Source organism: Bufo gargarizans, chromosome 1, assembly GCF_014858855.1.
Source record: "Bufo gargarizans isolate SCDJY-AF-19 chromosome 1, ASM1485885v1, whole genome shotgun sequence".
Classification (NCBI taxonomy): domain Eukaryota; kingdom Metazoa; phylum Chordata; class Amphibia; order Anura; family Bufonidae; genus Bufo; species Bufo gargarizans.
Window position 1 is genome coordinate 278,552,601 of NC_058080.1, and position 144,179 is coordinate 278,696,779.

Here is a 144,179-nt window from a genome sequence, read left to right on the forward strand (position 1 = left end):
TAACGCTGTGTACACCTGGATATCTCTCTATAACACTGCGTACACCCGGATATCTCTCTATAACACGGTGTACACCCGGATATCTCTCTATAACGCTGTGTACACCTGGATTTCTCTCTATAACACTGTGTACACCCGGATATCTCTCTGTAACACTGCGTACACCTGGATATCTCTCTATAACACTGCGTACACCCGGATATCTCTCTATAACGCTGCGTACACCCGGATATCTCTCTATAACACTGCGTACACCCGGATATCTCTCTATAACACTGCGTACACCATGATATCTCTCTATAACGCTGTGTACAACTGGATATCTCTCTATAACACTGCGTACACCCGGATATCTCTCTATAACACTGTGTACACCCGGATATCTCTCTATAACGCTGTGTACACCCGGATATCTCTCTATAACGCTGTGTACACCTGGATATCTCTCTATAACACTGTGTACACCCGGAAATCTCTCTATAACACTGTGTACACCCGGATATCTCTCTATAACGCTGTGTACACCCGGGTGTTCTTGTCTGTCACCACTTTTCTATGTGCAACGGTCTGGGGTTCAAATACACCCTCTCACTCTCCTGACAGACTCCATTGTGTTCCGTGGTCTGCCCTTTGTTCTAATGCCAGGCCGGCATCCTGTGGATCACACACAGCTTACTATTCATGGACGGCCATGCTCCCTTATTGAACTAGAGGGCATTGCGGAGAGGGTGCGGGGGACTGACAGCTGCTGGAATGCTGGGCAGGAAGCAGGGCATGGCGCGAGGTGACGCTCATTGTAAGGAAGTCAGAGACCAAAGGGTTAAGCCTGCAGCCATCAGCCGGGTGTTTAGTATCTTTATCATCTATGGTGGATACAGATCATGTGACCAATGATGATGTCATTAACGGTCCAAAAACAAGGGACACTGGAGATTTCAGAAGAACAGAGCATTGGGGTCACAGTGAACCCAACAATAGTGAGACCCCCACCACTAGAAGGAGCATGCCGAACCACCTGGAGCCTCCAGACTGTAGGCCTGTGTAACCCGCTGTGGCCTCCTGCACCCCTCATGACCGTCTCCTGTGTCTATCGTTGGCCAGCCATTAGGGACCTCCAAAACCAGCACATGTTCCATGGCTTGTGAGCTGACGCCATAAGTTTACAGTATCAGGAGATGATTATGGATAGGGAGTGTAGCATACATCCTAGACGGAGCAGGCACGGCTGACAGATCCTGCAGGGGGCGCCCATCACACATGAAGCAGACACTGCTGATGGATCCTGCAAGGGGCGCCTATCACACATGGAGCAGACACGGCTGACGGATCCTGCAGGGGGCGCCTATCACACATGGGGCAGACATGGCTGACGGATCCTGCAGGGGGCGCCTATCACACATGGGGCAGACATGGCTGACGGATCCTGCAGGGGGCGCCTATCACACATGGGGCAGACATGGCTGACGGATCCTGCAGGGGGCGCCTATCACACATGGAGCAGACACTGCTGACGGATCCTGCAGGGGACGCCAAATACACATGGGGCGGACACGGCTGACGGATCCTGCAGGGGGCGCCTATCACACATGGGGCAGACATGGCTGACGGATCCTGCAGGGGGCGCCTATCACACATGGGGCAGACATGGCTGACGGATCCTGCAGGGGGCGCCCATCACACATGGGGCAGACACTGCTGACGGATCCTGCAGGGGGCGCCTATCACACATGGAGCAGACACGGCTGACGGATCCTGCAGGGGGCGCCTATCACACATGGAGCAGACACTGCTGACGGATCCTGCAGGGGACGCCTATCACACATGGGGTGGACACGGCTGACGGATCCTGCAGGGGGCGCCTATCACACATGGAGCAGACATGGCTGACGGATCCTGCAGGGGGCGCCTATCACACATGAAGCAGACACGGCTGACGTATCCTGCAGGGGGCGCCTATCACACATGGTGCAGACACTGCTGACGGATCCTGCAGGGGACGCCTATCACACATGGTGCAGACACGGCTGACGGATCCTGCAGGGGGCGCCTATCACACATGGTGCAGACACGGCTGACGGATCCTGCAGGGGGCGCCTATCACACATGGAGCAGACACGGCTGACGGATCCTGCAGGGGGCGCCAATCACACATGGAGCAGACACTGCTGACGGATCCTGCAGGGGGCGCCTATCACACATGGTGCAGACACGGCTGACGGATCCTGCAGGGGGCGCCTATCACACATGGAGCAGACACGGCTGACGGATCCTGCAGGGGGCGCCTATCACACATGGAGCAGACACGGCTGACGGATCCTGCAGGGGGCGCCTATCACACATGGAGCAGACACGGCTGACGGATCCTGCAGGGGGGCCTATCACACATGGAGCAGACAGTGCTGACGGATCCTGCAGGGGGCGCCTATCGAACATGGAGCAGACACAGCTGACGGATCCTGCAGGGGACGCCTATCACACATAATGCAGAAACTGCTGACGGATCCTGCAGGGGGCGCCTATCACACATGGAGCAGACACGGCTGACGGATCCTGCAGGGGGCGCCTATCACACATGAAGCAGACACTGCTGAAGGATCCTGCAGGGGGCGCCTGTCACACATGGGGCAGACATGGCTGACGGATCCTGCAGGGGGCGCCTATCACACATGGGGCAGACACGGCTGACGGATCCTGCAGGGGGCACCTATCACACATGGAGCAGACATGGCTGACGGATCCTGCAGGGGGCGACTATCAAACATGGAGCAGACACTGCTGACGGATCCTGCAGGGGGCGCCTATCACACATGAAGCAGACATGGCTGACGGATCCTGCAGGAGGCGCCTATCACACATGGGGCAGACACTGCTGACAGCTCCTGCAGGGGGCGCCTATCACACATGGAGCAGACACGGCTGACGGATCCTGCAGGGGGCGACTATCACACATGGGGCAGACACTGCTGACGGATCCTGCAGGGGGCGCCTATCACACATGGAGCAGACACGGCTGACGGATCCTGCAGGGGGCGCCTATCACACATGGAGCAGACACTGCTGACGGATCCTGCAGGGGGCGCCTATCACACATGGGGCAGACACGGCTGACGGATCCTGCAGGGGGCGCCTATCACACATTGAGCAGACACGGCTGACGGATCCTGCAGGGGGCGCCTATCACACATGGAGCAGACACTGCTGACGGATCCTGCAGGGGACGCCTATCACACATGGAGCAGACACTGCTGACGGATCCTGCAGGGGGCGCCTATCACACATGGAGCAGACACGGCTGACGGATCCTGCAGGGGGCGCCTATCACACATGGGGCAGACACTGCTGACGGATCCTGCAGGGGGCGCCTATCACACATGGAGCAGACACTGCTGACGGATCCTGCAGGGGGCGCCTATCACACATGGAGCAGACACTGCTGACGGATCCTGCAGGGGGCGCCTATCACACATGAAGCAGACACGGCTGACGGATCCTGCAGGGGACGCCTATCACACATGGAGCAGACACGGCTGACGGATCCTGCAGGGAGGGCCTATCACACATGGAGCAGACACGGCTGACGGATCCTGCAGGGGACGCCTATCACACATAATGCAGACACTGCTGACGGATCCTGCAGGGGACGCATATCACACATGGAGCATACACGGCTGACGGATCCTGCAGGGGGCGCCTATCACACATAATGCAGACACTGCTGACGGATCCTGCAGGTGACGCCTATCACACAAGGAGCAGACACGGCTGACGGATCCTGCAGGGGGTGCCTATCACACATGGAGCAGACACGGCTGACGGATCCTGCAGGGGGCGCCTATCACACATGAAGCAGACACTGCTGAAGGATCCTGCAGGGGGCGCCTATCACACATGGGGCAGACATGGCTGACGGATCCTGCAGGGGGCGCCTATCACACATGGAGCAGACACGGCTGACGGATCCTGCAGGGGGCGCCTATCACACATGAAGCAGACACTGCTGAAGGATCCTGCAGGGGGCGCCTATCACACATGAAGCAGACACTGCTGAAGGATCCTGCAGGGGGCGCCTATCACACATGGGGCAGACATGGCTGACGGATCCTGCAGGGGGCGCCTATCACACATGGAGCAGACATGGCTGACGGATCCTGCAGGGGGCGCCTATCACACATGAAGCAGACACTGCTGAAGGATCCTGCAGGGGGCGCCTATCACACATGGGGCAGACATGGCTGACGGATCCTGCAGGGGGCGCCTATCACACATGGGGCAGACACGGCTGACGGATCCTGCAGGGGGCGCCTATCACACCTGAAGCAGACACGACTGACGGATCCTGCAGGGGGCGCCTATCACACATGAAGCAGACACGGCTGACGGATCCTGCAGGGGGCGCCTATCACACCTGAAGCAGACACGGCTGACGGATCCTGCAGGGGGCGCCTATCACACATGGAGCAGACATGGCAGACGGATCCTGCAGGGGGCGACTATCAAACATGGAGCAGACACTGCTGACGGATCCTGCAGGGGGCGCCTATCACACATGAAGCAGACATGGCTGACGGATCCTGCAGGGGGCGCCTATCACACATGGTGCAGACACGGCTGACGGATCCTGCAGGGGGCGCCTATCACACATGAAGCAGACACGACTGACGGATCCTGCAGGGGGCGCCTATCACACATGAAGCAGACACTGCTGAAGGATCCTGCAGGGGGCGCCTATCACACATGGGGCAGACACGGCTGACGGATCCTGCAGGGGGCGCCTATCACACATGGGGCAGACACGGCTGACGGATCCTGCAGGGGGCGCCTATCACACATGGAGCAGACACGGCTGACGGATCCTGCAGGGGGCGCCTATCACACATGGAGCAGACACGGCTGACGGGTCCTGCAGGGGGCGCCTATCACACATGTAGCAGACACTGCTGACGGCTCCTGCAGGGGGCGCCTATCACACATGTAGCAGACACTGCTGACGGATCCTGCAGGGGGCGCCTATTACACATGGAGCAGACATGGCTGACGGATCCTGCAGGGGGCGCCTATCACACATGGAGCAGACACGGCTGACGGATCCTGCAGGGGGCGCCTATCACACATGTAGCAGACACTGCTGACGGCTCCTGCAGGGGGCGCCTATCACACATGTAGCAGACACTGCTGACGGCTCCTGCAGGGGGCGCCTATCACACATGGGGCAGACACGGCTGACGGATCCTGCAGGGGGGGCCTATCACACATGGGGCAGACACGGCTGACGGATCCTGCAGGGGGCGCCTATCACACATGGAGTAGACACGGCTGACGGATCCTGCAGGGGGCGCCTATCACACATGGAGCAGACACGGCTGACGGATCCTGCAGGGGGCGCCTATCACACATGGAGCAGACACTGCTGACGGATCCTGCAGGGGGCGCCTATCACACATGGGGCAGACACTGCTGACGGATCCTGCAGGGGGCGCCTATCACACATGGAGCAGACACTGCTGACGGATCCTGCAGGGGGCGCCTATCACACATGGGGCAGACATGGCTGATGGATCCTGCAGGGGGCGCCTATTACACATGGAGCAGACACTGCTGACAGATCCTGCAGGGGGCGCCTATCACACATGAAGCAGACACTGCTGACGGATCCTGCAGGGGGCGCCTATCACACATGAAGCAGACACTGCTGACGGATCCTGCAGGGGGCGCCTATCACACATGGGGCAGTAATGGCAGTGGTGTTGCTGTTCCCCCCCCCCCCCCTATGTTCTCCACATCACACATTTACAGCACAGGATATTGTGGGTGACGCCTCCTGGTGCAGGGCGACTAATTCTCACCCATCACCACAAGGATGGAAAGGCGAGAGCGATCACTCAACACGAGAAATACTCAATAGATTGTAAGCTCATGGGGAGAGCGAAGACTGGACACCGTCCTCTCTGCCATCCTGGGGTGACCAAGATTACATTGGGGGGGGGGGGGGCAACAACGGCTTCAAGGTTATATGAGAACATCAGTGCACCAGGATGATGTGCTCTGCACTATACTTTACACTGCAGCTCTACACTATTAGGACACAGCTATAATTGGCAAAGCTGCATTCTCTATTGCAGTCAAAGACACTCATAAGGTTCAGGCTGCTGCTTTGTCCCTCCCCCATACTTTACACTGCAACACTGCCTGCTCATAAACTACAATTAACACTTAACACAGCAGTAAGAGAAGGGAGATCAGGGAACCGTCTCAGGTAGTGTGAGGGGAGGGCCACAATAAAGGGAGGAGTCTAATAATCTGCGGGGCGCAGTGCGGCCTCGTTATTTTTGTACACATGAGCTACAAATCATGAAATAAAACAGTGCGAGGCTTCAGACGTCTCCGTGTCACTAATATGTTCACCATAGGACGTGTAAATATTACTTTATTATAAATATATACCCAAATACCTTACATCAGTGATAATGGCTCGTTTTGTCTGAGGAGCAAGAAACAAAATGGCCGCTTGTCCTGTGTGATTAGGACGGGTGTTGTGTGTACTAACAGGACGGAGGCCATTTTGTTTCTTGCTCCCCAGAAAAAACAAGCCATTATCACTGATGTAAGGTATTTGGGTATATATTTATAAATATTACTTCGTTAAGTACTCTCATTTTCTTAATTCCCGGAGAACCCCTATAATCTGTTTTCCCTTAGTCCTGCCACCAGCACAATAATGGAGTAAGTCTGCCGCTGTGTGTGGGCGCCCTAAGGGATGTCCTGCCACCAGTGCCACCACCATTTATTATTGGTGGGTTAGGACTAATGGAAAACAGATTAACATTAGAAATCTTCTCATAGCTGCAGCACAATAAGCCAATAGAGCAAGTAGCTGAGAGACCATTAGGGGGTCTATATGACCCCCAACACATGGAGTCCAGAATGACTAAACCACTCATTCCCTTACGTCCTAACCAGTGGCACAGATGGGGTATTCTGCCCATGTGGACTGGTTAGGACAGGTGGAAGTTTTAATGAAATAACAAAACTAAACCTATACACGCCCTCCCTGCCCCCAATAAAGAGGGGCGTAGCCCTCATGCTATTGTGTTTTTTTTATTTCCTGCGGACAGGACGGGGCGGGTGGTGCACTCCTCCATCCCTGCGGTGGAGAGAGTGTCTTTTCCTCTTTTTTGATATTTTCTTCCCCTTTGGGAACTGGGCCGCTCCTCCTATGCGGCCTGATGATGTACCTCTGGCTTTAGCTGGATTTGCGCCTGTGTATAGAGCCCTGTCACTGTGGGCTTACCTCATTCCGGAGGCTGGAGCGGCTGGAGCGGCGGTAGCGGCGTCCGCATGTTCGGCTGGGCGCCGCCATCTTGCGGAAGTGACGTCAGGTGACGTCACTTCCGGGTTTCTCCGGCCGAGCGCAGTAGCTCGGCCGGGGGACTGTATTTTGATTGTCCAAGGCCGTGGGGGGCCTTTAGATGTTTCTGGGTCCCTCTCTGGGGTCCATAGTAAACGTTTTTTATTATCCAGTACCAACTTATAAACTTTAGAGATTTGCCCCGCCCCTTTTGTGGGCGGGGCTTTCTTTTTGGCGCCTTCAACCCTATTTAAACTTGGTGAAGCTCCAGGTTCAGTCTCCTGGAGCGCAGCTTGCCTGTTAACCTTGAGTGTGTGGTTTGGTGCTATAGTGGTTTGCGAACCTCTGTGTGCTGAAAATTTCTTTTGCTAACGATAAGAGCTTGCTAGGATCTTCCGGGTAAAGATCCTGAAGCTTGCGGTTAAGCTCTGTTTTTTCTTGAATTTTGCTTAAATTCATGTCTCTTCTAATTTTCAGCTATGTCTTCTACCGGGGACGGTGAGCCAGAGCCCAGCAGGAAGTCCACGGGCAAGAGGTGTCACCTGCAGTGCCATGACTGCCGGATCATGCTGGAGGACTCCTATGATTTCTCCCGGTGCCCACCCTGTAGGGCCAAGTCCCTCCCCCAGCTGGAGCCATCGGTCCACGACGTAGTCGATTGGGTGAAGGGGAACATGGAGTCAAATATGAGCCAGGTGAACGCCTCCATACAGAAGCTGAAGATTACCATGGTTTCCAAACACCATCGTCCCTCCTCCCCCCATCGGGCGATGGAGGTCTCGGGGGGTCAGGAGACGAGAGAAGGTTCAGCCTCTTCATCCTCGCATGAGGAGGACGGATTTTCATATCTCTTTCCGCTGGAGAAGGCCCAGCGGCTACTAAAATCCGTCCGGTCGGGGGACCAGGACGTTGATCCGGGGGAAGCCTCATCCTCTGCCTCTAGGGGGCCTAGGGCCTTTAAAGCAGATGATTCTCTCCTGTCTCTGATGAAAACAGAGTGGAGAACGCCAGAGAAAGGTCCAGTGTTGACCAAGAGATTCAAGGCTGTGTTTCTGGTCAAAGAGGATCAGGTATCTTCCTGGGGGCCTGTCCCTAAGGTGGACATGGCGATCGCTAAGTTATCTAGAAGGACCCTGATCCCATCAGACGACGGGTCAAGCTTGCAGGACCCAATGGCCCGGAAGGCGGACTGCGCCCTTAGGTGCGTTTATTCCTCAGCCTCAGCCTCCGCCTCTGTCGCGATTTCGTCGTCCGAAGTGGCGAATTTTCTGAGAGCTAGATTTACCCAGATTCAGTCTGACCTGGACCATGGGGTCTCTAGGGACGACATTCTGGCCTCATGTAAGAAGGCCAGCCTTGCCATTGACTTCTTGTGTGACGCAGCTCCACAACAATTGAAGCTGGCATCCAAGTCAATGGCTCTTTCAACCGCGGGCAGGCGCCCACTTTGGTTGAAACCTTGGAAGGCCGATACGACCTCAAAACATAATCTTTGTGCCATGGCATATGAACCCGGCAAACTCTTTGGTGCAGAGCTTGACCAGATAATGGAGGGGCTTCGGACAAGAAGAGCAAGTCCCTTCCCCAGCAGTCCTTCCGAGGTCGGGGCAGGGGGTATGGTTCCAGAGCGGAACCTCAACCCAGAGCCCAGAGGAATTGGGGTTCCCGTAGAGGAGGGAAATACTCTTAGGGTTCTAGACCCCCCAAGAAGTCCTCGGCGCTCTGATTGCGGGCCTCCTCGAGGCTCTTGGTATTTAGCCGGTCTGACTGGATATCCCGGGCTCCCTTCTCCCCACATTCCCGTAGGCGGTCGCCTACAGCACTTTTTTACCTTGTTGGCAGGATCATATCCAGGACAGTTGGGTCCTGCGTGTAATTTCTCAAGGCTACCTTGTAGACTTGAGCAGTCTGCCTCTGGAAAAGTTCGTCCAAACAAGGCTTCTTCCCAGCAACAAGCAAAAAATTCTAGAAAGTTACGTACTAGAATACTTCCAGAAGGGGGCCTTAGAAGAAGTGCCTCTCCAAGAGAGGGGAACAGGTATCTACTCCCCAGTTTTCCTGGTACCCAAGAATACCGGAGGTTGGAGGATGATTAAAGATATGAGGTTCTTCAATCGTTTCATAAAACAAAAGAAGTTCCGTATGGAAACTATCCAGTCGGTGACCAATCTTCTTATGCCGGGAGATTTCTTGGCAACCTTAGACCTCAAGGATGCTTATCTCCATATTCCCATCCATCCTGGGTCCAGAAGATTCTTAAGGATCTCTGTAAACATCGGGGGGGGGGGGGGGGGTCCTAAAACATTTTCAGTTTGTGGCCCTCCCGTTTGGGATTTCTTCAGCCCCTCACACTTTCACCAAGGTGGTGGTCTCTGTGGTGGCCGCGCTAAGGCTTCAGGGCCTGAGTATAGTTCCATACCTGGACGACTGGCTCCTCAGAGCTCCCTCCCAAGCGATCCTGTCCCAACACATCCAACTGGCTGTTACATTCCTACATCAGTTAGGATGGATAATCAATTGGGACAAATCCCAACTTCAACCAGCTACCTCGGTAAGGTTCCTGGGGTTCATGGTGGATTCTGTCAGGATGACGATTCATCTCACTCCCGAAAGAAGGCAATCCGTTCAACAGACAGCCCGCTCTCTCTCTGTACCAAAACAGGTAACGATTCGAACGTGGATGAGGATGTTGGGACTAATGTCCTCAACCGCAGAGGCGGTACCTTGGGCTTTATGGCATCTACGTCCGCTCCAGTCGGAAGTATTAGCCAAGTGGAATCACAGTCCAGTGGGACTCAATTCCTTGCTCTCCCTGCCTTACAAAGTCCGATCCTCTCTAAGGTGGTGGTCCCACCTCACGGACGGCAAGTCCCTGATCAAGCCCACTTGGATCATACTTACTTCAGACACATACCTAGTAGGCTGGGGTGCGCATCTTCAGTACAAGACAGTCCAGGGAACTTGGACACCTCAGGAGAGGTTATTGTCATCGAATCTTCTGGAGATCAGAGCAATCAGGCTAGCTCTTCTTCATTTTACTCCCGTCATTCGAGGGAAGGCAGTAAAGGTACAGTCAGACAGCATGACCGCTGTGCTGTACATCAACAAGCAGGGAGGCACGAGGTCACAAAGTCTCCTGAGAGAGATAGGGTTAATTTTGGATTGGGCAGAACTGAACCTCACCCACTTATCAGCCGTTCACATTCACGGAGTTCACAATGTGATTGCAGATCGCCTGAGCCGAGATCTTCCAACCGGAGAATGGTCACTTCATCCAGAGGTCTTCAAGGAGATAATGCCAGGTGGGGCATGCCAGAGATCGATCTCATGGCAACGAGGTTCAACACCAAGGTGGAGAGGTATTGCTCCCTTTACAGGGAGGACAACCTGGTGGCAATAGATGCACTGTCAATCCCATGGAGGTTCAGGCTGGCCTACATCTTCCCTCCAATTTCCTTGATACCAAGGGTCTTGATGAAAATCAGGCAGGACCAAGCATCAATTATCACCATTATCCCATACTGGCCGAAAAGAGCTTGGTTTACCCAACTCTTACAGATGAGTCAGGGTCAATTTCTGAGGCTTCCCCCAGAGAGAGTACTGGTGTCGGGGGGCACCCAGGTCTCCTCAAATCTTCAAATGTTCAACCTGACGGCCTGGAGGTTGATCAGTCCCTTCCAAGGATAGAAGCGCTATCGGGGTCTGTCTTGAGAACCCTGGAGCACTCCAGATCAGAAGCTACCAATAAGGCCTACTCCAGAATCTGGAAGATTTTTTCATCCTGGTGTTCTAGCATCAGCAAACATCCGCTGAAGCTTCCATCCCAATGATCCTACAATTTCTACAGGACGGTCTGGACAAGGGACTATCACCCGCTACCCTTAAAGTGCAGATTTCAGCAATCTCTGCTTGTCTCAACAGAGCTGTTTCTCAAGACCCCCTTATCAAGAGATTCCTGAAGGGAGCCTCAAGATTAAAGCCTACAGTAATCAGACCTATCCCTGTTTGGGATTTATCATTCGTGCTCAGGGGGTTATCATCTCCCCCCCTTTGAGCCCCTAGAGGAGGCGGGATTCAGGTTCCTGACCTGGAAGATCACCTTCTTGTTGGCTGTTACCTCTGCAAAGCGAGTTGGGGAACTCCAGGCCTTTTCCTGCAGGATCGGGTACTTCTCAAATTTTTACCTACCTTCATCCCAAAGGTTCCTTCCTTTGACAATATTAACCAGGTGATCTCCCTACCAACATTGGCTCCATCCCCCTCCTCTGAGGAAAGAGCGCTCCATACCCTCGACATTGCAAGATGTCTAAGGATTTACCTGGAACGCTCCGAGGTATTTAGGAAGGATGAAAACCTCCTTATCCTTTTTTTAGGTACCCATAAGGGGAGGAAAGCCTCTAAGCCCTCCATTAGTCGCTGGATTAAAGAGGCAATTCGGGAGTCTTATGTGTCTTAGGGCTCGGAGCCCCCTGAATTTGTAAGGGCCCACTCTACTCGAGCAGTGGCCACTTCTTTTGCAGAGAGAAGCTCGATCCCATTGGACGTGATCTGTAAGTCAGCTTCTTGGAGTTCTCACTCCACTTTTATCTCACACTATAGAGTGGATACTAGAATACATAGTTATTCCTCATTTGGCCGGACAGTGTTATCTTCCGCCAGGCATGAGGACCCTCCCATGGGGGTTTCTACTTGCTAAATCCCTATCTGTGCCACTGGTTAGGACGTAAAAGAATCGTTAATTTTCTAACGATAATTTGTTTTCCCTTAGTCCTAACAGTGGCACACAAATTCCCCCCCCTTGTTTATAGTTTTTTTTTGTCTACTTGTTATTACACAATAGCATGAGGGCTACGCCCCTCTTTATTGGGGGCAGGGAGGGCGTGTATAGGTTTAGTTTTGTTATTTCATTAAAACTTCCACCTGTCCTAACCAGTCCACAGGGGCAGAATACCCCATCTGTGCCACTGTTAGGACTAAGGGGAAACAAATTATCGTTAGAAATTAACAATTATTGTGCTGCTGGTAGGGCGTAACAGACACCAATATACCCATCAGGAAGAAAGCAGACACTGTCCAGATGTGGCCCCTGGTTAGATCGAGATCTGGGACCCCAATCTGCAAGGAAACAGCACTAAGGTGGTGGGAATGTTATCTCCTCTACTTTCCTTTCCAGAAAGGCGGCTGACTGTGGGGGGAGCAGCGAGGATCCCCGGCTGACTGTGGGGGGAGCAGCGAGGATCCCTCCAGTCATCAGGGAGTATGGCTGCCCACCACTAGGGGGAGGTGTGTACGCAGGAGCTTTATACTGATCACCGCCTGGTGGTGGCATTGGGCAGAGGACATGTTCAAAATGTCTCTGCAGCTCCACATACCGGCGTGGTCATGCTGGGACTTGTAGTTTCCCCAACCTTGCAGACCTCACATGTAGTAACCATTTCCTGTCCTTGTTCTCTTTTATCAGAAGTCATGTCAGCAGCGGAGCAGTTCCTGTAAACGGAGGCAAAGCCAAACCAGAAGACACTGACTGCTGAGCTACTGTATCTAATCCCATCATGTGTGATACTGCCTGCTGACCCACTGTATCTAATCCCATCATGTGTGAAACTGCCTGCTGACCCACTGTATCTAATCCCATCATGTGTGAGACTGCCTGCTGACCCACTGTATCTAATCCCATCATGTGTGATACTGCCTGCTGACCCACTGTATCTAATCCCGTCATGCACGATACTGCCTGCTGACCCACTGTATCTAATCCCATCATGTGTGATACTGTCTGCTGAGCCACTGTATCTAATCCCGTCATGTGTGATACTGCCTGCTGACCCACTGTATCTAATCCCATCATGTGTGAGACTGCCTGCTGACCCACTGTATCTAATCCCATCATGTGTGATACTGCCTGCTGACCCACTGTATCTAATCCCATCATGTGTGATACTGCCTGCTGAGCCACTGTATCTAATCCCATGATGTGTGATACTGCCTGCTGACCCACTGTATCTAATCCTATCATGTGTGATATTGTCTGCTGAGCTGTGTATCTAATCCTATCCTGTGTGATACTGTCTGCTGAGCTGTGTATCTAATCCCATCATGTGTGATACTGACTGCTGACCCACTGTATCTAATCCCATCATGTGTGATACTGTCTGCTGAGCTGTGTATCTAATCCTATCCTGTGTGATACTGTCTGCTGAGCTGTGTATCTAATCCTATCCTGTGTGATACTGTCTGCTGAGCTGTGTATCTAATCCTGTCCTGTGTGATACTGTCTGCTGAGCTGTGTATCTAATACTATCCTGTGTGATACTGCCTGCTGACCCACTGTATCTAATCCCATCATGTGTGATACTGCCTGCTGACCCACTGTATCTAATCCCATCATGTGTGATACTGCCTGCTGACCCACTGTATCTAATCCCATCATGTGTGATACTGCCTGCTGAGCCACTGTATCTAATCCCATGATGTGTGATACTGCCTGCTGACCAACTGTATCTAATCCTATCATGTGTGATACTGTCTGCTGAGCTGTGTATCTAATCCTATCCTGTGTGATACTGTCTGCTGAGCTGTGTATCTAATCCTATCATGTGTGATACTGCCTGCTGAGCTACTGTATCTAATCCCATCATGTGTGATACTGCCTGCTGACCCACTGTATCTAATCCCATCACGTGTGATACTGCCTGCTGAGGCACTGTATCTAATCCCATCATGTGTGATACTGCCTGCTGAGCTACTGTATCTAATCCCATCATGTGTGATACTGCCTGCTGACCCACTGTATCTAATCCCGTCATGTGTGATACTGCCTGCTGACCCACTGTATCTAATCCCGTCATGTGTGATACTGCCTGCTGACCCACTGCATCTAATCCCATCATGTGTGATACTGCCTGCTGACCCACTGTATCTAATCCCATCATGTGTGATACTGCCTGCTAACCCACTGTATCTAATCCTGTCATGTAAAACTGTCTGCTAAACTGCTGTATCTAATCTCATCGAGTGTGATACTGCCTGCTAACCCACTGTATCTAATCCCATCATGTATGATACTGCCTGCTGAGCCACTGTATCTAATCCCATCATGTGTGATACTGCCTGCTGAGCCACTGTATCTAATCCTATCCTGTGTGATACTGTCTGCTGAGCCACTGTATCTAATCCTATCCTGTGTGATACTGCCTGCTAACCCACTGTATCTAATCCCATCATGTGTGATATTGCCTGCTGACCCACTGTATCTAATCCCATCATGTGTGATACTGCCTGCTGACCCACTGTATCTAATCCCATCATGTGTGATACTGTCTGCTGACCCACTGTATCTAATCCCATCATGTGTGATACTGCCTGCTGTGCTACTGTATATAATCCCATCATGTGTGATACTGCCTGCTGAGCCACTGTATCTAATCCCATCATGTGTGATACTGTCCACTGAGCTGTGTATCTAATCCTGTCCTGTGTGATACTGTCTGCTGAGCTGTGTATCTAATCCCATCATGTGTGATACTGTCTGCTGAGCTGTGTATCTAATCCTATCCTGTGTGATACTGTCTGCTGAGCTGTGTATCTAATCCTATCCTGTGTGATACTGCCTGCTGAGCCACTGTATCTAATCCCATCATGTGTGATACTGTCTGCTGAGCTGTGTATCTAATCCTATCCTGTGTGATACTGTCTGCTGAGCTGTGTATCTAATCCTATCCTGTGTGATACTGTCTGCTGAACTGTGTATCTAATCCCATCATGTGTGATACTGTCTGCTGAACTGTGTATCTAATCCTATCCTGTGTGATACTGTCTGCTGAGCCGTGTATCTAATCCTATCCTGTGTGATACTGTCTGCTGAGCTGTGTATCTAATCCTGTCCTGTGTGATACTGTCTGCTGAGCTACTGTATCTAATCCCATCATGTGTGATACTGCCTGCTGAGCCACTGTATCTAATCCCATCATGTGTGATACAGTCTGCTGAGCTGTGTATCTAATCCTATCCTGTGTGATACTGTCTGCTGAGCTGTGTATCTAATCCTATCCTGTGTGATACTGTCTGCTGAGCTGTGTATCTAATCCTATCCTGTGTGATACTGTCTGCTGAGCTGTGTATCTAATCCTATCCTGTGTGATACTGCCTGCTGAGCTGTGTATCTAATCCTATCCTGTGTGATACTGCCTGCTGACCCACTGTATCTAATCCCATCACGTGTGATACTGCCTGCTGAGGCACTGTATCTAATCCCATCATGTGTGATACTGCCTGCTGAGCTGTGTATCTAATCCCATCATGTGTGATACTGCCTGCTGACCCACTGTATCTAATCCCATCACGTGTGATACTGCCTGCTGAGGCACTGTATCTAATCCCATCATGTGTGATACTGCCTGCTGACCCACTGTATCTAATCCTGTCATGTGTGATACTGCCTGCTGACCCACTGTATCTAATCCCGTCATGTGTGATACTGCCTGCTGACCCACTGTATCTAATCCCGTCATGTGTGATACTGCCTGCTGACCCACTGTATCTAATCCCATCATGTGTGATACTGCCTGCTGACCCACTGTATCTAATCCCATCATGTGTGATACTGCCTGCTGACCTAGTGTATCTAATCCCATCATGTGTGATACTGCCTGCTGACCCACTGTATCTAATCCCATCATGTGTGATACTGCCTGCTGACCCACTGTATCTAATCCCATCATGTGTGATACTGCCTGCTAACCCACTGTATCTAATCCCGTCATGTAAAACTGTCTGCTAAACTGCTGTATCTAATCTCATCGAGTGTGATACTGCCTGCTAACCCACTGTATCTAATCCCATCATGTGTGATACTGCCTGCTGACCCACTGTATCTAATCCCATCATGTGTGATACTGCCTGCTGAGCCACTGTATCTAATCCCATCATGTGTGATACTGCCTGCTGAGCCACTGTATCTAATCCTATCCTGTGTGATACTGTCTGCTGAGCCACTGTATCTAATCCCATCATGTGTGATACTGCCTGCTAACCCACTGTATCTAATCCCATCATGTGTGATATTGCCTGCTGACCCACTGTATCTAATCCCATCATGTGTGATACTGCCTGCTGACCCACTGTATCTAATCCCATCATGTGTGATATTGCCTGCTGACCCACTGTATCTAATCCCATTATGTGTGATACTGCCTGCTGACCCACTGTATCTAATCCCATCATGTGTGATACTGCCTGCTGACCCACTGTATCTAATCCCTTCATGTGTGATACTGTCTGCTGACCCACTGTATCTAATCCCTTCATGTGTGATACTGTCTGCTGAGCTCTGTATCTAATCCTATCCTGTGTGATACTGTCTGCTGAGCTGTGTATCTAATCCTCTCCTGTGTGATACTGTCTGCTGAGCTGTGTATCTAATCCCATCATGTGTGATACTGCCTGCTGTGCTACTGTATCTAATCCCATCCTGTGTGATACAGTCTGCTGAGCTGTGTATCTAATCCCATCATGTGTGATACTGCCTGCTGACCCACTGTATCTAATCCCATCATGTGTGATACTGTCTGCTGAGCTGTGTATCTAATCCTCTCCTGTGTGATACTGTCTGCTGAGCTGTGTATCTAATCCTATCCTGTGTGATACTGTCTGCTGAGCTGTGTATCTAATCCTATCCTGTGTGATACTGACTGCTGAGCCGTGTATCTAATCCTATCCTGTGTGATACTGTCTGCTGAGCTGTGTATCTAATCCCATCCTGTGTGATACTGTATGCTGAGCTGTGTATCTAATCCTCTCCTGTGTGATACTGTCTGCTGAGCTGTGAATCTAATCCTATCCTGTGTGATACTGCCTGCTGAGCTGTGTATCTAATCCTATCCTGTGTGATACTGTCTGCTGAGCTGTGTATCTAATCCCATCATGTGTGATACTGTCTGCTGAGCTGTGTATCTAATCCCATCATGTGTGATACTGCCTGCTGACCCACTGTATCTAATCCCATCATGTGTGATACTGCCTGCTGAGCTGTGTATCTAATCCTATCCTGTGTGATATTGCCTGCTGACCCACTGTATCTAATCCCATCATGTGTGATACTGCCTGCTGACCCACTGTATCTAATCCCATCATGTGTGATACTGCCTGCTGAGCTGTGTATCTAATCCTATCCTGTATGATACTGTCTGCTGAGCTGTGTATCTAATCCTATCCTGTGTAATACTGTCTGCTGAGCTGTGTATCTAATCCCATCATGTGTGATACTGCCTGCTGAGCTGTGTATCTAATCCCATCATGTGTGATACTGCTTGCTAACCCACTGTATCTAATCCTGTCATGTGTGATACTGACTGAGGTGCAGGGTCCTCTCCAGCAGCACAGAGGATTTCAGGAGAGCAGCGTGACAACCATCAGTCTCACGAACTCAAAAAAACCGCAATTAGACTTACCGGTAATTCCGTTTCCTTGAATCCACCATGACGGCCCACAATGAGAATGACTCTTTACCTCTGTAGGGGCAGGAACACATAGAGAGTTTAAGAACCCCCCCCCCCCCCCCTCCACCTCCTCAGTGCTTTACAATTACCCGAAAGGTGGAACAAAAAGTAAAAGGATATTGATTCATGCCCTTAAACTCCTATTTATCTTATGTATATATATATTTCTTCTTCGTCCTACAGCAGCACAGAAGGGATATTTCCCGTCCCAGTCACTCTATCATAGGACCGCCCACCTAGAAAAAAATCTAACAATTAACACAATTGACAACACCCTAGGTACTCTATATAACACGCCAAGGCACTGCATCCATTGTGTTTTTTCTAGTCCTTACTCTGGCAGGTGATTCTCACCTTGCTGCCCACCTGGAAAGGACTTCAGCCTTGCGTTGTTCAGGCTCCGTCGGTCTGGCTAGTGGTTTCCTAGCCCAGACCTGCTATAGCGTATTGTGGCTGTTGCCTACCAGTGCGTTTGCCTGGTAATACCTGTAGCAGGTCGCCGGTCTGTGTCCAGTGCGTTTGCCTGGTAATGCCTGTAGCAGGTCGCCGGTCTGTGTCCAGTGCGTTTGCCTGGTAATGCCTGTAGCAGGTCGCCGGTCTGTGTCCAGTGCGTTTGCCTGGTAATACCTGTAGCAGGTCGCCGGTCTGTGTCCAGTGCGTTTGCCTGGTAATGCCTGTAGCAGGTCGCCGGTCTGTGTCCAGTGCGTTTGCCTGGTAATACCTGTAGCATGTCGCCGGTCTGTGTCCAGTGCGTTTGCCTGGTAATACCTGTAGCAGGTCGCCGGTCTGTGTCCAGTGCGTTTGCCTGGTAATACCTGTAGCAGGTCGCCGGTCTGTGTCCAGTGCGTTTGCCTGGTAATACCTGTAGCAGGTCGCCGGTCTGTGTCCAGTGCGTTTGCCTGGTAACACCTGTAGCAGGTCGCCGGTCTGTGTCCAGTGCGTTTGGCCTGGTAATACCTGTAGCAGGTCGCCGGTCTGTGTCCAATGCGTTTGCCTGGTAACACCTGTAGCAGGTCGCCGGTCTGTGTCCAGTGCGTTTGCCTGGCAATGCCTGTAGCGGGTCGCCGTCTGTGTCCAGTGCGTTTGCCTGGTATACCTGTAGCAGGTCGCCGGTCTGTGTCCAGTGCGTTTGCCTGGTAATACCTGTAGCAGGTCGCCGGTCTGTGTCCAGTGCGTTTGCCTGGTAATACCTGTAGCAGGTCGCCGGTCTGTGTCCAGTGCGTTTGCCTGGTAATACCTGTAACAGGTCGCCGGTCTGTGTCCAGTGCGTTTGCCTGGTAATACCTGTAGCAGGTCGCCGGTCTGTGTCCAGTGCGTTTGCCTGGTAACACCTGTAGCAGGTCGCAGGTCTGTGTCCAGTGCGTTTGCCTGGTAACACCTGTAGCAGGTCGCAAGTCTGTGTCCAGTGCGTTTGCCTGGTAATACCTGTAGCAGGTCGCCGGTCTGTGTCCAGTGCGTTTGCCTGGTAATACCTGTAGCAGGTCGCCGGTCTGTGTCCAGTGCGTTTGCCTGGTAATACCTGTAGCAGGTCGCCGGTCTGTGTCCAGTGCGTTTGCCTGGTAATACCTGTAGCAGGTCGCCGGTCTGTGTCCAGTGCGTTTGCCTGGTAACACCTGTAGCAGGTCGCCGGTCTGTGTCCAGTGCGTTTGCCTGGTAATACCTGTAGCAGGTCGCCGGTCTGTGTCCAGTGCGTTTGCCTGGTAATACCTGTAGCAGGTCGCCGGTCTGTGTCCAGTGCGTTTGCCTGGTAATACCTGTAGCAGGTCGCCGGTCTGTGTCCAGTGCGTTTGCCTGGTAATACCTGTAGCAGGTCGCCGGTCTGTGTCCAGTGCGTTTGCCTGGTAATACCTGTAGCAGGTCGCCGGTCTGTGTCCAGTGCGTTTGCCTGGTAATACCTGTAGCAGGTCGCCGGTCTGTGTCCAGTGCGTTTGCCTGGTAAGCCTGTAGCAGGTCGCCGGTCTGTGTCCAGTGCGTTTGCCTGGTAATACCTGTAGCAGGTCGCCGGTCTGTGTCCAGTGCGTTTGCCTGGTAATACCTGTAGCAGGTCGCCGGTCTGTGTCCAGTGCGTTTGCCTGGTAATACCTGTAGCAGGTCGCCGGTCTGTGTCCAGTGCGTTTGCCTGGTAATACCTGTAGCAGGTCGCCGGTCTGTGTCCAGTGCGTTTGCCTGGTAATACCTGTAGCAGGTCGCCGGTCTGTGTCCAGTGCGTTTGCCTGGTAATACCTGTAGCAGGTCGCCGGTCTGTGTCCAGTGCGTTTGCCTGGTAATACCTGTAGCAGGTCGCCGGTCTGTGTCCAGTGCGTTTGCCTGGTAATACCTGTAGCAGGTCGCCGGTCTGTGTCCAGTGCGTTTGCCTGGTAATACCTGTAGCAGGTCGCCGGTCTGTGTCCAGTGCGTTTGCCTGGTAATACCTGTAGCAGGTCGCCGGTCTGTGTCCAGTGCGTTTGCCTGGTAATACCTGTAGCAGGTCGCCGGTCTGTGTCCAGTGCGTTTGCCTGGTAATACCTGTAGCAGGTCGCCGGTCTGTGTCCAGTGCGTTTGCCTGGTAATACCTGTAGCAGGTCGCCGGTCTGTGTCCAGTGCGTTTGCCTGGTAATACCTGTAGCAGGTCGCCGGTCTGTGTCCAGTGCGTTTGCCTGGTAATACCTGTAGCAGGTCGCCGGTCTGTGTCCAGTGCGTTTGCCTGGTAATACCTGTAGCAGGTCGCCGGTCTGTGTCCAGTGCGTTTGCCTGGTAATACCTGTAGCAGGTCGCCGGTCTGTGTCCAGTGCGTTTGCCTGGTAATACCTGTAGCAGGTCGCCGGTCTGTGTCCAGTGCGTTTGCCTGGTAATACCTGTAGCAGGTCGCCGGTCTGTGTCCAGTGCGTTTGCCTGGTAATACCTGTAGCAGGTCGCCGGTCTGTGTCCAGTGCGTTTGCCTGGTAATACCTGTAGCAGGTCGCCGGTCTGTGTCCAGTGCGTTTGCCTGGTAATACCTGTAGCAGGTCGCCGGTCTGTGTCCAGTGCGTTTGCCTGGTAATACCTGTAGCAGGTCGCCGGTCTGTGTCCAGTGCGTTTGCCTGGTAATACCTGTAGCAGGTCGCCGGTCTGTGTCCAGTGCGTTTGCCTGGTAATACCTGTAGCAGGTCGCCGGTCTGTGTCCAGTGCGTTTGCCTGGTAATACCTGTAGCAGGTCGCCGGTCTGTGTCCAGTGCGTTTGCCTGGTAATACCTGTAGCAGGTCGCCGGTCTGTGTCCAGTGCGTTTGCCTGGTAATACCTGTAGCAGGTCGCCGGTCTGTGTCCAGTGCGTTTGCCTGGTAATACCTGTAGCAGGTCGCCGGTCTGTGTCCAGTGCGTTTGCCTGGTAATACCTGTAGCAGGTCGCCGGTCTGTGTCCAGTGCGTTTGCCTGGTAATACCTGTAGCAGGTCGCCGGTCTGTGTCCAGTGCGTTTGCCTGGTAATACCTGTAGCAGGTCGCCGGTCTGTGTCCAGTGCGTTTGCCTGGTAATACCTGTAGCAGGTCGCCGGTCTGTGTCCAGTGCGTTTGCCTGGTAATACCTGTAGCAGGTCGCCGGTCTGTGTCCAGTGCGTTTGCCTGGTAATACCTGTAGCAGGTCGCCGGTCTGTGTCCAGTGCGTTTGCCTGGTAATGCCTGTAGCAGGTCGCCGGTCTGTGTCCAGTGCGTTTGCCTGGTAATGCCTGTAGCAGGTCGCCGGTCTGTGTCCAGTGCGTTTGCCTGGTAATGCCTGTAGCAGGTCGCCGGTCTGTGTCCAGTGCGTTTGCCTGGTAATACCTGTAGCAGGTCGCCGGTCTGTGTCCAGTGCGTTTGCCTGGTAATACCTGTAGCAGGTCGCCGGTCTGTGTCCAGTGCGTTTGCCTGGTAATGCCTGTAGCAGGTCGCCGGTCTGTGTCCAGTGCGTTTGCCTGGTAATACCTGTAGCAGGTCGCCGGTCTGTGTCCAGTGCGTTTGCCTGGTAATACCTGTAGCAGGTCGCCGGTCTGTGTCCAGTGCGTTTGCCTGGTAATACCTGTAGCAGGTCGCCGGTCTGTGTCCAGTGCGTTTGCCTGGTAATGCCTGTAGCAGGTCGCCGGTCTGTGTCCAGTGCGTTTGCCTGGCAATGCCTGTAGCAGGTCGCCGGTCTGTGTCCAGTGCGTTTGCCTGGTAATACCTGTAGCAGGTCGCCGGTCTGTGTCCAGTGCGTTTGCCTGGTAATACCTGTAGCAGGTCGCCGGTCTGTGTCCAGTGCGTTTGCCTGGTAATACCTGTAGCAGGTCGCCGGTCTGTGTCCAGTGCGTTTGCCTGGTAATGCCTGTAGCAGGTCGCCGGTCTGTGTCCAGTGCGTTTGCCTGGTAATACCTGTAGCAGGTCGCCGGTCTGTGTCCAGTGCGTTTGCCTGGTAATGCCTGTAGCAGGTCGCCGGTCTGTGTCCAGTGCGTTTGCCTGGTAATACCTGTAGCAGGTCGCCGGTCTGTGTCCAGTGCGTTTGCCTGGTTATACCTGTAGCAGGTCGCCGGTCTGTGTCCAGTGCGTTTGCCTGGTAATACCTGTAGCAGGTCGCCGGTCTGTGTCCAGTGCGTTTGCCTGGTAACACCTGTAGCAGGTCGCCGGTCTGTGTCCAGTGCGTTTGCCTGGTAATACCTGTAGCAGGTCGCCGGTCTGTGTCCAGTGCGTTTGCCTGGTAATACCTGTAGCAGGTCGCCGGTCTGTGTCCAGTGCGTTTGCCTGGTAATGCCTGTAGCAGGTCGCCGGTCTGTGTCCAGTGCGTTTGCCTGGTAAAGCCTGTAGCAGGTCGCCGGTCTGTGTCCAGTGCGTTTGCCTGGTAATACCTGTAGCAGGTCGCCGGTCTGTGTCCAGTGCGTTTGCCTGGTAACACCTGTAGCAGGTCGCCGGTCTGTGTCCAGTGCGTTTGCCTGGTAATACCTGTAGCAGGTCGCCGGTCTGTGTCCAGTGCGTTTGCCTGGTAATGCCTGTAGCAGTTCGCCGGTCTGTGTCCAGTGCGTTTGCCTGGTAATACCTGTAGCAGGTCGCCGGTCTGTGTCCAGTGCGTTTGCCTGGTAATGCCTGTAGCAGGTCGCCGGTCTGTGTCCAGTGCGTTTGCCTGGTAATACCTGTAGCAGGTCGCCGGTCTGTGTCCAGTGCGTTTGCCTGGTAATACCTGTAGCAGGTCGCCGGTCTGTGTCCAGTGCGTTTGCCTGGTAATGCCTGTAGCAGGTCGCCGGTCTGTGTCCAGTGCGTTTGCCTGGTAATGCCTGTAGCAGGTCGCCGGTCTGTGTCCAGTGCGTTTGCCTGGTTATACCTGTAGCAGGTCGCCGGTCTGTGTCCAGTGCGTTTGCCTGGTAATACCTGTAGCAGGTCGCCGGTCTGTGTCCAGTGCGTTTGCCTGGTAATGCCTGTAGCAGGTCGCCGGTCTGTGTCCAGTGCGTTTGCCTGGTAATGCCTGTAGCAGGTCGCCGGTCTGTGTCCAGTGCGTTTGCCTGGTAATACCTGTAGCAGGTCGCCGGTCTGTGTCCAGTGCGTTTGCCTGGTAATACCTGTAGCAGGTCGCCGGTCTGTGTCCAGTGCGTTTGCCTGGTAATACCTGTAGCAGGTCGCCGGTCTGTGTCCAGTGCGTTTGCCTGGTAATGCCTGTAGCAGGTCGCCGGTCTGTGTCCAGTGCGTTTGCCTGGTAATACCTGTAGCAGGTCGCCGGTCTGTGTCCAGTGCGTTTGCCTGGTAATACCTGTAGCAGGTCGCCGGTCTGTGTCCAGTGCGTTTGCCTGGTAATGCCTGTAGCAGGTCGCCGGTCTGTGTCCAGTGCGTTTGCCTGGTAATGCCTGTAGCAGGTCGCCGGTCTGTGTCCAGTGCGTTTGCCTGGTAATGCCTGTAGCAGGTCGCCGGTCTGTGTCCAGTGCGTTTGCCTGGTAATACCTGTAGCAGGTCGCCGGTCTGTGTCCAGTGCGTTTGCCTGGTAATACCTGTAGCAGGTCGCCGGTCTGTGTCCAGTGCGTTTGCCTGGTAATGCCTGTAGCAGGTCGCCGGTCTGTGTCCAGTGCGTTTGCCTGGTAATGCCTGTAGCAGGTCGCCGGTCTGTGTCCAGTGCGTTTGCCTGGTAATACCTGTAGCAGGTCGCCGGTCTGTGTCCAGTGCGTTTGCCTGGTAATGCCTGTAGCAGGTCGCCGGTCTGTGTCCAGTGCGTTTGCCTGGCAATGCCTGTAGCGGGTCGCCGGTCTGTGTCCAGTGCGTTTGCCTGGTAATACCTGTAGCAGGTCGCCGGTCTGTGTCCAGTGCGTTTGCCTGGTAATGCCTGTAGCAGGTCGCCGGTCTGTGTCCAGTGCGTTTGCCTGGTAACGCCTGTAGCAGGTCGCCGGTCTGTGTCCAGTGCGTTTGCCTGGTAATACCTGTAGCAGGTCGCCGGTCTGTGTCCAGTGCGTTTGCCTGGTAATGCCTGTAGCAGGTCGCCGGTCTGTGTCCAGTGCGTTTGCCTGGTAATGCCTGTAGCAGGTCGCCGGTCTGTGTCCAGTGCGTTTGCCTGGTAATGCCTGTAGCAGGTCGCCGGTCTGTGTCCAGTGCGTTTGCCTGGTAAAGCCTGTAGCAGGTCGCCGGTCTGTGTCCAGTGCGTTTGCCTGGTAATGCCTGTAGCAGGTCGCCGGTCTGTGTCCAGTGCGTTTGCCTGGTAAAGCCTGTAGCAGGTCGCCGGTCTGTGTCCAGTGCGTTTGCCTGGTAATGCCTGTAGCAGGTCGCCGGTCTGTGTCCAGTGCGTTTGCCTGGTAATGCCTGTAGCAGGTCGCCGGTCTGTGTCCAGTGCGTTTGCCTGGTAATACCTGTAGCAGGTCGCCGGTCTGTGTCCAGTGCGTTTGCCTGGTAATACCTGTAGCAGGTCGCCGGTCTGTGTCCAGTGCGTTTGCCTGGTAATACCTGTAGCAGGTCGCCGGTCTGTGTCCAGTGCGTTTGCCTGGTAATACCTGTAGCAGGTCGCCGGTCTGTGTCCAGTGCGTTTGCCTGGCAATACCTGTAGCAGGTCGCCGGTCTGTGTCCAGTGCGTTTGCCTGGTAATACCTGTAGCAGGTCGCCGGTCTGTGTCCAGTGCGTTTGCCTGGTAATACCTGTAGCAGGTCGCCGGTCTGTGTCCAGTGCGTTTGCCTGGTAATACCTGTAGCAGGTCGCCGGTCTGTGTCCAGTGCGTTTGCCTGGTAATGCCTGTAGCAGGTCGCCGGTCTGTGTCCAGTGCGTTTGCCTGGTAATGCCTGTAGCAGGTCGCCGGTCTGTGTCCAGTGCGTTTGCCTGGTAATACCTGTAGCAGGTCGCCGGTCTGTGTCCAGTGCGTTTGTACCTGTAGCAGGTCGCCGGTCTGTGTCCAGTGCGTTTGCCTGGTAATACCTGTAGCAGGTCGCCGGTCTGTGTCCAGTGCGTTTGCCTGGTAATACCTGTAGCAGGTCGCCGGTCTGTGTCCAGTGCGTTTGCCTGGTAATACCTGTAGCAGGTCGCCGGTCTGTGTCCAGTGCGTTTGCCTGGTAATACCTGTAGCAGGTCGCCGGTCTGTGTCCAGTGCGTTTGCCTGGTAATGCCTGTAGCAGGTCGCCGGTCTGTGTCCAGTGCGTTTGCCTGGTAATACCTGTAGCAGGTCGCCGGTCTGTGTCCAGTGCGTTTGCCTGGTAATGCCTGTAGCAGGTCGCCGGTCTGTGTCCAGTGCGTTTGCCTGGTAATGCCTGTAGCAGGTCGCCGGTCTGTGTCCAGTGCGTTTGCCTGGTAATGCCTGTAGCAGGTCGCCGGTCTGTGTCCAGTGCGTTTGCCTGGTAATACCTGTAGCAGGTCGCCGGTCTGTGTCCAGTGCGTTTGCCTGGTAATACCTGTAGCAGGTCGCCGGTCTGTGTCCAGTGCGTTTGCCTGGTAACGCCTGTAGCAGGTCGCCGGTCTGTGTCCAGTGCGTTTGCCTGGTAATACCTGTAGCAGGTCGCCGGTCTGTGTCCAGTACGTTTGCCTGGTAATACCTGTAGCAGGTCGCCGGTCTGTGTCCAGTGCGTTTGCCTGGCTGACCTGGTTCCCGGTGTACAGACGTTTGCAGCCGGGTAAGTATTAGGCTGTCTGCCGGCGATGCCTGGCTCTGGTCTGATGGTGTTACCCCGGGTAAGTTCAGGAAGGGTTAATTACCTTTCTCTAGGTCCTGTGACGTCATCACGTTGGGGGCGTGTTTTGGGCGGCAATTTCAAACTCTGGTTCCTATTTAGAGACTCAGAAGCTGTGTGCACATTCCTGCTGTGCGGGGCAGCCGAGTTCCGAGTCTCTGAAGGTATTACCAAAGGGTACTGCTGCCCTGTCTGTCTCCCTTATGCTCTATATTTGTACATCTAATAAATCTATTCTTTTCTTAGATGTCGAGCCGGAAGAGCCATAAAAAGACAAAGCACCGTGTTTGTGCAGGTTGTAGATTGCCGCTTCCAGATGAATTACATGATGACATCTGTGATATCTGTGCAGAGAAGTTACGCACGCCTGATCCGCAGCCCGCAAGATCTAAGCTATGCATCACTTGTCTACAGCCTTTATCACCAGAAGCGACATCCAATATCTGTTTGGATTGTACCCCACAGGACCCGTTAGCAGAAGAAGCAAAAAAAAATGTTTTCCTGGTTCCGAGAAAATATGCAGAATTTGGCGTCTACTTCTGGCAGTAAAAAGGAAAGAAGCCATCATCATCATCATCATCATCAGTCAGATGACATGTCTCAATCATCAGCTATTGTATCTCAATCTGACCTATCCTCGGATTCAGATTCAGGTAGTGAAGAATTTTTTCTATTGAAAAAGGATTCAGCAGAAAAACTCATCAGACGCGTAAAGCGTTGTCTGGAAACTAAGGATGAAGAAGATTTAGTACAGGATAAGGGGAACCTGTATTACTTCCCTAAGAAGAAATCCAGAGTCCTCCCTGCTCATCCGGTTCTAAAGACCATCATGGAAAGGGAATGGAAAAGACCTGATAAACGCCTGGACTCAGGACCTCGCTTCAAGTCTCTATACAAGTTAGACCCGGCCGCATCAGAGGAATGGGAATTACCGTCAAAAGTTGATCCAGCCATTGCACGTCTGTCCAAAAGATCTTTTTTCCATCAGACGATTCTTCTCTATTAAAGGATCCTATGGATCGGAAAGCTGACACTTTCCTAAAGAGATCTCATTGCAACCTGGCTTCTCTACAGAAGGCAGCTATGTCCTCAGTGCCTGTGGCAAGAGCGTTAAGAGTCTGGCTCAGCGAACTAACCAGAGACATCCAAGCGGGGGTACCAAGGCATGACAGCAGTATCGACCCTTAAGACGGCTGCGGAATTCCTTTGTGATTTTCCGCTTGATGTCATAAAGATCTCAGCCAAGAACATGGCTTTAGCGAATTCCACAAGAAGATCGATTTGGTTAAAACCTTGGACGGGTGATGCTTCCTCTAAATCCAACTTTTGCGCTCTCCCATTTGAACCTGGAAAGTTAATAGGATCCCAGTTGGATAAGATCCTGGAAGAAAATAAAAAAGAGAAGGCTTTAGCCTTTCCGCAAACTTTCAGGCCCAAATCTACCAGATTTCGTACGCAGAGAGGAAGATTTTCTTTTCAGGGTCGTAATAGACAGGAGCAAGGGAAGAAGTTTCGCCCCCGCTACCAGGACAAGAGAAAGAAGAAACCCTCTGAAGCCCCTGCCTCCAATTCAAAATTCTGACGTCAAGCCTGCCCTCACTGTAGGCGCAAGGTTAAGAAGCTTTTATATGAAATGGGAGAGTGTCACTTCAGACAGCTGGGTTCGGAATATCATCAAGAACGGTTATTCACTCGAATTCGTTCATCTTCCAAGGGAAAGGTTCCTGTTAAACAACACGGAGGATCCAAGAATCATGCCCCTTCTTCGGGAGTTCCTACAGATGAATGTTCTGGAGAGAGTTCCAGAAGAGAAGGTGTATTCAGGGGTCTATTCAAGAGTGTTCCCAGTTCCAAAACCAGACGGCAGGTGGCGCCTCATCATAGATTTAAGGTTTCTAAACAACCATTTAAGGAAGATAAAATTCAAGATGGACAACATAAGATCTGTGCTGAGCATCCTGCAACCTGGGGAGGTGATGGCATCTATAGATCTAAAAGATGCATACCTTCATATACCTATCCACAAAGAATCGAGATTTCTCAGGGTTGCGGTCAAGACTCTAGGTCGGATTTGGCACTATCAGTTCAGGGCCCTTCCCTTCCGGCTATCTCCGGCACCTCGTATCTTTACGAAGGTGGTGGTCGTCCTTATTGCAGCTCTGAGGGTTCAAGGTCTAAGGATAGTGCCATATCTGGACGACTGGTTGCTTATTGCAGCTTCCGAGGAGGTTCTGAGATCGGATCTTCACACTGCTCTGAATCTACTTCAGCAAGTCGGGTTCATTGTCAACCAAAAGAAGTCGCAGCTGGTCCCCACTACGAGAATCCAGTTCCTGGGTCTTTTATTAGACTCAGAAGTAATGAAGGTATTTCTTCCTCCTCTCAAAGTGGCTCAGATCATTCGCAGAATTCAGTTGTTGATCTCTACAACGAAGATATCCATCCGTTCGGCGATGAGTACCCTCGGGTTATTGACAGCTGCTATAGAGGCGGTGCCATGGGCGAAGGCTCATATGAGAGACCTGCAAAGAGAGATTCTTCACTGTTGGGACAAGAATCCCAAATCACTGACCACTATGACGAAGATATCATGTGCAACACGCAGGGGGCTGCTTTGGTGGACAAGAGAAGAAAATCTGGAAAAAGGAAAAGATTTCTGAGTCATTCAAAGAGTAGTGATAACCACAGATGCTTCCCGCAAAGGTTGGGGTGCGCACATGGGAGATCGGTAGATTCAAGGGGAATGGCCTTCAACCACAATGAGGCGATCCTCAAACTTCAGGGAATTGAAAGCCATTCAACTAGCCCTGCAGCATTTCGAACCTCATCTCTACCACAGATCAGTTCTCCTGCAGACGGACAACGCAACGGCGGCATATTATGTAAACAAACAAGGGGGAACGTGTTGTCTCTCTCTACAGTCCATTTGCGACAAAATAATGTCTTGGGCAGAGCCAGTCCTACACAGCCTAGTGGCAGTTCACATCAAGGGCTCCGAGAATATCAGAGCAGATCGACTCAGTCGACAGAAGGTGTGCCCAGGAGAATGGGAATTGAACCCGAAATATTTCGCCCAGATAGTGGAGAAATGGGGTCGTCCAGAATGGGATCTGTTTGCAACGAGGAAGAACAAGAAAGCCCTGAAGTTTTGTTCTCTCAGGAGAGCAGACAGACCCGACTGTCTGGATGCCTTCTCTCTGAATTGGAGCCACAAGTTTGTCTACCTGTTTCCTCCCATACCAATGTTACCTCAGATCATACCGAAACTCCTCTCAGAAGCACCGGAAGCAATTCTAATAGCTCCATATTGGCCCCGCAGGGCTTGGTTTTCTGCCGTATCTCAACTTTCGAAAAACGATCACTGGACTTTGCCTCTTTACCCGGATCTTCTTCTACAGGAAGACCTTTACCATCCTCAACTGAACAAGTTGCATTTAACCGTGTGGCACCTGAAAGGGAAAGATTAAAAGAGAAGGGCCTTTCAGATGGGGTCATTTCTACTTTACTGTCCTCCAGAAAGCAGTCTACTATTGCAGTTTACAACAGATTATGGAGAAAGTTTTCTTCCTGGTTGCAGGAAAAAGAGTTACTAGTCTCTACCAACTCCATTTTGCAATTCCTGCAAGAAGGGCACGAAAAAGGCCTAAAGCCTAATACATTAAGAGTCCACATGACAGCCATTAATGCTTGTACAGATGGACAATATGCAGGTGACGCTTTAATAGCAAGATATTTCAGAGCATTGAAGAAGTTGAGGCCTTCTGTGAGACCGCCTATGCCCATCTGGGAATTATCACTGGTTCTAAATAGACTTACAGGTCCTCCCTTTGAACCTATTGCCGAAGTGGATCTTAGCTGGTTATCCTACAAGATCCTTTTTCTCATTGCCATCACTTGCGCAAAGAGGCTAGGGGAATTGCAGGCTTTGTCCTCCAGAGAGCCATATTTGAAAATTTTGCCGAATGGTGTCAGACTAAGAACCATGCCTTCATTTGCGTCTTCAACTAACATCAATAGAGAATCTGTTCTTCCAGTATTCTACCCTGACCCTAAGTCAGATGAGGAAAGAAGACTCCATACTCTGGACATTCGTAGAGCATTAATTTGCTATCTTGAAAGGCTGAGAGATTTCCGAAAGGAAGAAAATTTGTTCATTTTATTCTCTGGTCCGAGGAAGGGTATGAAAGCCTCAAAAGACACTCTGGGTCGTTGGATTAAAACAACCATCTCGGAGTCCTATATCTTAGATGGTAAAGAACCGCCTCGGCCGTTAAGGGCCCACTCCACGAGGGCAACCTCTACATCTTGGGCTGAAAGACAGCAAGTTGATCTCCTAGACATCTGCAATGCAGCTTCCTGGACTTCATCCTCTACGTTTGTTCATCACTACAGACTCAGCAATGGACCCGAGAACTCAGCCTTCAGCACAGCAGTTTTGTCAGCAGTAAAACAAAGCTTCTTTCCCTTATTTCTTCCTGAAAACTGAATAAGGAGATTGTTATCAACCCTAAAATCTTCGGTAGAATCCAGGTAATGGATAACTGTATCCCTAACATCTAAGAGATGCAACTTATCGCTAGACCCTGTATACTCGGATTTAGGGATAGAGGGTAGGAAGATCTCCTGTTCTCGAAGAAAAGAAGAGACTACTTTAGGGAGGAAACCTGGATCGAGAGTTAGACGGATGTGATCTTTGCTGATCTGGAGGTAGGGCTCTCTACAAGAAAGGGCCTGGATCTCTCCAATATGTCTGGCTGAGGTGATTGCAATCAGAAAGGCAGTCTTCAGGGAAAGGTGTTTTAAAGAGATTTCCGACAATGGTACAAAGGGAGGTTTTGTTAGGCCTTCTAGGACGATGTTAAGATCCCAAGTAGGAGCTCTGGATCTCAGAGAGGGTCTCAATCTTGAAACCGCTCTAAAGAACCTCCCGATCCATCTGTGATTGGCTAGGCTGCAGTCGTAGAAGGAGCTGAGAGCAGAAATTTGGAGTACTAGGTCGCACTGTAGAAAGTCTAAAATCCTATTGATGGGAGGAGAGGAGGTGTCTGGGCGCTCAACTCCTAACCAAGAACAGAATTTCTTCCAGATCTTTAGGTAGATGGAGGAAGTCACCTTTTTCCTACTAGCCCTTAGAGTAAGTATCAGCTTTTCCGAAAGACCCCTGCTTCTTAACGTCTCGCTCTCAGGATCCAGGCTGACAGCTTGAATATACCTGGGTCTGGATGAAGAAGAGGGCCCTGGACTAGAATGTCCCTCTGGAAAGGAATCTCCCACGGATCTTCCAGCGATAGCTGTTTTAGAGTGAAGAACCAACTCCTCTTTGGCCATAGAGGAACTATTAGGATGAGAGTAGTTGGTTCCCCTAGGAGCTTCTGGATAACCCGAGGTAATAGAGGTATTGGGGGAAAGGCGTAGGCTAGTTTCCAATTCCAATGTATTGATAGGGCATCAATTGCCCATGGTCTGTCTTCTAGGTTTAGGGAGCAAAAACATTCTACCTGCGTATTTCTCCTGGAGGCGAATAAGTCTACCTCCGGACGGCCCCATCTTTCTGAGATCTTGTTCCTGTTGAGACCATTCTCCTGGATCTATTGTCTCTCTGCTCAGGAAGTCTGCTACTGTATTTTCGCAGCCCCTTAGGTGGATGGCGGAGAGAGATAAAGCGTTCTCTTCTGCCCAGGAGAAGATTCTTCTTGCTATCGCACCCAGAGGCCGTGACCTTGTCCCTCCTTGGTGTCGCAGATAAGCCACCGTTGTGGTATTGTCGGACATTATTCTTAGGTGTTGCCCTTTTAAAAGACTCTCTCCTTTTATAACGCTTCCAGGACTGCGTACAGCTCTCTGTAGTTGGAGGATCTGTCTCTTATCTCGGCTGGTCAGGTACCCTGCAGAAGATGATCTCCTATCTTTGCTCCCCAGCCTCCGAGGCTTGCGTCCGTGATTACCTGAACGGCCGGATGGTTCTGCCACTGTAGGCCTCCGAGCAGTCTTCTTTTTACTTTCCACCAATCTAAATCTGTTTTTACGGCCTGTGGGATCCGGGAATTCCTGTCTAAACATACTTGCTTTCCGTCCCAAATACTTACGATCCAACTCTGGATCACCCTTGTGTGGCTTTGGCACCATGCAACCGAGGGAATGCAGGCGGTTAGGCTTCCAAGGAGACTCATGGCCTTTCGGATGGAGCAATTGCGAGGCCTCTGGAACGTTCAGATTTTTTCTGTCAGCGCAGTAGCCTTGTCCTAAGGGAGGAAGGTTTTCAACAGGGATGAGTTTAGTTCCACACCCAGGAACCTTATTCTTCTGGATGGGATTAGGGTGGATTTTTTTATATTTATGATCCAGCCGAGATTTTTTTAAGAATTCCGAGAATCTTTGGGTTGCCAGAAGGTTTTCGGATTCTGTCTTGCCCAGAATTAAGAAGTCGTCGAGATATGGGATAATTGTGATTCCTTCCTGACGAAGGTAGGCCACCATCTCTACCACGACTTTTGTGAAGACCCTGGGATACCGAAAGGGAGGGCAACATATTGAAAGTGATGGATCGACCTGTCCGGTCCCATTAGAGCGAATCTTAGATATTTCTGGGAGAGATGATGACTAGGGACATGGTAGTAAGCGTCCTTTAGATCGATTGACGACATGAACGCCCCTTTCTGGATCAGAGGGATTGTGGATGGGATGGTTTCCACCCTGAACCTCCTGTATAGAATAGACCTGTTTAGGGGTTTTAGGTTTATTATAGTGCAAAAAGATTGGTCTGGTTTTTTTTACTAAAAAGAGGCTGGAATAAAACTCTCTCCTTTCCTCTGGGATAGGGACCCTTTGAATTACCCCTAGATCTAAGAGGTCCTGGACGCCCTGCCAAATTTTCGGAAGTTCTGATTTGCGCTGGGGTGAGATGCAGAATCTTCTTGGGGGGACTGATGTGAATTCTATCTTGTAGCCCTGAGAGATTACGTTTAGAACCCAGGGATTTGAGGTTACCTGTTTCCAGGAAGATAGAAAACCCATCAGTCGCCCCCCTACTCTGGCGTCATTGCTGTTTATTTTGTCTATTCTGGGGATTGAGGATGAAGCCTCTTCCTCTCCCCCCTTTTGGATAGCTCCATCGGCCAGTTTTCCCTTTCCCCCTGTAGGATCTCTGCTGAGGCTGGAATTGACGAAAGGGCTTCTTTTTTGATTCTTTGTCCTCTGGGAAACCCTTCTTCCCTTTCGTCCTAACCAGCAGCACAAGTGTGGGGGGGGGGGGGGGGGGTTATTTGCCCCTGTGAAGCTGGTCAGGCAGGACAGGCGGAATTTTTAATGAACAAAAATTTCTGCCTAAGTATCCTAATTAGTAATTAACAAATTAAGCCCCTACCACATATAACCCGGCCCCAACTGGACGGGGTTGCTTTTTTATTGTCCTGTGGACTCCAGGACAGGCTAGACTCCTTACTGGAGTCTCCCATAATTAGCCATAGAGTTTAAGATGGTTATTATAATCTTTAATTCTGCCCTTTGTTTTTTCTAGGTATCCTGAGCCTGCCCTCTCCTACCTCGGTGGGAGCGTGCCTCCGGTGGATCACTTTGGAGCCCATCTGTGTTCAGTCATATCAGATGCAGGGGGGAGATGGCTGCTGTTTGCACTACCCCTGCCTCTCACCTCGTGTGCCGCTGAAGCAGTCGCTTCGCTCCTCCGGCGTCTCGCGAGTACCGGAAGTGCGTCATTGACGTCACTTCCGGTCCGCAGCTCCGACCTCCAGCGCTGTGTTCAGCGCTTCCCTGTTTAAAAAATACCCTTAAGTTCGTGCCCTCAGTTTTGCTGGGGCACCTAATGGGGGGAATTAGGGAGGTTATGTTATTTTTATTAAAATTGTACCCTTTAACCTGGAAATCCACCCCCTGGGTGGGGGAGTGATTATAAACTCCTCCCCCTTGTGCTATTTAAGGCAGGTCAATGTTGCTCTCAGTTTTCTGAGCTCAACTGACTTCTGCTGTTGATTACTCCTGCGCTCAGGAAGTTTTCCTTGAAGTCACCTTGCTTTCTTCTAAGATGGCATCGCCACCTCACGGTAAGGTACTGCTCTCCTTTTTTTGTACCATTTTGGGTCCAAATTCTTATTCTGTTGTCTGTGTCTTAGGCAAATCTACCCAGAAGCAGAAACATCTCGCCTGCTCCAGCTGCAGCACCCCATTACCGGATTCATACGAATTCCACCGATGCCCAGGCTGCCGTCCCAGACCAGCGGACCCAGAACCAACGGTGGTGGATATGTTTTCATGGATGAAACAGTTCATTGATACGTCTTTCCGGCCGAAAAAACTCAAAGACTGTTACACTCCATCAGGTCGAGGGACCATGATGTTGAGCAAGGGGAAGCTCCACAGTCCACCTCTAGGGGGCCAAGGGCCTTTAAAGTGGACGAGTCTTTAGAGAAATTAATGGCAACCGAGTGGAAACACCCGGAGAAGGGGCCAGTGTTAACAAAGAGATTTAAACTAATGTTCCCTCTTCAGGATGCGGATTCCTTAGTTTGGGTTCCACCTCCAAAGGTGGATATGGCCATATCGAAGCTCTCCAAAAGAACCCTAGTCTCCTCAGACGATGGCAGCAACCTAAAGGACCCCCTAGACAGACGAGCAGAGTGCACGCTTAGACGCAACTACTCGGCTGCCTCTGCCTCAGTTGCTATAGCGTGCTCTGAAGTATCAGAGTTCATCCGTGCACGCACACTCAGAATCCAATCAGACTTGGATTCTGGGGTTGCCCGGAACGACATCCTGGACCAATTCAAAACTCTCCTAATGGGGATTGATTTCCTAACAGATTCCTCCCAACAACAATTAAAATTAGCGGCCAAGTCTATGGCGCTTTCCTCAGCCAGTAGGCGCCCACTCTGGTTGAAACTATTGGCGGCAGACAACACGTCCAAGTTTAACCTTTGCTCCCTTCCCTATGAACCAGGTAGATTGTTTGGTTCTGAATTAGATTCTCTCATGGAGAACTTAGCGGACAAGAAGGGTAAATCCCTCCCCCAGCATTCCTTTCGGGGTCGAGGAAGGGGTAGAGGAGGAGGAGGAAGATTTTAGGGTGGGAGACAGAACCCAGAGGCGTTCTGAAAGTAGTAAGAGAGGTAGGGGTCGCGGTCGTGGAAACCGCAGGGATGATCTACGACTCTCCACAGCCCGTCAATCCCCCTCCCCCTCCCCCCAGTGTCCCAGAGGAAGGACCAGTTTTCAGTTCCCCAGTCGGTGGACGTTTGAGTCTATTCAAAAGTTTTTGGATGCAAAAAATTCCAGACCCTTGGGTGCTACAGGTGATAGCGTCAGGGTACACAATAGATTTAATTTCCCTTCCTCGGGACAAGTTTGTCCTAACAAGGACTTTAGCACCCGACAAACAATTAATCCTGGAAGACTCGGTTCTCCAGTATATACAGAAAGGAGCATTAGAGGAGGTTCCTCCTCGCGAATGGCGGCGGGGGGTTTATTCCCCCATCTTTCTGGTACCAAAACCATCAGGAGACTGGCGGATGAAGAGGTTCCTCTCCAAGAGAGGGGAACAGGTATCTACTCCCCAGTTTTCCTGGTACCCAAGAGTACCGGAGGTTGGAGGATGATTATAGATCTGAGGTTCTTCAACCGTTTCATAAGACAAAAGAAGTTCCGTATGGAAACTATCCAGTCAGTGACCAATCTTCTTATGCCGGGAGATTTCTTGGCAACCTTAGACCTCAAGGATGCTTATCTCCATATTCCCATCCATCCTGGGTCCAGAAGATTCTTAAGGATCGCGGTAAACATCGGGGGGGTCCTAAAGCATTTTCAGTTTGTGGCCCTCCCGTTTGGGATTTCTTCAGCCCCACACACCTTCACCAACGTGGTGGTCTCTGTGGTGGCCGCACTAAGGCTTCAAGGCTTGAGTATAGTTCCATACCTGGACGACTGGCTCCTCAGAGCCCCTTCCCAAGCGATCCTGTCCCAACACATCCAACAGGCTGTTACATTCCTATATCAGTTAGGATGGGTAATCAATTGGGACAAATCCCAACTTTAACCAGCCACCTCGGTAAGGTTCCTGGGGTTCATGGTGGATTCTGTCAGGATGACAATTCATCTCACTCCCGAAAGAAGGCAATCCGTTCAACAGTCAGCCCGTTCTCTCTCTGTACCAAAACAGGTGACAATTCGAACGTGGATGGGGATGTTGGGACTAATGTCCTCTACCGCAGAGGCGGTACCTTGGGCTTTATGGCATCTACGTCTGCTCCAGTCGGCAGTATTAGCCAAGTGGAATCACAGTCCAGTGGGACTCAATTCGGTGCTCTCCCTGCCTTACAAAGTCCGATCCTCTCTAAGGTGGTGGTCCCACCTCACGGACGGCAAGTCCCTGATCGAGCCCTCTTGGATCATACTTACTTCAGACGCATCCCTAGTAGTCTGGGGTGCGCATCTTCAGGACAAGACAGTCCAGGGAACTTGGACACCTCAGGAGAGGTTATTGTCATCGAATCTTCTGGAGATCAGAGCAATCAGGCTAGCTCTTCTTCATTTTGCTCCCGTCATTCGAGGGAAGGCAGTAAAGGTACAGTCAGACAGCATGACCGCTGTGCTGTACATCAACAAGCAGGGAGGCACAAGGTCACAAAGTCTCCTGAGAGAGATAGGGGTGATTTGGGATTGGGCAGAATTGAACCTCACCCACTTATCAGCCGTTCACATTCGCAGAGTTCACAATGTGATTGCGGATCGCTTGAGCCGAGGTCTTCCAACCGGAGAATGGTCACTTCATCCAGAGGTCTTCAAGGAGATAACGCTCAGGTGGGGCATGCCAGAGATCGATCTCATGGCAACGAGGTTCAACACCAAGGTGGAGAGGTATTGCTCCCTTTACAGGGAGGACAACCCGGTGGCAATAGATGCACTGTCAATCCCATGGAGGTTCAGGCTGGTCTACATCTTCCCTCCAAATTCCTTGATACCAAGGGTCTTGATGAAAATCAGGCAGGACCAAGTATCAGTTATCGCCATTATCCCATACTGGCCGAAAAGAGCTTGGTTTACCCAACTCTTACAGATGAGTCAGGGTCAATTTCTGAGGCTTCCCCCAGAGAGAGGACTGGTGTCGGGGGGGCACCCAGGTCTCCTCAAATCTTCAAATGTTCAACCTGACGGCCTGGGGGTTGATCAGCCCCTTCCAAGGATAGAAGGGCTATCGGGGTCTGTCTTGAGAACTATGGAGCACTCCAGATCAGAAGCTACCAATAAGGCCTACTCCAGAATCTGGAAGATTTTTTCATCCTGGTGTTCTAGGCATCAGCAAACATCCGCTGAAGCTTCCATCCCGATAATTCTCCAATTTCTACAGGACAGTCTGGACAAGGGGCCATCACCCGCTACCCTTAAAGTGCAGATTTCAGCAATCTCTGTTCGTCTCAACAGAGCTGTTTCTCAAGACCCCCTTATCAAGAGATTCCTGAAGGGAGCCTCAAGATTAAAGCCTACAGTAATCAGACCTATCCCTGTTTGGGATTTATCGGTCGTGCTCAGGGGGTTATCATCTCCCCCCTTTGAGCCCCTAGAGGAGGCGGGATTCAGGTTCCTGACCTGGAGGATCGCCTTCTTGTTGGCTGTTACCTCTGCAAAGCGAGTTGGGGAACTCCAGACCTTTTCTGCCTTTGAGCCTTATACGAAGTTCCTGCAGGATCGGGTACTCCTCAAATTTTTACCTACCTTCATCCCAAAGGTTCCTTCCTTTGACAATATTAACCAGGTGATCTCCCTACCAACATTGGCTCCATCCCCCTCCTCTGAGGAAAGAGCGCTCCATACCCTCGACATTGCGAGATGTCTAAGGATTTACCTGGAACGCTCCAAGGTATTTAGGAAGGATGAAAACCTCATTATCCTTTTTTCCGGTACCCATAAGGGGAGGAAAGCCTCTAAGCCCTCCATCAGTCGCTGGATTAAAGAGGCAATTCAGGAATCTTATATGTCTCAGGGCTCGAAGCCCCCTGAATTTGTAAGGGCCCACTCTACTCGAGCAGTGGCCACTTCTTTTGCAGAGAGAAGCTCGATCCCATTGGACGTGATCTGTAAGTCAGCTTCTTTGAGTTCTCACTCCACTTTTATCTCACACTATAGAGTGGATATTAGAATACATAGTTATTCCTCATTTGGCCGGACAGTGTTATCTTCCGCCAGGCATGAGGACCCTCCCATGGGGGTTTCTACTTGCTAAATCCGCATCTGTGCCACTGGTTAGGACGTAAGGGAATCGTTAATTTCTAACGATAATTTGTTTTCCCTAAGTCCTAACAGTGGCACACAAATTCCCCCCCCCTTTTGTTTATTGATTGTGGTTATGTTGTCTACTTGTAAATACACAGGGTTCTGAGGGTCACACCCCTCTTTATTGGGGGCAGGGAGGGTGTGTGCATGCCAGTTTTTTTTTTTTATGTTTCATTAAAACTTCCACCTGTCCTAACCAGTCCACAGGGGCAGAATACCCCATCTGTGCCACTGTTTGGACTAAGGGAAAACAAATTGTTAGAAATTAACGATTCTTCGCTCAAGTGGTGGAAGAACCTAAAAGGATGGGAAGTCTCTGATCCAACCTTGTTGGGTCACATTGACCACGGACGCTTCTCTGCTGGGCTGGGGGGCCCATCTGGAGGACAACCTAGTACGAGGTACTTGGAATCCCCAGGAGAAAATCCTCTCATCCAACTGGAGAGAGCTGAGAGCGGTCAAACTAGCCCCCCTTCATTTTGCTCCTCTCATCTGCGGTCAGAGTCCAGACAGACAACACTACTGTGGTCACTTACCTAAACAGACAGGGAGGGACGAAATCCCTAACCCTCCTGAGGGAGGTGGGTTCTATTCTCTCTTGGGCAGAGATCAACCTATCCCACCTAATGGCAGTCCATATCAAAGGGGATCTCAATGTAGTGGAAGATCGCCTGAGTCGGGGTCTACCGGTTCCAGGGGAATGGTCACTGAACAAGAGTATCTTCTCTATGATTGTCCAGCGGTGGGGCACCCCGGAAATCGACCTGATGGCTACCCAATTGAACGCCAAGGTGAGCAGATTCTGTTCCCTGTACAGGGAGGACAACCCGGTAGGGATAGACACTCTGTCCATAACGTGGAGGTTCAGGCTGGCATACATTTTCCCTCCAATTTCCATGATACCGAGGGTATTGATGAAGATCAAGCAAGACCAGACCTCAGTGATTGCCATCATGCCATTCTGGCCAAAGAGGTCTTGGTTCACCCAGCTCATGAAGAGGAGTCAGGGCAATTATTGGAGACTTCCCCTAATACAGGACCTTGTGTATCAGGACACAGGTCTCTGTCTAGATCTGAGGAGGCTAAATCTGACAGCCTGGAGATTGACAGGTCCCTTCTAGAAGCTAGAGTGTTATCTGTGGAGGTCCTGAGAACAATCTCACTCCAGAGCGGAATCTACAAGCAAGAAGTATTCTAGAATCTACAGAATATTCCTGCAATGGTGTAATAACAGAGAGGTAGTTGCCTCAGACCCTCCTCTCTCCGCTATTCTACAATTCCTCCAGGATGGTCTAGACAAGGGTCTAAGCTAATCTACTCTGAGCTCACGTCTCTGCCTTATCGGCATGCCTTAGCAGACAGATTTCTCAGGACCCCCTAATCAAGAGGTTCCTGAAGGGAGCCGAGAGGCTTAAACCCAGAATCCTGAGACCAATCCCACAGTGGGACTTAACGGTGGTTCTAAAAGGGTTATGTGTCCCCCCCCCCTTTGAGCCTTTGAATGAGGTGGACTTGAGGTTCCTATCCCTAAAGATCACATTCTTACTAGCTGTCACATCAGCTAAGAGAGTTGGGGAACTTCAGGCTCTGGGGCTTCTGAGCCCTATTTAAAAGATCCTTCAGGACAAGGTCCTGTTAAGGTTTTTGCCAACCTTTTTACCAAAGGTTCCTACTTTTTCTAATATCAATCAGACGATATGTCTGCCCACTTTTTCACCGGCTGCGGCTTCTCCCGAGGAGGAAAGGCTCAGTACATTGGACATCTCAAGAGGTCTTAGAATATATTTGGACAGAACAAGCGAATTTAGAAGATCGGAAAACCTCCTTCTGAACTATGCAGGGAAGAACTGAAGGCCTCCAAACCCACTCTGAGCAGTGGATTAAAGAAGCAATCCGTCTGGCCTTTCTGTCCCAAGATTTGACGCCTCCTTCCTTTGTCTCCGCCCATTCTACCAGGGCTGTATCCACCTCTTATGCAGAGAAGAAACTGATCCCCTTAGATCAGATTTGTGCAGCCGCTTCGTGGAGTTCTCTGAACACCTTCATCTCACATTATCGTCTAGAGGCTAGACAGGCGGAGGGAATGGCCTTTGGACAATCCGTTTTAAGTGCCGACCTCTCCTGAGAGGGGAGTGGGGAGCCCTCCCAATTTGGGTGAGGTTTCTTGCTACTTTCCCACTTGTGCTGCTGGTTAGGACAAAAGGGAAGCGTCAATGTTGACGTAAATTTGTTTTCCCTTAGTCCTAACAGCAGCACACAAATTTCCCTCCCCTTGTATGATTTATTGTCATTTACTTGTTATAAAGCAACCCCGTCCAGTTGGGGCCGGGTTATATGGGGTAGGGGCTTAATTAGTTAATTACTAATTAGGATACTTAGGCAGACATTTTTGTTCATTAAAAATTCCGCCTGTCCTGACCAGCTTCACAGGGGCAAAACACTCGGCCCGCCTCCAGGAGGAAGGGACGCCGAGCGCAGCGCGCGAGATGTCCAGTGAAGCCGGCACCCCCGACTGCTTCCCAAAGGAGGGAAGGAAGTTCAAAAGGTATGGGAGGACCGCAGGCCTCGGCATAAGCCAAGACGAGGGTCCTTGATGCTCCAAGCTGGCCAGCCTTAGCCCATGCCGCGGGAGGCCAGCTGGAGAAACCTGTAAAGAAATAAAGCTGTTATCCTCCTTAAAGGAGGATCCTCTCCACGTGTTGGCCCCTGTAGGGGCAGGAAAGCACTGAGGAGGTGGAGGGGTGGGGGGTTCTTAAACACTGTGTTCCTGCCCCTACAGAGGTCAAGGGTCAATCTCATTGTGGGCCGTCATGGTGGATGAAATGGAAAAATACAAAACGGACTCAAATCGTAAAGGTTTTATTAAAAATCTCAGAAAAACAAAAATCTAGAATATTTATTAATTTTCGGCCTCATAATAAGCTCTGAATAAAAACCACGTGACCAGATTCATGCGGAAACACTCGGACACAAGCGCGCGGCCAGTCACTCACACCACCAGCAGGGGGCACCACTGGCTAGAGGCGAGTCCGACGCCTCTGCCCGGGCACGGACGAGGCTGCTGATGTTTGGGCAGAGGGAAAAATAATATATAGAAACTTCCAACAATCAGTTCAGAATGAAAACATCAGCAAGGAGAGCAGAGGAACCAGCAGGAGGGCGGCAGCTCCCCTAACACATAATTGATAAAATAAGGAGCCGACACGTCCCACGTGTACATCCAGGGGCCACAGCCGAGCGGCGCTCCACTACTGCGGGAGACAACGACCACTCGGACTATTTTGGCAAATTCGAAACACGGAGAGAAATATCAAGAACAAATCCCCCCCTCCCCCGCCTGGGGCGTAACACTGTACATAAGAAGACTATACAAAGAGTGGACGTGGACACAGGTGTATATTTCTGACACGGGGTGACCAGCCCGATTCAGCGGCTCCTGCGCAGGACTCACAACATCCTCCATGTTGTCTGCGCACTGGACCCTACTGGCCGCCCACGGTGAGTTCTCGTAGATAGGATTGGGTGAGGCTGTGCAGCTCCTCCAGGGCGTAGTCCTCCGGCATCGGTAATCGGCCAATGTGGGGGGCGAGCAGTCTGAGGGGGACGCGCGGGAGCTCAGAGTCGTCCGATTCAGGGGAGTGCTGTAGACGCAGGACGACGCGCAGGATGTTCGCCACGCGTTTCGCCATTTCTGGAGGTGAATAAAGTCAGTTAGTGTCAGGCTGTAAAGAACCACCCAGGACCCCTGGCCGCTCCTGCCCCGCCACCGGACCCCTCCCATCCCCCGCCGCGAGAGCTGCTCTAAGGGTGTTGTATGCACTGCTGCACTAATAAGTGGTTCCAGCACGGCAGGGTGTTTACCTTGGTTTCATCTTGCAGTGTAAAGAATGGAGGCTTCCACATAGAACTAGATGTAGTCAAGAGAACCAGAGTGTAAACCCCCATACTTTACCCTGCAGGATGTATCGTAGAGAACACAGATTACAAAGCACGAAGATGACATTGAAGTCCCTATTCCTTCTGTAAAGTGGGACACAATCCTATATAGGGGAGTGACTGCGGGCGGTGGCCCTATGCCCAGTATCCCCAAGCAGCGGCGATCAGCTAGCGGGCTGCGCTCATCCCCCCCCCGCCAGGGCTCGGCCACTCACCAGACTGCGCCAGCCGATCTTTGGAGTTGCAGCATTGGATCTGATCGACCCGGTTGCAGACGGACGTCACTTTCATGTGCAGTCGTTCAAGTTCACAGCCGGAAGATTCGTTCTGCAAAAAACGGGAAGAAAATGTGAAACCCCCCCAATCCTGAGCGCGTCATGAAGCCCGACCTGCAGATTCTGGGTCTTCCCCTCAGCAGCGAAGTGGGCGGCTCCTCCGGATGTCAGACCGATCCATCCCACAGCCAATCAGATGTCATTCCCAGATCCCCCCCTCTCACACACTGTGCTGCAGCTTCATCCTCCTCCTCTTCAAATTCACTCCAACCTGCAGCTTTTGTAAAACTACAACTCCCAACATGCCCTGTCTGCCCTCACCTGTCGGATTTGGTTCAGCATCTCGATGACGCCGATGTAGTCCATGTAGACCTGGCCGGCCGTGTCCCAGCCCTGGATGTGCACACAGTTCTCCGGCCGCGAGAGCTCGTCCAGGAAGCTGCGCAGGTAGGAGTAGTTCTCATTGATGATGGCGTCTGGAGGAGGAAAGCGGACATTACCCAGGATTCTCGGCTCCCGGGTCACCAGATATTTGACGGATTTGTCTCATCCTTAAACCCAACGCCTCCCAGTTTACCACTCCACCCTCTTACTGGAGCAAACCTCATTTACATAGCTGGCCACACCCACTGCACCCCCAATATTTCAAAACTGGAATGAGGTGAAGGTATGACGGACCAAGGCCAATGTGGACACACCCCGAGGGGTTCTGCTGCGGATGGCGGAGCGGCAGCTTACAGCCGTGTCCCTTCTCAGCGTGGCCCTGCGTCTCACAGTCTTGTGTACGGTTCTAACAGGTGCCAGGCTGAGAGCATTTACTATAAAAAGGGAGCCCGTCAGCAAGGCCAGTCCTTGATGACCTTGCTGACAGCTCCCCTGACCACAGAGTGCTTACCTGACGCCAGGTGCCGGCACACCAGCCTGTGGCACTGGTTCCAGTGTCCGGCCCGTAATAAGTAGAGCGCCTCCCTGTGGTGGTCTTCATCTCTCCTGGCACGGATAGCTTTGGCTTCGTAGATCCATTCGGCAGGGATGCAGAGCTTCTCTATCAGGAACTTCTCCTTGGTCAGCGTCTCGCGAGTCTCCCTCAGGGTACAGTGTCTGTTCAGCAGCTCCCGGACCGAGGTCTCTCGGATGCTGGAGAAAGAATAGGAGTTATACTCCACAGGAAGGTGTCTTCTACATCCCACCCAACCCAGGCATAGTAAAGGAAGAAAGGCCGAAGATGACAATTCAACAAGGACTGGGACTGTATTACATGTGGAACAAGTCCCCGCCGACACCCCACAGCCTGTGGTGCCCCAGCATGCATTGCTGTGGTGCTCAGGACAGGAGGGGGACCATTTGTGTCACTGCTATGATCAGTCTACACTGGTACATTGTAACGAACCCTCAGCTGTGAGCACTAGCTCAGTATAGAGCGTCAGCAGAGATCTTGAAGTATATTACTGCGTGTACAACATAAGACTGCACAGTAACTCACACGGCATTGGGCACGTGAAGCATCACAAATATGGCCCACTCCCAGAGGCCCACGTTCTCCAGCTGCTCGGTGTAACTGGCGTGCAGCAGCCCCTGGCTCTGCTCCGAGAGGTGCGTGTAATTCAGCGCCTGCAGGACCATCCACAGATGCCAGCTCAGACGGTAGTCCAGGGGGTCCGGGGTCACGCTCCGGGGGTCCAAGAGCTGCCGAAGATCATAACACCTACGGAAATGTAAAATGGACAGACAGCGTGTGAGCAGATTGCATCCAGCTTCTACCGGCTTAGAGAGTCGAGCGCCAGCCAGCTGCCCCCTCGCCACGTTCCAGAGGCAAGCGCCAGAAGCTGCCCCCCCCCCCCCACGGTCCAGAGGCAAGCGCCAGCCAGCTGCCCCCCCCCCCCCCACGTCCCAGAGACACGCGCCAGCCAGCTGCCCCCCCACGTCCCAGAGACAAGCGCCAGCCAGCTGCCCCCTCCCCGTCCCAGAGACACGCGCCAGCCAGCTGCCCCCTCCCCGTCCCAGAGGCAAGCGCCAGCCAGCTGCCCCCCCACGTCCCAGAGGCAAGCGCCAGCCAGCTGCCCCCCCACGTCCCAGAGGCAAGCGCCAGCCAGCTGCCCCCCCACGTCCCAGAGGCAAGCGCCAGCCAGCTGCCCCCCCACGTCCCAGAGGCAAGCGCCAGCCAGCTGCCCCGTCCCAGAGACAAGCGCCAGCCAGCTGCCCCCTCCCCGTCCCAGAGACAAGCGCCAGCCAGCTGCCCCGTCCCAGAGACAAGCACCAGCCAGCTGCCCCCTCCCCGTCCCAGAGCCAAGCGCCCGCCAGCTGCCCCCTCCCCGTCCCAGAGACAAGCGCCAGCCAGCTGCCCCCTCCCCGTCCCAGAGACAAGCGCCAGCCAGCTGCCCCCTCCCAGACACAAGCGCCAGCCAGCTGCCCCCTCCCAGAGACAAGCGCCAGCCAGCTGCCCCACCCCCCCACGTCCCAGAGACAAGCGCCAGCCAGCCACTCAATGCCCCCCCACCTCACGTCCCAGAGACAAGCGCCATAGGTTTTACCTGTCGCTGTAGAGCTTCAGGAGGTGGAAGCAGACATCTCTCTTGATAGCGGAAGTATCTGCATCGATGGCTTCTAGACGGAGGCCGTGCCCTTCGAGGTAGGCAGGGAGCGGGTAAGCAGCATATCGTGTGCCTTCCTCTGACTCCTAAATAACAAAGGCCAGAGGTCAATGACCAGAACGATGTCTAATGTGGTAAGTAATACGGGCAGTGGGCACCTACCTGAAAGGCGGTCTCGTACTGCTGCAAAGCCTGGGAGATGGAGGCCGTGGGTGGCAGCATGTACCAGAGGTGAACGGCCAATGCCCGCTTCCAGTCGAGCTCCGAGCAGACATTAATGCTCCTCTTATCAGATGACTGCCACACCTGGCGGAGGGAGGGAACGCAGGTAACAGCTGGCAGTCAGACAGGAGCGCTCACTAAACCCTACAGCGCACGCGCACTTACCGGGGTGGCCGACAACAAGGCATAGATCTTCAACCGCTCCTCCTGGATGAAAGCGTCCACCTGCAGGTTTCTCCAGTCCACCAGCTGCATGACATTGAGCTCCACAACCTGCTGACTGCCAACCAGCTGAGAGAGCAACATGGCGAGCCGGTGATCACCTGCGCAGAAACGGAGGAGATGTTAGACAGCAGGTATGTGCCCTACAGGGGAGGTAAGTGCACAGAAGGTCCTGTGTGAATACAGCTGTACACTGTAGGACACCACTCACCAGATTTCTGAGCCAGCCGACATGCCTCGCTAATACGGCAGCCGGTCAGGAAGCTGAACACGGCCTCGACTGGTCGCTCATGGAGGTGCAGAGCCGCCTCCTCTTCAATGCGCTCCGCCGCCGTCTCGGCCAGCCAATGAGAGAAGGCCTTCCTGCGGTGCAGCCTCTCCACATACTCATTCAGGTCATCCAGCCCGGTCTCCAGCTCCCGGAGCCGACCCCACAGGGCCTTACAGAGCGTCCACGTTAAACACCACTGCTTCACCACGGCTGCGAGGGAGACACGAGAAGGAGGAGCATGAGAACCAGAAGACAAGACAGAAGACACACGGCCGGGCGGTAAAGGCACTCACGCTCCACATGTGCAGGCTCCGCACAGAACTCGCCGACCCATCCGGCATAGTCGTGGATGGCAGAGTTCCCAGGGTTGGGCACAAGCCGCGGACAGCGCTCGCTCTGCACCGTACTGTTTTTCAAGGCGATTTCTAGAGGAATCAGGTAGGACTGCAGATCTGTTCGCTTCTCCTCCAGACTCAGCTTCTCCAGGTGAACCTTGAAGGGGGTTTCTGTAAGACTGAGGAGAGAAGGTTTGTAAGATTCCAGGAAAGCTGGGTGCCATCAGCGACCCCTCAGATACGTGGAGCCGTGGCAGGTATTCACACTGGACATTCTTCTTACTTACGATTTAGCAGAGACCGGTTTGGGAAGAAATCCGTAGTCCATGGTCTCCATGTTCCCGGCGGCCTCCTCCCTCTCCCTGGCCCCACTCAGCATGTCCCCACTATGGGCCAGCGTCCAGTTCTGGCCCCAGCCCACAGAGAAGGAGCGTCCCACGAACAGAGACATGTCGATCAGCAGCTTGCCCTTTCCATCAGACACGGACTTGTCCAGCGGCACCAGACCCTGCTGACGACGGGTCCCCACCGTTCTCAGCTGCGTCTCCGGAACAGGAGACGGCATCATGAACGCTGAAGAGAGAGGACCCAGGGCCGGCCACGGAGCGGAGGAGGGGGGTTTGGGGCTCTGAGAAAGAAGCGGAGAGTCCTTCTGTTTCAGAACTGAGGGTCCGGAGAACCTGGACTGCAGACGACCTGTAGAGAAGAAGAGGCGCATCACGTTACATGGCGGACTAGGATCCTATACCGCTTGTATCAGCTCTTCACAGGTTTCAACATCTCCACTTGCTGTCAGTTATTCTCCACATAGTAAAGTGAAAACTGCAGGTCTGAATGGCAGCAAGCAGAGGTCTTGAAAATTCAAAAATAAAAATTCAACAGAGGTAAAGTCAGAGCACCCCTTTAGGCAGTGTTCAGACAGGGCAAAACGCCTGCACGTCTGTGCGCGGATTCCTCAGATCTGTGGTCATTTACACGTGGATGGAGGTGACACGCAGCAGCAATCCGCGCACGGTGCAGATCCGCTAATCACACACAGAACGGTTGTCGGTTTTAGGCAGTGTCTGAACTCTGACCTAGGTTTTGATAAAGTTTACAAAACTTCTAGTAAATCCTAGGGGAGGTCAGCCGAGGACTTACCGCTGGACGCCCGGGGAGACTGCGCTGCTGGGACAAACCTCAGCGGTGACCGGACCTCCTGAGGGGTGCTCGGCCGGAAGCAGGCAAAGGGGGAGACGAGATCACCACCCTCATCCTCCAACAGCAGAGAAGCTTTCATCACCTGAAAGAGAAGAACGATGAAGAAGACTTCATATTCTGGACCAAAATATACGGGCGAGTGCACGGACTTGTCGGCTGGGATTCGGCCTCTGCACCGAATCCAAAGTCCCCGATGAATGAGAGACGCCGTGACGTCACCCTGAGAGACTTCAGCCGTCCACCGAACCTGCGGACGCGATAACGCGCCACAGCGCGGACCGCTCCATAATGAGGGCTCTAACCTGTAAGGCGTGAGGGTTGACCCCCAGGGACGATGCGATGTGGGATGATGCAGACACCGGCTCCTGCTCCTCCGTGATGTCCTGATCGTCAGCAGCTGAATCCAGGAGCGGCTCCTGGGTGATGTCCGCCATGTCACTGTCCAACTCCAACGCCCGTCCCAGCTCCTCCTCCGCCAGGCTCTAACAGTACAGACAACAGAGGATTAGCCGCCTGACCACTAGAGGGCACTGCAGACCACACCCGCCCCAGCTCCTCCTCCGCCAGGCTCTAACAGTACAGACAGACAGAGGATTAGCCGCCTGACCACTAGAGGGCACTGCAGACCACACCCGCCCCAGCTCCTCCTCCGCCAGGCTCTAACAGTACAGACAGAGGATTAGCCGCCTGACCACTAGAGAGCACTGCAGACCACACCCGCCCCAGCTCCTCCTCCGCCAGGCTCTAACACTACAGAGGATTAGCCGCCTGACCACTAGAGGGCACTGCAGACCATACACGCCCCAGCTCCTCCTCCGCCAGGCTCTAACACTACAGAGGATTAGCCGCCTGACCACTAGAGGGCACTGCAGACCATACACGCCCCAGCTCCTCCTCCACCAGGCTCTAACCGTACAGACAGAGGATTAGCCGCCTGACCACTAGAGAGCACTGCAGACCACACCCGCCCCAGCTCCTCCTCCGCCAGGCTCTAACACTACAGAGGATTAGCCGCCTGACCACTAGAGGGCACTGCAGACCATACACGCCCCAGCTCCTCCTCCGCCAGGCTCTAACACTACAGAGGATTAGCCGCCTGACCACTAGAGGGCACTGCAGACCATACACGCCCCAGCTCCTCCTCCACCAGGCTCTAACCGTACAGACAGAGGATTAGCCGCCTGACCACTAGAGGGCACTGCAGACCACACCCGCCCCAGCTCCTCCTCCGCCAGGCTCTAACACTACAGAGGATTAGCCGCCTGACCACTAGAGGGCACTGCAGACCACACCCGCCCCAGCTCCTCCTCCGCCAGGCTCTAACACTACAGAGGATTAGCCGCCTGACCACTAGAGGGCACTGCAGACCATACACGCCCCAGCTCCTCCTCCGCCAGGCTCTAACAGTACAGACAGACAGAGGATTAGCCGCCTGACCACTAGAGGGCACTGCAGACCACACACCCGCCCCAGCTCCTCCTCCGCCAGGCTCTAACACTACAGAGGATTAGCCGCCTGACCACTAGAGGGCACTGCAGACCATACACGCCCCAGCTCCTCCTCCGCCAGGCTCTAACAGTACAGACAGACAGAGGATTAGCCGCCTGACCACTAGAGGGCACTGCAGACCATACACGCCCCAGCTCCTCCTCCGCCAGGCTCTAACAGTACAGACAGACAGAGGATTAGCCGCCTGACCACTAGAGGGCACTGCAGACCACACACCCGCCTCAGCTCCTCCTCCGCCAGGCTCTAACAGTACAGAGGATTAGCTGCCTGACCACTAGAGGGCACTGCAGACCATACACGCCCCAGCTCCTCCTCCGCCAGGCTCTAACAGTACAGAGGATTAGCTGCCTGACCACTAGAGGGCACTGCAGACCATACACGCCCCAGCTCCTCCTCCGCCAGGCTCTAACCGTACAGACAGACGGAGGATTAGCCGCCTGCCCACTAGAGGGCACTGCAGACCACACCCACCCCAGCTCCTCCTCTGCCAGGCTCTAACAGTACAGACAGAGGATTAGCCGCCTGACCACTAGAGGGCACTGCAGACCACACCCGCCTCACCTCCTCCTCTGCCAGGCTCTAACAGTACAGACAGAGGATTAGCCGCCTGACCACTAGAGGGCACTGCAGACCACACCCGCCTCAGCTCCTCCTCTGCCAGGCTCTAACAGTACAGACAGAGGATTAGCCGCCTGACCACTAGAGGGCACTGCAGACCACACCCGCCCCAGCTCCTCCTCCGCTCTAACACTACAGAGGATTAGCCGCCTGACCACTAGAGGGCACTGCAGACCACACCCGCCCCAGCTCCTCCTCCGCCAGGCTCTAACACTACAGAGGATTAGCCGCCTGACCACTAGAGGGCACTGCAGACCACACCCGCCCCAGCTCCTCCTCCGCTCTAACACTACAGAGGATTAGCCGCCTGACCACTAGAGGGCACTGCAGACCACACCCGCCCCAGCTCCTCCTCCGCCAGGCTCTAACACTACAGAGGATTAGCCGCCTGACCACTAGAGGGCACTGCAGACCACACCCGCCCCAGGACTGCTGTCCACCTGTCCCGGGGTTACAGTATCTGGGTTCATGCAACTGAAGAATAATCATTTCATATCAAAGTTTTACAGCTCTCTCATGGTTTCAGATCTTCTTGCTTTCAGTGAATGGAAACTCATCAGGCTCAATGAGCAATCTATGGGGTGGCTGGACTCCCCTGATGTTGGGTGAGGGTTCTGCTGGTGCCGAGCGTCCACTTTAATCTCCGCTCACCCAAACCAAACTAATAGGGGCCCGGCTGTAGTCAGGCCTGGCGTACGGCATGTACAATAGGTTCATGTGCCAGTCTACGTCACATTAGACCACTACTCTGAATGAGGATTTGGGGGCATAACCACTGGGCAGGTGATAACCGCTAGTTTGTTAAAGGGGGCAACTGATGAGACCCCCGCAGTGCTGCACTCCGCCACCTCAGAGGCTTTATTAGCGCAGGAGTGCACATGCTCGACAACCGCTCCATTTAAAGGGTTTGTCCGAGACTTTAATACTGATGACCTATCCTCAGGATAGGACATCAGTATCAAATCTGCGGGGGTCCGACACCTGGAACCCCCCACCGATTATGCATTTGAGAAGGCACCAGTGCTCCCAGTAGCGCGGTGGTCTTCTTGCTGCTCTCCCGAGGCCAGTGACAACACGTTCATCGGCCACGTGTCCCGTTTGCAGCTCAGTCTCAAAAAGGGACTGAACGCGATACCAAGCACGGCCACTATACAACGTGGGGCGCTGTGCTTGGTGAGCACCGGCACTCACAGGAGGGGTGGGGGGGTCCCTGGTGTCAGACCCCCACGATCAGAGGAGGTCATCAGTATTAAAATCTTGGAAAATCCCTTCTTAAACAGGAGATGTGAGACCCTAGTTCTGCACATCAGTGGGGGGCCCAGCAGATCGCTTTAACCCTTGTGCTCAGGGACTGTGTGTCCACACGCAGGACTAGACATGTACCCCCTCATCCGGGTACCCCTGTACGACAGGGTCACACATTTTGGTGGGAGGGGATGCTGCAGCTCCATATAAATATACACCTGTGCCTCTTCAGGTGTTGTAAAACTACAACCCCCATCATGCCAAAGCCGTATTGAGGACAGCTAAGATTGTGGTTTCAATGATTCAGATGCACACGTTAACCTCTTCATAACCACAGTATGCACATTAGAGCATACGCTATACATGCAGCTCGGCTGATCCCATCCCCCACCACCTGCGACCACGTCATGCACTGGACACTAGGGGGCACATTTAGAAGCCCCAAGCCCAATGACTACTACACCCAGCTTCTCTGCGACAGCACCCACCATTCAGCTTTGTTCGAGTTATACTGGTTTCCTGTTCCCAGTGCATTGTGGGAGCAGAGGTGCCGCTCACACAGTCTGACACTAGGGGGAGCCACAAGGTCCTGTTTCCAAGGAGAAAGTGAAACTCCGCACGGTGAGAAAGCTCGCCGACGAGGCTCCGGGTGAGAAGCCACTTTAATTTACTGGAAATACCCACAGTGCGCACTTCTACAGGACGGGGAAATCGGTGCAGATTTAAAGGGGTCCTCTCACTTCAGCAGATAACTTCCTCTACATAATAAATGCTAATACAAGGCACTTACTAATGTATTGTGATTCTCCATATTGCTTCCTTTGCTGGCTGGCTTCATTTTCCCATCCCATTATACACTGCTCGTGTCCATGGTTACGACCACCCTGTAATCCATCAGTGGTGGTCGTGCTTGCAGCCTCTCTGGTGGCCGGGACCGTGGGAGCCAGCGTTTCTTTCCTGTAATGTGCAAGCACGACCACCACTGCTGATGGATTGCAGAGTGGTCGTAACCATGGACACGAGCCGTGTATAATGGGATGGAACAATGAATCCAGTGGCTGGTATGAACAACTTCTACATAATAAATGCCATTTGCTGAAGTGACAAAAAGCCCTTAAAAAAAAAAAAAAAAAAAACACACGACAAGGAGATTTTCTAGTTTGGATCGGTCACATGTAAAGGGTTTTCCATCATCAGATGAGTCCGATCTACTCAAAATCCTATAATGAAAAGGTATTTGTAACTTCTACGCCGGAAATCAGCCAAAAAATAAACATCTGCTACAATGGGAAAGACCGAGGAACAACCTAATCCTCCGAGAACGGGGGATCTGCGTCCAACTGGACTAACGAAATATCCATAGGAATGCACCACCGCGAATGCTCACGGAAAATACTTTGGAGATGGCGTCCGGTAAAACTAAACCACATTGACCCCCGCTACTCTGATCTGTGCTGGAAAAATTGTGGCGCTCAAGGAACCCGTCTACAACCATGGTGGTCGTGCCCAAGAACTCAAACATTTCAGAAAACTAAACAAGACGCTCCATATAAGGGCTCATTCAGACGGCCGTATGCGGATCCGTTTTTTTGCGGTTTAGATGCTGTCCTATTCACTTCTATGGGGCCCTTTTCTTCCACTGCACGGCTCAGTAAAACAAATGAAACATGTCCTATACTTGTCAGTGAAAAATCAGGACATGGCCACATTGAAGTCTATGGGTCAGTAAAAAAAACGGAATGCAATCCGTTCTGCGGACATGCTGAACTGTCCGCAAAAAAACTATCCGCATCTTTGCGGACAGCATATGGCCGTCTGAACGAGCCCTAAACATTCAACCATCTCCAGACTTTCTACCAAATCAACCTATTCCACAACATGCCCAAACCGCGGGATCCCATATAATCCTGTCCGCAAGAAGCCTCATAGCACAAAAACGGAGAAGTCCAGAAATCGCCACCATCTCAGAAGTACGGACATCGGTCTCACACGCATATAGCATGGAAGTTAAATCTGCATCATATTCACCATCTTTGAAAAAAACAAAGAAATATCGGTCTTTATGGAACCCGAACTCTCCAGGGACCTGACGGACTGTCCCGTAATCAGAGATAATCTTCCAGACTAATGATTGATAATTTACCGGTTATTTCTATATCCTAAAATATATAATAACTAATCCTTACATATTTAAGATGAATATATCTGTGGAGTGTGCACCTAATGTGCGAGCACTATAGTCTCTACAGATCTAGTGTGTGTTATACATAGAGATATATCTGACTGTGTGCGGATGTCTGTATATATGGGCAGGTGGCTGCATGTATGTGCGGATGTCTGTATATACGGGCAGGCGGCTGCACGTACGTGCGGATGTCTGTATATATGGGCAGGTGGCTGCGTATGTGCGGATGTCTGTATATATGGGCAGGTGGCTGCGTATGTGCGGATGTCTGTATATATGGGCAGGTGGCTGCGTATGTGCGGATGTCTGTATATATGGGCAGGTGGCTGTGTATGTGCGGACATCTGTATATATGGGCAGGTGGCTGCATGTATGTGCGGATGTCTGTATATATGGGCAGGTGGCTGTGTATGTGCGGATGTCTGTATATATGGGCAGGTGGCTGTGTATGTGCGGATGTCTGTATATATGGGCAGGTGGCTGCATGTATGTGCGGATGTCTGTATATATGGGCAGGTGGCTGCATGTATGTGCGGATGTCTGTATATATGGGCAGGTGGCTGTGTATGTGCGGATGTCTGTATATATGGGCAGGTGGCTGCATGTATGTGCGGATGTCTGTATATATGGGCAGGTGGCTGCATGTATGTGCGGATGTCTGTATATATGGGCAGGTGGCTGTGTATGTGCGGATGTCTGTATATATGGGCAGGTGGCTGCATGTATGTGCGGATGTCTGTATATATGGGCAGGTGGCTGCATGTATGTGCGGATGTCTGTATATATGGGCAGGTGGCTGTGTATGTGCGGATGTCTGTATATATGGGCAGGTGGCTGCATGTATGTGGACAACCCAAGATGGATGGATGGATGGATGGATGGATGAACACACGTGTGCGGATGTGGGGCGCACGATTTTACACATATTACAACGGTTATTCAGTTAGGTTACTAATGCCCGTGCACATGTTTATATTTATATTTTAAATCAATGTTATTAACTATTCATTACCTCACATCGGCACGTCCCCCCCCCCCCATCTCTCTTATTAAAATATGACTTGAGTGATGGATAACTTCTATAATTGCTTGCAGTTAATGTAGGGATATACAGGTGTATATGCACATGTTTCTGGCTACACCTGAACTAACAGCTGAAGCCCGATGTTCTGCCGGCAGGCTGAGCTCCACTCACTGATATCATAGAATTCACTGTAACAAATGCCAATAAATACAAAGAAACTGTTGTAGAAGTTCCGTTTACTGATCAATTGTTAAACATATGAAATGTAACCTTATAATGTAATCAAAAGCCAGTAAAATTGTGCCGACTCGCTATGTCCACTGTTTGATTGGAGGGTCTCGGACGGGGGATGGTGCAGTTTTCCAGTCACTGCAATGGGACTTCTGAAAACAGCCAAACGCTGAGGCAGTGACTGGTAAAAGCCGCCCCATGGTCTCCATTCATGGGACCCTCTCCTGCCAGTGACCCCGTAAACCCTCTGCAATGCAAAACATGGTGAATGTGCCTCAGAATGGAGGCACACGTCCAACCTGCTGCTCCATTCATTGCAGGGGGCCACCGATCCTGTGGGTCCCAGCACTAGGACCCCCACAGTTTTCCCCATCCCGTGGCTAAAGGATAAATCACAACCCCTTTAAAAAGGACATGAGAAGACGGCAGCGAGTGCAGAACAAGGCCCTGGCCCGTGTGCACGGCCGCCACTATAATACAGAGGTGTGAGTTGTCCGGACCCGCTGACAGATCGTATGAGCGTGGCTGCACGCCCACCCACCGCTTCTACCCTCCCCATCGCAGCTGCCATTTTACAAAAGATAATAGAAGGGAAAGCGACCTAAGTAATGGCGCACAGGCTGCGTTCCCTGCCGCCTATAAGACCAGAGTAAAAGCCTCCGCCTCCATCAGTGGTAAGTAACCCCTGCCTCACCGCAGCTCCAGGGTCTGTGGTGTAAGCTGAAGGCTTGTGACAAGTCAGATGATAAAGGGGGATTCTACCTCATTGTGAGGTCATACCCTCCCATAGCTGAGGTAATAAATGGCTGCAGCCGTATACAGAACACTGCTGCAGCCCAGGAGCGGGATGGGCTTCCCAAGGTGACATTTCTCTTTAACCACTTCATGACTGAAATAACACTGAACTTGAGATTTATTAGGGTCACGGAGATGAACACGTCGCCCCCCCCCTCCTGCACCCTTATGACTAATATAGATATTGATCATTCCTCCTTTACTTGATGTACATTATAAGGTCTGCTTTGGGGGTCTAGAGCTATGGGTGGTCCTAGCAGGCACATTACAAGGTAACAAATCCCCTGCTGTGCGATAACCGCCACACGTACAGCGCTCACTTCTCCATGACCTCTCACCAAGACCGCACAGCCTAAGGCATCTGCAAGTAGTCCACCCTCCATGACATGATCCCAGTCATCAGCCAGGAGAATAGACATCTCCCCCGACAGAGCCACAACCTAAGGCAGCCCCTGAGCCATCCCGCACCTGCCGCCCGGTCAAGAAAAGACGAGACGAAGTAGAATGAGAGTCTCCAGCCACGCATCATCATTCGGAATCAGTCAGACTTTATAACGGGCCACTGGTAATGTGACGGTGCTAGACGCCGCGTCCCAGTGGGAACTGGCGTCTAACCAGGGAGGGCTGCATGTGGTGAAACACTTGGCCTCTCTCTACCTGCGGTGGAGGGGTAGGTCTCCCATTGAGTACAGCCTGCTGTTGGGGCGGCTGCTGTCCAGGAGGGGGGAGGGCAGCCGCTTTCATTTTCTTTGTTTCAGCGGTGGATGTGGCATCTTCCTCTTCCTCATCCGAGTCTTGCAGCCCGTACTTGGAGAAGTGCTTCACCTGTAGGAGATGACAAGGAGCGGCATTAGAATCAACGTCACCACATTAAATGGCCAGAAGACGACAGCGGGAAGCAAACAGCTTCTCCGTACGAGCGGCCGCGGTGATGGGAATATCAGGCTTTCTATACTGTGCGGTGTCGACAATAACTCCTCCAGTAAGTGTGTGTAAGGTCAGGACACCGGGAAAGATGGAGCAGCAGCCATATACATGCAATCACTGCAGGATAAGAGCTCCTAGACCATCTGCTGTGCATACATGGGGCAGCCGCTCCATGCTCCCCAGGCAGACAGCGACCATTGCAGCTTGCACCGCTCTCTTAATATACTAATACAGAAGGACAGGACATCCTCACCTTGAACACCCAGGAGCCCGTCTCTGGACGGTACTCCTTAAATTGGGCCCCTTGTTTTCGGGAGGCGGCTTCCAGCTTGCTCTTATAATTCATCTCTTCCAGCCGCTCAGGGCTCTTTATCAGGGAGCGGGTGGTCTTGTCGATTGGCCACACCTCATTCAGGGTCACCTCCGCAGCCCTAAGTCAGAAGAGATTGCAGATTCAGGAATTTCATTATCACCGTATAGTACAGTAGAAGCAAAGTGGAAGAGATATTAAAAAGGGGTTTTCTGGGATGGAGTCTTATCAGTGGAAGTCTGACACTATACGGTGTATGGCAGAGGAGGCAGAAGGCTCAGGCCGCTGTGTGGTGGTCGTGCCGGGGGGCTGCCGCTCAGCACCCAGTATATCACACAGCGGATGGAGTCTTATCAGTGGAAGTCTGACACTATACGGTGTATGGCAGAGGAGGCAGAAGGCTCAGGCCGCTGTGTGGTGGTCGTGCCGGGGGGCTGCCGCTCAGCACCCAGTATATCACACAGCGGATGGAGTCTTATCAGTGGAAGTCTGACACTATACAGTGTATGGGAGAGGAGGCAGAAGGCTCAGGCCGCTGTGTGGTGGTTGTGCCGGGGGGCTGCCGCTCAGCTCCCATTATATCACACAGCGGATGGAGTCTTATCAGTGGAAGTCTGACACTATACGGTGTATGGCAGAGGAGGCAGAAGGCTCAGGCCGCTGTGTGGTGGTCGTGCCGGGGGGCTGCCGCTCAGCTCCCATTATATCACACAGCGGATGGAGTCTTATCAGTGGAAGTCTGACACTATACGGTGTATGGCAGAGGAGGCAGAAGGCTCAGGCCGCTGTGTGGTGGTCGTGCCGGGGGGCTGCCGCTCAGCACCCATTATATCACACAGCGGATGGAGTCTTATCAGTGGAAGTCTGACACTATACAGTGTATGGCAGAGGAGGTAGAAGGCTCAGGCCGCTGTGTGGTGGTCGTGCCGGGGTCCTGCCGCTCAGCACCCATTATATCACACAGCGGATGGAGTCGTATCAGTGGAAGTCTGACACTATACAGTGTATGGCAGAGGAGGTAGAAGGCTCAGGCCACTGTGTGGTGGTCGTGCCGGGGGGCTGCCGCTCAGCACCCATTATATCACACAGCGGATGGAGTCTTCCGTTTGTGCTCTATACACTATATAGTTTTAGGTACCAGCAGATGTTGGCTCCCACTGACCTGATATTGATAACCATTTCAAAGGATAAATAATCAATATCCAAGTCCTGGAAAAGAGTTTAACAATAAAAAAATAAAAATATACAAATTCTGGGCAGGAATTGACTTGCAGAGTAGATTTTCAATCCAGAGCATGACCAGATTTTCTGCAGAATTCACCCTTTGAGAATCATAATGTGAAAACCACAACAAGTGTCGTTTAACTTGCAGATTTTAACCCGGATTCAGAAAGATCTGTCGCAGCGCCTGTGCACATGCGAAGCAGCCAAACGTCTACTGCAGGGTTTGTAAAGGGCGAAGCCTCCTCCACTCTCCTAGTGGATGCACCTCGCCGCGTACACAAAGATACAGAACGTAAGCCCTGCTTTATAGGGGACATACCTGTTCAGCCCTTCACCCACAGGCGGCTTATTCCCATCATCTGTATACACAATCACCTCCTTATTTCGAACATGGACTATTTCATCCAGGTTCAGGTTGGTCAGGTCGACCAGTCCTTCAAAATAGATAGATCCATAACCTGGAGGGCGGAGAGAAAATCTGCATTAGAACCGATACCGGAGTATTACATGGACCACGAACCAGCGGCTAAGACCACACATTACAGATATGCCTGAGGTGCATCCAGTCCATATTCAAGAGAACCTGCAGCAGAAATCCACGTCGGATGCTAAAGGGGACCTCTCACTTCAGCAAGGGGCATTTAACATGTAGTAACGTTCTCTACAAGGCCCTTACTAATGTATTGTGATTCTCCATGTTGCTTCCTTTGCTGGCTGAATCAATTTTTCCATCACAGTATACACTGCTTGTTTCCATGGGTACAACCACCCTACAATCCAGCACACATAGGCCAGTGCTTTCTTCCCCCCCTATATTGTGCAAGCACCACTGCTCCTGGATTGCAGGGTGGTCGTAACCATGGTAACGAGCCATGTATAATGTGATGGAAAAAAATGAATCCAGCCAGCAAAGGAGGCAATATGGGCAATCACTACATTAGGAAGTGGCTTGTATTAAAGGGGGTTTTCCCCATTTCAAACAATGGGGGCATATCGCTAGGATATGCCCCCATTGTCTGATAGGTGTGGGTCCCACCTCTGGGACCTGCACCTACTATAAGAACGAACCCCCAAAAGTTGTGGAGGGCACACTGCTCAGCCACCCTACATTCATTTCTATGGGGCTGCCACGGCTATTATCTGTCGGCCCCAGAGAAATGAATGGGAGCAGTGGCTGCGCATGTGCAGTGTGCTCCCACTCACTTGTATGGGGAGAGCGCTTGGCAGTGGTCATCACCTTTCCCGCTCAATCCTAGGTGTAGGTGCGGGACCCGCACCCATCAGACATTGGGGACATATCCTAGCGATATACCCCCACTGCCTGAGATGAGACCACCCCGTTAAATTTCTCTATATAATAATAAAAGCTATTTGCTGAAGGGACAACCCCTTTAATCCTGCCACAGAAGCACAAGAGGATTAACCCGACTTAATGGGCAAATCTGCCACTTGTCTCGACGAACGTCAGATTTCCAGAACCCCATTTATTTACATTGGAGGACGAGTATTTTGGCAAAGGGGTCTGATGAAACCATGAAAGTAGTGCCCCGGCCGGCGGCCACAGCGGGATGCAACTTCTCTCTGTCCGACTGATGCAATCAGACACAAAACTGGTTCTTCGGAAATTCTTGGAATCTGTTTTGTCAGTTTCTTCCTGGCATTTTGCACTATGCTCGAGAGAATAATGGCGGGAGGACGGCACATAAGGGGCCTAAGGCTCTGTGTCTGAGCCCTAAGCGTGGCAGCCATTCTACGTGGTCCCATCAGGCGGCTTCAGAGACTCCACATCAGGAATGTAACAACCCGCATTACGGAGTCACCACTCACCTCGACGGCCAATAGTGAAGCCTTCCACAATGCACTTTCCGTCCTCGTCAATCATCTTGGCCAGTTCCTCCATGGAGGGGATTGTGTAGTAACCTTCTCTTGTTAGCACAATGCCTGGGAGGAGAGAAATACAGACGGGTCAGAAGGCAGATCCTGCAGTACGGAACCATCCCAATCGCCACACGAGACCACATCAATCAGTTCTGGCTGGGCGCCATTACATTACGAGGGAGCAAGTAGAGGGTTAATGGTCAGACTGCGCGGCTCAGGAGCTCCATTATAGAGCTGGCGCCCATTGCCGGGATCAGAAATAACTCCAGTGTCAGTGGTTTAAACCGAAATAGTCAAATAAAACAATTTGTATTGATGAGGGCAAAAATATTAAAGCAAAAACCAAATTAGTTTTTTTTACGGTTTTCACTTTGCCGTATAACTGACGTGTTTATTCAGCAATTACACAAACTCTAAACCGAGCGGGAACAACTTTAAAAGGGGTTATCCGGTAATTGATGACATCCTTCAGGAGCCGCAGCGATCAGCTGTTAGAAGGGGTCGGTGGCTCTGGGACTGTGGTGGTCTCTTCCTAGGCCATGTGATGTCATCGGTCACATGACCTAGCTGCAGCTCGGCCCCATAGAAGTGAATGTACTATGTACAGCACTGTGCCTGGAGGGCTGGCCGAACTCCCCAGAGCTCCGGAGTGCGCGGCGGCGGCTCCCTGGAACAGCTGATCGGTGGGGGTGCTGGGTCCTGGACGCCCAGTCTGATAATGAAGATGGGTCATCATTTCACGGATAACCCCGTTCAGTTATACAATGACAACTTGTCCTGCCAAAAAAAACGAAGTTCTGGCTTTTGAAATAAGTTGCGCACTGCCATTCTGAGCGGTCCCTTACCGGCAGGGTGAGGGGGCACATCATGGAGGATGTCCTCCTCTGTGAGGGAACTCTCCTCTGCACTGCCATCCAGGCTGTTCCTGAGAGCGTTGCGCATGTTCAGCGCCACAATGGTGTCGTCCATACCGCTGTTCATGCGCTTCTTCTCCAGACTCTGAGGGAGCAGCTTTGATGGAGGAGGAGGGTAGAATTCGGATACTTCGTGTCCGTCCACTTCAGGGCCGTTCCTCTCATTGACTCTGTAAAGCAATCAGCCTTCATTATACAGGATCACAGCAGAGAGCCGACTACAGGAAAGCAGCAAATGTGAGGGCCTTACCCGTCATCGTTCTCCGGGTACCTGGCAGGAGAGGACGCCTCGTCCTGCTCGCTACGGGACGGCGAGGCCAGATTGCTGATGTTCAGGTTTTTCAGCACCAATTTCTTTATGCTCTTCCTGAAACAAGAAAAGAAGATGGACCTTCCTTGCACTTCTGTAATATAATCACAAACTGGAAACTAGAACGCAGAGCGTATTCCCTGGAGCTCGGAACAACAGCAGCCTGAAAGGGAGCCTCCATAGGTTTACTGTCTGTGCGAGGAAACTGGGGACAACCAACATGGCCACAGCTCCCACTAAGGGCTTCCTGTACATTTCTGAGTAGTCATGTAGCGGTATGGCAGCAGCATGCTGCACACAGGCAAGGCTTACATGAGCAGCAACATGGCCACATTGAAAGGAGTCATCCATCTCAAAATATGATGACCCATGGCTTAAGGCTGGCGCAACAAGGAGGCGCAACAAGGAGGCGCAACAAGGAGGCGCAACAAGGAGGCGCAACAAGGAGGCTGCAGCTACATGGCGATGTCTCACAAGGTTTTAGTAATGAGAGTCAATGGTGTTGCAATGTGACACGCTGCAATAAAAGCCATCCATAAAACGCGTTGCAGCGACCCCATTGACAGCCATTACAAAACAAGTTGCCGACTTTTCTGCGACGTCGCCGGACCCTAAAAATTCCATCATCATTATGATCACGAGGGTCTGACTTTTCAAACCTCCACCAATACATGGACACATCTATATTAAAGTGAATGGGACGTAGAGCTAAATCAATGCTGCCCCTCCGACCTTAGGTACCAGCGGTCAGACCCCTTCACTTAGTTATGCCATGTCCCAGTGAGACGTGGGCAACGGACAACCACTTCACACCCCTCCCCCTCCCCCAATTTGTGTAAACTTCATGTGCAGCCACATACAATCAGGATCTCTCACCTAGGCATGAAGGCTCCGCTGGACAGAGACGGCTCATCATCGTCCAACCCGTCGAACAGTTGTGTCTTTGCGGTTCCCGCGGTCTGCAGTGCTTTGGGGCGCACTTTGGTAGCTGGGCGAGGGGTGAGCTTGTAGTGTGTGGGGGTAGTAAGGGCTTTCTGTGCTGCCGGATTAGTGGGCTTCAGGCGCTAATAAGACAGAGACCACCAGGTCAGTAAACAGCAGAATGAAACATGAACTCTGCATTTCACGTCCGCTCACTTACCTCCTCCTTCTTCTTTGGGTCTGAAATAGGATTTCTGAAGAGAGGCGAGTCTCCATATGGAGAATAGGCCAGAGCAGTGAGCTGCTGCTGAAGAACCAGCTGCTGCGCCGCCGCGTTGGGATCAGCCAAAGCTAAAAGTAACGAAACCGAGGTCAGAACCCCAACAGCAGTATAAAACACAAAGATAGTTGTAGAAAAACACACAGGAGAAGGTTAAGTTACTGGGACTAGAAGACCCATCATCCTGTGCACCAGTGCGGATGATCCATCCCCATAGTGACGTGCGGGGCAGCAGCAGGAAGTGCACATCACACAGCGATAAGTGCAGCCATCATTAACTAAAGGAGCAGAAACTCACCCATAGGAGCTTGAGGACCCCCGAATCCCAGGCCTGTGTTGGCTGCATTAAACCCAGTAGAACCAAAGGCGCCTGTGCCAAGCGTGCCACCAAGTTTTGGCTGATTGCTCCCAAACAGTGACGTCTGGCCCGTGTTCAGACCTGGGACGGAAAAACAGAAGGCAAAGTCGTCAGAACATAAAACGCTCTAGGAAGTATTCAGGAGACTTGTCCATGTGAGGTCATCCTGCAGAACCTGCACTCGTGGACTATGACATCACGTACAAACACATGGTCAAAGTTTGCCATTCTTTTGACACAGCAAGACCAATAAGCACTTCAAAGGAGCAAAGAGTTAAACCAGTTTCTAAGCAACATGGGAAGAGTCCAGCAGGGGCAGCTTCCCCAGAATAACCGTATCTCTATGCCCCAGGATGTCAGAAATCAAAGACTCTTGGTGCAGTGGGCTCGGCGTGCCCAGGTATTACACGGCACTGAATCAGAACCCGTCACCATGGCGGCCCGCTATTGGCTGCACCCCCACGTCACCAGGCGTTTTGATCCGTGCAATGTGGAGATGGAGCTGTGCAGGCATCTGGAGTGGCAGGGAGCAGGGCAAGTATGATCTATAGGAGGGGCCCGGGCATTGTAGGGGGCATTTTTAGAATTGGATTTCTGAGCAGACGCCAGGAGTTGCATCTGGTGAGAACGCCTGACAGCCAGGATCCCATCCGGTGCCTGCCGGGACTTCCAGCAGCAGTTCACCTTCCTCCCCAAAAATCACAGCCAAACAGCACAGTGTAGTTAACCCTACCTTGTCCAAATGCGGTGCCAAGGCCTGCACCAAGTGTCCCTGGAGCGGTCTTATTCCCAAAGAGACTGCTGCCGGTATTATTGGCGCCGAAACCTGTAGAGCAATATGAGAAAAATCAGGATGAGGAAGAGAAAACCCTCCGGCTGAGACGCCTTACTGTGTGCACCGTTACATGGAGCCTTCAGCTAGGTGCACAAGAAGGAGAGCGGAGGCCCACAGCAGATCTCACCCATGACACTGAAGGGAGTGACTAACGCTGCCCATTAAGTCTACACTACAAGTCAATGCCTCCACTTTCTTGGTACTGCAAGTGTGCCCCTCCCGTGTGGATCAACGCAGGATATAAACTGCCGGCGCACACAGCCCGTATGTCGGATGCGCACATTAGTCTTATTGGATCATGATAAATGACTACACTTGCGATGGTTTACACGTTTTACTGCTAAACAGACGCCTGCTCTTCCTCCAGTGACTAATATTTATAGTGAAGTACTGTTACCGAAGAGTCCTCCGGTACCGGTGCCAAACGCAGGGGCGCTGGTCGTGGTCGTCCCAAATCCAGCTGGCTTGGTATTGAACAGGGTCTGGAAGAGAAAGGATAAGAGCTGCAGCGGTGGTGGGATCACACATGAAAGGGTCTGGGTCTTCTATCCACCTGCAATCAGGGTGAAAGCTGCCACTCACGAGGACCCTAGGTTGGTAGCCGCTATATGCAGGGGCCCCCCCGACTAAGCAATGTACCCCCCTTACTTTAATAAGAGGCTCTACTACTACACAAAAGTCCAGGCACATTTTAGTTTTTTCCTTCCCATCTTAGAAGAGGGACTTTGGGGCACACAGACCGTACATTACTTACCGAACTTCCAACACCTCCGAACGGCGTGGTGTTAGTCTGTCCAAACAAACCAGCCCCAGCTCCAAACGCCGATCCTGCATTAGTGCTGGTGGAAGTGCCAAAGAGGCCGGTGGACTGGGTGGGTTGAGTGCTTCCAAAGAGACCCTGCAGAGCGGACCCCACATTAATCATATATTCGCATGTACGTCAGACAGGAGTACAGTACAGAGCAACACTCACCATTGTGCTCGCCTGCCCCAGCGTGTTCGTGTTTCCGAATGAAAAGCCGGTGTTCTGTGTGGTGGTAGCTTGGCCAAAGGGCTTATTAAATAAGCTAGTGGCCGGCTGGGCGGCGGGCTGGCCAAAAAGACCTCCTGTGTTCGCTCCAAAGGTGCTGGTAGCTGCAAATACCGTCACAATGAGAAAGCCAGTCCAGCGCACTGACCGGCACGCCATCACACAAGGCACATAACACACAACTTACTTTGTCCAAAGGCATTTTTGTTCCCAAATGAAAAGTTGCTGCTGGAGGGTGTGGCGCCAAACAGGCCTGTGGGGGCGCTCGATGTGGCTGTGGCTGCCCCAAATAGGCTGGTACCTGTCGCTGCACCCACCGGATTCTGGGGCCCCTTTCTGTTGGCCTGATAATCTTCCAGACGCAGCTCCTACAAGTAGAAACGGTGTCAGAGAAACATGAGAAAGGTCTGAGAAGAGGGCCCTGGACACGGCGCTCACCTCCAGTGACTTGCTCTCGTACTCCTTCATGGCAGTGATGCACTGGTGCTTGGTACTGATGTTTGTGGTAACACCGCCCTTTGCCATGGTGTCTGTTCCAGAAGGTGCCTGCAAGCAGAAAACAGGGCCGGGAATGTAGCTGAGGTGCACTGCCAAGGAACAGGACAAACTCACTAAAGCCGACTAAGGCTAGCTTCACACTACACCTCTCCGGCAGGCTGCTCCGGCACACTGGGCGCTGCCGCTTTCAGTACCAAGCGCTATGGATTGGCAGAATTTATAGCCTACGAGTCTGCCGAAGGGGTCACCCTATACATTGCAAAGGGTGAAATCCACAATCGAAAACCTGCTCTGCTCGATTCTTCTGTCCGAAACCGCCTCCACTTCTAGGTGTGCGCCGACACCTTCTGCGCATGTGCCGATACTCAGACTAATGGCGCAAGCGCAGGAACACAGGGCCAATAGGAGCTGTGGGGTGGTGTTGAACTGGTGTTTCAAGGGCTTGGGTCAGGCCCTCAGGCCTCCTACATGACACTGAAACAGCAGTGTCAACCCTGCAGGGCAGTAAGCTTGGATTTTAATAGTGTTGATCCTGCTGAGAAAATCTATTTAAAAAAAAGAGTAACTAAACCTTTATCTAAACTTTTAATATGTTGTCCCTAAGGCTCCTTTCACACCTGCGTTCAGGTGTCCGCTCGTGAGCTCCGTTTGAAGGGGCTCACGAGCGGTCCTGAACGCAGCCGTCTGGCCCTAATGCATTCTCAGTGGAGGCGGATCCACTGAGAATGCATCCGTCTGCCAGCGCTCAGCCTCCGCTCAGTGAGCGGACACCTGAACGCTGCTTGCAGCCTGGCCGTGCGGAGGCGAGCGGATCCGTTCCGACTTACAATGTAAGTCAATGGGGACGGATCCGCTTGAAGATGACACCATATGGCTCAATCTTCAAGCGGATCCGTCCCCCATTGACTTTAAATGTAAAGTCTGAACGGATCCGCTCAGGCTACTTTCAGACTTAGAAAAATTTTCTAAGTTCTAATGCAGACGGATCCGTTCTGAACGGAGCCACCGTCTGCATTAATATGAACGGATCCGATCGAACGCAGGTGTGAAAGTAGCCTAATAAAACGTTCTCTTATATACACATCATCAATTTTCTATTTATTTATTTTTTATTCGCTTTATTGAACACACAAAGCAAATAATGGCAGTCTCGGTACAAGATCCAATATTAAAAGTACATCAGTGGCATTTAGGAGAGACGTACATATGACTTGTACATTATAAATACAAAAAACAAACACCTGCGCTGTATCTTCACATTTCCCCCTGTAATACAGGAACTACACAGACATGGTATACCGGCCCTGGCTGGGCCAATTCAATATGATCAGCTTCGACCCCCTCACACATCAGAATCACTGCTGTTCGGCCTGTTCTGCCCTTAATGCCTCAGATAATCCATGAGCCGAGTAAGCAGTACTCGGAGAAGCGCACCATACCCCCCATACCTTTTGAAATGTAGGCCCACAACCCCTATTTTTGAAGACCATGTTCTCATATGGTATGATGGAGTTGACTAGTTGCTTCCATTGCGCCAAGGTGGGAGGTCCATCACCCATCCACCTCATGGCGATCGCCTTCCGCGCCAGAAACCATACTTCCCTCAGGAATATCCTAACATAATGTGAGTAAATAGTCTCATCCAATATTCCAAAGAGTCATATCTTCGGGTGTAATAGCCCCACACAACCGAGGAGTTCAGCGAGTAGCTTGACCACCCCTTCCCAGAAAGCATGAACATAGGGGCATTCCCAACTAAGGTGCCAGAAGTCAGCATCCACTGACGCACATCTATGACACTCAGTGGGTAAGCCTACCAGTTCTATGCAGCCTTAGCGGGGTCAGGTAGCTCTGATGCATTATGCAAACTTGGATAGACTTATTGTTTATGGCAGGTGACACTAGTGTGGGGGATTCTAGGATATCCTCCTCATCTTCATTAGCCAAGTCTGAGATTTTAGCCTTCCGTCTACATAATACTTGAATTGGGGCACCTTTTAGCTTGACATCAAGGAGGTGGGTATACAATACTGAGATGAAACCCTGTGGTGCCTTGGAGCGAATAACTCCAATCATTGGAAAGTTGGACAGTAGGATTGGGGTATCCCTGTAGTGGGTCTGCAGGGCGTCTCTCAACTGTAGAAATCTATAGAACGCCTGTCTAGGTAATTCATGTCTGCGGCTCATGGATTCATAATCATTAAATACATTATTGCTGTATAAATTGCCCAGTGTGACAACGCCATGTTCCTTCTCGCATCGATAGTAGATCAGGAAACATGGGGTTATCCCAGATAGGGGTTTCCAGCAAGTCCAACTCTATATTATGCAGTCTCTCACTAGCTTTCCAGACCTGTACGGCCACCCTATCAATTGGTAGTAGCTTACGAGAGAATAGGCCAGGTTGTTCTAACACAGGCCATAAATTAGCTATACCCAGACAATCGGCCAAATAATCTAGATACACATCGGGCAAGGACATGCCACCTTCCAGTTTAAAACGGGTTAGATTAGTTATCGAAAGCTTGGCTCTATTTGCGCCCCAGATAAAGGGTGACATCAGTGAGGTGAGGTTCTGAAAGAACTTTTTTGGAACTGCATATGATGCATGCTGTAGAATATCTAGGCATTTTGGCAGGACAATCAATTTTATCAGATTGATCCTCCCTGGTACAGACAGAGGCAGGTTCTGCCATATCCTGAATTCCTCCTTACAATACGTTGAGAGGCTGGATGTTCAGTATATGGAAGGACGTGACATCTTTGGTGATATGGACACCTAAATACTTCTAGCTATGCACAATGGGCAACTCTCCTGAGTTGAACGTGTCCTCCAGTTGGTATAAAGGACATAGAGTGGATTTGGACCAGTTTATCCGCAGTCCCAAGAACCTGCTAAATAATTCAATTGTGGCGATGGCTCTGGGGAGTGTGCACTCCGTTCGTGACATAAAAAGCACCATATCATCGGCGTCAATTTTCTATTTTTACTACACTTTCCGTGCCTAAAGCTCAGCATTCACCGTGCGCTTAAACCTCAGATCTCCGGACACCGCTGACAGCTCGGTGCTGTACGGAGCACACATTCTAACAATGGGGCCGCAGCAGCACTGAGACAGGCTGCAGCAGGAGCCGCTCCACTAATCCCGGGATAGTACATGGGTACTGGGTGCCCATGAGCTATGCCAAGAGTTAGTAATCCTCCAGCAATGTGCGCTCCTGCCCCCGGAGGATTACTTACTCTTGACATAGCTCATGGGCACCCTGTACTATCCCGGGATTAGCGGAGCGGCTCCTGCTGCAGCCTGTTTCGCTAAGACCTAACATTCTCTTAGCTTAGAGGAGCAGGGAAAAACAGGAGCCGCTCATCCTGGGATAGTATATGGGTACAGGGTTAGTAATCCTCTGGGCGGCATGTGCGCTCCTGCCCATACTCACAGCGCTGCTGCCCCATCGATAAAATGTGAGCTCCGTACAGCACCGAGCTGTCAGCGGTGTCCGGCGATCTGAGGTTTAAGCGCACGGTGAATGGTGCGCTTTAGGCACGGAAAGTGTAGTAAAAATCGAAAATTGATTGATCAGGTATATTAGAGCGTTTTATTAGGGATAATATATTGGTTTAGTTTCCTAACTGTTCCACAGCATATCCTTCCCTATGACTAAAGGGCAGAAGGTTCTCTCTTTAAAGCTCCATGTTGTCAAAGACCAGCACAATGTGCGGAGCGCGGACCACATTACCTAGGCTGGATTATTAGCCAGTGACTTGCATCAAGGACGAGGCAGCAGAGAACCCCCGACATACCACCACTACCCCCCCGCTGGTAAGCTCGGAGCTTTCTACTCACATTGAACTTTATGGTGGTTCCGGACGGAGCTGCAGAGAACGTAGAGGTTCCAAAAAGTGTGCTTGACGTTCCTCCAAAGGGGTTCGCAGTGGTTTGTGTGCTACCAAAAAGGCTAGTGCTGTTTGTGCCCGTCCCAAAACCTGCAGGAGCGAGAGAAGAGTGAGACGGCATCCCGCTAGGACCACTCAGGCCACACGGATCAGGGGGCACTTACTGCTGAAGGTGGACGGCTTCGTCTGACCGAACGCATTGCTCTGAGAGGAGAAGAGGCCGCTTCCTGTGTTCGTGGCCCCAAATAGGGAGTTTGTCGTACCCGTTGATGTCCCAAAGCCAAACCCTGTGTTTGTGGAGGGGGTTGCTGTCTGGTTGAAGGTTCCGGTCCCGAAGAGTCCACCTGAGAACAAGTAAAATTACCACAATGAAGGACAACAACCACAGCAAAGCACATTAACACTTACCAAGGGCAACACAGGGGTCTGCAGGGGTCTCCTACCTGGTTTATTCTGGGTGCTCCCAAAAAGGCCGCCAGTGTTGTTTATTGTCCCAAAGGTTGAAGGCCCGAAGCCGGTAGCAGTCGATGTACCGAAACCAGGAGCTGCTAACAGAAATAATAGCACCGTGTTAATAATACCCGGGGGGGGGGGGGGGCAGACCTTTCAGACTCAACATCCCAATCACCCAGCGGGTCCCCAACTACGGGATCAGGCCCCGCAGACACAGCGGGTCCCCAACTACGGGATCAGGCCCCGCAGACACAGCGGGTCCCCAACTACGGGATCAGGCCCCGCAGACACAGCGGGTCCCCAACTACGGGATCAGGCCCCGCAGACACAGCGGGTCCCCAACTACGGGATCAGGCCCCGCAGACACAGCGGGTCCCCAACTACGGGATCAGGCCCCGCAGACACAGCGGGTCCCCAACTACGGGATCAGGCCCCGCAGACACAGCGGGTCCCCAACTACGGGATCAGGCCCCGCAGACACAGCGGGTCCCCAACTACGGGATCAGGCCCCGCAGACACAGCGGGTCCCCAACTACGGGATCAGGCCCCGCAGACACAGCGGGTCCCCAACTACGGGATCAGGCCCCGCAGACACAGCGGGTCCCCAACTACGGGATCAGGCCCCGCAGACACAGCGGGTCCCCAACTACGGGATCAGGCCCCGCAGACACAGCGGGTCCCCAACTACGGGATCAGACCCCGCAGACACAGCGGGTCCCCAACTACGGGATCAGACCCCGCAGACACAGCGGGTCCCCAACTACGGGATCAGACCCCGCAGACACAGCGGGTCCCCAACTACGGGATCAGACCCCGCAGACACAGCGGGTCCCCAACTACGGGATCAGACCCCGCAGACACAGCGGGTCCCCAACTACGGGATCAGACCCCGCAGACACAGCGGGTCCCCAACTACGGGATCAGACCCCGCAGACACAGCGGGTCCCCAACTACGGGATCAGACCCCGCAGACACAGCGGGTCCCCAACTACGGGATCAGACCCCGCAGACACAGCGGGTCCCCAACTACGGGATCAGACCCCGCAGACACAGCGGGTCCCCAACTACGGGATCAGACCCCGCAGACACAGCGGGTCCCCAACTACGGGATCAGACCCCGCAGACACAGCGGGTCCCCAACTACGGGATCAGACCCCGCAGACACAGCGGGTCCCCAACTACGGGATCAGACCCCGCAGACACAGCGGGTCCCCAACTACGGGATCAGACCCCGCAGACACAGCGGGTCCCCAACTACGGGATCAGACCCCGCAGACACAGCGGGTCCCCAACTACGGGATCAGACCCCGCAGACACAGCGGGTCCCCAACTACGGGATCAGACCCCGCAGACACAGCGGGTCCCCAACTACGGGATCAGACCCCGCAGACACAGCGGGTCCCCAACTACGGGATCAGACCCCGCAGACACAGCGGGTCCCCAACTACGGGATCAGACCCCGCAGACACAGCGGGTCCCCAACTACGGGATCAGACCCCGCAGACACAGCGGGTCCCCAACTACGGGATCAGACCCCGCAGACACAGCGGGTCCCCAACTACGGGATCAGACCCCGCAGACACAGCGGGTCCCCAACTACGGGATCAGACCCCGCAGACACAGCGGGTCCCCAACTACGGGATCAGACCCCGCAGACACAGCGGGTCCCCAACTACGGGATCAGACCCCGCAGACACAGCGGGTCCCCAACTACGGGATCAGACCCCGCAGACACAGCGGGTCCCCAACTACGGGATCAGACCCCGCAGACACAGCGGGTCCCCAACTACGGGATCAGACCCCGCAGACACAGCGGGTCCCCAACTACGGGATCAGACCCCGCAGACACAGCGGGTCCCCAACTACGGGATCAGACCCCGCAGACACAGCGGGTCCCCAACTACGGGATCAGACCCCGCAGACACAGCGGGTCCCCAACTACGGGATCAGACCCCGCAGACACAGCGGGTCCCCAACTACGGGATCAGACCCCGCAGACACAGCGGGTCCCCAACTACGGGATCAGACCCCGCAGACACAGCGGGTCCCCAACTACGGGATCAGACCCCGCAGACACAGCGGGTCCCCAACTACGGGATCAGACCCCGCAGACACAGCGGGTCCCCAACTACGGGATCAGACCCCGCAGACACAGCGGGTCCCCAACTACGGGATCAGACCCCGCAGACACAGCGGGTCCCCAACTACGGGATCAGACCCCGCAGACACAGCGGGTCCCCAACTACGGGATCAGACCCCGCAGACACAGCGGGTCGGGTCCCCAACTACGGGATCAGACCCCGCAGACACAGCGGGTCCCCAACTACGGGATCAGACCCCGCAGACACAGCGGGTCCCCAACTACGGGATCAGACCCCGCAGACACAGCGGGTCCCCAACTACGGGATCAGACCCCGCAGACACAGCGGGTCCCCAACTACGGGATCAGACCCCGCAGACACAGCGGGTCCCCAACTACGGGATCAGACCCCGCAGACACAGCGGGTCCCCAACTACGGGATCAGACCCCGCAGACACAGCGGGTCCCCAACTACGGGATCAGACCCCGCAGGACACAGCGGGTCCCCAACTACGGGATCAGACCCCGCAGACACAGCGGGTCCCCAACTACGGGATCAGACCCCGCAGACACAGCGGGTCCCCAACTACGGGATCAGACCCCGCAGACACAGCGGGTCCCCAACTACGGGATCAGACCCCGCAGACACAGCGGGTCCCCAACTACGGGATCAGACCCCGCAGACACAGCGGGTCCCCAACTACGGGATCAGACCCCGCAGACACAGCGGGTCCCCAACTACGGGATCAGACCCCGCAGACACAGCGGGTCCCCAACTACGGGATCAGACCCCGCAGACACAGCGGGTCCCCAACTACGGGATCAGACCCCGCAGACACAGCGGGTCCCCAACTACGGGATCAGACCCCGCAGACACAGCGGGTCCCCAACTACGGGATCAGACCCCGCAGACACAGCGGGTCCCCAACTACGGGATCAGACCCCGCAGACACAGCGGGTCCCCAACTACGGGATCAGACCCCGCAGACACAGCGGGTCCCCAACTACGGGATCAGACCCCGCAGACAAAGCGGGTCCCAACTACGGGATCAGACCCCGCAGACACAGGCAGTCCAGGCATCGGATCAGACCCCACAGACACAGCGGGTCCCAACTACGGGATCAGAGCCCACAGACACAGCGGGTCCCAACTATGGGATCAGAGCCCACAGACACAGGCGGTCCAGACATCGTATCAGACCCCACAGACAAAGTCAGAATAGTGCAGGACTATACGCCCAGGCGGTGGACCACAGGCCCGGCAGTCTACTGGGGATCACACACCATAATAGGGACAATACGCCCAAAGCAGCGACTAGTGAGCGGGTGGTTATTTCCTTCAGTGAGAGGGGCCCGAGCCGCTGCCAGCTTCACGTATGGACAGGGCCTACAGTTGCGGACAAGTCGTACTTACTTTGGCCGAAAGTTGATGTTGCTCCAAAAGCTCCAGTGCCACCTCCAAAAGGAGTCGCGAAGGATTTATTGAACATGTCAGCAAAGCTTCATAGAACTGTAAGAACAGGAGAGAAATGGTAATAACAGGACGAGCGCCGTCATCATGGCTGCAAACCCACAGAAAAGGAGGTTACAGGACGCAGTGTTAGGACCTAACCACAGAGGCTTACACTCTACAGAGGCCAGCGACAGGCTCCAAAAACCCACCACCAATACCTGCACAGGGGTAATGGGCGCAGCTACATCCCCAATTCTAGAAGCCCCCAAATCTGCTGACAACAGGGTTCAGCAACCTTCAGCTACTGTGAAACTACAACTCCCAGCATGCAAACATACTTGACTGTTCTAACACCCACAGAAATGAAAGGAGCATTCTGAGAGTTGTAGTTTCAAGGGGAACCATCATGACCAACATTACATCTATACTACAGCAAACAGGTGAAGAGAAGGCATTACAGAAAAGTGCAGATCTGCGCTCCGCCCCGCGATAGCACCGGACAGCTCCATGGAAAGGACAGGTGGGCATGCTCCGTACACACCGTCTGCACCGGACACCGGAGCACTCCGGCATCTCCTCGTGTGCTCTACACGACAAGGCTGCTCTGCATGCTATCACACTGTCACGACACCTCAGTGATGAGAAGACTATGTGGCGGTGTAATGTACAGCAGGCTATATACAACCCGCAGTACAGTCAGCCGCACACTGTCACCACACCTCAGTGTTGAGAAGACTATGTGGCGGTGTAATGTACAGCAGGCTATATACAACCCCCAGTACAGTCAGCCGCAGTGTCACCACACCTCAGTGATGAGAAGACTATGTGGCGGTGTAATGTACAGCAGGCTATATACAACCCGCAGTACAGTCAGCCGCACACTGTCACCACACCTCAGTGATGAGAAGACTATGTGGCGGTGTAATGTACAGCAGGCTATATACAACCCGCAGTACAGTCAGCCGCACACTGTCACCACACCTCAGTGATGAGAAGACTATGTGGCGGTGTAATGTACAGCAGGCTATATACAACCCGCAGTACAGTCAGCCGCACTGTCACCACACCTCAGTGATGAGAAGGCTATGTGGCGGTGTAATGTACAGCAGGCTATATACAACCCCCAGTACAGTCAGCCGCACACTGTCACCACACCTCAGTGATGAGAAGACTATGTGGCGGTGTAATGTACAGCAGGCTATATACAACCCCCAGTACAGTCAGCCGCACACTGTCACCACACCTCAGTGATGAGAAGACTATGTGGCGGTGTAATGTACAGCAGGCTATATACAACCCGCAGTACAGTCAGCCGCACACTGTCACCACACCTCAGTGATGAGAAGACTATGTGGCGGTGTAATGTACAGCAGGCTATATACAACCCCCCAGTACAGTCAGCCGCACACTGTCACCACACCTCAGTGATGAGAAGACTATGTGGCGGTGTAATGTACAGCAGGCTATATACAACCCGCAGTACAGTCAGCCGCACACTGTCACCACACCTCAGTGATGAGAAGACTATGTGGCGGTGTAATGTACAGCAGGCTATATACACCCCCCAGTACAGTCAGCCGCAGTGTCACCACACCTCAGTGATGAGAAGACTATGTGGCGGTGTAATGTACAGCAGGATACACCCCCCAACCCCCCGGTACAGTCAGCCGCACAGTGTCACGCTCTAGGTGTAACACCGCTACTGCTGGGAGCAGCGCGACACCCTGCACTCCCTGCTGACAACCCAATCCCCACCACTTCTACTGCTCCAAATCAACTAACAGAAATGCAAAGAAATCTGGAGACGGGTAAAGAGCCCCCTCCCGTTCTGTGTTTGCAGCTCTTGCGCTGATCTACGAGTCGCTATGGTTACAGTCACATGATCCAGCCATCTTGATGACGTCAGGGAGTAAGTGACACGCCTCAGCTGCCGGTAAGTGGTCCTCAGTGCTAAGTCGCCGTTCACACTGACGCTGCGGCTCCTGATCATAACATTACCACCAAACCAGTGACCTGAGGGGCCACACTGGGGCCCAGCATGGCGCTCACTGCTTCCACGGCAAGACAGGCGCTTCTGAAATGTGAAGCTCGTACGGAGGCCCCGCGTGAAGAGGTTCTGCAGCAGCTGAGGTGCTTCTGTAAGAGTATCAGAGCCTACAGTCACATGTCACCGGCCACCTGTCACGTGAGCAGAGGCCATAAAACACAGCCAGCCAATCAGGGGGCTGCTTTCATTTCACAACCACTTTCACAAACATGTAAGCTGGAACCCGATTGGTCAGTCAGGGCAGTACTGCCACAGGTCCGGCAGATGAGGGTCCGGGGCGCGGGCACAACACACGCCGGCTCCTCACTGCACTCCTCCACCCCCGTGCTGCCGTCCGCCTCCCCCGTGGCGCCCCGCACCCGTCCCCCGGGCTCCCGCACAACGTAGTCCCGAGCCTCTCCCGCCACGCTTACCCCACGGCAGGTAAAAGCCCACGCAGCGACCACACAGCCGCTCTCACTCACCAGTCCCCTCAGAACTCGCAGGCCGCAGGCGGGAGAGCCAAATGCGTCATCAATCAATATGGCGCTGATGACAGCGGGGTGACGTCACCACGTTCCACTCGCCGCCGCTGACTTCAGCGTTCGATTGGTTCACGCTGCAGGTGGGCGTGGCGCCATGCCCGGGGGGTTGCGCCCTCGGTTTTGGGCGGGGCCTGCGCTGCTGTGTCTCTTCTTATTGGTTCCCGCCACTTGGTTGTCGTGTGAACGGCTGCTCCTCTGTTGTCACTGTGCAGGGAGCGGTCGCCTAGCAACGGGAGGGGACGGCAGCTGGGATCCTTCCTGAGGACCGTGGTGGAGGCGGCCTGCCCCACACAGGGACCCACCACACCCCGGGGCCATGCTGGATACGTCTGCGGCTGAGTTCACACTGCAGGACAAGGGCTTTTCAGCAGATTCGGTGACTGGGTCTCTGTAGGCGGGGCTTCAGCCTAGCAGTGAGCCCGGTGATGTCACTAATGGGCGGGCTTTAGTTGGTGATGTCACCGGGGTCGCTGCTAGGCTGAAGCCCCGCCGAGCAGTGTGACCGCGTCCAGGATCACAACCCCTTTAACTTTTATTTATATTTCTTTATAAAAAAACTCCCTGAATGTGATAGTAAAACCCGCGGTGCGGTCTCTGAGGGGTCTTACACGGGCGCGGCGGTGCGGGAATCATCTGCGTAGACTCGGTCACAGCTCGGTCCCTCAGTAACCCAGCCCCGGTATTTGGGGTCACCGCTGACAGTTATCACTGTGACAGAGGGAATGACGCCATAGTTTACCGCCACTTCCGTGATCTGTGGTTATTGCAGGGCGTCTCGTGGGCCGATCGCTGCCCCGGTGCAGACAGTTACGGACCATGCGGTCTGGTTCCTAGTCGTTATAGCTGTCGGTGATGCTGTATCCCACTGACGGAGGCTGGTATTCAGCTATACTGCCGCACCGGACATCACCACAGAGGACACGTGGTTTCCCTCGCCAGCGTTCAGACGTCGCAGATCCGTCCGCAGCGCCGCGCTAGTAAATTTTACACTTACCGGTACACAGGTGTAGAAAAGTTTATTAGAAAACTGTGCCTCAAAAAATATTTCATCAAAAATCCAATAGCGATGGAATCTGTCAAAAAAAGAAGATAAAGATCAACATACAAAGCAAAAAAAACCTCTAAAACGTATCCAAGACAGGAAGTAAGTCCGGAGCCGCATTCCGACAATGTATCCGGAAAATGGGAGATTGACCAACAATCATGTAAGAGAGAGAGCGACGATCCAACAATCACAGACACTCAGGGAATAAGACTTCGCCCGGCGATGAAGGCGACTGTTATTCACGATGCTGGAAAATATAATGAAGATCCGACTGACTGGATCCAAAACTAAGGAACAAAAGGGAGAGCCCTGCATCAGACCTGGCTCTCTCCCTGACTGCTCAGCCTATGCGAAAATCCCAATGGTAGATGATCGCATATCCTCGTACCTCGACTGTATAACACCTGAACACCCTATAATAGTGAGGGGACATGACCACCGGCTCCCTACACTAGATACGGAGGGAGTCAGGGTCACCTGGGATCCAGCAAACAGGAAAACACAATGAATGAATAAAACTTATCTGTAGAAGACTCAGTAGTAGGATCAGCATGCACACACTCCAGGAAGTATTATAAACCGCAAAGTGAAGCAGTCTGGGAAGGGATTTAAAGGGATGCAATCAGTGCAACTACATGACAGCTGAGAGAGGCTAACGAGATGACAAAACGAAAGCAAAACAAAAGGAACCTCAAGGAGGAGGTTCTGAAGAACGTCTGTCAAAGCTTCTCAGATGTCTGGTGGTGACAGCCCCACGAAATTTGAACAATTTATTATAGCTGTACTTGGTTAAAATATAATAAAATACAATAAAATACCTTTGAATAAAATATATAAAAAATAATTAAACAGTGTATACAGTTGTTGCTATATTGTTCTGATTTGCTTATTGCGGATACTGGTGATATAAGTATAATTGCCCTGATTGAGGCTCGGTTGCACGTATACCGTGGCTGCGTCTAGTGAACCTGTTGGTTCTGATCACTGGCGACTATCTGCTGGTGACAACGATAAACACCAACAGACATATGTGACCCTTCTTATCTGCGTAGTCCATGCACTTCCCAAATGGTCTGTGATCAATTCCTCATGAGAATCCTCTCATGGGCTTTCATTAAAATTATCGAAAGTTTCCGAAATAATTTTCGAAATTGACCAAAAGAGAGAGTTTTTTTTGAGAAATTTTTCTACACAGACTTCGGTTTATCTTAGCATTCGAAAAAACTGCATCACAGAGTCAATGTAAAGGATCGCATGTGAAGATTTTCTGTAGACAGAAACCGTGCTGGTATTTTTCGCAAATTATGCGTTAGAGTTATAACCGATACCAATGACCCACACTGTGGGCTCACCCTTCCTTGTTATTCAGCAGTTTTTTCCGAGTAGTTGGTTCCGATTGCAGGCCGGCGTCCCGGTCTTTACTGTGTCGGTATTTCAACACTCTAGATTTCGCAGGGGATGTGTCCCAGTAATCGCTTTCGGCTGGTTAGAGGTCGGTGTGCGAAGGCTTCTTTCTTGAATCCTCCATATCCTTTGTTGTTAACAGCGCACTGTTTGATCGGGTTCAAGTCTTCCAGGGGTGAAACTTACGCCAGACGCGTTTCGGGATAACTCTCCCCTTCCTCAGTGGCATCACCCCCTACAAGTAGATGGTGGGTTTTTATATCCTTCATTAATCTTGTAGGAAAAAGGATCATGGGAGAAAAAAGATGGTAGATGGTATCATGGGAAACCAGTACCATGGAAGAGAAGGAGTGCGGATTCCTTCAATGTGAACCCTTCACACATATGGTTGTTTCCTCAATGTTAATGATGTTTCTTCTTCCTCTGACTGTCTATAGACCACACACAGGGAATCTTAGCCCTACAAGAACAACTCAATTCCAATGGTAGTTTGCAGCAGGATCAAATTAATTTTATATTAGAGGGTGTGGATCACATTCTTCACCACAATTATATTTTCTTCAACGACGATTATTATTTACAGTTCAGGGGCACCGCCATGGGTACTAGGTTCGCCCCCAGCTTCGCCAATCTATTTTTGGCCCAATGGGAACGCGAGTTCATAGATCCCAAGCTTGGGGGCGACCTGGTCCTATGGCGGCGCTACATCGACGATGTTATTTTCATTTGGAGAGACGGTGAGAATGGATTGCAACAATTTATGCAGGATCTCAACAACAATCTGTATAACGTGTGCTTCACTGCAGGCGGTAATAGAGAGAAGGTAGACGTCCTAGATATACAAATAACAAAAAAAGAAAATGAATACCTGTGTAACACCTATCACAAACCAACATCTACAAATGGATTTATTCTTTTCTCTAGCTGCCATTTACCGAAATGGCTCATAAATGTCCCCCTAGGACAGTTCCGCCGTGTCAGGCGCAACTGTACCGAAAATGAACATTTTGAGGAGGAAGCTACTAAAATGAGTCTGCAGTTTAGAGAGAATTATCCTGTAAAAATACCTGAGGAAGCATTGGGAAAAGTGAGACAGCTGGACAGAGGATCCTTTTTTGAAACTAAACCCCCACAGGACTTTGACAAAAAATCTGAGTTTAGAATAATCTTGCCCTATAACGCACAATCAAGACAGATATCACAGTTGATTAAACGGCACTGGCACCATGTGTTATATGATAAAATAATTGGTCCTATACTACCGGCCCAACCACTCATTACTTTTACCAGGGCTCCAAATCTGGGTATACAGATAGCCCCCTCAATAAAAGACAAAAAGAAGAAAAAAAACAATATATCAGGTTGGCTGAACCCCAATGGTTTCTTTAGATGCGGAACAGGCATAGGATGTAGGAAAACAAAATTTCCTAAAAAAAACAACGGAAACTTCCTCAACCCAGAACGCCTTTTCGATGACTGTAAAACAATCCCTGACATGTAACTCCTCCAGTGTGGTCTATCTAATCCAGTGCCCCTGTCCCAAACAGTACATTGGCCAAACTAAAAGAAAGTCAGAATATCAGAACATCTCAACAACATCACAAAAGGATGTGAAAACAACCCTCTATCTAAACCCTTCAAGGAGATGCACAACAAAAGCTGCACAGGCCTGTCATCCATGGCGCTGGAGAAGATAGACACACACTGGAGGGGGGAAATCATATAGAAAAAATGTCGAGAGCCGAATCTAGGCGTATCTATGATTTTGGGAGCATGATGACAATAGGGCTAAACTCAGAGCTGGACATTTTTGGATTTTTATAGACATAGGGCCGTCCGCCCATGAGTCCACGGGGAATCACATGTCAGGCTGTTTATCAGCACTGGGATCCCCCTGGACCATGGGTGTACGTCCCCTGATCCTTCCCTGAATGTGTCTAATATACCACCACTTGATTCAACCTTGAAGTTAATGATTTTGAAGGAGAAACTGGAATTTTTTTTATAACTGGATTTAGTAATGACTTATTAAAAAGATATGACATACAGTTGATTCAGTATGAACAAATACAACAAATATAAAAAAAAACGCATCAATAGAGAAAAAAAACGCATCATAAGAAAAAACGCAAGAAAATCGCATCAAAAAATCGCATGTATGAAAATACTTGAAAATTTACATAACTGTATTGTCTATGAATCTTGAAACAACTATAGACAGTCAGAGGAAGAAGAAACATCATTAACATTGAGAAAACAACCATATGTGTGAAGGATCCACATTGAAGGAATCCGCACTCCTTCTCTTCCATGGTACTGGTTTCCCATGATACCACCTTTTTTTTCCCATGATCCTTTTTCCTACAAGATTAATGAAGGATATAAAAACCCACCATCTACTTGTAGGGGGTGATGCCACTGAGGAAGGGGAGAGTTATCCCCGAAACGCGTCTGGCGTAAGTTTCACCCCTGAAAGACTTGAACTCGATCAAACAGTGCGCTGTTACCAACAAAGGATATCGAGGATTCAAGAAAGAAGCCTTCGCACACACCGACCTCTAACCAGCTGAAAGCGATTACTGGGAACACATCCCCTGCGAAATCTAGAGTGTTGAAAAACCGACACAGTAAAGACCGGGACGCCGGCCTGCAATCGGAACCAACTACTCAGAAAAAACTGCTGAATAACAAGGAAGGGTGAGCCCACAGTGTGGGTCATTGGTATCGGTTATAACTCTAACGCATAATTTGCGAAAAAATACCAGCACGGTTTCTGTCTATAGAAAATCTTTGCATGCGATCCTTTACATTGACTCTGTGATGCCGTTTTTTCGAATGCCAAGATAAACCGAAGTCTGTGTAGAAAAGTTTCTCGAAAAAAACTCTCTCTTTTGGTCAATTTCGAAAATAATTTCGGAAACTTTCGAAAATTTAAATGAAAGCCTATGAGAGGATTCTAATGAGGAATTGATTACAGACCATTTGGGAAGTGCATGGACTACGCAGATAAGAAGGGTCACATATGTCTGTTGGTGTTTATCGTTGTCACCAGCAGATAGTCACCAGTGATTAGAACCAACAGGTTCACTAGACGCAGCCACAGTATACGTGCAACCGAGCCTCAATCAGGGCAATTAGACTTATATCACCAGTATCCGCAATAACCAATCAGAGCAATATAGCAACAACTGTATACACTGTCTAATTATTTTTATATATTTTATTCAAAGGTATTTTATTGTATTCTATTATATTTTAACCAAGTACAGCTATAATAAATTGTTCACATTCCGTGGGGCTCCGCATGTATGAGTGCGCCAATCTTCTTTTGAGAGGAAAGAAGACAATGTCATACATAATAATTCATATCGTTGGAAACTTAGACTTTAAACCGCATTGGGTTATGGGTACCTCAGATGTAGACTCTTCATACACTGTAATTGTCATAGACAAGGGAACGAATGGTAACAGAAAATCAACTACCTTTCAAACAAATAGATTTTTTAGCAGAAGGTGTAGATTTCATATTAAATCATAATTATTTTTATTTTGCATCTGATTTCTATTTGCAGATACAGGGTACTGCCATGGGCACCAGGTTCACCCCCCAGTTCTGGCACAATGGGAAAACAAAGTCATCGCTCCCAAACTGGGGACGGACCTGGTGCTCTGGCAAAGATACATCGGCGACATCATATTTATATGGCAGAATGATGAAAACCATCGCCAAGAATTTCTTGTAGAAATCAATTTAAATACATATAACTTACAATTTACATCAAGTATTAGCAAGACGTCTGTAGAATTCTTGGATCTTCTAATTTCAGTAGACAATGAGAAATTCATTTGCAGCACCTACCAAAAACCATTATATGATATACGAGCTGCCACCAGGAATTGCACTAATGAGAACCAGTTCCAAGAAGAAGCTGAAAAAATGAGACATCAATGTTTAATAAACAAATATCCACCTCCATTGATTGATAAGGTACGGAACCTGGACAGACAGATGTTCTTTAGTGATAACGATATAAAACAACCGAATGACGATACAGTAAGAATTATTCAGTACACAATACAGAAACATTGGCACTATACACAGAAAGACAAAGTAAGGCTATGTTCACATCTGCGTTCAAGCTCTCCGTTCCTGTAGTCCGCCCGGAAGTAGAAAAGAAAATCTAAAAACGTATCCGTTCAAACTCCCATAGAAACTAATTGACGTATGTATGCATACGTTTGACTCCGTTAGTTGGAAATACGTTTGGAATACGTTTTTTCAGACGGAAGAAAAAATCCTGCTTGCAGGATTTTTTTCTACGTTCAGAATAGCGGATTCTTGACCGAGCGTCCATTCACGTTCATTGTAGTAAATGAGAAACGGATTGTTAAATTTTTCTTTCGCGGACACAACGTTCCTATAGTACGTTTTTTTGTTTATGAACATGCGCAGAACAAACAGGAACTTCCAAACGAAGACAGGAAAACAAGGGAGTGTCATGTGACAGTCAGGTGAGCGCTACTCCTCACCATTTCTGAAAGCTGATGTTCAAGTTGGAGAAAGTCTCAAGAAAATGGTATGAATTGATGCAATTGAAAAGTATTTACTTTGATCATCTACTGGGGAATGCTATTTGGCTACTGGGGCTAATATCTTTAACCACTTCAGCCCCGCTAGGTGAAACCCCCTTCATGACCAGAGCACTTTTTACACTTCGGCACTACACTACTTTCACCGTTTATCGCTCGGTCATGCAACTTACCACCCAAATGAATTTTACCTCCTTTTCTTCTCACTAATGGAGCTTTCATTTGGTGGTATTTCATTGCTGCTGGCATTTTTACTTTTTTTGTTATTAATCAAAATGTAACGATTTTTTTGCAAAAAAATGACATTTTTCACTTTCAGCTGTAAAATTTTGCAAAAAAAACGACATCCATATATAAATTTTTCGCCAAATTTATTGTTCTACATGTCTTTGATAAAAAAAAAAATGTTTGGGCAAAAAAAAAAATGGTTTGGGTAAAAGTTATAGCGTTTACAAACTATGGTACAAAAATGTGAATTTCCGCTTTTTGAAACAGCTCTGACTTTCTGAGCACCTGTCATGATTCCTGAGGTTCTACAATGCCCAGACAGTAGAAGCACCCCACAAATTACCCCATTTCGGAAAGTAGACACCCTAAGGTATTCGCTGATGGGCATAGTGAGTTCACAGAACTTTTTATTTTTTGTCACAAGTTAGCGGAAAATGATGATGATTTTTATTTATTTATTTTTTCTTACAAAGTCTCATATTCCACTAACTTGCGACAAAAAATAAAAAATTCTAGGAACTCGCCATGCCCCTCACGGAATACCTTGGGGTGTCTTCTTTCCAAAATGGGGTCACTTGTGGCGTAGTTATACTGCCCTGGCAATTTAGGGGCCCTAATGTGTGAGAAGAACTTTGCAATCAAAATCTGTAAAAAATGACCGGTGAAATCCAAAAGGTGCACTTTGGAATATGTGCCCCTTTGCCCACCTTGGCAGCAAAAAAGTGTCACACATCTGGTATCGCCGTACTCAGGAGAAGTTGGGGAATGTGTTTTGGGGTGTCATTTTACATATACCCATGCTGGGTGAGAAAAATATCTTGGTCAAATGCCAACTTTGTATAAAAAAATCGGAAAAGTTGTCTTTTGCCAAGATATTTCTCTCACCCAGCATGGGTATATGTAAAATGGCACCCCAAAACACATTGCCCAACTTCTCCTGAGTACGGCGATACCAGATGTGTGACACTTTTTTGCAGCCAAGGTGGGCAAAGGGGCACACATTCCAAAGAGCACCTTTCGGATTTTGCAGGCCATTTTTTACACATTTTGATTGCAAGGTACTTCTCACACATTTGGGCCCCTAAATTGCCAGGGCAGTATAACTACGCCACAAGTGACCCCATTTTGGAAAGAAGACACCCCAAGGTATTCCGTGAGGGGCATGGCGAGTTCCTAGAATTTTTTATTTTTTGTCACAAGTTAGCGGAAAATGATGATTTTTTTTTTTCTCTTTTTTCCTTACAAAGTCTCATATTCCACTAACTTGCGACAAAAAATAAAAAATTCTAGGAACTCGCCATGCCCCTCACGGAATACCTTGGGGTGTCTTCTTTCCAAAATGGGGTCACTTGTGGCGTAGTTATACTGCCCTGGCAATTTAGGGGCCCAAATGTGTGAGAAGTACTTTGCAATCAAAATCTGTAAAAAAATGACCGGTGAAATCCGAAAGGTGCAGTTTGGAATATGTGCCCCTTTGCCCACCTTGGCATCAAAAAAGTGTCACACATCTGGTATCGCCGTACTCAGGAGAAGTTGGGGAATGTGTTTTGGGGTGTCATTTTACATATACCCATGCTGGGTGAGAGAAATATCTTGGCAAAAGACAACTTTTCCCATTTTTTTATACAAAGTTGGCATTTGACCAAGATATTTTTCTCACCCAGCATGGGTATATGTAAAATGACACCCCAAAACACATTCCCCAACTTCTCCTGAGTACGGCGATACCACATGTGTGACACTTTTTTGCTGCCAAGGTGGGCAAAGGGGCACATATTCCAAAGTGCACCTTTCGGATTTTGCAGGGCATTTTTTACACATTTTGATTGCAAAGTACTTCTCACACATTTGGGCCCCTAAATTGCCAGGGCAGTATAACTACGCCACAAGTGACCCCATTTTGGAAAGAAGACACCCCAAGGTATTCCGTGAGGGGCATGGCGAGTTCCTAGAATTTTTTATTTTTTGTCGCAAGTTAGTGGAATATGAGACTTTGTAAGGAAAAAAGAAAAAAAAAAAGAAAAATCATCATTTTCCGCTAACTTGTGACAAAAAATAAAAAATTCTAGGAACTCGCCGTGCCCCTCACGGAATACCTTGGGGTGTCTTCTTTCCAAAATGGGGTCACTTGTGGCGTAGTTATACTGCCCTGGCAATTTAGGGGCCCAAATGTGTAAGAAGTACCTTGCAATCAAAATGTGTAAAAAATGGCCTGCGAAATCTGAAAGGTGCACTTTGGGGGGGGGGGTGATCAATGACAGGGGGGTGATCACCCATATAGACTCCCTGATCACCCCCTGTCACTGATCACCCCCCCTGTAAGGCTCCATTCAGACATCCGCATGATTTTTTACGGATCCATGGATACATGTATCGGATCCACAGAACGCATGCGGACGTCTGAATGGAGCCTTACAGGGGGGTTATCAATGACAGGGGGTGATCAGGGAGTGTATATGGGTGATCACCCGCCTGTCATTGATCACCCCCCTGTAAGGCTCCATTCAGACGTCCGCATGTGTTTTGCGGATCCGATCCATGTATCCATGGATCCGTAAAAATCATGCGGACGTCTGAATGGAGCCTTACAGGGGGGTGATCAATTACAGGCGGGTGATCAATGACAGGGGGTGATCAGGGAGTGTATATGGGTGATCACCCGCCTGTCATTGATCACCCCCCTGTAAGGCTCCATTCAGACGTCCGTATGCTTTTTGCGGATCCGATCCATGTATCCGTGGATCCGTAAAAATCATACGGACGTCTGAACGGAGCCTGACAGGGGGGTGATCAATGACAGGGCGGTGATCAATGACAGGGGGGTGATCAGGGAGTTTATATGGGGTGATCATGGGTGATCAGGGGTTTATAAGGGGTTAATAAGTGACGGGGGGGGGGTGTAGTGTAGTGTGGTGTTTGGTGCGACTGTACTGACCTACCTGAGTCCTCTGGTGGTCGATCCTAACAAAAGGGACCACCAGAGGACCAGGTAGGAGGTATATTAGACGCTGTTATGAAAACAGCGTCTAATATACCTGTTAGGGGTTAAAAAATTCGGATCTCCAGCCTGCCAGCGAACGATCGCCGCTGGCAGGCTGGAGATCCACTCGCTTACCTTCCGTTCCTGTGAGCGCGCGCGCCTGTGTGCGCGCGTTCACAGGAAATCTCGCGTCTCGCGAGATGACGCATATATGCGTGACTGTGCGCCAGCCTGCCACCTCCGAAACGCACATGCGTTAGGCGGTCCGGAGGTGGTTAAACTGTGGATGCTATTAGGCACATGGGGGATGTTATTAGCCTTTCGTGAGATGCTATTACGCTACTGGGACATGTTATTTGGCTACTGGGGGCAAATATTTTGAAACTGTGGATGCTTTAAGGCTACTGGGGAATGCTCTGGCTACTGGGGAATGCTCTGGCTACTGGGGGATGCTCTGGCTACTGGGGGATGCTATAAGGCTACTGTGGAAGGCTATTGGAGGATGCTATTCGGCTACTGGGGGATGCTATTCGGCTACTGCCGGGGGTGCTACTAGGCTACTGGGGGATGCTATAAGGCTAGTGGGGGATGCTATAAGGCTACTGGGGAATTCTATTATGCTACTGTGGAAGGCTATTGGAGGATGCTATTACGCTACTGGGGGATGCTATAAGGCTACTGGGGAATGCTATTATGCTACTGTGGAAGGCTATTGGAGGATGCTATTACGCTACTGGGGGATGCTATTACGCTACTGCCGGGGGTGCTACTAGGCTACTGGGGGATGCTATAAGGCTAATGGGGGATGCTATAAGGCTACTGGGGAATGCTATTATGCTACTGTGGAAGGCTATTGGAGGATGCTATTACGCTACTGGGGGATGCTATTCGGCTACTGCCGGGGGTGCTACTAGGCTACTGGGGGATACTATAAGGCTAGTGGGGGATGCTATAAGGCTACTGGGGAATGCTATTATGCTACTGTGGAAGGCTATTGGAGGATGCTATTACGCTACTGGGGGATGCTATAAGGCTAGTGGGGGATGCTATAAGGCTACTGGGGAATGCTATTATGCTACTGTGGAAGGCTATTGGAGGATGCTATTACGCTACTGGGGGATGCTATTCGGCTACTGCCGGGGGTGCTACTAGGCTACTGGGGGATGCTATAAGGCTAGTGGGGGATGCTATAAGGCTACTGGGGAATGCTATTATGCTACTGTGGAAGGCTATTGGAGGATGCTATTACGCTACTGGGGGATGCTATTCGGCTACTGCCGGGGGGGCTACTAGGCTACTGGGGGATGCTATAAGGCTATTGGAGGATGCTATTACGCTACTGGGGGATGCTATAAGGCTATTGGAGGATGCTATTACGCTACTGGGGGATGCTATAAGGCTACTGGGGAATGCTATTATGCTACTGTGGAAGGCTATTGGAGGATGCTATTACGCTACTGGGGGATGCTATTCGGATACTGCCGGGGGTGCTACTAGGCTACTGGGGGATGCTATAAGGCTAGTGGGGGATGCTATAAGGCTACCGTGGGCCGGATGAGCGTCATGAGGATCTAATCTGCCGTCTGATTTTGTGTGGGTCATTCACATTGTAGAGTGATCTAAGTTGTGGTCTGGTCTGTTGATGTTGGCAAAAGTCGAATTGCAATAGGGGGTTGATATAATTTTAAGGACCAGAGGAGCAATTTTGTGTTTTGACTAATCCCTGTTTTATCCCTTGTTGCATCTTGTGCCAATGTGTATGTTGAAATATGTCTATAAGCTCTTGTCTATAATGGTTCTGTAACGTTTTCAGATGTCTTCGCCTTCTCCTTCGGTTGGCAGTCGGAGTACTCCATCCTTTCAGATGCAGGTAAAAATCTTTAAATAAAAATAAATTATTAATGTTCCAAATAATAAATATGTCTGAACCACAATACATATTTATATATTTCAGGGACACTCTGACACTGAATCCTCTGCTGGCGAGGAATTGCGCTTTTCTCCTGAACCAATGGAGTCAGTAAGTGTGGAATGTTATATTTAGATTTTTTGGTTTCACAATGGATATAAACTCGAAAGGTACATGATTTGCCAACAGCACAAAAGGATAGATAGGCCAATGTATTGGCAACAAGATATGAAAGAGTGTATACGGGTGATGCATTTTGGTTGCTGCAGGGCAGGCAGACGGCAATTTTCAATGAATCCAAAACTGTGTTTGTTTTTCAGACACAGGAGGGTTCACATTCCATTGCAAATCCGCAAAGTAGACGTCATAACGACGACGATGTGAGTATCTATACTTAGGTTCTCTAAAGTAATCAATTGTCTTTTGTGATAACTATAACTATATTATTTATTAGGACACAAACAGGCAAAGTGAAAATCCATCACCTGTTCAAACAAGAACTTCCAGGCAAACAGACCCCAAACACTCGGACCACAACACGACTCGTCGACAATGGCAAGAGGTCTATGCCAATGTGGTTCCCACATAGAACGATTTGTGGTACATTAATTTTATTCCTTTTGTTAATTCATTTGGTTTTAGAAGATTTGATAGTGATGTTTCTAGTTGGAAGAATAGTGAAGTGAGCATAAGTTTTCTGTTCGGAAAAGTTGTTTTCAACAACTGATACAGCCAATTCAGGTACCGGGCAAAATAACAGTTATATACAATGCAGAATGTTGGACTGCCTGGGGCAACAGTTTTTTATTCAATCCGATGTCGACAGATAAGAATATATATAGCAGTATATACGGTTATTATAATTGATCTTTATTTTCTAGCTGAAATCATATCAACACGCTGGAAGGTCAATACGCGATAGGTATATGCGTGACCTCAATCGTGATCGAACGGCGCCAAGTGGTTCGGGTGCTTCTCGGAGGAAACCTTACCAATATGCACCACATCTTCAATTTCTTCAACGTTGTTTTCAGCAGCGCACGTGAGTTAAATATCCTCAAGGGAAGCAAAAAACAATAATGAATATAGAAATTATACCTTTATTTTCCCTATCTATTTTAGGACTCATTCAAGCACACTCCCTCCTGAAGCAGAACCTCTTGAACATGAGGAATCAACCAAACAATTGTCTGGACGATCTACCGATCAAACTTCGTTACCATCTCAGTCACAGGATTCTGCTCTGGAGTCGCGTGCTCAGATTGAAGATACTCGACAGTTCATTTCTTCTGCCTTTGACAGAGTTTTAAGTAGGCCAAGACCACTTCGAAGACCACATAGAGTCTTTGAGGATCTTGCACTGATCTTCCAAGATTGTTTATTAAAAATAGAGGAGGAGCAAACTCGGTATAAGCAAGAGTTAACTACCATGATCAAGCATGTCGAGGTAGTTTGTCGTCCAGAACCCCTTAACCATAATCAGCAGTTTCTCTTAACGTTAAGTCATTGGATGGACAACATGACTCCAGAGCAGAATTGTGATTGTCGAGTGACATTGATCAAAACTGTTTGGAATATTAAACACCCTCCACCCTCTCATTTTGGTCCTCTGGCTCAGTCGTATCCCCCAGCCACCTCCTACCCAACATCCATGACTTCTCCACCGGCTCACTCATACACTGAGCCACATATCGCTCCCCAGTCACAAAACTTTCAACAGTCACAAAACTTTCAACAGTCACAAAACTTTCTACAACCACAAAAAATTCCCCATTCACAAAACTTTAGCCAGTCCCAAAACTTTCCACCATCCAACACTTTACCTCCGTACCACAACTTCCAACAGGCCCAAAATGTAGGCACTGCACCAAACTTTCCAGCTTTTCACAACTTTCCATCAACATCCCACAACTTTATTCCATCCCAAAGCCATCCACCGTCCCAAAGACAACCTACGTCCCACCAATACCCAACGTCTCACACATTTCAACCTTCTCAAAGCCATAGCACATCCCTCAGCTATCAACCTGCATCAACCTTTCAAGAGACTTTAAGCCAATCTAAATCACAGCTACCTTCCTATGTCTCTGCACAAACACCTTTGCAATCCCAAAGCACTGTTAGTTCTCCAACATGTCTACAGACACCTAGTCCTAATGTGATTTCTATGTCAGCTCCAAATAGAATCTCCAAAAACGAAGGTGTTTCTACCTTGATGACATCACCGAAAGAGAAGACGTCATCGGCGCAGGCGCACTGAGGGAGTTCTGAGGAGACGAGCCTCCTCATCTCAGAGCGCCTGCGCCGAATGAACAGAGGCGCGTGATTTTTTAATTGCTGACAGGGCCGGCCGGAGGAGGAGATCACGGCTGGCCCTGTCAATCAACACGACGAGGGGGCGGTTTTTTGCGGCGGCTACCAGCAAGTAGACGCCCTACTTGCTGGTAGAGACCTGATTTACATATTATAAAACTTCGTTTTTATAAGAAACGGCTGAATGAAAGTAAGTAACACCATTATATTCTCATATATCGCAGTATAAGGAATGTAACTAGCCCAAAAAAAAAATATGACTTTAGTGGGGTGACAGAAGCCCTTTAACCACTTCAGCCCCGCTAGGTGAAACCCCCTTCATGACCAGAGCACTTTTTACACTTCGGCACTACACTACTTTCACCGTTTATCGCTCGGTCATGCAACTTACCATACAAATGAATTTTACCTCCTTTTCTTCTCACTAATAGAGCTTTCATTTGGTGGTATTTCATTGCTGCTGACATTTTTACTTTTTTTGTTATTAATCAAAATGTAACGATTTTTTTGCAAAAAAATGACATTTTTCACTTTCAGCTGTAAAATTTTGCAAAAAAAACGACATCCATATATAAATTTTTCGCCAAATTTATTGTTCTACATGTCTTTGATAAAAAAAAAATGTTTGGGCAAAAAAAAAATGGTTTGGGTAAAAGTTATAGCATTTACAAACTATGGTACAAAAATGTGAATTTCCGCTTTTTGAAACAGCTCTGACTTTCTGAGCACCTGTCATGATTCCTGAGGTTCTACAATGCCCAAACAGTAGAAAACCCCCACAAATGACCCCATTTCGGAAAGTAGACACCCTAAGGTATTCGCTGATGGGCATAGTGAGTTCATAGAACTTTTTATTTTTTGTCACAAGTTAGCGGAAAATGATGATGATTTATTTTTTATTTTTTTTCCTTACAAAGTCTCATATTCCACTAACTTGCGACAAAAAATAAAAAATTCTAGGAACTCGCCATGCCCCTCACGGAATACCTTGGGGTGTCTTCTTTCCAAAATGGGGTCACTTGTGGGGCAGTTATACTGCCCTGGCAATTTAGGGGCCCAAATGTGTGAGAAGAACTTTGCAATCAAAATGTGTAAAAAATGACCGGTGAAATCCAAAAGGTGCACTTTGGAATATGTGCCCCTTTGCCCACCTTGGCAGCAAAAAAGTGTGACACATCTGGTATCGCCGTACTCAGGAGAAGTTGGGGAATGTGTTTTGGGGTGTCATTTTACATATACCCATGCTGGGTGAGAAAAATATCTTGGTCAAATGCCAACTTTGTATAAAAAAATGGAAAAAGTTGTCTTTTGCCAAGATATTTCTCTCATCCAGCATGGGTATATGTAAAATGACACCCCAAAACACATTCCCCAACTTCTCCTGAGTACGGCGATACCAGATGTGTCACACTTTTTTTCTGCCAAGGTGGGCAAAGGGGCACATATTCCAAAGTGCACCTTTCGGATTTCACCGGCCATTTTTTACACATTTTGATTGCAAGGTACTTCTTACACATTTGGGCGCCTAAATTGCCAGGGCAGTATAACTACGCCACAAGTGACCCCATTTTGGAAAGAAGACACCCCAAGGTATTCCGTGAGGGGCATGGCGAGTTCCTAGAATTTTTTATTTTTTGTCACAAGTTAGCGGAAAATTATGATTTTTTTTTTTTCTCTTTTTTCCTTACAAAGTCTCATATTCCACTAACTTGCGACAAAAAATAAAAAATTCTAGGAACTCACCATGCCCCTCACGGAATACCTTGGGGTGTCTTCTTTCCAAAATGGGGTCACTTGTGGCGTAGTTATACTGCCCTGGCAATTTAGGGGCCCAGATGTGTGAGAAGAACTTTGCAATCAAAATCTGTAAAAAATGACCGGTGAAATCCGAAAGGTGCACTTTGGAATATGTGCCCCTTTGCCCACCTTGGCAGCAAAAAAGTGTGACACATCTGGTATCGCCGTACTCAGGAGAAGTTGGGGAATGTGTTTTGGGGTGTCATTTTACATATACCCATGCTGGGTGAGAAAAATATCTTGGCAAAAGACAACTTTTCCCATTTTTTTATACAAAGTTGGCATTTGACCAAGATATTTATCTTACCCAGCATGGGTATATGTAAAATGACACCCCAAAACACATTGCCCAACTTCTCCTGAGTACGGCGATACCAGATGTGTCACACTTTTTTGCAGCCTAGATGCGCAAAGGGGCACATATTCCTTTTAGGAGGGCATTTTTAGACATTTGGATCCCAGACTTCTTCTCACGCTTTAGGGCCCCTAAAAAGCCAGGGCAGTATAAATACCCCACATGTGACCCCACTTTGGAAAGAAGACACCCCAAGGTATCCAATGAGGGGCCTGGCAAGTTCATAGAATTTTTTTTTTTTTTGCATAAGTTAGCGGAAATTGATTTATTTTTTTTTTTCTCACAAAGTCTCACTTTCCGCTAACTTAGGACAAAAATTTAAATCTTTCATGGACTCAATATGCCCCTCAGCAAATACCTTGGGGTGTCTTCTTTCCAAAATGGGGTCAGTTGTGGGGTGTTTGCACTGCCCTGGCATTTGAGGGTCTCCGCAATCATTACATGTATGGCCAGCATTAGGAGTTTCTGCTATTCTCCTTATATTGAGCATACAGGTAATGAGATGGTTTTTTTTCCGTTCAGCCTCTGGGCTGAAAGAAAAAAATGAACGGCACAGATTTCTTCATTCGCATCGATCAATGTGGATGAAAAAATCTCTGCCAAAAAAAAAAAATGGAGGGGAAAGGCGTCTGCCAGGACATAGGAGCTCCGCCCTACATCCATACCCACTTAGCTCGTATGCCCTGGCAAACCAGATTTCTCCATTCACATCAATCGATGTGGATGAATAAATCATTGCCGGGATTTATTTTTTATTTTTTTTATATATATACAAAGTGTTTGCCAAAGCATAGGAACGCCGCCTCCTCCTCAGCTCGTATGCCTCGGCAAACGTATCTGTTACTGCAGAGTAGAAATCCCGTCTTGCAGCGCCGCATACACCGACTTGCGTGTAATCTGACAGCAGCGCAATGCTTCTGTCAGAATGCACATCGGTGCTGCAGCTAGTCGATCGGTTGGTCCACCTGGAAGGTAAAAAAACAAAAAAATAAAAAACCAGGCCGCAACGCAATAATTTTATTAACTTTGGAACAGAACATGTAACTTTAACTTTTTGAACTAAACATTAACCTGTTTGCTTACTGGTGTTTTTTTTTTTTTTTTTTTTATATATATATATACAAAGTGCTTGCCAAAGCATAGGAACGCCGCCTCCTCCTCAGCTCGTATGCCTCGGCAAACGTATCTGTCACTGCAGAGGAGAAAATCCCGTCTTGCAGCGCCGCATACACCGACTTGTGTGTAATCTGACAGCAGCGCAATGCTTCTGTCAGAATGCACATCGGTGCTGCAGCTGGTCGATCGGTTGGTCCATCTGGAAGGTAAAAAGACAAAAAAAAAAAAAAAGAAAAAACCAGGCCGCAACGCAATAATTTTATTAACTTTGCAACAGAACCTGTAACTTAAACTTTTTGAACTGAACATTAACGTGTTTGCTTACTGGTGTGTTTTTTTTTTTTTGTTTTTTTTTACCTTTATAGAACAAACCTCTCCTTCCCCATGGGTCAATGTGCAAAGCGCAAATCGCCCAAAGATGTGGCGAAGTGCGTTATGCACTTTGTCCCATGTGAAAGGAGACGTTTGCAGCAGCAGTGAGTGAATGGGCCCTAATAGCCCTGTGTGCCTGTCCTGGTGAGATGATCCCTATGCTAATAGTGTACCTGTGTGTGGTACTTCCGGAAACACTCTCCAAAGCATAGGGCAGGGTGGTCAGGACAGTCAGGACAGAAATAGCGGGTGTCACGCCTTATTCCACTCCTGCTACAGACACGACATCTTTTTCGGGGTGACTGTTGGGTTGAGGTACCAGGAACGACATTGGGGAAATGTCGCTCGTGTAGACGGCTAACTACACTGGTGGTTGGGGCCACGGAACCTCCTGGATACAGGAGGTTCTCGATGATCTCTTCCTGAAATTTGAGGAAGGATCCAGTTCTCCCAGCCTTACTGTAGAGAACAAAACTATTATACAGTGCCAATTGAATTAAATATACAGACACCTTCTTATACCAGCGTCTGGTGCGTCGGGAAACTAAATACGGAGACAACATCTGGTCATTGAAGTCGACCCCTCCCATGTGGAGGTTATAGTCGTGGACTGAGAGGGGCTTTTCAATGACACGGGTTGCTCGCTCAATTAGTATTGTCGTGTCTGCGTGAATGGAGGAGAGCATGTAAACGTCACGCTTGTCTCTCCATTTCACCGCGAGCAGTTCTTCGTTACACAGTGCGGCCCTCTGCCCCCTTGCAAGACGGGTGGTAACGAGCCGTTGGGGGAAGCCCGCGCGACTAGTTCGCGCGGTACCACAGGCGCCAATCCGTTCTAGAAACAAATGCCTAAAGAGGGCCACACTTGTGTAAAAATTGTCCACATAAAGATGGTACCCCTTGCCGAATAAGGGTGACACCAAGTCCCAAACTGTCTTCCCACTGCTCCCCAGGTAGTCAGGGCAACCGACCGGCTCCAGGGTCTGATCTTTTCCCTCATAGACCCGAAATTTGTGGGTATAGCCTGTGGCCCTTTCACAGAGCTTATACAATTTGACCCCATACCGGGCGCGCTTGCTTGGGATGTATTGTTTGAAGCCAAGGCGCCCGGTAAAATGTATCAGGGACTCATCTATGCAGATGTTTTGCTCTGGGGTATAAATATCTGCAAATTTCTGGTTGAAATGGTCTATGAGGGGCCGAATTTTGTGGAGCCGGTCAAAAGCAGGGTGGCCCCTGGGACGGGAGGCGGTGTTGTCACTAAAGTGCAGGAACCGCAGGATGGCCTCAAAACGTGCCCTGGACATGGCAGCAGAGAACATGGGCATGTGATGAATCGGGTTCGTGGACCAATATGACCGCAATTCATGTTTTTTTGTCAGGCCCATGTTGAGGAGGAGGCCCAGAAAAGTTTTAAATTCGGAAACTTGGACTGGTTTCCACCGGAAAGGCTGGGCATAAAAGCTTCCCGGGTTAGCGGTGATAAATTGTGTGGCATACCTGTTTGTTTCGGCCACAACTATGTCTAAAAGCTCCGCAGTCAAGAACAGCTAAAAAAATCCCAGGGCCGAACCGATCTGAGCCGTCTCAACCCGAACTCCAGACTGGGCGGTGAAAGGGAAAACTACAGGTGCGGCTGAAGTTGGGGACTGCCAATCAGGGTTTGCCAGCACCTCTGGGATTCTAGGGGCTCTACGGGCACGTCTTTGCGGTGGCTACGACGGGGTCACTACTGCACGTGCCACCGTACCAGCTTCAACTGCCCTTCTGGTGCTCGCTACTTCACCAGGTTGTACGGCAGTGCTGGTACTAGGTCCAGGGAGGGCTGGGCTGCTGGTGTATGCCTCACCACGTAATCCGACAGCACCAGCCCCACTCTGCTGCTCTTGAAGCGGATCCTGCGCAACCTGCGGTCTAGCGACACGGGGCCGGGTACGCCTGGTGGTATCAGGGACCTCAGCCTCCTCGTCCGAACTTTGGGTCAGAGAGCCACTGCTTTCTACAGGTTCGTATTCTGACCCGCTGGATTCATCAGATGAGGGCTCCCACTCCTCATCCGACTGGGTCAGAAGCCTGTAGGCCTCTTCAGAGGAATACCCCCTGTTAGACATGTGGGCAACTAAATTTAGGGGTATTCCCTGAGACTACCCAAGAAAAAAAAAGCAAGCATGTCTTACAAAGGGGAGGCTAGCGAAGTACCGGAGGCCGCTGCGGTTGATAAAAAATATCAAAACTGATTTTTTTATCGCCGCAGTGCGTGTAAAGTGAATGTGCAGTGATCAAAAAAAAATTTTTTTTTTGTCACTGCGGTGGGGCGGGTGTGGGCGAACGCACGTGTGGGCGACCGATCAGGCCTGATCGGGCAAACACTGCGTTTCGGGTGGAGGGTGAGCTAAGGTGACACTAATACTATTATAGATCTGACCGTGATCAGTTTTGATCACTTCCAGATACTATAAAAGTACAAATGCTGATTAGCGATACGCTAATCAGCGAATAACGGACTGCGGTGCGGTGGGCTGGGCGCTAACTGATCCCTAACTACCTAACCAAGGGACCTAAACTATCCCTAAAACCTAACGGTCAATAACAGTGAAAAAAAAAAGTGACAGTTTGCACTGATCACTTTTTTCTTTTCACTTGTGATTGACAGGGGTGATCAAAGGGGTGATCAAAGGGTTAATTGGGGTTCAGGGGGGTGATCAGGGGCTATAGTGTAGTGTTTGGTGCTACTCACTGTGAAGCCTGCTCCTCTGCTGGATCCAACCGACGAAAAGAACCAGCAGAGGAGCACAGCAGCCATATATCAGATCATATTTACTAATATGATCTGCTATCTGGCACTTTGATTGGATTTTTTAAAAATCAGCAACCTGCCAGCCACGATCATTGGCTGGCAGGTTGCTGACGAAATACCTCTCGATGAAATGCCGGCGCGAACTGCGCATGCGCGCGCGCATAGTCGCGTCATCTCGCGTCTCGTGAGATGACGCCTATATGCGTGACTGTGCGCAGCGCTGCCACCTCCGGAACGCACATGTGCGTTAGGCGGTCCGGAGGTGGTTAATACAGTCAAGACTCAAAACGTCAAACAAGGGATATGCAGACGGTTGGAGAGGCATAGCTTACCTTCTGCTGATGTAAATGTCGGTAGACCGATGCCTCATGGTTGACTCAACACTATATTAAGAACAAACAATAAAATAAACTATGATGCACATAACTAATTACAACTTTCAACTGTACATATTTAATAAACAAACAGTAACAAACAATAGAGAATCTTTTTTTTTTTTTATAAGTTCAAATATGTTCCTCCTGCCAAGGCCCAGATCCAGCTAAAGAAATGAAATATTCTGCCAATCGATCGCGCATGCGACTCACAGCAACTGTTGATCTTGGGCCAGTTTCTATGTGATCTCCTGGTGGATTTAATGCCAGTGGCTCCGTAGGCAAAGGCTCTTTGGTCAGTACATAATTGTGCAACACAACGCATGCTTTTATGACATCATCCACAGTATCTGTTTTCAATTGTATTGGACGAGTGAATATTCGCCATTTTGCAGTCAATATGCCAAAAGCACACTCGACCAACCATTCTTCTTGCGCCGGTCAGTCTGTAATTGAACACTCTTTTGCGATAGTCTAGACCACGGCTGGCATATGGCTTCAGTAAATTTCCTCACATTTGGAAAGCTTCATCTCCGACTAGAACAAATGGAAGAGCGGGGTTTGCAGTACCTGGTAAAGGCCTGGGCTCTGGTATACCATCGTTTCCCGAGTACAGCCTTCTTCCCATATTAGAATTTTGTTTGTCCAAAAGCTCCAATATCAACAGCCACAAATTTGTAATGTGCATCAACAGTTGCCATTAGGATCACAGAAAAATACTTTTTATAGTTAAAAAAGGAGGATCCACTACGTGGGGGCTTCAAGACCCTCACATGCTTCCCATCCACTGCACCAATACAATTGGGAAACTGTCGGCTATGCCGATCCACTGTTGGCAAGTAGGATGGGGAAGAAATTCTTCACACAGAAGATTCCAAATTGCCCGGCGGGTATCGTTAACAATGTAAGATATTGTAGATTTTCCCAGTCGAAATTGAAAATGAAGACTGGAAAAACTTTCACCAGTAGCCAGAAACCTACAAAAAAATAAAATAAAATTCAACATAATTTTTACACAAATACTATTGACAAGAAATACACTGCAGCAAAACAACTTTTCGGATTGTCCCACAAGCATTAATTAAAGATCCTTCACAGCAAACAGATCAACATTACCTAGCGGTTGTTGCATTTACATATTTTAGGGAAGTACTAGATATAAAAAGCTGTCTCTTGAGATTAATCACATACTCTCAATAATAATCAAATCAAAAAGGCTCTGAAACCCAGTAGAAGCAATAATGATGTACCGTACATACCGCGGAGTGACCACGAGTCGTTCTTCTGGAGTTACACTTCGACGAAATTCCGTATCCTTCCGTCTCATTTGGCGACGTAAACATTGTGAAAGGTCATCAAAGCTTGCGACACTGACACAGAGATATTCTGAAAATTTGACAGGGTGTTTTCTGAGTTCTTGATAAAGGGTCGAATAAACACCTCGTGTCATTCGGCATGATGTAATGGGATGCACCCAATATCGCCGTTTCCTTTTCATGGATGACATTCGCATGTTTCGAAGTTTCCATACCATATAGTCCACAGAAAAAAGGACATGAGCGGGCGGCATTGTTCCTCTTCCAGCAATTGGATGTCACAATATAGCACCATTTTTATATAGCATGCAGATAGGGGAGGGACAACTGAAAAAAAAAAAAAAGAAAACGGATCCGTTACCTGAGTAATTGAACGGATTGAAGGGACATTTTTAATCCGTTTATTAACGTATCCGTTAGATGGTAACCGTTTCACAACGTAGCAAAATATGTCCGTTACGTTCCGTTATACACTCACCTAAAGAATTATTAGGACCGCCATACTAATACGGTGTTGGACCCCCTTTTGCCTTCAGAACTGCCCTAATTCTACGTGGCATTGATTCCACAAGGTGCTGATCGCATTCTTTAGAAATGTTGGCCCATATTGATAGGATAGCATCTTGCAGTTGATGGAGATTTGAGGGATGCACATCCAGGGCACGAAGCTCCCGTTCCACCACATGCCAAAGATGCTCTATTGGGTTGAGATCTGGTGACTGTGGGGCCATTTTAGTGCAGTGAACTCATTGTCATGTTCAAGAAACCAATTTGAAATGATTTGAGCTTTGTGACATGGTGCATTATCCTGCTGGAAGTAGCCATCAGAGGATGGGTACATGGTGGTCATGAAGGGATGGACATGGTCAGAAACAATGCTCAGGTAGCCCGTGGCATTTAAAAGATGGCCAATTGGCACTAAGGGGCCTAAAGTGTGCCCAGAAAACACCCCCCACACCATTACACCACCACCACCAGCCTGCACAGTGGTAACAAGGCATGATGGATACATGTTCTCATTCTGTTTACGCCAAATTCGGACTCTACCATTTGAATGTCTCAACAGAAATCGAGACTCATCAGACCAGGCAACATTTTTCCAGTCTTCAACAGTCCAATTTTGGTGAGTTCGTGCAAATTGTAGCCTCTTTTTTCCTATTTGTAGTGGAGATGAGTGGTGCCCGGTGGGGTCTTCTGCTGTTGTAGCCCACCTTTCTTTCCCATTCTGACATCAGTTTGGAGTTCAGGAGATTGTCTTGACCAGGACCACAACCCTACATGCATTGAAGCAACTGCCATGTGATTGGTTGACTAGATAATCGCAATAATGAGAAATAGAACAGGTGGTCCTAATAATTCTTTAGGTGAGTGTAAATGAATCCGTTTCAATTTTGAGACGGACGCAATTCATAACGGAAAGCCGAACGGAGGACTAAACGCTGATGTGAACAAGCCCTTATAGGCTCCTGTTCCCACTACTCCTTATATAACATTTACAAAAGCTCCAAATCTAGGCTTAAAAGTAGCCCCATCTATAAAAGTAAATCAGAAGGGATCACAATCCATCCACCGATGGGCAGACATTTCCGGATTTTATAGATGTGGTAGGTGCGCTAATTGTAAGGTCACGACACAGATCTCATCTACAACAAATACACAAACAATAAAAGAATTCTGACCTTGTGACTCTACTGATGTTATTTATCATCTTCAGAGTCCTTGCAGTAAACAATATATTGGGAGGACGAAGAGGACACTCAAAAAAACGAATCTCCGAAAACACACAACAAACATAAAAAATGGATGTGACAAACATTCATTATCCAATCACTTTAAACAAGTTCTCAATCAGGATCCAACAGGTCTAAGAGATACAGCACTCTTGTTGGGGTGGTGACAGCAGGATGTTGAGGCTGGAATTGAGGAGGAGATGGAGGTTTAAAGGCTGAACTGGATATTTTTGGCTTCTTGTAGACAGTGGGTGGACGCCCCTCACCGACGAGAGGTAGTACCATTTATTGGCGTCTCGGTCTCCCCTTGGTGGAAGGCCCTCACCCATAATTTACTCCTGATCTCCCATGTAACTCCTAGAATAAGAAAAGAATACATAAATAAAGATTTTTAGATGAATATTCAGTGATTTGTATAAGTGGACTCTACAACTGCACCACAATACATCAAAAACGCACAGAAACCGCATATAAGATTTATTAAGGTCTGTTTTTCCTTTTCATGCAATTTATATATATTTTATATATAACCTATACAATAACAATGGAGTTCTGCATGTATATGTTTATACGTTTATACGAAAAAGGAACTACATGAGACATAAAATATGACTAATTGGGAATCGCATGATGACTATGAATCCAGCTCCCAATTGAGATCCAGTTGGGGCTTTGATTTAGACCCACATTCAACATGTATATAAGGAAAGCCATTAAGATGGAGGTCTCTGACCACTGAGGAAGGAACAAGTGACAGTTCTGAAACGCGTCTGGTAAAGTTGGGAACCTCCCGATGTTAACCATCTGTTGCTTAGTGAAATGAAAGTAGAGTGGAGCGCTCCTTGAGAACTACTGTTAAAGGGGTTCTGCACTTTGTTTAAACTGATGATCTATCCTCTAGATCTTCAGCATCTGACCGGTGGGTGTCCGACCCCCGGGACTCCCGCTGATCAGCTGTTTGAGAAGGCAGCGGCGCTCCAGCAGCGCCGTGGCCTTCTCACTGTTTACCACCGGCCCACTGACATCACGACTAGTATCACTGGCCTGGGGGCAGCTAAGCTCTGTTCATTTCAATGGAGCTTAGCCCCGACCAGGCCAGTGATACTAGTCGTGATGTCAGTGGGCCGGTGGTAAACAGTGAGAAGGCCACGGCGCTGCTGGAGCGCCGCTGCCTTCTCAAACAGCTGATCAGCGGGGGTCCCGGGGGTCGGACCCCCACCGGTCAGATGCTGATGATCTATCCTTGTTTAAACAAACTGCAGAGCCCCTTTAAACTACAGAATTCTAATAATTAAAAAGTTTCTGCAGCATCTTATGTCAAAGATGACATTCTTCAGCAGTACATCCCGAAACTCAGAAGGAGTATAACTCTCTTGTATGTCAGACTCTGATAAGAAAACGAGGGAGCTGCTACCTTGGCCTCGCAGCTAGAAACTTCTGATCTATATACACAGAGACTCCCTACATCATGCCGGCTGGCTCATTAATTTTCCACATATGCTCAAGATCTCTCACACTAGTATAGAAATATAAATAAAAGTTAGGTTATAATATTGGTCACAGACGGGGTTATTACAGCCTTTGAGCTGGTAGGTGTAATCCACCCCCGGATATGCAGAAAACTGGTGCATTTCACTGGGAGGGGTCAGCAGCCATTTTCAGGGAGAGAACAGTGTATAGTTGGGTCACAGGGATCGGTTAATGATGGGGCGTGGCCTAATGCACATCTGATTATACATAGCGGCCATCACCAAAGTAAAAACTCAGGCAGTTACGCCCCACCCATGGGAACGTCCCAAAGCTGGAGGTTGTATATTCCTTTTATAGGTGACGGATGACTGAACTTCCTGGAGGACCTTCACGTGACATTGGCCGGCTGATGGTGTGGGCCCAGGTGACTCCCCGCTGCAAGAGCCAGGATCAGACATAACTCTGGTCCCTAATATTTAACCCCTGAGTTGCCACTGTCAAGAGTGATCCCAGCATGTAAGAGGTTTGACACGAGGAACCCCCATCAGCACCCCAAAAAGCGACTGCAGGTGTGGGGCTGGCCCCTAAATCCGCCATCTTTGTACACCCATTAGATACTGCCATGGGCAGGGTTTTGGCTAGGATGCCTGTCAGCACGGGGCTGACAGGTATGACAGCCTGCAGTATGGAAGCACTGAGTTATGAAGCCCCACTGTGGGACTATGGAAAATGGCAGAAAAGTGTGTGTGTGTGTGTGTGTGTGGAGGAAGCTTGTTCCGTTCCTCTGTTACTTCTACTAGAAGTTTATGAATAAAGATCCACTTGTGGGGTAGTTCTCTGACACTGGCAACCCTGATCAGACCCTCACCTATTTAATCACCCAAAAAATCCCAGTAATTGTGTGTAGGTGTCTCAGGTAGTCTGCAACAGTGTATTGCCACTCTACAAGAGTCATATACCTTGTCATATACCTTGGGTAGAATGCAATGGGCATATACCTTGGGTAGAATGCAATGGGCATTCTGTGATATAAATGGATGCACTGAGGTTCTGCTGCAACCTTGTGGCCCACTGTATGTATTACTGTTGGCTAATATGTGTGGATGACCAAGGACCTTTTCAACATGTGACTTTATTCAGGTCCTTCAGCTGTAGAGAAAGCACATGTGAGTGCTCTGCAGACCTCATTGTCACAATATGGGGGAGGAGAGGAATACCAGAATGACAACAGAAGGAAAATGACCCAAAACTAGGCCACACGGCTAGGGAAAGGTCACCACCTAGGAAAACCCTAAACCTAGCCCTGACTTCTGTCAGTATGAATAGACCCTGAAGGTGGGAATATTCATACACCATATACCTAGGCCCTAGATACCCTGAAAAGCCCTAGGCGTAGTCACAGGGTCTGAGACAACTGGTTCCTTCCCAGATGAACGAAACCAGCCTCTTCCTGAGGCCTAGGAAAAAAATAGCAAAATGGGAAAACAGAATACAAAGGGGAGAACACTTATCTTCAATAGAAAATGGATGAGCAGGAACTCAGAAGAGGACAACACACAAGTTCTTACAACTCCAGGCAGATAATATCAACCGCATGGTAGGAAGTGTGAGTCCAGACTAAATAGAGGAATAGTAATGACCCCAAGCTACACCTGAAACAAGAGGTGTGGTCATACCAACAACAACACTGCAAAGTGAAACCGAGAGGCTGTTAGATAGCCTCATGTGATGCAAGTCTCTCAGATCTTCTAACCTTTGTCACGGGAGGGATCGTGACAGTACCCCCCCTTCTACGGGTGACCTCCGGACACCCAGGACCGGCCTTAACAGGATGAGCCCTGTGAAAGGCTCTCACAAGGAGACTAGCATTGACGTTGGCCGCTGGAACCCACATTCTCTCTTCTGGACCGTAACCCTTCCAGTGAACGAGATATTGGAGGGATCTACGGAGAATTCGTAAGTCCACTATCCTGGAGATCTGAAGGTCAAGATTACCTTTCACCATGACAGGAGCGGAAGGCAAGGAGGATGGTTCAGCAGGTTCGACATATCCCTTCAGCAATGATTTGTGAAAAACATTATGAATTTTTAAAGCCTGCGGAAGTTCAAGACGAAAGTCTACCAGGTTAATAATGGCAGAGATCTTATATGGACCAATAAACCTTGGGCATCACTTCCAAGAAGGTACCTTCAACTTAATGTTTCTTGTGGACAGCCACACAGAATCACCCACTCTCCGGTCCAGACCACTCATACGTCTCTTGTCAGCCATACGATTATACTTGTTGCCCATCTTTTTTAAATTATTTTGAATTTTCTGCCAAATAGATGACAAAGAAGAGGAAAATCTTTCCTCTTCAGGTATACCAGAAGTCTCAGTACCAGAAAATGTGTGAAACTGCGGATGGAACCAATATGCCCCAATAAACAGCGACTTATCAATGGACTCCTGTCTACGGTTATTTATGGCAAACTCGGCCAAAGACAAAAATGAAGACCACTCCTCCTGATTCTCAGAGACAAAGCATCTTAAGTAAGTCTCTAGATTCTGGTTAGTGCGCTTAGTCTGTCCGTTCGACTGAGGATGAAAGGCCGAAGAGAAGGACAATTGTACCCCCAGGTGAGTACAGAACGCCTTTCAGAACTTAGAAACAAACTGAGTCCCCCTATCAGACACCACATCAGAGGAAATACCATGTAGCTTCAAGATGTTATCGATAAACACTTGTGCGAGAGTTTTAGCATTAGGTAGACCTGATAATGCTATAAAGTGCGACATCTTGCTGAAGCGCTCAACAACCACCAGAATCAGTTTTTCCTGAGGAATTCGGCAAATCTGTGATAAAGTCCATGGACAAATGAGTCCAAGGTCGGGATGGGATGGACAACGGAAGTAGAGATCCTGAAGGCCGAGTATGTCACCTTAGCACGTAAACAAGTACCACAAGATGACACATAACCCTCAACACATTTACGCAACCCCGGCCACCAGAAATTAGATCGACAGTGGGTGTCATGTGAGAACCATACAGTGATGTTCCTCGAACACGTTGTGCCGCAATTGAGAAGGAACAAACAACTTACCCAGAGGAGAGGAATCCAGTACATCTCCTTGGGCCTCCAACACTTCTGCCTCAAGGTTGGGATAAAGGACGGATATTACCACCCCTTCAGCCAATATCGGAGCAGGATCTTCTGAATCACCCCCTCCAGGAAAGCTATGCGACAAGGCGTCCGCCTTGACGTTCTTAACCCCGGGGCGATAGGTGACAACGAAATTAAATCTGGCAAAAAACAACGACCATCTGGCCTGTCTTGGGTTCAGGCATTTAGCAGACTCTAGATAATCCAGATTTTTGTGATCGGTAATTACCGTAATGGGATTAATCACTCCCTCCAACCAATGACGCCATTCCTCAAAAGCCAACTTAACCACCTCTGGACCGCCTAACGCAGATTCGCGTTCCGGAGGTGGCAGCTCTGCGCAGAGTCACGCATATTTGCATCATCTCGCGAGAGCCGTGATTTCCTGTGAACGCGCGCACACAGGCGCGCGCGTTCACAGGATCGGAAGGTAAGCGAGTGGATCTCCAGCCTGCCAGCGGCGATCGCTCGCTGGCAGGCTGGAGATGTGATTTTTTTAACCCCTAACAGGTATATTAGACGCTGTTTTGATAACAGCGTCTAATATACCTGCTACCTGGTCCTCTGGTGGCCCCTTTTGTTTGGATCGACCACCAGAGGACACAGGCAGCTCAGTAAAGTACCACCAAACAGCACTATACTACACTACACCCCCCCCGTCACTTATTAACCCCTTATGAACCCCTGATCACCCATGATCACCCCATATAGACTCTCTGATCACCCCCGTCATTGATCACCCCCCTGTCATTGATCACCCCCCTGTAAGGCTCCATTCAGACGTCCGTATGATTTTTACGGATCCACTGATACATGGATCGGATCCGCAAAACACATACGGACGTCTGAATGGAGCCTTACAGGTGGGTGATCAATAACAAGGGGGTGATCACGCATATAGACTTCCTGATCACCCCCCTGTCATTGATCACCCCCCTGTCATTGATCACCCCCCTGTAAGGCTCCATTCAGACGTCCGTATGATTTTTACGGATCCACTGATACATGGATCGGATCCGCAAAACACATACGGACATCTGAAAGGAGCCTTACAGGTGGGTGATCAATGACAAGGGGGTGATAACCCATATAGACTTCCTGATCACCCCCCTGTCATTGATTACCCCCCTGTCATTGATCACCCCCCTGTAAGGCTCCATTCAGACGTCCGTATGATTTTTACGGATCCACTGATACATGGATCGGATCCGCAAAACACATACGGACGTCTGAATGGAGCCTTACAGGTGGGTGATCAATGACAAGGGGGTGATCACGCATATAGACTTCCTGATCACTTCCCTGTCATTGATCACCCCCCTGTCATTGATCATCCCCCTGTAAGGCTCCATTCAGACGTCCGTATGATTTTTACGGATCCACTGATACATGGATCGGATCCGCAAAACACATACGGACGTCTGAATGGAGCCTTACAGGTGGGTGATCAATGACAAGGGGTCGATCACCCATATAGACTTCCTGATCACCCCCCTGTCATTGATACCCCCCTGTAAGGCTCCATTCAGACGTCCGTATGCGTTTTGCGGATCCGATCCATGTATCCGTGGATTCGTAAAAATCACACAGACGTCTGAATGGAGCCTTACAGGGGGGGGATCAATGACAGGGGGGGTGATCACCCCATATAGACTCCCTGATCACCCCCCTGTCATTGATCACCCCCCTGTCATTGATCACCCCCTGTAAGGCTCCATTCAGACATTTTTTTCAGACTTCTTCTCACGCTTTAGGGCCCCTAAAATGCCAGGGCAGTATAAATACCTTTTATGCCAGGGTAAACAGTCCGCAGAGATATACTGTTCAGAATTTCGGAGATGGGCAGCTGATACTGGTTGGAATGATGCTGCACTCGGAAGTCAATTTTGCCATGGTCTTTCAGAGGGATTGAAAGATGCATTTGCCTTTCATGAGAGACCGACCTCCTTGGACTCTGCCATGTCTCGGGCCGTTCGTATTGACAGGCGTCTTAGAGAGAGAGGAGAGATCACTCCTTCCTGTCATACTCAGTACAAGGACAGTGCGGCGGTCTCATTCAGTGCACAGGGGTCTCAGTTGCTCTCAATCCCTTCTGAGCAGGAGCCCATGCAGCTGGGTTTGATTGCCTCTGACAATAGAAGATTCAGCCCTTATAGGAAGGTTTGTTTCTGTTGTGGGGGTATAAATCATTTGGCAAATGTTTGTCCCTCTAGGAGATTCAGGCAGTTTTTTAAGAGTAATAAAGAAACAAAAGGAAAAAAAATCCTCTAAAAACGTTCCATCTGTTACTATTGGCAAGGTTGATGCGGAAATTGAAGGTTTTCCGTTTGCTTGTAGTTCCCGTTTTGTCCTACCTGCCAGGGTGGCGCTAGAGAGCAAGAACATTTTTTGTGAGATTTTTGTAGATAGTGGAGCAGCTGTCAATCTCATTGATAATCAATTTGCTATAACACATGGTTTCCAGGTGTGCACTTTGGGAAAGGATATTCCTGTTTTTGCTATTGATTCCGTTCCACTTTCTCAGAAATCGTTAAAGGGCATAGTTCACAATATCCGTTTGATTGTGAGTGATACTCATGTTGAGGATGTGTCATGTTTCGTCCTTAGCGGATTACCTACTCCTCTAGTGTTGGGGCTACCCTGGCTCACTAAACATAACCCCACCATTGATTGGCAAGCGAGGCAAATAAATGGTTGGAGTGACTTTTGCAGAGAGAATTGCCTCACAACATCTGTTTCTGAGGTTTCTACTAAGACTGTACCATCTTTTCTCTCTGAATTTTTGGATGTGTTCTCTGAGAGTGGTGTTCAGTAGAGTTGAGCGAACACTTGGATGTTCGGGTTCGAGAAGTTCGGCCGAACTTCCCGGAAATGTTCAGGTTCGGGATCCGAACCCGACCCGAACTTCGTCCCGAACCCGAACCCCATTGAAGTCAATGGGGACCCGAACTTTTCGGCACTAAAAAGGCTGTAAAACAGCCCAGGAAAGAGCTCGAGGGCTGCAAAAGGCAGCAACATGTAGGTAAATCCCCTGCAAACAAATGTGGATAGGGAAATGAATAAAAATAAAAATAAAATAAATAAAAATTAACCAATATCAATTGGAGAGAGGTCCCATAGCAGAGAATCTGGCTTCACGTCACCCACCACTGTAACAGTCCATTGTCATATATTTAGGCCCCGGCACCCAGGTAGAGGAGAGAGGTCCCATAACAGAGATTCAGGCTTCATGTCACCAGAGAATCAGTCTTCATGTCACCAGAGAATCAGTCTTCATGTCAGCAGAGAATCAGGCTTCACGTCAGCCACCACTGCAACAGTCCATTGTCATATATTTAGGCCCAGGCACCCAGGCAGAGGAGAGAGGTCCCGTAACAGAGAATCTGGCTTCATGTCAGCAGAGAATCAGTCTGCATGTCATAGCAGAGAATCAGGCTTCACGTCAGCCACCACTGTAACAGTCCATTGTCATATATTTAGGCCCAGGCACCCAGACAGAGGAGAGAGGTCCCGTAACAGACAATCTGGCTTCATGTCAGCAGAGAATCAGTCTGCATGTCATAGCAGAGAATGAGGCTTCACTTCACCAAACATTGGAACAGTCCATTGGCATATATTTAGGCCCAGCACACACACAGGCAGAGGAGAGAGGTCCCGTAAGAGAGAATCTGTCTTCATGTCAGCAGAGAATTAGTCTGCATGTCATAGCAGAGAATCAGGCTTCATGTCAGCCACCACTGCAACAGTCCATTGGCATATATTTAGGCCTAGCACACAGGCAGAGGAGAGGTTCATTCAACTTTGAGTAGCCTCGCAATATAATGGTAAAATGAAAATAAAAATAGGATTGAATGAGGAAGTGCCCTGGAGTCCAATAATATATGGTTAAGGGGAGGTAGTTAATGTCTAATCTGGACAAGGGACGGACAGGTCCTGTGGGATCCATGCCTGGTTCATTTTTATGAACGTCAGCTTGTCCACATTGGCTGTAGACAGGCGGCTGCGTTTGTCTGTAATGACGCCCCCTGCCGTGCTGAATACACGTTCAGACAAAACGCTGGGCGCCGGGCAGGCCAGCACCTCCAAGGCATAAAAGGCTAGCTCTGGCCACGTGGACAATTTAGAGACCCAGAAGTTGAATGGGGCCGAACCATCAGTCAGTACGTGGAGGGGTGTGCACACGTACTGTTCCACCATGTTAGTGAAATGTTGCCTCCTGCTAACACGTTGCGTATCAGGTGGTGGTGCAGTTAGCTGTGGCGTGTTGACAAAACTTTTCCACATCTCTGCCATGCTAACCCTGCCCTCAGAGGAGCTGGCCATGACACAGCTGCCTTGGCGACCTCTTGCTCCTCCTCTGCCTTGGCCTTGGGCTTCCACTTGTTCCCCTGTGACATTTGGGAATGCTCTCAGTAGCGCGTCTACCAACGTGCGCTTGTACTCGTGCATCTTTCTATCACGCTCCAGTGCAGGAAGTAAGGTGGGCACATTGTCTTTGTAGCGTGGATCCAGCAGGGTGGCAACCCAGTAGTCCGCACACATTAAAATGTGGGTAACTCTGCTGTCGTTGCGCAGGCACTGCAGCATGTAGTCGCTCATGTGTGCCAGGCTGCCCAGGGGTAAGGACAAGCTGTCCTCTGTGGGAGGCGTATCGTCATCGTCCTGCCTTTCCCCCCAGCAACGCACCAGTGATGGGCCCGAGCTGCGTTGGGTGCCACCCCGCTGTGACCATGCTTCATCCTCATCCTCCTCCACCTCCTCCTCATCCTCGTCCTCCAGTAGTGGGCCCTGGCTGGCCACATTTGTACCTGGCCTCTGCTGTTGCAAAAAACCTCCCTCTGAGTCACTTCGAAGAGACTGGCCTGAAAGTGCTAAAAATGACCCCTCTTCCTCCTCCTCCTCCTCCTCCTCCTCCTCCTCCTCCTGGGCCACCTCCTCTTCCATCATCGCCCTAAGTGTTTTCTCAAGGAGACATAGAAGTGGTATTGTAACGCTGATAACGGCGTCATCGCCACTGGCCATGTTGGTGGAGTACTCGAAACAGCGCAACAGGGCACACAGGTCTCGCATGGAGGCCCAGTCATTGGTGGTGAAGTGGTGCTGTTCCGCAGTGCGACTGACCCGTGCGTGCTGCAGCTGAAACTCCACTATGGCCTGCTGCTGCTCGCACAGTCTGTCCAGCATGTGCAAGGTGGAGTTCCACCTGGTGGGCACGTCGCATATGAGGCGGTGAGCGGGAAGGCCGAAGTTACGCTGTAGCGCAGACAGGCGAGCAGCGGCAGGATGTGAACGCCGGAAGCGCGAACAGACGGCCCGCACTTTATGCAGCAGCTCTGACATGTCGGGCTAGTTGTGAATGAACTTCTGCACCACCAAATTCAGCACATGCGCCAAGCAAGCGATGTGCGTCAAACCGGCTAGTCCCAGAGCTGCAACGAGATTTCGCCCATTATCGCACACCACCAGGCCGGGCTTGAGGCTCACCGGCAGCAACCACTCGTCGGTCTGTTGTTCTATACCCCGCCACAACTCCTGTGCGGTGTGGGGCCTGTCCCCCAAACATATGAGTTTCAGAATGGCCTGCTGACGTTTACCCCGGGCTGTGCTGAAGTTGGTGGTGAAGGTGTGTGGCTGACTGGATGAGCAGGTGGAAGAAGAGGAGGAGGAAGCCGAGAAGGAGGAGGTGGCAACAGGAGGCAAAGAATGTTGCCCTGCGATCCTTGGCGGCGGAAGGACGTGCGCCAAACAGCTCTCCGCCTGGGGCCCAGCTGCCACTACATTTTCCCAGTGTGCAGTTAGGGAGATATAGCGTCCCTGGCCGTGCTTACTGGTCCACGTATATGTGGTTAGGTGGACCTTGCTACAGATGGCGTTGCGCAGTGCACACTTGATTTTATCGGATACTTGGTTGTGCAGGGAAGGCACGGCTCTCTTGGAGAAGTAGTGGCGGCTGGGAACAACATACTGTGGGACAGCAAGCGACATGAGCTGTTTGAAGCTGTCTGTGTCCACCAGCCTAAATGACAGCATTTCATAGGCCAGTAGTTTAGAAATGCTGGCATTCAGGGCCAGGGATCGAGGGTGGCTAGGTGGGAATTTACGCTTTCTCTCAAATGTTTGTGAGATGGAGAGCTGAACGCTGCCGTGTGACATGGTTGAGATGCTTGGTGACGGAGGTGGTGGTGGTGGTGTTGGTGGTACATCCCCTGTTTGCTGGGCGGCAGGTGCCAACGTTCCTCCAGAGGCGGAGGAAGAGGCCGAGGCGGCAGCAGCAGAAGAGGTAGCAGGGGGAGCCTGAGTGACTTCCTTGGTTTTAAGGTGTTTACTCCACTGCAGTTCATGCTTTGCATGCAGGTGCCTGGTCATGCAGGTTGTGCTCAGGTTCAGAACGTTAATGCCTCGCTTCAGGCTCTGATGGCACAGCGTGCAAACCACTCGGGTCTTGTCGTCAGCACATTGTTTGAAGAAGTGCCATGCCAGGGAACTCCTTGAAGCTGCCTTTGGGGTGCTCGGTCCCAGATGGCGGCGGTCAGTAGCAGGCGGAGTCTCTTGGCGGCGGGTGTTCTGCTTTTGCCCACTGCTCCCTCTTTTAATACGCTGTTGGCTCGGTCTCACCACTGCCTCTTCCTCCGAACTGTGAAAGTCAGTGGCACGACCTTCATTCCATGTGGGGTCTAGGACCTCATCGTCCCCTGCATCGTCTTCCACCCAGTCTTCCTCCCTGACCTCCTGTTCAGTCTGCACACTGCAGAAAGACGCAGCAGTTGGCACCTGTGTTTCGTCATCATCAGAGACATGCTGAGGTGGTATTCCCATGTCCTCATCATCAGGAAACATAAGTGGTTGTGCGTCAGTGCATTCTATATCTTTCACCGCTGGGGAAGGGCTAGGTGGATGCCCTTGGGAAACCCTGCCAGCGGAGTCTTCAAACAGCATAAGAGACTGCTGCATAACTTGAGGCTGAGACAGTTTCCCTGGTATGCATGGGGGTGATGTGACAGACTGATGGGGTTGGTTTTCAGGCGCCATCTGTGCGCTTTCTGCAGAAGACTGGGTGGGAGATAATGTGAACGTGCTGGATCCACTGTCGGCCACCCAATTGACTAATGCCTGTACCTGCTCAGGCCTTACCATCCTTAGAACGGCATTGGGCCCCACCAAATATCGCTGTAAATTCTGGCGGCTACTGGGACCTGAGGTAGTTGGTACACTAGGACGTGTGGCTGTGGCAGAACGGCCACGTCCTCTCCCAGCACCAGAGGGTCCACTAACACCACCACGACCATATCCGCGTCCGCGTCCCTTACTAGATGTTTTCCTCATTGTTATGGTTCACCACAACAACAAAAATATTATTTGACCCAATGTATTGTATTCAAATTCAGGCCTTTTTTTACAGACAACTAACACTATCTGGCATCTATTTAGGTACCGTATTACACTAATACAGGCACAGCAGTAACCACAGATTTAGCTGAATATAAATTTGAGGCCTAGTATTTAGGCGCTGGGTGACAGGTATACGTTTACTGACAGAATTAGACTGGAATATGCACAGTAGCGGGTGTGTGAAGTTATTCAGAATGACCCTATCAGCACCTTGAATCTTATATACCCTTTTAGGGATAGATTTAATGTAGGTCTGATACAGCAGAAACCACTGATTTAGAGAATTGCTAAATTGGGAATTGTATTTCAATCCAGAACAAAAACTGTGCTTTGACGGACACTAAATAACTTGACCAGCTAAAGCAATAACGACAGATTTGGATGATGTGGCGAAACCAACCTCGCCACTGGGTTTTGGAGAGGGCTGTTTGAAGGCCTCCTGCCTCAGGATTATGGCCCATAGTAACTGTAAAGGAGAAGACAGACCGGCCGCACAGCTTAAATCTGTCTGTAGAATTGTGTTTTATGTTATTATGCGTTCGGTTAAATTGTATGTTATGTGAGGGCACCCAGATAGCTAATATTATTGTATTCGTGTATTCTGAGTGCCATTCACCTAATGATATGCACTCAGACTTGAGCTATCTGGGGATATGTTAAATGTCTGTGTTTGCTGTGGGGGTGTGCCATTGTGTGTTTGGGTGGTGATTCCTGTCCTGTTGTCTCCACATGTGTATTGGTGATCTCCCCTTTGTCCTGAGAGATAATTGGATTGTCTTCGGTCGTCTCCGGGACAGAGGGGAGGAAACCATGATGCATTGTGGGGATATGTTGTATCTGCAACAAACTGTAATAAAAACCAGGCTGGGTGTGCCAGCACTTCAGAGCACTGCTTGACCCTCAACACGGAGCCTTGTCTCGTTATTGGGGGGATTCCATGTATGCTGTTGGAGACTGATTGCCAGGAGTGTAAGCTGACGGATACGCTTTTCCTGTTCGTCTGACTGACAGCTACTTGTGAGGTTCCAGTTTGGAGTGCTATTTTGTATCCAGTTCGGGAGGTTGGTGTTCTGCAGTAGCTGTGCCTGTCTCTCGGAAAGGGGCATATCGCCTAAACGGATTTTAACCCCTTGTCTGCTGAAACGGTGCCGTTACATTGGTGGCAGCGGTGGGATCGTTCCTACAGCCAGAAGGACAGCTACAGGAGACACCATTTCTTTGGATTCTACAATTTAAGGGCAACGCATGTCCCAGTACAGCGACCCTAAAAGCACCAGGATGGAACCAGCAGTGTTATACGAGGAGGAGGACCTGGATGGCCGGGATGCATTAAGGAAAGGCATCTGGTACCAGGCCCTGGATAATGTACAATACCAGCGAGGTGAGAGTCTCCCCAGTGAGGAGCAGCGGTTGCAGAAGCAAGTGGCCCTGCGGATGTCCTTCCTGGGAGAGCAGCCCCTGGAGGAATGGGTGATAGAACTACAGCACCGGGTATGGCAGGAGCTATGGCTGGAGGATGCCTACCAGGCGCTTTGGTGGTATGTGGCACAGTTTATACCCTGGACAGCTGAGCATGACAAGCCAGAGGGAGAGGAGTTTGATGGTCCTGGCTTGTTATGGGAGTCCTTTGCAGAGCCTGACTTCGGGAGCCCTGCACAGTCCAGACTCCAGGACATTTTCTATGAGAGGGAGGCTAGGCATGAGTGGGATGACCCCCATGAAGTAGAGAAAGACCTGGCTCACCTAGCAACCCTGGAGTGGGAACTGGAGCAGGACTACCGAGATCTCTTCCACTCCATTGAGAAGGCTCAGCAGGACGGTAAGGTGACAGACCAAGATCCAGACCCATTCAGCTGGGCAGATATTGTAGAGTGTTACTGGGAAGGACCCCAGGTGGCCGGTAGAGATGGGACCGGAGTCTCTCCGCCGGTCCTGCAGGGAATTGGGAGCCTAGTCTTCATCCCCCAGCAGCAGAGTGATATGCCGGGAAGGCAGTGTGAAGTGCAGGGAGGGGAGAGCAGCGGCCTCCCTCCCCAGCGGCAGGCTGAGTTACAGGGGGCAGAGGTAGTTGTTCCTGCCCCCCAGCAGCAGAGTGATATGCCGGGAAGGCAGTGTGAAGTGCAGGGAGAGGAGAGCAACGGCCTCCCTCCCCAGCGGCAGGCTGAATTACAGGGGGCAGAGGTAGTTGTTCCTGCCCCCCAGCAGCAGCATGATTTTTTGGGAATTGGGAGCCGAGTCTCCATTCCCCAGCGGCAGACGGAGTTACAGGGGGCAGAGACAGTCGGTCCTGTCCCCCAGCGGCAGAGTGTCCTACAGGGGATAGAGAGCCCAGTCTCCTTTCCCCAGCAGCAGGACACTGTATTGGGAGCGGAGGCGGTCGGTCACCCTCCCCAGCGGCTGGAAGTATGTATGGGAGAGGAGCACGTTACCCCCTCTCCCCAGCGGCAGCTTAACGCACCAGGGGGAGACAGTAAGCCCCACAACTGTGCAGATGGGACCGTGGTCTCTGCACTTACAGCACAGGGGGTAGGGACAGTTGTTCCTGTCCCCCAGCAACAGGGCTGTTTAGCCAAAGGGGAGACAGTCGGTTTCCCCCTCCAACAACCAGACTCCAACCAGGCTTCTTCCGTGGTAACGCTGGCACCAGGGCAGAGTCCCGCTGATCCCTGCCCACGAAGCAACCTCCACTCCAAGCCAGGGAGCAACTCAGAGACCGGGAGTACCAGCTACCAATATAACCTTGGTGGATTCACTGGACAGAGACAGGCTACTAAATTCTACAGGTCCAGTATTGGGTTGTGGGTGGGCTGCCAGACTAACTCAGGTACCGACCGGCGTGAGGTCAGGTATCTGGTTAGTCTTCCCTGGGGGGGGGGGAGATGTGTGGCGAAACCAACCTCGCCACTGGGTTTTGGAGAGGGCTGTTTAAAAGCCTCTTGCCTCAGGATTATGGCCCATACTAACTGTAAAGGAGAAGACAGACCGGCCGCACAGCTTAAATCTGTCTGTAGAACTGTATTTTATGTTATTATGCGTTCGGTTAGATTGTATGTTATGTGAGGCACCCAGATAGCTAATATTATTGTATTCGTGTATTCTGAGTGCCATTCACCTAATGATATGCACTCAGACTTGAGCTATCTGGGGATATGTTAAATGTCTGTGTTTGCTGTGGGGGTGTGCCATTGTGTGTTTGGGTGGTGATTCCTGTCCTGTTGTCTCCACATGTGTATTGGTGATCTCCCCTTTGTCCTGAGAGATAATTGGATTGTCTTCGGTCGTCTCCGGGACAGAGAGGAGGAAACCATGATGCATTGTGGGGATATGTTGTATCTGCAACAAACTGTAATAAAAACCAGGCTGGGTGTGCCAGCACTTCAGATCACTGTTTGACCCTCAACACGGAGCCTTGTCTCGTTATTGGGGGGATTCCCTGTATGCTGTTGGAGACTGATTGCCAGGAGTGTAAGCTGACTGTACGCTTTTCCTGTTCGTCTGACTGACAGCTACTTGCGAGGTTCCAGTTTGGAGTGCTATTTTGTATCCAGTTCGGGAGGTTGGTGTTCTGCAGTAGCTGTGCCTGTCTCTCGGAAAGGGGCATATCGCCTAAACGGATTTTAACCCCTTGTCTGCTGAAACGGTCCGTTACAGATGAATATAAACTTGAGGCCTATTATTTAGGCGCTGGGTGACAGGTATACGTTTACAGTCAGAATTAGACTGGGATATGGCCAAAAAATAACCACACTATTGATGGTTAAATGCACTTGGTGTGACAGCTTGACCCTGATGTAGGATTTAGCCAAAAAATAACCACACTATTGAAGGTTAAATGCACTTGGTGGCAGCTTGTGCTGGCGCAACACAAGACACAAAATGGCCGCCGATCACCCCAGAAAAAAGTGACTGAAAAACGCTCTGGGCAGCCTAAAAACAGTGAGCAATTGAATAGCAATTGAATAGTTCAATCATCCACAGCTGCAGATCGATCAATGGATGGAGTCTTTTGGAGGAGTTAATCACTGCCTAATCTCGCCCTACTGTCGCAGCTGCAACCTCTCCCTATACTGATCAGAGCAGAGTGACGGGCGGCGCTATGTGACTCCAGCTTAAATAGAGGCTGGGTCACATGGTGCTCTGGCCAATCACAGCCATGCCAATAGTAGGCATGGCTGTGACGGCCTCTTGGGACAAGTAGTATGACGCTTGTTGATTGGCTGCTTTGCAGCCTTTCAAAAAGCGCCAAGAAAGCGACGAACACCGAACCCGAACCCGGACTTTTACGAAAATGTCCGGGTTCGGGTCCGTGTCACGGACACCCCAAAATTCGGTACGAACCCGAACTATACAGTTCGGGTTCGCTCATCCCTAGTGTTCAGGACTTGCCCCCTCACAGGGAGTACGATTGCCCTATTAATCTCACCCCAGGCGCCAAGCTGCCTAAATCTCGTTTATACAATCTCTCCCAACCTGAAAGGGTCGCTATGCGTGCTTATATCTCTGAGAGTCGGAGAAAGGGACACATACGACCCTCGAAGTCACCTGTTGCCGCTGGTTTTTTCTTTGTTAAGAAAAAAGATGGTTCTTTAAGACCTTGTCTGGATTTCAGGGAGCTGAACAGTATCAGAATTCGTGACCCTTATCCGCTTCCTCTGATCCCGGACCTATTTAACCAGGTTGTTGGGGCTAAAGTTTTTTCCAAGTTGGATCTAAGAGGGGCATACAACCTGGTCAGAGAAGGAGACGAATGGAAGACGGCCTTCAATACCCCTGAGGGCCATTTTGAGAATTTGGTTATGCCTTTTGGTTTGATGAATGCCCCAGCCGTCTTTCAGCATTTTGTGAACAGCATTTTTTATCATTTAATGGGGAAATTTGTATTAGTGTATCTAGATGACATTTAGATTTTTTCTCCTGATTTCAAAACTCATAAGGAACATTTACGTCAGGTCTTGCTCATCCTGCGGGAGAATAAATTGTACGCTAAACTGGAAAAATGTGTGTTTGCGGTTCCAGAAATTCAATTTCTGGGGTTTCTTCTCTCCGCTTCTGGTTTTCGCATGGACCCCGAGAAGGTCCGCGCTGTGCTTGAGTGGGAGCTTCCTGAGAATCAGAAGGCGCTGATGCGTTTTGTGGGTTTTGCCAATTATTACAGGAAGTTTATTTTGAATTATTCCTCTGTTGTTAAACCAATCCCTGATATGACCAGAAAGGGGGTACATTTTTCTTCTTGGTCAGTAGAGGCGCGTAAGGCCTTTTCTAATATCAAGGACAGTTTTGCTTCCGCTCCCATCTTGGTACAACCTGATATTTCTCTACCCTTCATAGTTGAGGTTGATGCTTCTGAGGTGAATGTGGGTGCGGTCTTGTCTCAGGGTCCCTCTCCTGCCAAATGGCGACCGTGTGCCTTTTTTCTCGAAGAAACTCTTCTCCGCAGAGAGAAATTACGATGTGGGAGATAGGGAGTTGTTGGCCATCAAGTTGACTTTTGAGGAATGGCGCCATTGGCTAGAGGGAGCCAGACACCCTATTACCGTGTTTACTGACCATAAGAATCTGGCCTACTTGGAGTCAGCCAAGCGTCTGAACCCGAGACAGGCCAGATGGTCTTTGTTCTTTTCAAGGTTTAATTTTGTTGTCACGTTCCGCCCTGGGGTTAAGAATGTGAAGGCGGATGCCCTGTCACGTTGTTTCCCGGGAGGTGGGAATTTTAAAGACCCGGGTCCCATTTTGGCTGAAAGTGTGGTGGTCTCTGCTCTTTATCCTGAATTGGAGGCAGAGGTTCAGGCAGCCCAGTCAGAGGCTCCTGATCTTTGTCCTCCTGGGAGGTTGTTTGTGTCTCTCGCTTTAAGACACAAGATTTTTAAGGAACACCACGATACTGTCCTTGCTGGGCACCCGGGGGCAAGAGCCACAGTGGATCTCATCGCTCGGAGATTCTGGTGGCCGGCGCTTCGTAAGTCGGTTGAGGGTTTTGTGGCAGCCTGCGAGACCTGCGCTCGTGCCAAAGTCCCTCATTCACGGCCATCAGGTCCTCTCCTTCCGTTACCCATTCCTTCCTGTCCTTGGACACATCTGTCCATGGACTTCATTACGGACCTGCCTCGTTCCTCGAGGAAGACTGTGATTCTGGTGGTGGTGGACCGTTTTAGCAAAGTGGTGCATTTCATTCCTTTTCCTGGCTTGCCCAATGCTAAGACGCTGGCGCAGGCATTTATTGATCACATTGTCAAATTGCATGGTATTCCTTCAGACATAGTCTCTGATAGGGGCACGCAGTTTGTTTCCAGATTCTGGAAGGCTTTCTGTTCTCGCTTCGGGGTTCGGTTGTCATTCTCTTCTGCTTTCCACCCGCAGTCGAATGGCCAGACAGAGCGCATCAATCAGAATCCGGAGACATATCTGCGCTGTTTTGTGGCGGAGAATCAGGAGGATTGGTGTTCTTTTTTGTCCCTTGCTGAGTTTGCTTTAAATAACCGTCGTCAGGAGTCCTCTGATAAGTCACCATTTTTTGGTGCATATGGGTTTCATCCGCAGTTTGGGACATTCTCTGGAGAGGGGTCTTCTGGTTTGCCTGATGAGGACAGATTCTCCTCGTCTTTGTCATCTATTTGGCAAAAGATTCAGGATAATCTAAAGAGCATGAGTGAGAGATATAAGCGTGTGGCAGATAAGAGACATGTGCTTGGTCCGGACCTGAATGTTGGTGATCTGGTGTGGTTGTCTACTAAGAATATCAAATTGAAGGTTCCCTCCTGGAAGTTGGGTCCTAAGTTTATTGGGCCTTACAAAATCTTGTCCGTCATCAATCCTTTTGCCTACCGTCTTGATCTTCCTCAGACTTGGAAGATCCATAATGTTTTTCATAAGTCCTTATTAAAACCTTATGTCCAACCCATTGTACCCTCATCTTTGCCTCCTCCTCCGATTGTGGTTGATGGTAATCTTGAATTTCAGGTCTCTAGGATTGTGGATTCTCGTGTTGTCCGCGGTTCTCTCCAGTACCTCGTTCATTGGGAGGGTTATGGTCCCGAGGAGAGGATGTGGGTCCCAGTGACGGACATTAAGGCCACTCGTCTAATCAGGGCTTTTCATAGGTCCCATCCTGAGAAGGTGGGCTCTGAGTGTCCAGAGTCCACTCGTAGAAGGAGGGGTACTGTCACCAGCAGACATCTGAGAAGCTCTGACAGATGTCTTTCAGAACCTCCTCCTTGAGCTTTCTTTGTTTTGCTTTCGTTTTCTCATCTCGTTAGCCTCTCTCAGCTGTCATGTAGTTGCACTGATTGCATCCCTTTAAATCCCTTCCCATACTGCATCACTTTGCGGTTTATATTACTTCCTGGAGTGTGTGCATGCTGATGCTACTACTGAGTCTTCTACAGATAAGTTTTGTTCATTCATTTGTGTTTTCCTATTTGCTGGATCCCAGGTGACCCTGACTCCCTCCGTATCAAGTGTAGGGAGCCGGTGGTCGTGTCCCCTCACTATTATAGGGTGTTCAGGTGTTATACAGTCGAGGTACGAGGATATGCGATCATCTACCATTGAGATTTTTGCATAGGCTGAGCAGTTAGGGAGAGAGCCAGGTCTGTTGCAGGGCTCTCCCTTTTGTTCCTTAGTTTTGGATCCAGTGAGTCGGATCTTTATTTTGTGTCTTCTAGTTTTCTGTACACCTTCCGTGACACAATCCCTTTAACTTACTCCATCCGGGGAGCCATTAGTGTCAACAGCTGTGCTCAGATACAGCATCTCAGCAGGAACTATCACATGGTAGGATTAGATACAGCATCTCAGCAGACAGTATCACACAGGATAGGATTAGATACACAGCTCAGCAGGCAGTATCACACAGGATAGGATTAGATACACAGCTCAGCAGACAGTATCACACATGATAGGATTAGATACACAGCTCAGCAGACAGTATCACACAGGATAGGATTAGATACACAGCTCAGCAGACAGTATCACACAGGATAGGATTAGATACACAGCTCAGTAGTCAGTATCAAACAGGATAGGATTAGATACAGCAGTTCAGCAGTCAGTTTTAAACAGGATAGGATGAGATACACAGATCAGCAGACAGTATCAAACAGGATAGGATTAGATACACAGATCAGCAGACAGTATCACACAGGATAGGATTAGATACACAGATCAGCAGACAGTATCAAACAGGATAGGATTAGATACACAGCTCAGCAGACAGTATCAAACAGGATAGGATTAGATACACGGCTCAGCAGACAGTATCACACAGGATATGATTAGATACACAGCCCAGCAGACAGTATCACACAGGATAGGATTAGATACACAGCTCAGCAGACTGTATCACACAGGATAGGATTAGATACACAGCTCAGCAGACAGTATCAAACAGGATAGGATTAGATACACGGCTCAGCAGACAGTATCACACAGGATAGGATTAGATACACAGCCCAGCAGACAGTATCACACAGGATAGGATTAGATACACAGCTCAGCAGACTGTATCACACAGGATAGGATTAGATACACAGCTCAGCAGACAGTATCACACAGGATAGGATTAGATACACAGCTCAGCAGACAGTATCACACAGGATAGGATTAGATACACAGCTCAGCAGACAGTATCAAACAGGATAGGATTAGATACACGGCTCAGCAGACAGTATCACACAGGATAGGATTAGATACACAGCTCAGCAGACAGTATCACACACGATAGGATTAGATACACAGCTCAGCAGACAGTATCACACAGGATAGGATTAGATACACCGCTCAGCAGGCAGTATCACACAGGAGAGGATTAGATACACAGCTCAGCAGACAGTATCACACAGGATAGGATTAGATACACAGCTCAGCAGACAGTATCACACAGGACAGGATTAGATACACAGCTCAGCAGACAGTATCACACAGGATAGGATTAGATACACAGCCCAGCAGACAGTATCACACAGGATAGGATTAGATACACAGCTCAGCAGACTGTATCACACAGGATAGGATTAGATACACAGCTCAGCAGACAGTATCACACAGGATAGGATTAGATACACAGCTCAGCAGACTGTATCACACAGGATAGGATTAGATACACAGCTCAGCAGACAGTATCACACATGATAGGATTAGATACACAGCTCAGCAGACTGTATCACACAGGATAGGATTAGATACACAGCTCAGCAGTCAGTATCACACAGGATAGGATTAGATACACAGCTCAGCAGACAGTATCACACAGGATAGGATTAGATACACAGCTCAGCAGACAGTATCACACAGGATAGGATTAGATACACAGCTCAGCAGACAGTATCACACAGGATAGGATTAGATACACAGCTCAGCAGACAGTATCACACAGGATAGGATTAGATACACAGCTCAGCAGACAGTATCACACAGGATAGGATTAGATACACAGCTCAGCAGACAGTATCACACAGGATAGGATTAGATACACAGCTCAGCAGACAGTATCACACAGGATAGGATTAGATACACGGCTCATGCAGACAGTATCACACAGGATAGGATTAGATACACAGCTCAGCAGACAGTATCACACATGATAGGATTAGATACACAGCTCAGCAGACAGTATCACACAGGATAGGATTAGATACACAGCTCAGCAGACAGTATCACACATGATAGGATTAGATACACAGCTCAGCAGACAGTATCACACATGATTGGATTAGATACACAGCTCAGCAGACAGTATCACACAGGATAGGATTAGATACACAGCTCAGCTACAGTATCACACATGATAGGATTAGATACACAGCTCAGCAGACAGTATCACACAGGATAGGATTAGATACACAGCTCAGCAGACAGTATCACACAGTATAGGATTAGATACACAGCTCAGCAGACTGTATCACACATGATAGGATTAGATACACAGCTCAGCAGACAGTATCACACATGATAGGATTAGATACACAGCTCAGCTACAGTATCACACAGGATAGGATTAGATACACAGGTTGGAGATGATTCTGGTGCAGAGAAACCGTCACGCTCTGATTTGTCTCCACAATGATGGCCGCCCTCTTGTGCTGGAGACACTTTCCTCTGGCAGACCCTGCACCAATCTAAAGCCCGCCCCCAAAATGACATGTGGTGCTGACAAGAGCCCTGAGCTCTCAGGAGGAGCAGGCTGCGTGTTCTCTCTGCACTGTTGGAGCAGACTGTGTTGTATTTTTACAGGCGTGAACTGCATTTTACTTTCCTGGTAGGTTTGCAGGAGGTGGACTCCGTAGTCTTGTGTATTGTCAGCTCTGCATTTGGAGTGGACTGTGTTACCTCCTGTGGAGCAGACTACAGTTGAAGTGGACTGTGTTACCGCCTGTGGAGCAGACTACAGTTGGAGTGGACTGTGTTACCGCCTGTGGAGCAGACTACAGTTGGAGTGGACTGTGTTACGTCCTGTGGAGCAGACTACAGTTGGAGTGGACTGTGTTACCGCCTGTGGAGCAGACTACAGTTGGAGTGGACTGTGTTACCTCCTGTGAAGCTGCTACAGTTGGAGTGGACTGTGTTACCGCCTGTGGAGCAGACTACAGTTGGAGTGGACTGTGTGTGTTACCTCCTGTGGAGCAGACTACATTTGGAGTGGACCGTGTTACCTCCTGTGGAGCGGCTGCAGTTGGAGTGGACTGTGTTACCTCCTGTGGAGCAGACTATAGTTGGAGTGGACTGTGTTACCTCCTGTGGGGCAGACTACAGTTGGAGTGGACTGTGTTACCTCCTGTGGAGCAGACTACAGTTGGAGTGGACTGTGTGTGTTACCTCCTGTGGAGCAGACTACATTTGGAGTGGACCGTGTTACCTCCTGTGGAGCGGCTGCAGTTGGAGTGGACTGTGTTACCTCCTGTGGAGCAGACTACAGTTGGAGTGGACTGTGTTACCTCCTGTGGAGCAGACTACAGTTGGAGTGGACTGTGTTACCTCCTGTGGGGCAGACTACAGTTGGAGTGGACTGTGTTACCTCCTGTGGAGCAGACTACAGTTGGAGTGGACTGTGTTACCTCCTGCGGAGCAGACTACAGTTGGAGTGGACTGTGTTACCTCCTGTGGAGCGGCTACAGTTGGAGTGGACTGTGTTACCTCCTGTGGAGCAGACTACAGTTGGAGTGGACTGTGTTACCGCCTGTGGAGCAGACTACAGTTGGAGTGGACTGTGTTACGTCCTGTATATCTATGGCGTTAGCCGTGTGGTCTGAGCGGGTCCTGGAGCTGCTGCTGAAAATGAACAACATGCAGCATGCAGGTAGGGTGTCGTGTGTTTAAGCCCCGTGTACACTACATGTCACTCCCCCTGCGTTCTTTGTAAGATTTTCTTCTTCTGCAGGTTGTCTCCCATTCTGCGTCCAGGGACAGCGGGTCGGCTGGGTGACGCAGCCAGTGGCACAGGTTCTCCTGCAGAGTTCTGACATTTTCACATTATATAAAGAGGACTCCGGAGCCCGGCTGGAGCTGAGTGATCGGCTGCGCACCCCCCATGAGCGGACGCGGGCCGTGCAGGAGGTGATGGAGGGGCTCAGAGGTCGGGGAGCCTTCCCCTGTCTCCAGGAATGGAGGGACGAGGTAAGAACACAAAATCCCCCCCCCCCATATCCCAGCAACCGGTCATGGTCTAGTGTCTGTAAGTCTTGCCGGTCATGGTCTAGTGTCTGTACGTCTTGCCGGTCATGGTCTAGTGTCTGTACGTCTTGCCGGTCATGGTCTAGTGTCTGTACGTCTTGCCGGTCATGGTCTAGTGTCTGTACGTCTTGCCGGTCATGGTCTAGTGTCTGTACGTCTTGCCGGTCATGGTCTAGTGTCTGTACGTCTTACCGGTCATGGTCTAGTGTCTGTACGTCTTGCCGGTCATGGTCTAGTGTCTGTACGTCTTGCCGGTCATGGTCTAGTGTCTGTACGTCTTGCCGGTCATGGTCTAGTGTCTGTACGTCTTGCCGGTCATGGTCTAGTGTCTGTACGTCTTGCCGATCATGGTCTAGTGTCTGTACGTCTTGCCGGTCATGGTCTAGTGTCTGTACGTCTTGCCGGTCATGGTCTAGTGTCTGTACGTCTTGCCGGTCATGGTCTAGTGTCTGTACGTCTTGCCGGTCATGGTCTAGTGTCTGTACGTCTTGCCGGTCATGGTCTAGTGTCTGTACGTCTTGCCGGTCATGGTCTAGTGTCTGTACGTCTTGCCGGTCATGGTCCCGTGTCTGTACGTCTTGCCAGTCATGGTCCTCACATCTGCACTCTGTCTGCCTTCCATGTATTGTAGTTTATTGCTCCCTGTTATCAGCTCAGACAGACTGTAGTGTTTGGTAAGAGTGACAGGAAATGCAAAAACCTCCCTGCTCCCCATGATAACTACTGATCTCCAGTGCTGCACATCTCTGATACCTCCGCTGTACTGTAATAAGATGGGACCGATATCAGCCGCTCCTCTTATAACGCTGCTGTTCTATTATATGATGGTGACTTTATGGTTACTGGCCCTTTAAGTCAACATTTCCTGCTGCATGTAATTGACGTGTAGTGTGTGACTCCTGTGTAATCAGTCTTTCTTCACGCCATTGTTGAGCAGCGTTGTATGATGTGTGTGTGTGGTCACATGTTCTGTCATAGTATAATTGGTGTGACGTGATTCTCTTTCCTCTCTCTTCCACAGCTGTACGATGTGAAGACTTTCTTCTCGGATCCTCCTCTTCTCAGCATGGAGCGAGCAGCCACACGTGAGTCATAAGATCACTGTAACACATGGTGGTGCCCTGGGCCCAGGAGCTTGCACTCTATTTGCACAGGGTCTCTGTATATGATAGGACTATTATTGTTTCATCCTTCCCTCCAGCTCTCCTCGGGGTCTCCCGTTGTGGCGTCCATGTGAACGGCTTTCTACGCAGAGGTGCCAACATTTTTATGTGGATTGCACGACGTTCGTTAACCAAACCCAACTACCCTGGAAAGCTGGACCATTTGGTGAGGGGTTCTGGGAGAGCTGGACCATTTGGTGAGGGGTTCTGGGAGAGCTGGACCATTTGGTGAGGGGTTCTGGGAGAGCTGGAGTATCTGGTCAGGGGTTCTGGGAGAGCCGGAGCATCTGGTCAGTAGTTCTGGGAGAGCTGGAGCATCTTATCAGGGGTTCTGGGAGAGCCGGAGCATCTGGTCAGGGGTTCTGGGAGAGCCGGAGCGTCCGGTGAGGGGTTTTGGGAGAGCTGGACCATCCGGTGAGGGGTTTTGGGAGAGCTGGACCATCTGGTCAGGGGTTCTGGGAGAGCCGGAGCATCTGGTCAGGGGTTCTGGGAGAGCCGGAGCATCTGGTCAGGGGTTCTGGGAGAGCCGGAGCATCTGGTCAGTAGTTCTGGGAGAGCCGGAGCATCTGGTCAGGGGTTCTGGGAGAGCCGGAGCATCTGGTCAGTGGTTCTGGGAGAGCCGGAGCATCTGGTCAGGGGTTCTGGGAGAGCCGGAGCGTCCGGTGAGGGGTTCTGGGAGAGCTGGACCATCTGGTCAGGGGTTCTGGGAGAGCCGGAGCATCTGGTCAGGGGTTCTGGGAGATCTGGAGCATCTGGTCAGGGGTTCTGGGAGAGCCGGAGCGTCCGGTGAGGGGTTCTGGGAGAGCCGGAGCGTCCGGTGAGGGGTTTTGGGAGAGCTGGACCATCTGGTCAGGGGTTCTGTAAGGTCTGGACCATCTGGTCAGAGTTCCTGGCTGCGCCGGAGCGTTTGGTCAGGAGTTCTTGTAGAGCTGGACCATCTGTTGAGGGGTTCTGGGAGAGACAGAGCGTCCAGTCAGGGGTCCTGGCAGCGCCAAAGCGTCTGGTCAGGGGTTCTGGGAAAGCTGGAGCATCTGGTCAGAGGTTGTGGGAGAGCTGGATCATCTTGTGAAGGTGTTGTGGGAGAGCCGGAGCGTTTGGTCAGGGGTTCTGTCACGATCATATTGGTGTTTGGCCGTGACGCGGTTGCCGTGCAGGCTGGTTGCCAGAGGCAACGTGTAGTTTGTGGTTTGCACGTGCACTTCCCCTTTAAGGTGTGCCTCCCTGCTGTTTGGTGAGCAAGGGGTTAATCTTCTGGCTAGTGGAGATTAAGGTGTTTCCTGGGTGTGGCCGCAAGCTTGATATAAACCTGTGACTTGCTGGCTGGGGGCAGTTGTACTACAGCCTTACTTGGTGTTGGAGCTCTGCTCCTTGCCTGGGTGTTCCAGCCCAGTCCTTGAGGGCCACCTTATGGAACATAAATGTACCCTCCATGTACCTTTACCCTCACTTGTTGTATGTGTGGTGTGGGTTTATGTTCTGGGTGTGTGTAGCGTTTTGTTGGTTGTTACATGTCTGGGCTTTTGCTGGTCCCTGCATGTATGCTATACGTCACCCGGTATGTTGATACCTCCGTGAGGGGACTGGTTTTTCCGGAGGGGTGAACCATAAGTCTGTATGCAGTGCTGCCTGGGGCTGCCGTGCTCCTTGCGGCATGGGGCCCAGGCAGTATCAGGAGTGCTAGATACCTGTGTGTGGTGTTGTCTGTAAGGTCTCCTGTTTGGTGTGTGGGCACCTGTACTTATGCTCGGGTTCCAGTTGTGGTGGCTGCGGCAGGTAAGTGTGTTTCTGGTGTTCTTACCTGCCGACTCTGTTGCTGTATTCAGTCGTCCACTTTTCCCTGCAGCTAGGCCCGTGGAGACTCTGGTTCATCCGTGTCTTGGATGAACCTGGTTGTCTCTATTCCCTGTCTCCTAACCATAGGGATATTCAGGGATTTCAGGGTTCTGAGGTTCCAGTGTATGGGCCCTCCTACCTTAAGGGTCGGCTCATACAGTTAGGAGAACAGGGCCAGATTTAGGGATGCTATAGGAGGTGACCAGCTCCCTTTTCTTGGCAGCCTGGTCTAGCTGCTACCCATATCCTTTTAACATTGTATGGTGGGGGGTTTCCTCCACTCGCCACCGTGACAGGTTCTGGGAGAGCCGGAGCGTCTGGTCAGGGGTTGTGAGAAAGCTGGGTGATGCCCAATATGGTCTCCTTTACAGATCTGACTGATCAGAGTGTTAATTAAAGGGGAACTCCTCTGTCTATAAGTGACTGGATATAAGGCTGATACACTGCTACGTTGTGTCTCTTCAACAGGCGGCCGGAGGAATCGCTGCAGGGTCCGGCGTGTGGGAGACCCTCCTAAAGGAGTGTACAGAAGAGGCGTGTATCCCCGAATCCCTTGCATCCAAAGCCAGACCAGCCGGGACTGTAAGGTGAGCTCCAGTAAATGTCTTCAGTGTAAAGCACCTTGAAACTGGAAGCCACCATGTGCCCCACACTGATATCTAAGATATTTGGCCTGATGGAGCGGTTTCTTTTCTACTAGCATTTCCTTTTATTCAATGTAAAATTGTCTATGCAGGGGTGATGTCAGCACCCATGGCGGTGCCCACAACCTATCTGCTGCTCCTGGGTCCAATGATGATGTCTGCACCCTTCTCCGTCTGAGCTACTGGGCACACATGTATCACATTGCTTCTATGGCACATGTATTGTGACAGTAACGTAATAGATGGCATCTTCTGGTGCCATTGTACATCTGAGGTCAGCATGTCTTGCCCGGTCCTTGGTAACCACTGTCCCTCTTCCCTCACAGCTATGCCTATGAGAAGAAGGATGCCCTGTACCTGGAGCGCCAGTTTGTCTTTGACCTGGAGGTTCCTGAGTCCTTCCAGCCTCATGTGGGGGACGGAGAGGTACAGGAGTTTTATCTGTGGCCCCTGGACAAGGTGGGTAACACTGTGGCCCCTCAGTGTCAGTAGAGTATGGACTTTCTCCATGTGACAGGTCATTGTATTGCCCTGCAGGTGAGAGATGCTATCGCCACCCAGGAGTTTAAACCCAACTGTGCTTTGGTCGTACTGGATTTCCTCATCCGGAATGGGCACATTCAGCCAGACGACGGTAATGGATGAGAGCATTAAAGGGGTTGTCTCATCATGGACAATGGGGGCATAATGGGACCCACACCTATATTGAGAACGGAGCTCCGCAACTATAAAACAATGTAGGGAATATCCTAGCATCATGCCCCCATTGTCTATGATGAGACAACCCCTTTAATTGTGTGTGAGCTGAATGGAGGCGCTGCAGCAGTGTACACCCTATGGCAGTGTCTGGCTGGTTAATTAGGGTTAAACAGCTGCTCTTTATTTTATGCCCATAGTTTTAAAATAACTTTATCAGGTCATATCTCTGGGCCGCATCTTAGGGTATGGGTAGAGGAGTGGGCCGTACCTGGAGGCAGCGGGGGAAGGGGGTAGAGGAGTGGGCAGCACCTGAAGGCTAGGGGGGGGGGGGGGGGGGGGGGGGTTGTTAAGAGGGTAGAGGAGTGGGCCGTACCTGGAGGCTGGGAGGGGAAGGGTTAGAGGAGTGGGCCGTACCTGGAGGCAGCGGGGGAAGGGGGTAGAGGAGTGGGCAGCACCTGGAGGCTGGGGGGTTTAAGAGGGTAGAGGAGTGGGCCGTACCTGGAGGCAGCGGGGGAAGGGGGTAGAGGAGTGGGCAGCACCTGGAGGCTGGGGGGGGTTTAAGAGGGTAGAGGAGTGGGCCGTACCTGGAGGCTGGGAGGGGAAGGGTTAGAGGAGTGGGCCGTACCTGGAGGCAGCGGGGGAAGGGGGTAGAGGAGTGGGCCGTACCTGGAGGCTGGGAGGGGAAGGGTTAGAGGAGTGGCCGTACCTGGAGGCAGCGGGGGAAGGGGGTAGAGGAGTGGGCAGCACCTGGAGGCTGGGGGGGGGTTTAAGAGGGTAGAGGAGTGGGCCGTACCTGGAGGCTGGGAGGGGAAGGGTTAGAGGAGTGGGCCGTACCTGGAGGCAGCGGGGGAAGGGGGTAGAGGAGTGGGCCGTACCTGGAGGCTGGGAGGGGAAGGGTTAGAGGAGTGGGCCGTACCTGGAGGCAGCGGGGGAAGGGGGTAGAGGAGTGGGCAGCACCTGGAGGCTGGGGGGGGTTAAGAGGGTAGAGGAGTGGGCCGTACCTGGAGGCTGGGAGGGGAAGGGTTAGAGGAGTGGGCCGTACCTGGAGGCAGCGGGGGAAGGGGGTAGAGGAGTGGGCAGCACCTGGAGGCTGGGGGGTTTAAGAGGGTAGAGGAGTGGGCCGTACCTGGAGGCAGCGGGGGAAGGGGGTAGAGGAGTGGGCAGCACCTGGAGGCTGGGGGGGGTTTAAGAGGGTAGAGGAGTGGGCCGTACCTGGAGGCTGGGAGGGGAAGGGTTAGAGGAGTGGGCCGTACCTGGAGGCAGCGGGGGAAGGGGGTAGAGGAGTGGGCCGTACCTGGAGGCTGGGAGGGGAAGGGTTAGAGGAGTGGCCGTACCTGGAGGCAGCGGGGGAAGGGGGTAGAGGAGTGGGCAGCACCTGGAGGCTGGGGGGGGGTTTAAGAGGGTAGAGGAGTGGGCCGTACCTGGAGGCTGGGAGGGGAAGGGTTAGAGGAGTGGGCCGTACCTGGAGGCAGCGGGGGAAGGGGGTAGAGGAGTGGGCCGTACCTGGAGGCTGGGAGGGGAAGGGTTAGAGGAGTGGGCCGTACCTGGAGGCAGCGGGGGAAGGGGGTAGAGGAGTGGGCAGCACCTGGAGGCTGGGGGGGGTTAAGAGGGTAGAGGAGTGGGCCGTACCTGGAGGCTGGGCGGGGAAGGGTTAGAGGAGTGGGCCGTACCTGGAGGCTGGGAGGGGAAGGGTTAGAGGAGTGGGCCATACCTGGAGGCTGGAAGGGGAAGGGTTAGAGGAGTGGGCCATACCTGGAGGCTGGAAGGGGAAGGGTTAGAGGAGTGGGCCGTACCTGGAGGCTGGAAGGGGAAGGGTTAGAGGAGTGGGCTGTACCTGGAGGCTGGGAGGGGAAGGGTTAGAGGAGTGGGCCATACCTGGAGGCTGGGAGGGGAAGGAGGTAGAGGACTGGGCTGTACCTGGGGGAAGGGGGTAGAGGAGTGGGCTGTACCTGGAGGCTGGGGGGAAGGGGGTAGAGGAGTGGGCCGTACCTGGGGGTAGAGGAGTGGGCCGTACCTGGGGGTAGAGGAGTGGGCCGTACCTGGGGGTAGAGGAGTGGGCCGTACCTGGGGGAAGGGGGTAGAGGACTGGGCCGTACCTGGGGTCCAGAAGGCGGAGAGTAGCGAAGTGGTAGATGTATAGGAGTGGGCTGCATCCAGGGGTTGTGGAAATGGTAGAAGAGTGGGTTATACCTGAGGGCGGGGGAGATGGTAGAGGAGCCGTGGCTGGAGTTTTGGGGTGGAGAACATTAGTTATATTTTCCTTTTCTTCTTTCAGAAAAGTTTTACACCAAGTTTGTGGAAAATCTGCACAGACCGCTGTGATGTCACAGGAGAGCGCCATAATCCGATGCCGTGATGTCACATGACTGACCTGCAATCTGATGCCGTGATGTCACATGACTGACCTGCAATCTGATGCCGTGATGTCACATGACGGACCTGCAATCTGATGCCGTGATGTCACATGACGGACCTGCAATCTGATGCCGTGATGTCACATGACTGACCTGCAATCTGATGCCGTGATGTCACATGACTGACCTACAATCTGATGCCGTGATGTCACATGACTGACCTACAATCTGATGCCGTGATGTCACATGACTTGAATATGACTTGAATAGTGCTCTTAAATAGTTCAATTTACTTATCCCAAAAATAAGCCCTCATATGGTTATATGAATGGAAAATTTAAAAAAGTTATGGCTTTTGGAACCTTACGATTAAAAAATGAAAATTGGCCCCGTACTATATACTCCGAAAACAATACAAACAATGAAGAACTTTCAAAAAGGGACTGAGAATAAATATAAAAATGTCTACATTAAAACTGTAACCGGCTCTGTTCTGTCACACGGCCAAACGGGGGCTGTGGCTGGTCTGGGGTTTGGCTGGTTAGGTGGCGGCACAATATGTAAATTATTGCTGTTGTGGCTGAAAACTTACCTTTAGTCCTTGCATCTTAAAACTACATATGAAGAGAACCTCGTGGCGTAGCAGGTGACCGGCAGCTGGATCCAACCAACTGTTAAAAGAGGAGAGAAAAACAGTCACGGTGCATTTATCACTGAGACCAGGACCCCCTAAGGGGGGCATAAAAAAAGAATGGTTTCCCTATTCTACTACATACTACTTCCATAGAGGGAGGGACTGTAGTAGCAGTAACTTGGCCAGGAGCATGTTCAGCTTCTGCTCTGCTGGATGAGTGCACGCGTATTATTACCTCGGTGATCGATTGCTGTCAAAACAAGTAACAAAGAGGAAGAGAAGCATCAGGAGTAATATGTGGCATTGAAGTCCATGGGAAGGAATGACGGCTCCCTTCTGCTGCCGTTGATGAGCCCTGACTGCTGGTGGGAGATGCAGCAGTTCCTTTGGAAGGACCAGGCAAATGTCTGTTGGTCATAGTGTACAGTAACTGTACCAGCAATGTATGAAGAGTCACAATAGTGGCCCTGGACCAGACTGGTGAGGGTGGCAACAGCACGAGGAGTCAACATAGTGGCCCCCGGAACAGTGTGGTGAGGGTGGCAACAGCATGAAGCGTCACAATAGTGGCCCCGGAACAGTGTGGTGAGGGTGGCAACAGCACGAGGAGTCAACATAGTGGCCCTGGACCAGACTGGTGAGGGTGGCAACAGCACGAGGAGTCAACATAGTGGCCCCCGGAACAGTGTGGTGAGGGTGGCAACAGCATGAAGCGTCACAATAGTGGCCCCCGGAACAGTGTGGTGAGGGTGGCAACAGCATGAAGCGTCACAATAGTGGCCCCCGGAACAGTGTGGTGAGGGTGGCAACTGTATGAAGAGTCACAATAGTGGCCCCGGAACAGTGTGGTGAGGGTGGCAACAGCGTGAAGAGTCACATGGAATGGAACTGCCATTCGAGGGTGCATATCTTTGTTCAAGATGTGAGCAAATTACCCGTTTGGAATCACAAATCGAGTCTCTAAACGGGCAGGTTGCAACACTGAGAGGCATTGACAATTTGCAAAAGAGTTTGCTTCTCACCGAGCCTGCGCTCTTTGGGGTAGATGAGGGGGAGGGTGACAGAGAGGAGGCTGAGGAAAGTGAGGTAGCTAGCTGGGTAACAGTTAGAAAGCGGGGTAGAGGGAAGAGTGCAGGGAGGCTAGCCCTGATCTGACACAAGGTTGGCAGATGAGGGGGATGTCAGTCCAGGGACAGCACTGCCGCAGCCGGACCCTTCCTCTGCCAGTCAGGGGAATGTCAGCTCCGGTAAGCAGGGGCCCAGGAGAGCAGGGCAGACGGGTTCTGGTAGTGGGAGACTCCATTATTAGGGGAACAGATAGGGCGATCTGTCACAAAGACCGTGATCGCCGAACAGTGCGCTGTCTTCCTAGCGCTAGAGTTCGACACATGACGGATCAGGATGACAGATTACTGGAGGGGCTGGAGAAGATCCAGCGGTCATGGTCCATATCGGAACCAATGACCAAGTTAGTGGTAGGTGGGGAGGTGGCAGGGTATTGAACCACAGACAGACGAGTGGTTGCTGCCGGTGAGCCTCAAGCCCGGCCTGGTGGTGTGTGATAATGGGCGAAATCTCGTTGCAGCTCTGGGACTAGCCAGTTTGACGCACATCCCTTGCCTGGCGCATGTGCTGAATTTGGTGGTGCAGAAGTTCATTCACAACTACCCCGACATGTCAGAGCTGCTGCATAAAGTGCGGGCCGTCTGTTCGCGCTTCCGGCGTTCACATCCTGCCGCTGCTCGCCTGTCTGCGCTACAGCGTAACTTCGGCCTTCCCGCTCACCGCCTCATATGCGACGTGCCCACCAGGTGGAACTCCACCTTGCACATGCTGGACAGACTGTGCGAGCAGCAGCAGGCCATAGTGGAGTTTCAGCTGCAGCACGCACGGGTCAGTCACACTGCGGAACAGCACCACTTCACCACCAATGACTGGGCCTCCATGCGAGACCTGTGTGCCCTGTTGCGCTGTTTCGAGTACTCCACCAACATGGCCAGTGGCGATGACGCCGTTATCAGCGTTACAATACCACTTCTATGTCTCCTTGAGAAAACACTTAGGGCGATGATGGAAGAGGAGGTGGCCTAGGAGGAGGAGGAGGAGGAAGAGGGGTAATTTTTAGCACTTTCAGGCCAGTCTCTTCGAAGTGACTCAGAGGGAGGTTTTTTGCAACAGCAGAGGCCAGGTACAAATGTGGCCAGACAGGGCCCACTACTGGAGGACGAGGAGGAGGAGGTGGAGGTGGAGGAGGATGAGGATGAAGCATGGTCACAGCGGGGTGGCACCCAATGCAGCTCGGGCCCATCACTGGTGCGTGGCTGGGGGGAAACGAAGGACGATATGCCTCCCACAGAGGACAGCTTGTCCTTACCCCTGGGCAGCCTGGCACACATGAGCGACTACATGCTGCAGTGCCTGCGCAACGACAGCAGAGTTGCCCACATTTTAACCTGTGCGGACTACTGGGTTGCCACCCTGCTGGATCCACGGTACAAAGACAATGTGCCCACCTTACTTCCTGCACTGGAGCGTGATAGGAAGATGCGCGAGTACAAGCGCACGTTGGTAGACACACTACTGAGAGCATTCCCAAATGTCACAGGGGAACAAGTGGAAGCCCAAGGCCAAGGCAGAGGAGGAGCAAGAGGTCGCCAAGGCAGCTGTGTCACGGCCAGCTCCTCTGAGGGCAGGGTTAGCATGGCAGAGATGTGGAAACGTTTTGTCACCACGCCACAGCTAACTGCACCACCACCTGATACGCAACGTGTTAGCAGGAGGCAACATTTCACTAACATGGTGGAACAGTACGTGTGCACACCCCTCCACGTACTGACTGATGGTTCGGCCCCATTCAACTTCTGGGTCTCTAAATTGTCCACGTGGCCAGAGCTAGCCTTTTATGCCTTGGAGGTGCTGGCCTGCCCGGCGGCCAGCGTTTTGTCTGAACGTGTATTCAGCACGGCAGGGGGCGTCATTACAGACAAACGCAGCCGCCTGTCTACAGCCAATGTGGACAAGCTGACGTTCATAAAAATGAACCAGGCATGGATCCCACAGGACCTGTCCGTCCCTTGTGCAGATTAGACATTAACTACCTCCCCTTAACCATATATTATTGGACTCCAGGGCACTTCCTCATTCAATCCTATTTTTTTAATTTTACCATCATATTGCGAGGCTACCCAAAGTTGAATGAACCTCTCCTCTGTCTGGGTGCCGGGGCCTAAATATATGCCAATGGACTGTTCCAATGTTGGGTGACGTGAAGCCTGATTCTCTGCTATGACATGAAGACAGATTCTCTGTTACGGGACCTCTCTCCTCTGCCTGGGTGCTGGGCCTAAATATCTGACAATGGACTGTTGCAGTGGTGGGTGACGTGAAGCCTGATTCTCTGCTATGACATGAAGCCAGATTCTCTGCTATGGGACCTCTCTCCAATTGATATTGGTTAATTTTTATTCTTTTCCGTATCCACATTTGTTTTCAGGGGATTTACCTACATTTTGCTGCCTTTTGCAGCCCTCTAGCCCTTTCCTGGGCTATTTTACAGCCTTTTTAGTGCCGAAAAGTTCGGGTCCCCATTGACTTCAATGGGGTTTGGGGCGAAGTTCGGATCGAGTTCGGATCCCGAACCCGAACATTTCCGGGAAGTTCGGCCGAACTTCTCGAACCCGAACATCCAGGTGTTCGCTCAACTCTACTCAGAAGGTGTAAAAAATAACCCCATTTTGGACCAGTGCAAGAGCAGGACACTGGTACAGTGGGTCAGCTATGCAGTGGGTCAGTATATATATATATATATATATGTAGTAGTTTGTGACGCCAATTCCAGCTTGCGCAGGTACTGTAGCAGGGCCCTTTAAGATGTTACAACTCACGTACCAAGTAAGGAATGCCAGAGGGGGATAATGTCTCTGTGTAGCAGATATGGTAGTGTCAACGGTGTCTCCTACCTTGGTACGGCTGGACTCCTGGATCCTTGCTCACTTGCAATAAATTGAGTGTTGTTAATAGGAGTAATGGTGGAATGATTGAGAACCAGACTGGAGATATAATCCAACTTGTCTTTACTTAAAGGATGGCAACATGAATCCATACGAGTAACAGCAATAGTCTTGGGTCCCAGCAGGTATTGGCAATATGTGGCAGGAATCTATATGTATTCTGCTTCTGATTATATTCCTAGAGAGTCTGGCAGGTATTAGTCTTCTGCTCTGTCTATCTTCTGCTTTATCTGGGCCTGACTAACTGAGGAGGAATTTGGCTTCTCCTGGACTCTGGATTGGTACTCACAGAACTGCTCGCAGGGTTTGATTTCCTTCCTGGAGATCGGTAATTCTGGAGGGTGTTGCTTGCTTGTCAACCAGCTGAGGTAGATGACTCAGGCTGGGAAGATGGATCCTTAGCCTCAGCCGAGGCAGGATCCAGGGTTGGGATCCCTGGTTCTGGGAGCTCCTACCAACACAACCTACCCCAGCAGGGGGTGGCTGGTACACTGACTACACTTCCTTCTCCTCCTCATGAGACAGGACATGGGAACGTCCCACTTCTGCTCACACAGGGGAACCTAGACTGGAATGGACTATTCCAGAATAGATATACTAACCATTGTCTGCTTACATATTGCTGCCACCTGCTGGCGGACAGGGAAATTACAGCAAATACATAATACAAGCCTGGAGAATACATATACAAGAAAATGTAAAGTTAGATTACACAAGATGATAAGGAATATACACTTGACATGTTGTAGCAGGGAGACAGAGTTTTTAGTGACATACTCTGGGATGTTACACCAGTAGCGAGGTTCTAACATGGTGGAGAGCAAGTAGTCATAACTCTGCTAAATGGTGATAATGCAGCTGTCACTATGCAAGCAGCTCAGCATGCATCTCGCCATTTGCACAAAGGACTCAGAGGGAGTCCCTGCCTTTATCTCCACTGCATACTGCCATGGTCTGTCAGGGTCATCTACCTGGTCTTCCTCATCATCCTCCAGCTCCTCATGCTCCTCTCCTGTTGCTTGGGCAGATACATCACCTAGTTCTGTATAGAATTCCTAGGCATTTATGTCCTCCTCTTCCTCTGCCAGTTCAGCCTTGACAGGGCTCAGGTGGCCGTGAGATGTAGGCATCACCTCTCCTGTCCCCTGGTCTCTCAGATTTATCAGCATCTCCTCCAGGATGTGAAGGAGTGGAATGACATCATTCATCCCGTAATCCTGGAGACTGACAAATAAAGTGGCCTCCTCAGGAGTCCTGAGCAAACGACAGGTGTCACGCATGAGCTGCCACTGGCTAAAGTGGAAGTTACACAGGGGAGTACTCCTGTCCGCCTGCATCATTGAAAAATCGTCCACGTATTTCCTCTGCTAATACAGTCGGTCCAAAATGTGGCGTGTGAAGTTCCAACATTTGGAGATGTCACATATGAGGAGATGTTGGGGAACACCATTCTGCCTTTGCAAGTCAAGGAGGGCATGTTAGAGTGGCTGAAATGCATGCACAGTTTTCTTGCCTTTTTCAAGTCGTCTTGCAGTTGGGTAGGAGACTTCAGGAACCAGGTTACAACCAGATTAAAGACGTGTGCCATGCTCATGGGTCAGCTCTCCTTGATGCAGCACAGACAGAATGTTCTTCCCGTTATTAGTGACCATGGTTCATATCTTGGTCTTTTCAATACAACATCTTTCAAGTGCAACTCTTTAAGTGCACATACCGAAATTATACTAGAATATAATATTATGGATATGGAATCCTCTTTGTCATCACTCACTACTGACCATCAACCAATTCTCTCCTCTCTAGGTATGTCTCCATTGAAGCTAACTGCTGCACCCAGCTTTTCAACAGTCTGATATTGTCCACACCCCTCATCTTTCCTTCTCATTCCCTGATATGTCTACATTGAACTTTTAATGTCTCTTTCCCTGCTGGATTTATGGAGTATTTGTTTACATTGACTATTTCACCCTGTATCTGGTCCTCCCTTGATTAGGCCATATGTAGCCTCCTCCCATCTTGGTCACACCTGATTGAACACTGAGTGGTATAAATCTAAGTCCTTAGTCTTTTCAGGCCTTGGTCTTTTCAATGCAGGATCTTTCAAGTGCAACTCTTTAAGTGCACATACCAGATTATACCAGAATGGAACCAAAGATAATTACAGAAATAGTTAATGCAAACAATGTTTCACTTTTTCATTTTACTCTTCCCACTTTTCCAAAACCTCTTGAAATACCCCCACATCCATTCACCCAGCAAGGAACTATTCATCTCTTCCTCCATCTTACCTTCTCATCTGACCGTTTGCACAAACCTGTTTGGCAACGTAAAACACTTCCTTCCCAAACACACACAGATACCTCATCAGTGATGGCCAGTTCGCCGTGTTCGCCCGCGAACACATGTGGGCTGCCATCTTAACTCACAAGTCCGGCGAGGCACAGGTAAATCCTTACCTGTGTCTGCGCCGTGAGCCGGTCTGAAACAAATGCAGTCGCCGGGAGCAGGCAGTTCCGAGGGCCTTCATCGGGCTGTTCTCAGAACTGCCTGCTCCCGGTGACCGCATTTGTTTCAGACCGGCTCACGGAGCAGGCACAGGTAAGGGCTTACCTGTGCCTCGCCGGACTTGTGAATTAAGATGGCAGCCCACATGTGTTCGCAGGTGAACACGGTGAACTGGCCATCACTGTACCTCATGCCCTCTCTTATTCTCACCTACTAACAATTTATTTGCTTCTCCTTATTGCTGGTGATATCTCTCCAAATCCAGGCCCCCTTCAGCAAATCCCCACTATCACCTCTAAGTCCCAGTACAAATCTCCTTCTACAAATTTCTGCAACCCCTTGAACCTAATAACCATTCCTCTGACCCCTGCTCCCTTGGTCCCTGTTGCAGGACCCTTATGGAATGCACGCTCTGTCTGTAACAAACTGTCCTACATTCATGATCTTTTCATCTCTCGAAAACTTTTCTTTCTAGATCTCACAAAAACATGGCTGACACTCTCTGACACCTCCTCCCCTGCTGCACGCTCATATAGTGGATTTCATTTCACTCACCCCCCGCCCCAGCTGCAAACATGGTGGAGGAGTTGGTCTTCTCCTATCAGACACCTGCTCCTACAGCCCAACTCCACTATGCTCACTTGATTTGAAGTACACTCTGTTCGCATCTACTCTCCCTCCAACCTTCAAGTAGCTGTTATCTACCGCCCCCCAGGCCCAGCCACTATCTTTCTTGACCAATTTAACACATGGCTCCTACACTTTATTTCTGTCAACATCCCTACTATCATCATGGGTGACTTCAACATCCCTATTGACACCTGCCACTCAACTGCCTCTAAACTCCTATCACTCTCTTCCTCCTTTGTGACTCACAGTGGTCATCCGCTCCCACACACAGAGATGGTCACACTCTGGATCTTATCTTTACATGCCTCTTCTCCTTATCTAACCTTTCTCATAAGCCTCTCCCCCTATGCTACCACAACCTACTCACTTTCTCTCCATTGGTCTCTTCTGTAACTCCCCCGGTCCACACACTAACACACCCTTGCAGGAACCTAAAAAATCTCGACTTTTGCTTGCTTTTTGACTCTCTTCTGCCACTCTCTACTATTTGTTCCCTCCAAGACAGACAACCCTGGCACACCAGAAAAAACTCAGACAAGCTTCCAGGGCTGCTGAGCGTCAATGGAAGAAATCCCAGTCTAAAGATCATTTCACCGCATACAAGCAATCCCTCCTCATATTCAAATCCTCACTCGCTGATGCAAAACAGGGGACTTCTCATCTCTCATATCTTCCCTGGCCCACAGCCCTAAACAACTTTTTAACATTTTTAAAGGGGTTGGCCGGGTTCAGAGCTGAACCTCGACATACCATTATTTTTTACCCAGGCAGCCCCCCCTGAGGCATGAGATCCTCTGATGCGCCTTCTTGCCCTGCGCTAAATCGCGCAGGGCAAGGGCTCTTTTGTTTATCATAACATACTGCCGGGCAGAGGCTTCCGCCCGGCAGTGTGTTGGGTGATGTCACCGGCTCTGATGGGCGGGCTTTAGCGCTGCCCTAGCCATTTTACTGGCTAGGGCAGGGCTAAATCCTGCCCATCAGTGCCGGTGATGTCACTGGGCTTCCTGGCAGCTCCATGGAGAGCCCAGTATGTCACCGGATCTCCAAAAAATGCCTTTAACCTGCACGATTTAGCGCAAGGCAAAGGAGAGCATCGGAGCATGAACTGCTCCGATGCTCAAGTCAGGGCAGCTGCCTGGGTGAAAATGGAGGTATGTCCGGGTTCAGATTTGAACCCGGACAACCCCTTTAACTACCTTCTCCGTCCCCCAGTGTCCCTACCCTCTCCTCTCATCTCAGCCGAGGACTTTGCTGCATACTTTAAACAAAAGATAGTCAACATCAGAGAAAGCTTCAGTACATGGTCCCCACAGACCCTCTACACAACTGCTCAGTCCTCTTCTCCCAAAACCCACTTCTCCACCATTACAGAAGAAAAACTCTCCACTCTACTCTCCAAATCAAATCTTGCCATCTGTGCACTTGACCCAATCCCATCCTACCTCATCTCTTCAACCTATCACTAACCTCTGGGGTCTTCCCCTCTGCTTTTAAGCATGCTACCATTACACCCATCCTCAAAAAGCCTTGACTTGACCCATCTTTTTCTAGTTATCGCCCCTTATCACTTCTTACGTATGCCTCAAAGCTACTTGAACAACATGTCCATTCGGAACTGTCTTCTCACCTCTCCCCTTCTGCTCCCTCTTCGACCGCCTACAATCTGACTCCACCACTCAACTGAGACTGCCCTCACCAAAGTCACCAATGACCTACTAACAGCCAAAACAAAAAAACATTACTTTGTCCTCCTTCTCCTTGACCTGTCCTCTGCCTTTGACACTGTTGACCACTCCCTTATATTGCAAACTCTCTCATCTCTTGGCATCACTGACCTGGCCGTCTCCTGGATCACATCATACCTCACAGACCGGACATTTGGCATCTCCCACTCTCACACCACCACCTTATCTAATTCCCTCTCTGTTGATGTCCCGCAAGGCTCTGTCCTGGTACCCCTGCTCTTCTCTATCTACACTTTCGGCCTGGGACATCTCATAGAGTCCCATGGCTTTCAGTATCACTCTTATGCTTACAACACACAAATCTACCTCTCTGGTCCAGACATCACCACCTTATTATACAGAATCCCACAATGTATATCTGCTATCTCATCCTTCTTCTCCTCTTGCTTTATTAAACTTAACATAGATAAAACAGAATTCTTTATCTTTCCCCTATCTTGCTGAACCCCCCCCCCCAACAATCCTATCTGTCACGATCAATGGCTGCACACTCTTCCCGGTCAACCAAGTCCGCTGCCTTGGAGTGACCTTGGATTCTGCCCTCTCCTTCCTACCGCACATCCAAGCCCTTACCACCACCTGCCGTCTCTAGCTCAAAAACATCTCCCGCATCCACGCTTTCCTCAACTTTGAGTCTGCGAAAAAGCTTGTACAGGCCCTCATCATCTCCCGCCTAGACTACTGCAACATTTTCCTCTGTGGCCTTCCATCTAGCACTCTCGCATCCCTCCAATCTATCCTCAACTCTGCTGCCCGACTAATCCACCTCTCACCCTGTTACTCCTCTGCCTCTCCCCTCTTCCAATCCCTTCAATGGCTCACCATTGCCCAGCGAATTCAGTTCAAAATACTAACAAATACATACAAGGCTGTCCACAACCTGTCCACTCCCTACATCTCTGTCACGGATGGTGTTGCAGAAAACAAGAAGTAACAAATAAATATCCGACTGACTTGATTCCAAACTAAGGAACAAAAGGGTGAGCCCTATTAAAGCCCTATAGCTCTCCCTGACTGCCAGCCCATGCAAAGATCTCTGTGATAGAAAGTTGCATGTCCACGTACCTAGACTGAGTGACACCTGAAAACCCTATAATAGTGAGGGGACACGACCACCGGCTCCCTGCACTTAATATGGAGGGAGTCAGGGTCACCTATAATCAAGCCAACGGGAAAACACAAATAAAGGGAAAGACTTATCTAATAAACCAGCAGTAGCAAACTTAAAGCAGTGAGCACAATCCAGGAAGTAGTATAAACCGCAAAGTGAGGCAGTATGGGAGGGGATATAAAGGGAGACAATCACTGCTAATAGATGACAGCTGGAAGAGGGAGAAGAGATGTCAAAGCGAAACCAAAACAAAAGAGCATCATGCAGGAGGTACTGAAGAACATCTGTCAGAACTTCTCAGAGACCTGGTAGTGACAGTACCCCTCCCTCTACGAGTGGACTCCGGACACTCAGAGCCCACCTTCTCAGGATGGGACCTATGGAACGCCCTGAAAAGACGAGTAGCCTTATTGTCCGCCACTGGGACCCACATCCTCTCCTCAGGACCATAACCCTCCCAATGAACAAGGTACTGGAGAGAACCGCGGACAACACGAGAATCCACAATCCTCGAGACCTGAAACTCAAGATCACCATCAACCACAATCGGAGGAGGAGGCACAGAGGAGGGTACAGTGGGTTGGACATAAGGTTTTAATAGGGACTTGTGAAAAATATTATGGATCTTCCAAGTCTGAGGAAGATCAAGACGGAAGATCAAGATTAATGACGGACAAGATTTTGTAAGGTGCAATAAACTTAGGACCCAACTTCCAGGTGGGAACCTTCAACTTGATATTCTTATTAGACAACCACACCAGATCGCCAACATTCAGGTCCGGACCAGGCACACGTCTCTTATCCGCCACACGCTTATATCTCTCACTCATGCTCTTTAGATTATCCTGAATCTTTTGCCAAATAGATGACAAAGAGGAGGAGAATCTCTCCTCATCAGGTAAACCAGAAGACCCCTCTCCAGAGAATGTCCCAAACTGTGGATGAAACCCATATGCACCAAAAAATGGCGACTTATCACAGAACTTCTGACAATGGTTATTTAAAGCAAACTCAGCAAGGGACAAAAAAAGAACACCAATCCTCCTGATTCTCCGCCACAAAACAGCGCAGATATGTCTCCAGATTCTGATTGATGCGCTCTGTCTGGCCATTCGACTGCGGGTGGAAAGCAGAAGAGAATGACAACCAATCCCCCAAGCGAGAACATAAAGCCTTCCAGAATCTGGAAACAAACTGCGTGCCCCTATCAGAGACTATGTCTGAAGCATAGCCATGCAATTTGACAATGTGATCAACAAATGCCTGTGCCAGTGTTTTAGCATTGGGCAACCCAGGAAAAGGAATAAAATGCGCCATTTTGCTAAAACGGTCCATCACCACCAGAATAACAGTCTTCCCCGAGGAACGAGGCAGGTCCATAATGAAGTCCATGGAGAGATGTGTCTAAGGACGGGAAGGAATGGGTAGCGGGAGGAGAGGACCTGATGGCTGTGAATGAGGGACTTTGGCACGAGCGCAGGTCTCGCAGGCCGCCACAAGACCCTCAACCGACTTACGAAGAGCCGGCCACCAGAATCTCCAAACAATGAGATCCACTGTGGCTCTACCCCCCGGGTGCCCAGCAAGGACAGTATCGTGGTGCTCCTTAAAAACCTTGTGTCTTAAAGCGAGAGGCACAAACAACCTCCCAGGAGGACAAAGATCAGGAGCCTCTGCCTGGGCTGCCTGAACCTCTGCCTCCAATTCAGGATAAAGAGCAGAGACAACCACCCCTTCAGCCAAAATGGGACCCGGGTCTTCAAAGTTCCCCCCTCTGGGAAAACAACGTGACAGGGCATCCGCCTTCACATTCTTAACCCCGGAACATGACAACAAAATTAAACCTTGAAAAGAACAAAGACCATCTGGCCTGTCTCGGGTTCAGACGCTTGGCTGACTCCAAGTAGGTCAGATTCTTATGGTCGGTAAACACGGTAATAGGGTGTTTGGCTCCCTCTAGCCCATGGCGCCATTCCTCAAAAGCTTACTTGATGGCCAACAACTCCCTATCTCCATATCGTAATTTCTCTCTGCGGAGGAGAGTTTCTTCGAGAAAAAGGCACACGGTCGACATTTGGCAGGAGAGGAACCCTGAGACAAGACCGCACCCACACCCACCTCAACAATGAAAGGCAGAGAGACATCAGGTTGTATCAAGATGGGAGCGGAAGCAAAACTCTTTGATACTAGGAAAGGCCTTACATGCATCTACTGACCAGGAGGAAAAATCTACCCTCTTTTTAGTCATATCAGTGAGTGGCTTAACAACAGAGGAATAATTCAAAATGAACTTCCTGTAATAATTGGCAAAACCCAAAAAACGCATCAGCGCCTTCTGATTCTCAGGAAGCTCCCAATCAAGCACAGCGCGGACCTTCTCGGGGTCCATGCGAAAACCAGAAGCGGAGAGAAGAAATTAAATTCAGAAATCTTCAAAATCCCACTTTTTATGGACCAGTTCAGGTTTGAAGTCATATTGTGAGGCTTAGATAATAGAAACCTCCCCAAAATGACCCCATTCTAGAAAATACACCCCTCAAGGTATTCAAAACTGTTTTTTCAAACTTTAGTAACCCTTTAGGTCTTCCAGAAGAGTTAACGACAGATTGAGAAACAATTTCAAAATTTTAATTTTTGGGAAAATTTTCCAATATAATCAATGTTTTCCAGGAGTAAAACAAGGGTTAACTGCCAAACAAAACTCAAAATGGGTTGCCCTGATTCTGTAGTTTGCAGAAACATCCCATATGTGGTCGTAAACTACTGTTTGGCCGAACGGTAGCACATAGAAGGAGGGGAACACCATATGGGTTTTGGAAGGCAGATTTTGCAGGACTGGTTTTGTTTATACCATGTCCCATTTGAAGCCCCCTGTTGCACCCCTAGAATAGAAATTTCTAAAAAGTGACTCCATCTACGAAAGTACACCCCTCAAGGTATTCAAAACTGGGTTTACAAACTTTGTTAACCCTTAGGTGTTCCACAAGAGGTAATGGCAGATGGAGAAACTATTTCGAAATTTCTATTTTTTGGAAAATTTTCCAGTATAATCAATTTTTTTCCAGGAGTAAAACAAGGGTTAACTGCCGAAAAGTTTTCATGGATATTAACCGATGCAGTTGTTTTTCATGAAGAAGAATTGGTGTTTCTTGTATTTATTCTGTATTGTACAACAACAAAAATATAACGAAAAAAATACAACAACAAAAAAATACAGAATAAATACAAGAAACACACCAATTCTTCTTCATGAAAAACAACTGCATCGGTTAATATCTATAAAAACTGGCGATATTTTGATTCCCCACATCTCAGAAATTAAACAAAATCATTAGGGTCAAACAGGAATAAAAAAATGATACAAACAAACAAAAAACGCACATACCCCCCCAAAAAAACGCATCAAAACCGCAGGTGCTTTTTAATGCCATAGACGTTATAAGAATAGAAATATCCAAACCACTGACAATAAAAACAAAAATAACAAACTTCAAAAACCAAAGATGGAGAAACACATCCAATTAAACTTTCTACCTAAATCAATAACAAAAAGGTATCAATAGGATTAGAAAAATCACCAAAAAACAACCTTTTTTCCTATACATACATCATATCTAACAAGACAATACAACATACCCAATTCCAATTAGCAACATCCAGGCCGTGTTTTTGGTGGGAGAACAAACAAATGGGTATAAAATAGGGCAGTCTGAATGAATTCAATATGGCCACTGATGAAGAGGTAGGAACACCTCGAAACACGTATGGCAAATTGGCATCATCCTAACGACTACCCACCAATACCCACGCTTTTGCTAAAAAGACCTCGGATCTTCGCAACAACATATGAACTTATATACGAAAAACTACATCAAATTCTTTACGAATTTTTTTACGAAATAAAGGACACAAAGAAAAAGGTACAAGCTGAACAGCAAACAACCACGTGCTAGATCACGTGTGACGCCAACCCGGCAGGAAAGAGCGCGCAACACACAACGTGGACAAGTAAACCACCAGGAGGATTACAACAGCTACTGCTCCATCAATACAGGAACAAC

General features: G+C 50.3%; 2 protein-coding genes across 4 annotated transcripts; one reads left to right on the top strand and one right to left on the bottom strand.

The window, feature by feature from the left end:
* Positions 1–41,044: 41,044 nt before the first annotated feature.
* On the bottom strand, positions 41,045–74,843 carry NUP98 (nucleoporin 98 and 96 precursor). Of its 3 annotated transcripts, none has more exons than XM_044303993.1 (33): positions 74,738–74,843; positions 72,188–72,283; positions 68,684–68,785; positions 68,405–68,584; positions 68,191–68,330; positions 64,286–64,393; positions 64,035–64,215; positions 63,791–63,951; positions 63,572–63,715; positions 63,215–63,299; positions 62,716–62,808; positions 61,923–62,063; positions 61,565–61,695; positions 61,300–61,487; positions 60,364–60,480; positions 60,045–60,283; positions 59,149–59,262; positions 57,641–57,779; positions 56,041–56,218; positions 55,518–55,685; positions 47,556–47,735; positions 47,194–47,335; positions 46,341–46,749; positions 46,012–46,232; positions 45,659–45,928; positions 45,391–45,548; positions 45,166–45,309; positions 44,944–45,089; positions 43,896–44,117; positions 43,308–43,549; positions 42,734–42,888; positions 42,353–42,464; positions 41,045–41,892 (listed from the first exon to the last, which is right to left on the bottom strand). In XM_044303993.1, exons 2-33 carry the CDS (start codon positions 72,261–72,263, stop codon positions 41,684–41,686), a joined length of 5,295 nt encoding a protein of 1,764 aa, XP_044159928.1. In that variant the 5' UTR covers positions 72,264–72,283; positions 74,738–74,843; the 3' UTR covers positions 41,045–41,683. The 3 variants fall into 3 exon arrangements, with proteins under 3 accessions (XP_044159928.1, XP_044159912.1, XP_044159921.1); XM_044303977.1 differs by having other exon boundaries at positions 68,684–68,788; XM_044303986.1 differs by lacking the exon at positions 74,738–74,843 and adding an exon at positions 74,687–74,706 and having other exon boundaries at positions 68,684–68,788.
* A 47,363-nt stretch (positions 74,844–122,206) lies between these two features.
* LOC122945120 (nudix hydrolase 24, chloroplastic-like) lies at positions 122,207–129,959 on the top strand. Its single transcript, XM_044304005.1, has 8 exons — positions 122,207–122,416; positions 122,498–122,733; positions 123,812–123,875; positions 123,992–124,119; positions 126,255–126,373; positions 126,757–126,889; positions 126,968–127,064; positions 129,405–129,959. Exons 1-8 carry the CDS (start codon positions 122,347–122,349, stop codon positions 129,449–129,451), a joined length of 894 nt encoding a protein of 297 aa, XP_044159940.1. The 5' UTR covers positions 122,207–122,346; the 3' UTR covers positions 129,452–129,959.
* The last annotated feature ends 14,220 nt before the right edge of the window (positions 129,960–144,179 follow it).

Excerpts from the sequence above, each read along its gene's own strand:
- NUP98 (XM_044303977.1), bottom strand. The coding sequence starts at position 72,263 with ATGTTCAATAAATCCTTCGCGACTCCTTTTGGAGGTGGCACTGGAGCT. Across the intron at positions 61,488-61,564 it reads ACCCAAAGAAGAAGGAGGAG|CGCCTGAAGCCCACTAATCC; the intron begins GTAAGTGAGCGG and ends CTGTCTTATTAG. Across the intron at positions 45,090-45,165 it reads AGTACGAGACCGCCTTTCAG|GAGTCAGAGGAAGGCACACG; the intron begins GTAGGTGCCCAC and ends TTTGTTATTTAG.
- LOC122945120 (XM_044304005.1), top strand. The coding sequence starts at position 122,347 with ATGGCGTTAGCCGTGTGGTCTGAGCGGGTCCTGGAGCTGCTGCTGAAA. Across the intron at positions 123,876-123,991 it reads CATGGAGCGAGCAGCCACAC|CTCTCCTCGGGGTCTCCCGT; the intron begins GTGAGTCATAAG and ends CCTTCCCTCCAG. Across the intron at positions 127,065-129,404 it reads GCACATTCAGCCAGACGACG|AAAAGTTTTACACCAAGTTT; the intron begins GTAATGGATGAG and ends TTCTTCTTTCAG.